General features: G+C 36.7%; 16 protein-coding genes, 1 long non-coding RNA gene, 1 other non-coding gene and 1 pseudogene across 33 annotated transcripts in view; 11 read left to right on the forward strand and 8 right to left on the reverse strand.

Annotated features, from left to right (window-relative positions):
* Nucleotides 1–4,180: 4,180 nt before the first annotated feature.
* On the reverse strand, nt 4,181–7,439 carry LOC147541874 (uncharacterized). Of its 4 annotated transcripts, none has more exons than XR_015223423.1 (6): nt 7,236–7,396; nt 7,099–7,155; nt 6,204–6,996; nt 5,604–5,863; nt 5,443–5,523; nt 4,181–4,287 (listed from the first exon to the last, which is right to left on the reverse strand). It is a non-coding gene; the product is annotated as an uncharacterized LOC147541874 (long non-coding RNA). The 4 variants fall into 4 exon arrangements; XR_015223424.1 differs by having other exon boundaries at nt 6,204–6,238; nt 6,878–6,996; nt 7,099–7,373; XR_015223421.1 differs by having other exon boundaries at nt 5,604–6,996; nt 7,236–7,439.
* Nucleotides 7,440–10,780: 3,341 nt separating this feature from the next.
* On the forward strand, nt 10,781–16,748 carry LOC147541875 (uncharacterized). Its single transcript, XM_086633600.1, has 6 exons — nt 10,781–11,240; nt 12,023–13,837; nt 13,928–14,090; nt 15,635–15,798; nt 15,914–16,169; nt 16,261–16,748. The coding sequence occupies exons 2-6, from the start codon at nt 12,072–12,074 to the stop codon at nt 16,366–16,368; spliced, it is 2,457 nt and encodes an 818-aa protein (XP_086489726.1). The 5' UTR covers nt 10,781–11,240; nt 12,023–12,071; the 3' UTR covers nt 16,369–16,748.
* A 5,704-nt stretch (nt 16,749–22,452) lies between these two features.
* Nucleotides 22,453–30,676, forward strand: LOC147541876 (casein kinase 1-like protein HD16). 3 transcript variants are annotated; one of them, XR_015223258.1, is made up of 17 exons: nt 22,453–22,750; nt 23,637–24,099; nt 24,525–24,650; nt 24,729–24,802; nt 24,907–24,976; nt 25,063–25,118; nt 25,694–25,765; nt 25,865–25,959; nt 26,092–26,158; nt 26,269–26,398; nt 26,486–26,704; nt 26,828–26,958; nt 28,215–28,389; nt 28,496–29,298; nt 29,380–29,805; nt 29,904–30,092; nt 30,172–30,676. XR_015223258.1 is itself a non-coding variant. In XM_086633602.1 (17 exons), exons 2-17 carry the CDS (start codon nt 23,692–23,694, stop codon nt 30,229–30,231), a joined length of 2,121 nt encoding a protein of 706 aa, XP_086489728.1. In that variant the 5' UTR covers nt 22,453–22,762; nt 23,637–23,691; the 3' UTR covers nt 30,232–30,676. The 3 variants fall into 3 exon arrangements, 2 of the variants coding, with proteins under 2 accessions (XP_086489728.1, XP_086489727.1); XM_086633602.1 differs by having other exon boundaries at nt 22,453–22,762; nt 28,496–28,586; nt 29,648–29,805; XM_086633601.1 differs by having other exon boundaries at nt 28,496–28,586; nt 29,648–29,805.
* Nucleotides 30,677–34,459: 3,783 nt separating this feature from the next.
* On the reverse strand, nt 34,460–37,092 carry LOC147541877 (uncharacterized). The gene is made up of 2 exons (XM_086638102.1): nt 35,934–37,092; nt 34,460–35,828 (listed from the first exon to the last, which is right to left on the reverse strand). Exons 1-2 carry the CDS (start codon nt 36,464–36,466, stop codon nt 34,907–34,909), a joined length of 1,455 nt encoding a protein of 484 aa, XP_086494228.1. The 5' UTR covers nt 36,467–37,092; the 3' UTR covers nt 34,460–34,906.
* A 3,503-nt stretch (nt 37,093–40,595) lies between these two features.
* Nucleotides 40,596–42,125, reverse strand: LOC147541878 (F-box/kelch-repeat protein At1g57790-like). Its single transcript, XM_086633775.1, has 2 exons — nt 42,047–42,125; nt 40,596–41,941 (listed from the first exon to the last, which is right to left on the reverse strand). The coding sequence occupies exons 1-2, from the start codon at nt 42,061–42,063 to the stop codon at nt 40,684–40,686; spliced, it is 1,275 nt and encodes a 424-aa protein (XP_086489901.1). The 5' UTR covers nt 42,064–42,125; the 3' UTR covers nt 40,596–40,683.
* Nucleotides 42,126–49,265: 7,140 nt separating this feature from the next.
* Nucleotides 49,266–54,852, reverse strand: LOC147541879 (ABC transporter D family member 2, chloroplastic-like). 3 transcript variants are annotated; one of them, XM_086633772.1, is made up of 10 exons: nt 54,354–54,852; nt 54,051–54,258; nt 53,878–53,945; nt 52,716–53,042; nt 52,350–52,514; nt 51,485–51,713; nt 50,847–51,082; nt 50,515–50,773; nt 50,022–50,332; nt 49,266–49,695 (listed from the first exon to the last, which is right to left on the reverse strand). In XM_086633772.1, the coding sequence occupies exons 1-10, from the start codon at nt 54,627–54,629 to the stop codon at nt 49,468–49,470; spliced, it is 2,307 nt and encodes a 768-aa protein (XP_086489898.1). In that variant the 5' UTR covers nt 54,630–54,852; the 3' UTR covers nt 49,266–49,467. The 3 variants fall into 3 exon arrangements, with proteins under 3 accessions (XP_086489898.1, XP_086489899.1, XP_086489900.1); XM_086633773.1 differs by having other exon boundaries at nt 54,051–54,254; nt 54,354–54,816; XM_086633774.1 differs by lacking the exon at nt 53,878–53,945 and having other exon boundaries at nt 54,354–54,816.
* A 4,036-nt stretch (nt 54,853–58,888) lies between these two features.
* Nucleotides 58,889–62,159, forward strand: LOC147541880 (protein neprosin-like). Of its 2 annotated transcripts, none has more exons than XM_086633604.1 (7): nt 58,889–59,529; nt 59,887–59,973; nt 60,073–60,348; nt 60,447–60,611; nt 60,778–60,831; nt 60,919–61,096; nt 61,137–62,159. In XM_086633604.1, exons 1-7 carry the CDS (start codon nt 59,335–59,337, stop codon nt 61,256–61,258), a joined length of 1,077 nt encoding a protein of 358 aa, XP_086489730.1. In that variant the 5' UTR covers nt 58,889–59,334; the 3' UTR covers nt 61,259–62,159. The 2 variants fall into 2 exon arrangements, with proteins under 2 accessions (XP_086489730.1, XP_086489729.1); XM_086633603.1 differs by having other exon boundaries at nt 60,919–61,065; nt 61,452–62,159.
* Nucleotides 62,160–65,302: 3,143 nt separating this feature from the next.
* DEK1 (calpain-type cysteine protease family) lies at nt 65,303–84,572 on the forward strand. The gene is made up of 31 exons (XM_086633605.1): nt 65,303–65,988; nt 67,828–68,078; nt 70,521–70,703; nt 70,814–70,949; nt 71,337–71,467; nt 71,565–71,679; nt 71,768–72,797; nt 72,955–73,065; nt 73,645–73,703; nt 74,077–74,239; nt 75,804–76,077; nt 76,233–76,383; nt 76,477–76,588; nt 76,751–76,916; nt 77,035–77,105; nt 77,217–77,308; nt 77,522–77,684; nt 77,801–77,872; nt 78,116–78,493; nt 78,612–78,727; nt 79,030–79,327; nt 79,595–79,914; nt 80,126–80,477; nt 80,612–80,938; nt 81,019–81,123; nt 81,274–81,402; nt 81,880–82,260; nt 82,360–82,497; nt 82,662–82,898; nt 82,999–83,438; nt 84,136–84,572. Exons 1-30 carry the CDS (start codon nt 65,864–65,866, stop codon nt 83,302–83,304), a joined length of 6,492 nt encoding a protein of 2,163 aa, XP_086489731.1. The 5' UTR covers nt 65,303–65,863; the 3' UTR covers nt 83,305–83,438; nt 84,136–84,572.
* Nucleotides 84,573–85,062: 490 nt separating this feature from the next.
* On the reverse strand, nt 85,063–86,855 carry LOC147541882 (uncharacterized). Its single transcript, XM_086633606.1, has 5 exons — nt 86,387–86,855; nt 85,979–86,138; nt 85,592–85,880; nt 85,372–85,449; nt 85,063–85,283 (listed from the first exon to the last, which is right to left on the reverse strand). The coding sequence occupies exons 2-5, from the start codon at nt 86,134–86,136 to the stop codon at nt 85,230–85,232; spliced, it is 579 nt and encodes a 192-aa protein (XP_086489732.1). The 5' UTR covers nt 86,137–86,138; nt 86,387–86,855; the 3' UTR covers nt 85,063–85,229.
* Nucleotides 86,856–89,855: 3,000 nt separating this feature from the next.
* LOC147541883 (arabinogalactan protein 14 pseudogene) lies at nt 89,856–90,257 on the forward strand (annotated as a pseudogene). Its single transcript, XR_015223259.1, has one exon. The product of XR_015223259.1 is annotated as an arabinogalactan protein 14 pseudogene (transcript).
* A 4,330-nt stretch (nt 90,258–94,587) lies between these two features.
* On the forward strand, nt 94,588–95,266 carry LOC147541884 (arabinogalactan protein 14-like). The gene has a single exon (XM_086633607.1). The coding sequence runs from the start codon at nt 94,771–94,773 to the stop codon at nt 94,951–94,953; it is 183 nt and encodes a 60-aa protein (XP_086489733.1). The 5' UTR covers nt 94,588–94,770; the 3' UTR covers nt 94,954–95,266.
* A 1,278-nt stretch (nt 95,267–96,544) lies between these two features.
* LOC147541885 (eukaryotic translation initiation factor NCBP-like) lies at nt 96,545–101,812 on the forward strand. Its single transcript, XM_086633609.1, has 6 exons — nt 96,545–96,871; nt 97,551–97,646; nt 97,781–97,885; nt 98,025–98,102; nt 100,862–100,981; nt 101,358–101,812. The coding sequence occupies exons 1-6, from the start codon at nt 96,728–96,730 to the stop codon at nt 101,487–101,489; spliced, it is 675 nt and encodes a 224-aa protein (XP_086489735.1). The 5' UTR covers nt 96,545–96,727; the 3' UTR covers nt 101,490–101,812.
* A 1,708-nt stretch (nt 101,813–103,520) lies between these two features.
* On the reverse strand, nt 103,521–107,111 carry LOC147541886 (mitochondrial dicarboxylate/tricarboxylate transporter DTC-like). The gene is made up of 6 exons (XM_086636311.1): nt 106,872–107,111; nt 106,557–106,640; nt 105,028–105,089; nt 104,581–104,942; nt 104,180–104,394; nt 103,521–104,024 (listed from the first exon to the last, which is right to left on the reverse strand). The coding sequence occupies exons 1-6, from the start codon at nt 106,986–106,988 to the stop codon at nt 103,968–103,970; spliced, it is 897 nt and encodes a 298-aa protein (XP_086492437.1). The 5' UTR covers nt 106,989–107,111; the 3' UTR covers nt 103,521–103,967.
* Nucleotides 107,112–117,088: 9,977 nt separating this feature from the next.
* LOC147541887 (tubulin alpha-5 chain) lies at nt 117,089–121,330 on the forward strand. Its single transcript, XM_086633610.1, has 5 exons — nt 117,089–117,456; nt 119,007–119,221; nt 119,302–119,501; nt 119,755–120,263; nt 120,851–121,330. Exons 1-5 carry the CDS (start codon nt 117,344–117,346, stop codon nt 121,161–121,163), a joined length of 1,350 nt encoding a protein of 449 aa, XP_086489736.1. The 5' UTR covers nt 117,089–117,343; the 3' UTR covers nt 121,164–121,330.
* A 1,222-nt stretch (nt 121,331–122,552) lies between these two features.
* Nucleotides 122,553–122,625, reverse strand: TRNAR-CCU (transfer RNA arginine (anticodon CCU)). The gene has a single exon. It is a non-coding gene; the product is annotated as a tRNA-Arg (tRNA).
* A 353-nt stretch (nt 122,626–122,978) lies between these two features.
* On the forward strand, nt 122,979–125,228 carry LOC147541889 (glucan endo-1,3-beta-glucosidase 4-like). 7 transcript variants are annotated; one of them, XM_086633616.1, is made up of 4 exons: nt 123,213–123,351; nt 123,757–123,898; nt 124,042–124,859; nt 125,070–125,228. In XM_086633616.1, the coding sequence occupies exons 2-4, from the start codon at nt 123,832–123,834 to the stop codon at nt 125,211–125,213; spliced, it is 1,029 nt and encodes a 342-aa protein (XP_086489742.1). In that variant the 5' UTR covers nt 123,213–123,351; nt 123,757–123,831; the 3' UTR covers nt 125,214–125,228. The 7 variants fall into 7 exon arrangements, with proteins under 7 accessions (XP_086489738.1, XP_086489742.1, XP_086489744.1 ...); XM_086633618.1 differs by having other exon boundaries at nt 125,050–125,131; XM_086633612.1 differs by lacking the exon at nt 123,213–123,351 and adding an exon at nt 122,979–123,085 and having other exon boundaries at nt 124,042–125,228.
* A 14-nt stretch (nt 125,229–125,242) lies between these two features.
* On the reverse strand, nt 125,243–127,949 carry LOC147541890 (uncharacterized). Its single transcript, XM_086633619.1, has 4 exons — nt 127,326–127,949; nt 126,264–126,436; nt 125,804–126,148; nt 125,243–125,367 (listed from the first exon to the last, which is right to left on the reverse strand). Exons 2-4 carry the CDS (start codon nt 126,353–126,355, stop codon nt 125,322–125,324), a joined length of 483 nt encoding a protein of 160 aa, XP_086489745.1. The 5' UTR covers nt 126,356–126,436; nt 127,326–127,949; the 3' UTR covers nt 125,243–125,321.
* A 7,626-nt stretch (nt 127,950–135,575) lies between these two features.
* On the forward strand, nt 135,576–137,148 carry LOC147541891 (calnexin homolog). Its single transcript, XM_086635094.1, has 2 exons — nt 135,576–136,511; nt 136,638–137,148. Exons 1-2 carry the CDS (start codon nt 135,666–135,668, stop codon nt 136,803–136,805), a joined length of 1,014 nt encoding a protein of 337 aa, XP_086491220.1. The 5' UTR covers nt 135,576–135,665; the 3' UTR covers nt 136,806–137,148.
* A 721-nt stretch (nt 137,149–137,869) lies between these two features.
* LOC147541892 (Holliday junction resolvase MOC1, chloroplastic-like) overlaps nt 137,870–138,371 on the forward strand; it is a 4,306-nt gene continuing 3,804 nt past the window's right edge. The window contains exon 1 of the mRNA XM_086636495.1: nt 137,870–138,371. This exon is cut by the window's right edge and continues 192 nt beyond it. Coding sequence (XP_086492621.1) covers nt 138,165–138,371 — 207 coding nt within the window. The 5' untranslated portion in view covers nt 137,870–138,164.

Consider the following 138,371-nt stretch of genomic DNA (forward strand, 5'->3'; position numbering starts at 1 on the left):
GTGATGGTGTTGGTTTGATGATGGGGTGATGTGGTGGTGGTGCGACTGGTTTTTGGACAAGACTTGTTGGTTTTTTAAGTAGGTGTGGTGGTGGTGGCGTGGATTCTAAAGGGTGTTGAGTGATGGTGGTAGCAGGGGTGGGAATCGGGCGGGTTCGGTCGGGCTCGGGCATAATAGAACCGGACTCGGACGGATCGGGCACCAAAATCTCGGGCCCGCTACTATTAGCCGGGCGGATCGGGCCGGACATATTCCCCTAACTGACTGCCCGAAGCCCGCCCGAGCCCGCCTGTCCGAGCGGGCTCCGTCAGTGACAAGCCGGACGGGCTCGGGCTATTTTATTAAAAAATCAATTATTAATTAACTAAACATTTCATTTTGTAATTATGTTTTTGATTAAAATGCATAATTACATAACATGTTTATGAAACCCTAGATTATGTTTGACTAAATGAACATTACTAAATAAAACTACAACAAAGTTACAATAATACTAAACAAGACACTCTCAAAATCACAAAAAAAAAAAAAAAAATTACAACATCTCCACTTGACCTAGATTATCCCGAGAGATTCACATCAAGAATATCCAAAAAATGAAACTGAAAATACATCAAAAAAGTTTATCCATTTATATATATGTTTTATGCAATTTCTTTAAGCTTCATGAAATCATACTAAAAAAAAATACATCATGAACATTTATGAAATCCTAGATTATCCATCTATTTATCCAGAGTTAAGAACATATCATCATAATATGAAACCCTAGATCTGATATAAAGAGATACTTAAATGACTAAATATGCTCTGTAAATCAAAATCTATACATGACTTTTATAGTACAGATCTGATAGAAAGAGAACACAGAGAGAGAAAAATATAAAAACATGTATATAAATAATGATTCAAAGAAAGCAATGGTACTCTTCTTCATCATCTTGCCTATACAATCTTTATTTGTCTCTTGAGAACTACTTTTTTTCTTCATCTAAAGACTGCTTCTTTGATCTTTGTTCTCCATCTATCCATCTCTCTCGATCTCCATCTATCCATCTCTATCGATCTCCATCTATCCATCTCTCACTCTCTCTCTCTCTCTCTCTCTCTCTCTCTCTCTCTCTCTCTCTCTCTCTCTCTTTGTGAAACTCAAACCTAGGGTAATAAAATCTGTTTTAAGTTGTGTTTATATACTCTAACCCTAAACCTGATGGGAGAAATAGAAGGTAAGGAAGCCTCATCCGTTGGATCATCAAGGCCTAAATCTCACGGGTTCTCGGGCGGTCTGAATTCGCGGGCTCTCGGGCGGGCTTAACGGGCCGGACCTCGGACAAACGGCTCTGCCCGTGTCCCGACCGCCAGAGCCCGCTTAAACGGGCCGGGTAAGCCCGACTCAGACTTTTCCGGTCTCCGGATCTCGGCGGATCGGACGGTTAGGGTCGGGTGACGGATTTCCGGACCGTTTTCCCAGCCCTAGGTGGTAGTGTGGTGGTGAAGAATGGGATTGTGACTAATGGTAGTGGTGGAGGGTTTTCATGGTGTATTGTGGTGATGGTGGGGGCATGTTACTGGTAAGAGAAGATGGCGGTTTTGTGATGACACAGAGTTGCCTCTTCGACGGGACGGTGGGTGTTTGCAGTGGCGGCGGTTTTTCTGTGGTGGCGGCGGTTATCCGGTGATGGCGGCGGTTTTCCGGCGATGAAGGCGGTTTTCCGGTGTTGAAAGCGGTCTTCCGGATGATAGCATCGGCGGTTTTTTCTTTTTTATTTGTCTCAGTACTGGAATTTTCTTTATTTTCTTTAGTCGGCCTTCAGGATCTTTTTAGTCAGATCTTTAGGGTCCTTTTGTCAATCCTTCAGGGGTTCTTTTCTCGGATCTTTAGGATCCTTTGTGTCTGTGTCTAGTCTAATTTCTTACCCTTCATGAGGCACTTGTGCATTTAAAGTTATGCAACTGTCGTGAAGTTTTCATAGGAGAGAAATAACAATTATTGTCCATGTAAATCGTGATTTTATCACTTATGAATGGATATGTTTCCAATGGTTCAAAAAAAAAACTATATTTACTTTCCAATGCTTTAATAAAAAAAACATAAAATATGATGTTTATTGTTTATATTTTTGGCAAAATGAGTTTGAAAATCTTATACTTGTTTGCATCTTCTGCAAATTTTGCAAATTAATTGCCAGATTTTGTAGACTGGATTACCATATCTTACTAATTAAGTTTGCATTATTTGCAAATTTCACACATTGGATTACAGATTGTGTAATTTGGGTTTGCAAATTAATTTTCAAATTTCGTAAACTAGATTTGCATATCTTACTAATTCAGATTGCATTTGCAAATCTCACAAATTGGGTTACAAACTTTGTAACTTGGGTTTGCAAATCAAGCAAAATCAGTTTGTAAATGAAACTAGTTTGTAATCTTGTAAACTCATATTGTAAACGTAAACTGGGTTTGCAAATCTCCCAAACCCAATTTGTTCCGAGTAAAGCCAGTAGGACCTATTCCAACTGAAAGACTACAAGCATATAAAGCCATATCAATCGATGAATTGGACTACATCTCCATGATCCTATCCGAAGAGGAAATAAAACAGGAGGCGATGAATATGGGATCGTCCAAAAGCCCTAGACTAGACGGGCTACCGAACCACTTTTATTACCCCAGCTTTGTCACCAGTATTAATAATACCACCATTGCATTAATACCATAGGTTAGGTATCTGAGTTTGTCTCATATCATCAACCGATTGCTCTATTCGGTTTACTAATTTATCACGAAAATCATAGCGAATCGCATTCGACCTTTTTTAGAAAATTTCAGAAGTTGGACTCAAAATGCCTTCGTACCTAGCCGTAAGATCCTAGATAATATTATAATCATGTAAGAATTACGTCATTCCGTCCATACATCCCAAGCCAAAAGGGGGGTTTCCTTTAAAGTAGGCATGGCCAAACCATACTACAGGTTAAGCTGGTCATTCCTCAAAATTATTATAACGACCATTGGTATTAATGGCCCTTTGCTGGGGCTAGTCATGAACTGCGTTACAACCCCAAAATTTAACATATAGATCAATGGTGGTCTCTTTATGGTGATTTTAACTCATCTAGGAGTCTTAGGCAAGGTGCCCTCTACCACCCTACCTTTTTATCCTAATAACCTAGTTCTTATCCTTGTTTATTTCATCATATGAGTTCCAGGGTACATTTACATGACGTTAGGTAAATAAATATAAACCAAGTATTCCCAACCTACTTTTTGTTGACAACTTAACTCTATTTCGGAAAGCTATTTGTCAGAATTTACATACTATCAAAGAAATGCGATCATGTTACTCGTACTTCTCTATTAAGGTATCAACTTTGATAAATCTGTCATCTATTTCGGTCCCCATATTTCTCTTGAGATGATACACTCCTACAAGCAAGAACTTGCAACCCCACTGATGAAAGATCATTCAAAATATTTGAGATCCTTCATACTTAAGCGTGGAAATACAATCCAAACTTACGATTGGTTGCAGGAGAAATTCAACAAATCACTAGCAGTTGGAAACATAAACTAGTCACTACAAAAAAAACGCCCAATAGGGACAGCTAAAAACTGTCCCAAAAACCTGAAAACCGTCCCAAATATACTGTTGGGGACGGGTTTTATCTGTCCCTATAACTGGCGTCCCAAATAGTATTTGGGACAGTTATGGCGACGGATAGAATCTGTCCCCAACATTGTATTTGGGACAACTTTTAACTGTCCCTATATATAAACGGTTATTAGGGACATCCATGAACTGTCCCTAAAAGTTTGAAAGGAATTTCCTAATTTGTCTTTGGGACAGTCAATATCTGTCCCTAAAAATTTGGCGGGAACTTTCTCTTGCTTGCAATTGGGATAGTCAATAGCCGTCCCTATGAATTTGGCACCAATTTCCTTTCAGGCGTATTTTTAAATAGAAAGTGTTCCTAATCAGATAAATTTATCGCTTCCATTGAAAATGAGTTCAAATTTTAATAAGCAAATATTATGTTGATACAAAAAGATAATGTATTTCGTTTATAACTAATGCAAACCAAAACCTTTACTAATTGGAGTATTTAACAAATATTAACAAAAAAACATTTAAGACGTGTGTTACCCAACATATCGGACATAGGAAATTGCATTTATTAACAAGAGCTTGCACAAACTAACTTTTACATATCAACATCAATCGATCTCATTGCACCATTGCTCGACATTGTTGAAACTTTCCATCTGAGTAACATCGTAGACAATCTGCAAAAACTCAAACATCAGTACATGTCTGATAATAAAAAATCGAAACTTCGCATGTCTGGTAATTATATAGGAGTAAAAAAACACATTCTTTCAATAGCACCAAAACATTAGTTTTCTTCCAAGTAAAAAAATCTAATTCTCCGATTTCATTATGGTAAACAGGAGTAATTAACAGTACGCATGATCGATTTGATTCTGGTAATAAAAAATCTTAGTCAACAGTAGCAGAAGCAGGAGTGGGAAATCTTATTCTCTTGAGGTCTGTCCAAGGAGGCAGTAGGCCAATAGCATGCTGCTTCTGCTTCTGCTGCTGCATCGCAGCAGCCCAAGGCCTGTTGCTGCTGCGTCGGCAGCAGGCTGCTCCTGTTGCAGCTGCCTTGCAACAGCCCAAGGCCAGCAGCCTACTGCTTCTTACGTTCTAAACTTCAACTACCCTTTGACAATTCACATCTTATCTCTGTATATACTTCCAAAATCACCATATTTTGTTTCTACTCATCAAAGGCTGATTCTAATTAGCTAGCATCTTTATAAGATTAATAGTGGGGACTCCACATGTTATTGTTGCTGTCGTGAGTGCCATTCATTAACTTCCAAAAGAGAGCCAAAGCTTACTAGTAGAACGTGTTACCCGAAAAATGGGAAATTATTTTGAACTTGTTGCCAGAAGTATCTATATAACATAGAACTCTTGTTAAGTATACAATGTACCCAGATACAAGTTGTGAACTTATTGATTACATCTCAATAGGAACTACAAAAATATATAGAATATAGAGACTGATTTTAGTATAATAAAGTAGCAACTTTTATAAGAGTAAAAGGTATATAAAATAAATAAACATATATAGATGGTCAAATTGGAGCATAGGTAATTAGTGCCAAGTGTTTGGTGGTCCTAATGAACGACCATTTGTTGAAAAAATTTATCCATGGTTTTATTCATACAGTTAGTACACTACGGAAAATCATATTACTCGGATCAAGCATAAAAAACAATGCAGTTAAGGTTACTATTTCATAACTCGAAAGAAACATAGTTAAGTCTATACAGACTTTAAGCAAAATCATATTTCATTCATCAATAGTAATATAAATTGCATTTCATCTATAAAAGTGCACTCTCATGTTTTTAGTCAGGAGGAAGGTTACCTTATGCTAATCGGAATGTGAGGATGACCTTGGATCGTTACGGGAGCTTTCAAATGAGAAGTTAGGCGTAGAGACATGTGGCTGTAAAACGATTATATGGGTCATTAATACTAGTTGGCATGATAACTACTTATTTGATCAAAATTCAGTTAAGTATGTACCTCTCCATCGCGGAGCCGTCTGAAATAAGCCCTCATGTCATCTAATTCGGCCTTTGTACTATTAAGTTCATTTTTCATTTCTTCCATTTCTTTCTTCAAGTTTGAAGTCTCTTCATTGCTTTACGAGATTCAGCCTTTGATGCTTCTCCCCAAACAGTTTTTTGGGTGCCTTCTCCATAACATTGAATAAAACCTCTACTTTCAGGTCCCATAACCTTAGCAAATATGCTATCTGGTCCGTTCTCTTATATAGGCAATCCCTTCATGGTAAAGAAACAAATAAATATTAAGTATCACAATATTAATTATTATTCAATGAATTATTAATAAAATAAACAGTAATGAAACTATAAACAATGACGTATTCAAGAGGAAGAACTAGACTTGTATTGCTTTAACAACAAACCTGACTAACCAACAAACAACTACTAGACAGTACAACAACTCGACTGGAATGCAACCAGAATACAAAAATCTATGAATTAATGATCTAATTTAAGAACAATGACGAATTTTTAGTGTGGGACAAGATAAATTTGGTAAAAATTGATACTAGCGTATGGAAAGAAGATGAAGAACAAACTTAAAAAAAAGTATTACCTGTAGAAGCAACCGATTTCACTGAGATCTCCTATCTGATTACTCTGATTTAACCCAAATCAAATTTCTGCATGTTAGAACTACGCAAAGGATGCTAAACTAAAGAAATCATTTAGATAATTTGAATTTTCCACATCTAGCAAATTAACCTAATCGATCCATTTAACAAGTCTTTTGACTAATAAAATCAAAGCCATAGAGATCGAGACAGATGATGAATTGTTTTTAGAGCCTGCATCCTCATATTCCTCCCATCCATTCATATTTCTTAGTTAAATAACAATACCACTATAAAGACTCAAACAGTAAAATAAGAATTAACATATGAATCATAAAACAAATACACCAATATAGAGATTGAAACATCAAAATTAGATTTAATTATCACTATAAAGACTCAAATTTATTTTGAGGAAGGTGTTTTTCACCTTCGCCAGAAAACCACTTTTAAACCAGATAACTTTACCGTGTAATATCTTACTTCTTCATATCTAAACTCTTCTAAAATTGGTCGTATTCTTCATCCTCACTCAATCATTGATGGGTTTCAATCAGATCCCTTTGTGAGTTTCTGGCGTTGTTGATTTTTATCTCAAATTTTCACAAGTTCATAATGCATGAAAAGCGTTGATAAAATTACAAACCCAGATACTTTTCTTGGAATACTATGATACCTGGGTTGGTCAGGAATAGTTGTTCAATCGAATCAATTCAAGTTTTTGAAGATATGGTTTTGAGAGGAATTCAATTTGATTCGACTACTCCTGCTTTTGTTCTTCCAGCAGCAGTTGAACTACACCAATCGAATATTGGGATTTTTATTTCATTCTTATGTTCGTACTCGATAATAGTGAAATAACACAGAATAAGAAGAAGAGGAAGAAGAACAACTAACCTGGATGTGAAGCCTTGTAACAAAACCCTAGAAGATCAACCTTCTTCACTCAAAACCCTAGAAGAAATCGAACAGAAACCCTAAGTTTGTAGCAGGAAAGAAGAAGATGGACCAACAGAAACCCTAGAAGGACTAACCATAAAACGATAAGAAGATCAACCGTGCTTGCTTTGCAAGAGAAGACAATCGTGGAGGAAAATCGTGAAGAAAAGAGGAGAGAGAAAGAAGAGGGGGAAAATAGAGAGATAAAAAAAGTTGGAGGGAAGAAAGCAAAAAAAAATTCACGTTTTGCGCGTACTTTTTTGGGCCAAAATTTCTCCCAATCTTTTTTCTAACTGGTCGAGAAAAAAAGTCTGTACTATTAAATTGTCCCAATTGTCATTCTATTAGGGACAAATATAAAAAAATTGTCCCTACTATTGATTTTTTAGGGACAAACGTAAAAACGTCTGTCCCTATTGGACGTTTTTTTTGTAGTGAGTCCCTAAATTAAATCACGTCTTTTTTATTTCTCTATTAATTTTGAGTAGAAGTCTATACAAATCACAAGACTTTTATTTGGAAAAATGTTACGCCAATCATAAGCCAACTCCATATATTAAGTTTGGACTAATCAATAGTTTAATATATATTTTTACATGTAAATTATTTCAAACTTGTGTTTATTGCATCGCGTGAACAAAAATTCGTCTATAAATTGTCAACCATGACCCCTGAAGATAACGACTACGAATCATGAAATAACAAGTGTTTGACCACGGAAGAAGACCACTTATTTCTCCCTTATACCTGTAATTTGTTTTATGACCTATTGGGGATTCTTGTCGTGAATCCAATGGAAGTTATAACCATATTGTATTATCTTTATGATTGTTATGTACACAATTAACCTAACCACAATTTACTTTATAAGTAATCAATCTATAGTAGAAATGGGAAATATGTAACAACAGTAACAATGTTAACATTATAATCTAAAAGGGTTTACATACTTTGTGTTATAAAGGCACATGATACCAGTTAAAATTGTTTTTTTTTTTTTTTTTTTCAGATAGAGCGTCTCTGGTGCAATATCATAGAAATTAGGGGCAATATAATCTTTACGTACCGACCAACTTACCCAATTTTCAGGAAACAAAATACGTTTCAGGCGTGGATGATTATGATAAGAGATTCCCAACATATCATAAGATTCCCGTTATTGAAAATGCGCACTTTTTCCAAATCCAGAAAAACGAAAGAATTCTAGGATTTATCTTTGGGAAAAATACTTTTATGCGTACCTCCTCCGATTGATCCACAACATACTGTATTCTCGTAAATGATACACACCCGCTAACAGCCCACCTAGTGCTACATCATAGGCACACTGGGAGGGTAGATAATTGTAACCATGTATATATGCAATGACATCAATGGAGTGTCAATTCTCGGGGTTTATTTGTAAAGTTTCAATTCCTTGGTAATCGAATTCCAAAGATCTATGAACTCGTCCATGCTTGACTAGCCATTAAATTGCAAATTCAAAATACCACCTAGGATTTTGCAATTTTTTTTTTTTACGAAAACTCTCTCCAATGTATAATTCTATTTAGGCCTTGAGATGATACGACAACATTTAATTCTAACATGGTGTGCACCATTTTATTCTAGTAAAAATGAGAAATATGAAGCAAGTAACAAAGTTAACATTACAATCTAAAAGAGTTTATCGATTTTGTGCCCTAAAGGCCATGATAACACTTAGTTTTCTTTTTCCGTAGATCACCTCCAATGCAAGACACAAATTGAAAACTCGAAGTACCTAGGATTTTTAAGTTTTTTTTTCACAAAAACTCACTCTCGTGTAAAATTCAATTTAGATTTTGAGTTGATGTGACAATATTTAATTCTAATAGTCTCGTAATAAAATTCAATATATTGAGATTTCTTTTTTTTTGAACCATTTGAGATTTCTCTAGATGATCTCAATTGTCCACTCAATATTAAACGCAAAAATATCCATCAAAAGAAATAACACTGAAGTAATTTTTAAGTTTTTAAAGTGTCAAATAGTGGAGATGACTTTTAATTGAGGATCTTAATAGTGCGAGAAATAATCTACATTGAGACTTAAAACATAACACAATTCAATTTTTTCTAAGAATTTTGCATTGAAGATGCTCCTTTAAATAAAAAAATCTTGAAAGCAATACAATAAACAGGAAAGAAGTAATGACTTATCATGTACCCTAGGCCCTAAAATCTCATGGCACAAGGACTAGTCTTAAATTTTTTTTTTTTTTTTTTTTTTTAAAGGAAAACATCTTAGAAAAAGTCTACCAATATGTTTTTTTCTTGTCAAGTCCAACTATAACCTACCTCTGACTAGGTAGTGCTAAATAAGTAAAGTGGCATTGAAGGTATGTTGGCAATTTGGTAAATATGTGTGATTCTTGAATGGGCCATGAAAAGCTTACAAAAGTGTTTTGAATGTGTCTAAAGTTTCACATCTGCTATAAATTCATAGCCACCCGGTCTCCTCTATTTTCCTCAAATCTCTCTTCCTCTCCCACAATTCTCTCTTTAAAATTGTTCCATCTTTGATAATATCTCTCTTAAATTAATATCTATAAATAAAAAAATATATAATAGTTGAATATATTTGTGTTACATATGATTTTAAAATTAATGATACATATTTTAAAATTTCATTTCATTTGCTAACCATGACTACACCTTTATAATTGAAATGACATATTATGAAACGAGATAATTTTCTGTATGATTAGTTAAAGTTCGTCAATTGAAAAATGACTTTTTATAATATAAATTTCACATTTTTGATTCTTTGAACAGGTTGGTCCATAAGATAGAAAAAGTTTATGGGATTCTTTACCATTCAACTTATTTCTTCCCTTAAATAATCTTAAATTTAGAAAGGCAGTTTCTTGGAAATTAATGGTAGTTTTTTGTTACAAAAATAACCTATAACATAAATAGTGTTGGTAAAGTATAGGTGATATTCTTATGAGAAACCTAATTTGCACCTCCAAGTTTCTCTCCTACTTTAGATTACAATAGTTTCACACAATTCAAGTCCAATGAGTTCAAAGATAATTTTCCCATTGGTAAAATCTAAATTTATATAATACCAAATCTTGAGAGCACTATAATTTGCTAATGAAAGTGTATTTTCATACCGTTTAGTGAGACAAACATTCATTACCCAAAGAATGTCAATAGAAGCGAATGCCATGTCCGTTTTTTGGGACATGGTTGTGAACAAAAGTTCACATTTAGTTAAATCAGACAAGTAGAAAATTGTACTTCCTAAAAACTAAGTTGTCATATGAAAATATCGGAAATCTTATCCAGGTTGCTAATCGTACAATAACATAAAAAGGCAACATACAAATATGAAAATATCTTAAAGTGATCTTGTACATTACGTAGATGAACATAACGATAAATCAAACTTCTAAATTAAAACCCTCTCCAAAACAAGTCACAAATTAAACGTAACGTACTGAATTCACTTTACTTTGATTCTAGTATGAACTGAAAAAAATAAGAAGATAAAATAGGAGGTGAAGAGAACTGGTCTTTTTGACTTCCGTAGTTTGTTTTTACAGACTCCAACACTAATCTTTGCAGTGAACACACTTGTCATATTTATTTTCATAATCTCTATAGTGAACACACACTTGTCTTATTTATTTTCATAATCTCTATAGGAATACGAATACCCATTATGTCATTCTCCCAATTCATGTGTGAGACCTATATACTTACTTCTTCTATTCCATTTTACATAAAAGTAATGTTGTTAAATAAAATACTAACATAGTCGACCAAAATCCCTCAAATGAAGAGAGAGAGAGAGAGAAAGTGAAGAGAGAGAGAAGTATGCATGCTATGTTATATAGTTGGTGTTGGCTTGTTGTGTGCTTTCATTCCGATACTCAAGCTAATCATCTCTCTCCTTTCAGAGAAATCTCCTTCTTCTTCTCCTCCTCCTAGACCGTCTCCATCTCTTCACTCCTCCTACCCATTTCTCCCAAATTCCATAAACCACTTTCATTTCAATCTCTAAAACCCACAATTCTAATCTTTAAATCCATTGATACTTGTTTACTTTAATGCTTGTTCTTGTTCATCTGGTACGTTTTACTCTCTGGGTATCCTTTATTTTTCCCCTTTAATCTATCTATGGATCTTAAGATTCTCTTTTGTTCTATCGTTCTTAATCTGTTTAATGGATTTTACTTAGTTTCTGTGATTTTTTTTTTTTTTTGTGAAAAATGATTTCATTTCTTTTTGTGGGTTTTGATGATTAGGGGTTAAGGGGGTTGATACTGAATTACTAGTATGTAAATTGGGTTTTATATACCAAAAATAAAGTGATCAGATTCAGAATTCTGGTGATTTAGGATGTTGAATTTTGTTTGTCAAATTAAACTTTGTTTTTTGATGATCAGTAAAGTTTCCATGAATTTCTGTTTGTTCATTGGGGTTCTAATGGGGTTTTCAGTTTGGCTTTGTCTATTTTGTTTTTCAATTTTTTCATGTGGAAAAAGAGATTATGGATTTTGATCAAATTCATAATCTGAATTTTGAGCTCTAATAGGATGATTCATTTTGAGTTTTGGGGTTTTGAAGGGTTATGATCAGTTTAACAATCTGAATTTTGAGCTATAAGAGGAGTGATTCATTTTCAATTTTGGGGTTCTAATGGGGGGTTTGATCAGTGAAAAAGAGATTGTGGTTTTGATCAGTGAAAAGTCTGAATTTCGAGATCTAATTAGAGTAACCCATTTGAATTATATGAGTGATTTGAGGACAGTTTGAAATTTGATTATGCTAATGAGAACAATTTTACTTCTAATTTAATCTAATTGTGTGCCAATATCTCATCTAGCTGTATGTGTGATTTGATTTGTAGGACTGCATTGCTAGCTGAACTAGTTTATTTTCAGTAAAAGACTTACAAGATGGGAGGGGCCGATCAGGATTTCGATGAGCTCGATATGCTACTGGGAGAGATACCTACATCTGCAAACTTAGTTTCCGAAGAATCCTTTCGTGTTAGCTCCAAGCCAAATCTGAAGGTGAATCCCCTTACTGTAGAGAATGGAAAATCCTATTCTACTCGAACTCTTCCCATGTACTACACTGCTTCCCAGGGGCTGGAGACAAGTCCGAATACAATTTCGAACTTCTATGGTGACATTCCTTCACCTAACAATGTCTCCATGGAAAATTCATTTCAAGGTTCACTTGATCGGGATACCGAAATGAATGTGAAAACCAATGGTTCATCACCCGTTGTCAATGTCTATAGGAGGAACCCATACTTCCCAGAGGAGAAATCCTTGGCATCTGCATTCACACAATTGGGCTTTGATGATGCAACATCTGTAGAACAATCGAGACTGCCGTTGGTTAATCCTAACGCTAATGGCTTACAAAACTGCACATTTTTATCGGAGCATCTCCATTCTAATGACATAAATCAACCTATCTCGGGTTTGTCTGCTCCTCGTTTTGCATCCCCCAATAGTCAAAGTGACAGGAGTTTGTTCAGCCCCGGTAGAAATAATGTTGATAGATTCAATAATGAGATTACTGTTCAAGAAAATGGAAGTTTTCTCAAATTTGATGCTGAAGAACTAAGGAAGAGGTATGAGTCGGCACATCCATTTGAGAACTCGCGGGCCGACTTCAGAGAGCAGCAAAATTTTACCCCGGTGTACTCCAGAGTAATGCCTTTAGCTCCAAATACGAACACTTTTCAGGTTCACCCAAACGGGCCTGCTCCTGGGATTCAGTACCCAGTTTCACAGTATCGGTATCCATACATTTTGGAGACCCAACCTCCTACTCCTTATACACAACATGAACTAACTCAATCACAAATGTGGCAGTATTTGGAGGAAGAAAGATATTACAGGATGCAGCTACAGTTACAAAATCAGGGTTTTGTGTCTCACAATTTAATTCATGAAAATGGTAATTCGACAATCAGGCCTGTAACTAGGAGTGTGCCCCAACCATTTTTCAAGATGCCCATCCCAGAGGTGGTAAACCAGGAAAATAGAGTCCCTGTTTGGTACAATGCTGGCTTGTGCAGGAGATTTAGTCCTTCAGAACTTGCTCTGATGGGACGAGGATGTCATTCCTATCCTGCCATAGATTTAGAAGCAGTTCAAGTTTCGCATGAAGCGGGAAAACCCACTTTTCCTGAAAAGATTCTTTTGAGGTCACAAGGTTTGAATTTAGTAAGAACAATCAATCCGAGCTCTCTCGGAGAGCGTGAATTATCAAACCATGTCAATGGCAATGTAAGGATGTTGGATGATGGAAATTTTTGTGACCCACCACCCATGCTAAATGGCGGATCCTTTCAGTTGCAGGATTCTCGCCCTGAAGTTCAGGATCTTAAACATGGTAGTTCTAGGTTACAACCACAGAAATACGAGTCGGTCGATGAAGTTATTGGTAGGATCTATCGATTATCAAAAGATCAAAATGGCTGTCGTTTCTTGCAAAAGAAGTTCACTGATGGTAGTCAAGATGATATCAACAAGATTTTTGTCGAGATTATTGATCACATTGTTGAGCTTATGACCGACCCTTTTGGTAATTACCTTGTCCAAAAACTGCTTGAAGTGTGTAGTGAGGCTCAGAGGATGCAGATACTTCATGCAATTAGTAGAAGACCCGGAGAACTTGTTCGAATTTCAAATGACATGCATGGGTATGTAACTTTTTCCTGCTAAGTTCTTGAACTTCTGATGTTTGTGGATATATTTGAATTAAGTCCTTGTTTCAATCTCTATGAATGTAGGACCCGGTCCGTTCAGAAGGTGATAGAAACCCTTAAGACTCGAGAGCAATCCTTGATCGTAGTTTCCTCACTGAAGCCTGGAATAATCACTTTAATGAAAGATCAGAACGGTAATCATGTTGTTCAGCGCTGCTTGCAGTACTTGATGCCTCAATACAGTGAGGTAACAAACATATCTTAATTTGTTTATCATATGGATGAATGTACGCTTACTTCTTAGACTCTTGCAATACTTGATCATACTGTGTGTGTTTGTATAGCTCTTCATTGTGATAGACATATTCACAAGTCGAGCTTGTTATCTGAAACACAATTTCAGTTTGAGTCGGGATTGGTATCTCCACTAAATTGAAAACCCACAAATGTCTTCAGACATCATGTCCCTATCAAATGCCTCAGTCATTGGCGGAAAACCCATGTGAAGTCATGAAACCAAGAAGGAATGGGTTGTGGTGAATTGGGATGCAATTCTTAGATGATAATATAAATTTTATAATAAGCAAAGGGTTTGTATATCGGCTCCGTTATTGGCCTGATAGCAAGCTTTACCTTAGCAGATATGCAAATCTATTCTTCAAAGAATAAATAGATTCTGCTGTAATTTTCTCATATTTTGACTAAAATCCGTTTGATATATCCTTTTTTTCTCACTCCAGATTGGTACTTGTTTTCATGAAGAAGTTATGTACATGAAAATAATCTGTCCAAATATGCTTCACTTTGCTTACAATCTGAATACTTATATTTCCTCTGAAATCTGAAAAGTGAAATAGGCATCCACCTTTTTTTCTCTTTTCGTCTTTCCCTGATGAACCAATGTTTGTAAACTTTCAGAGTAACTATTTGGCTTCTTATGTGACATAGGTGAAATGTCACGTCCAGCCGTTTCTTATTATACCTTAGATAGTCAACCTCAATATTGTTAGGTGAAATGTGTGCTAATTGTAGGATTGGGTCTTCTTTTTTTATTTGTTTACGTATATGTCTATATATAAACTTTTTAGATTGCGTACTTCAGATTTTTTTCATCACAGTAGGTGAAATGCCTCATCCAACCGTTGATTATTATTTAGATGGTGCGGTTGCGCCTCAACATTGTTAGCCCTAAATGCAAAGCTCAATCTCCGACTCTCTTCAATTAAACCTCTACGCTTACATATCTGTTGCCAAACCTATTTAGTTCTTAAACATGAGTTTATGACCTAGAATTTATTTGAAATCAGCTTATATGGTTCTTAAGTCTAGAAAGTTTCTTCGCGACTAGGTCGGTTTTGGTTTCAGATGATGTTCCGTCTAGGGTATTGTTCCCCAAGTGACTGTCATGCTTTACATAAAATGAAATGACAAGTCCGCAAGTAGATAATGTTTGTCCGGCGTTGTTACCTCAAATGGAATAAAGAGAACCCTTCTAATGAGTTCTTTTATCAATAACTTTCTTTTAAAACACTAAAATCTTTCATATTTTCTTCATCATTCATGTTACGGGATTAGTGTTTCTATGCATATTTGAGGCACAAATCCAATATACGGATGGTTTCATAGCCGAAAAGGCCGAAAGACAGAACAATTTTTGCTGCATAGAGATATACGAACTATGGTATCCAATTTGGCTTCTACTCCATGGTTATTAAGTCTCTCGAATGAGGAGATAATGGATTGAGCATGAAAACATTAACTTTTTTTTTTGTTGTTATTGCTTTTGTGCAGATTCTTTTCGAAGGAATAACTGCACACTGTTTTGAGCTTTCAACAGATCGCCATGGCTGCTGCGTGCTTCAAAAGTGTCTCGGAAATTGTGATTTTGCAGAGAAACGCCAACTGATCTATGAAATCACTTCGAATGCTCTTATCCTTTCACAAGATCCATATGGGTAACTCAATCTTGCTTTTAGAAACATTCTTCGCATTATAAAATTTACACTTAAATTGGTCTACTTTTGAAGTCATTGAATTGACTTGGATCAAAATTTTATTGAGTTCATGCAGGAACTATGTTGTTCAATTTGTTTTGGGGCTCCAGGTTCCATGGGCAACTGCAGACGTATTTGAACAACTTGATGGAAATTTTCGAAGCCTCTCAATGCAGAAATACAGCAGCAATGTAGTCGAAAAATGCTTGAAGTTTGGTACTGAAGAACACCGTCGTCGGATCATCAAGGAATTCTTAAGCATTTGTTTCGATCAAATTCTGCTTCACCCTTTCGGCAATTATGTCATTCAAAGTGCACTCAAGAACTCAAAGGTGAAATTCGCCAGCAACTCATAACCTCTCTCTCTCTCTCTCTCTCTCTCTCTACTAATCGGGTTGGTCGGTCGTTTTCTTCTGTTTACAGGGTGCTCTTCGTGCTGCTTTAATGGATGCAATCAAGCCACATATCCCTGCATTAAAGACCACTCCATTCGGGAAAGAAGTAATGTTATGTTACAATCAGAAGAAGTAATTTATGACGCCTTCAATGGATTTTGAAGAACTCCAATGCGATCAAACACCCACTCTGTTCTTAATTATTTCACTGATATCTTGAGTCATCGTGTGAAATGTTAGATAAAAAATTCCGGCTTGATGACTCTAGTAGATTAGTACAATCACTAGAAACTGATTAAGTATTTATAGCACTTTCCGACATAAGTTTTTTGAAGTTTGAAAAGACCGAAAGATGTGGATGTCTTTTTACATCTCTTGACGTCGGACTTCACATTTTGTTATCATTTTCTTCTGTCTAAAGAATGAATTCTGCTTCAAGAATGTTTGTTGGTATAGCAATATTTAGAAGTACTGGAAATTTTCGGTTTTGGAATAAAGAGAAACTGTGAAGTGAAATCTATAGTTGTTTTGAGCTTTTTTCTAGTGAGTGAGAGAGAGGAGAGGCTCTCTTCTTGTTCCTTCACAAGATTGAGGAGAATGTTGCAAAAATGGGGTTAGTTTGTATAAGATGTTAGATGGCACTTTCGTGGCCACTATATATTGCAGATGTAAACCTATTTTCCTATTGGTAAAAACTTCTTGTATGCTCATGACATGTTTATTCACATATTTGGATGTATTCATATATGCATGGCTCTCCTGATTGTTCTCAAATTTGATATCTTGTTTGTATAGATTAGCGAAAATGATAAGATGCTAAAAAATGTGGGCCAAAATCGGGCCAAAACCCAGATTAACGGGCCTGGTTTCGCCTCGTGTCTCTCTTGATTGGCTGGGTGAAGTTTGGATTTCGGCCTATTTTTTCAAGCATCCTATATGAACAAACAATATGCTTGCTTGAACCGGTCCATTCATGTAATCATGGAAAAAAGAAAAGTCATATTTTAACAAGCTTGTCGTATGAAAATGAGAATGTATCCTCTTTTATGGAATCACTTGTAATAGATGTTTTGGGAATTGTCTTTCCATTATGTCCAGTGAGTGAATACAATGAAATTTCAGTATTCCTTTTACTTTTCATAACCCAACAAATTTGTTGAAACCCTAAATCTGAATATCTTAGTTTTCTACTCCAACTTATATTCTGGGGGCTCTTTCCTCACTATTTAAAAACACACTTAAAAAAACATCCCACAACATAAAAATGACAACTTTTTGGACTAGAGAACCTTGTGAAGAGTAACTAAAAATTGAAAAGATCATTGCATGTCAAGGTAAAAACAAATACCTATAAAACAAGATCATTGCAAGAAGTATTTTTTTGGACCCAAAGAAAAAAATCTAAAGTGAGTGATGAATAATTGGTTCATTTGACAACTTCGAAAACAAGGAGTATTGACGATATTAGGCACGCTGACACATGCAAGGGCATTTTGGAAGAAAAATATTGACTTTAATGGAAATTGGGTAGAGTTCGGAAAAAGGAGATCAATTTTAAATTTACGAAAAACAAGTTGGTCACAAATGTGGCCAAAATAGAAATAACCCTTTAGAAAATATGACTTTAGTTTCTATCCTAGGCTACCAAACAAATGAATTAAGAAATGAATATAGAAAGTTTACTTACTCTCTTATGGGTTGTTTTCGTGGTGTTCGATACGAATAAAGAAAGGTATTCTCATTAACAGGGTAGTCGTTTCCGATTTATGCTTTTACCATCTTGACTACAAGAAACCCACATAAACTCTAAAATCTTATCATCGAACTTTCTTACAAACACAGAAAATCAATTGGTTTTGATGGTTAACTTAACTGAAAGAACAGAAAATCAAAAGTGAAGTAAAATCATGGCAAGGGAGTGAAAGAAACCGATTTTGGTTATTAGAGAACGTAAACATCTAGTTATTGATTGAGAAACTTAATATGCAAACGTAAAACAACTTTATAAAGAAAAAAGTTCATTTCCACCTTATATGCAAAAAAAATCTGATATATTACTGATATCCTGTGTCGCCCTCGTGACTGATATATACGAACCGTTATGACCTACTTATGTACTATCATTCTAAAAACATAAGAATTTTAATAAAATAGTCATTTACTTGTATTTAGATATGATTGATGTTTCTTATATTGTTTCATGAAATGATAAATGGTGGTTGGACATGCATGATGAGTTCTATGAAAAAGACAGGGACACACAAAGAAAGGTGATATTATTAGGAACTAAAAAAACATATCATGAACATAGAGTGAGATATTGGATAATGGAATGAATATTTTCTTCCTAGTTTTCAGCTAACAAAACTTTTATTCCTCCTTCTATTTGCTCCCTCTCCAACCTTTCCGTTGATGTGACGACATGTAACTAGAACATATTTTCTCTCCAATTGCTCCCTTTTTGTTTAAGCGTCACCACATCAACCAGAGGACTGGGGGAGGGAGGAATAGAATTTCTCTTCATCTAAACACACAAAACAAGATCATTGTAAGAAGCATTTAGACACTTAAATGCAATCCACACCCAAGCAAGTGAGGACTCGAAGCACGAATTGATTCAAGGCCTGATTTGACTTTGGTCAGATTCTAAAATCATTTGTTTCTATCGTACTCGTTTGAATAACTGACTTGGGTTAATCTTAGGTCCATTTGAGTAAATAGATTTGTGTTACAATAAATCAAACGATTTACATCTAGATAATAGAAGAATAAAAACAAATATCACCCAGGTCTAGATTGACTCGAGTCAGGTGAAGAAAATATATTTGTTTTGTGTGTGACTAGTCCGAGCGGTCGATTTTGATTGGTTTCTGGGTCCATTTGAGTCAGATGATTCAGATTAAGATAAGTCAGATTCAAACATGAGAAAAAAATACCACCTAAGTCAGTCATGTCTGTAGCAATCAATTGACCTAAAAACCAAATTGGATTTTCAAACTATAAACTTCATTCAAATTCAACATAAAACAACTATTGATTTCAGAAAAGGATTTTGTGGAATGAAATCAAACTAACCTAATTAAAAAACAGAGTGAACAAAATCGATACTTACCTCCTTTGAAACCGTCTTATGTTAATGAGTGCCAGATTTTCTAGGTAGTTCATCATCTGAGAGAATAACAAGATCTAGGATTTTGATTGACTTCGATATTTCAGTTGAAAATGTGATCAAGAGTGATTTTCAAGATTCTTGGAAGGATATCTATGAGATTGAAAATTAGGGTTAGGGTTTCTCTGTTATGACTGACCCTAAACAACAGAAAAGGAAAACGATTCATAGCCCCGTATAAATTGTGAAACCTAATAAGGTTATTCTGGTAATTAAAGTTCATTTTTAGTAGTTGACGACGAAGTTCGAAATTAATTTGGCGCCAATACATTTGAAAGCGAAAAGCGCGGGTATTACTGAATCGGTAGTTTCCGAGTTGGTTCAGTTATCACGTGAGCCTAAGTTAATCTGGGCTTTGCGTATCTGGATGTGGAAGTGATGCTCCTAAAGGGCTTTTTGGGCCTTTTATGGGCCTTTGGGAATTCAGATAGGAATGAACTTGGATCGGGTTTATATCTAGGCAGACCTCTTTATCTTAATTTTGTGGGAATATTAGGAAGTCCTACGAGGGTGCCAGTGATTGCTAAAGGCGCCATTTACCCTATGAACCTCTTCTACATTTTTTTGCTGTGGAATTAGGATGTGCTTACAGAATTTTTCTCCAAAACAAGCAAAATCCCTTCAGTGTGAGATCGAGGTGCTAACCATTAGAGTATCTCCAGTGGGACACTCAAACTCTAAAATTTAGAATGCCACTTAAGATTTAGAGAGATTCTGTTAAAAAGATCTTCTTCAATGAGACACTATGTGATGGTGTGGAGCATATATTAATAGACTCTCAAGAGAGACACTCTAAAATCAGAGTGTCTCCTTCAGACTCTGTAAGTGTCATTCTAAAATTTAAATCAATAGAGACTTTTGTTTTTAAACTACATTTTATCTATTGAATTTAAGAGTGCCATGTGTATTAGGTAGATAGATATATTTGGGAGACCTCCTATGAAGGTTAAAAAAATTTAGAACGTCTCTATATTGATATTTAGGAAAGAAAGTTTTTGTTAGTGATTTTAGTGAATAACTAACAAATGTAGTACCCATTAGTTATGTATTTGTCTAGCATATGCCACCAAAAGTTCTATAGACATTTTCAATTAGGCCATATGCACCCCGCCACCCCCTAAAGGCCTAATACTTCGTATTAGGGACAAATGTACATTTGAGCACCTTTTCTTTTTTATTTTGTTAAGGAGTACATTTGAGCACCTTGGGGCTTGGGGTTCAGTTTGTGGCACGTAGATGTAAAAAGCCATTTTCAAGGGATAAAACCAACATTTTTATTTGAGGGGTCCAAGATACAAATAGCTCACAATTTTGGTTATTCTAAGGTAGCCATGTCTATTTGGAGTTTTATTTTATAACATAGTCACAAATACATAATTGAAGATGTTGGGTCTAACAAAGAAAACAAAGATAATATGAAACAATCTGATAATTTAGATTTGATGTTGGGTCTAACAAAGAAAACAAAGATAATATGAAACAATCTGATAATTTAGATTAATATGTTATAGATCGAACTCGCTGCTGGCGATGAAAAAACACATATTCTAAAGTAGATGAGAATTGAACTACGTTTCATACAATATATCTATAGATAATTAATATAGTGTTGGTGTTAACAAGAAAAAATGAATATCAATTTTGTGATGAATTTTACGGGATTTGCATACCAACTTTATATGTTGCTAGTGATATTGTCCTTGTTTTTTTCACTTTTGACTTCACGGTTTTAAAACGTCTCACTACGGAAGAATGTTTAACTTCTTAAGAAGAGCATAAGCTTCATCTCACCACCGATGTGAGATTGTTTACAATGTAAAAGAAATGTATAGAAATATCTTCCACAATGTCAAAAGTACATTTTTTCCTCGCATGATTTCCTTAGAATTTTCATCACACAAAGATGGACACAAAAAATAAAAGCTAGCTTATACCCTTATACATCACTTATCTGTAATTTAGGTACAAGTTCTTTTTACTCTTACCACTTTCCAAAAAGAAAACAGAGTACCAAACACCGCCTTAAATCATTTGTCCTGCCCTTATGGGGAAAGTATGAATACGTAGAAATGAGAATCGTATTTGTACACGTCGATATATATACACAAAAGTAGGTGTTGGGTTTCAAACGCGACACCTTAGGACAGTACAAGGTCCATTCCCCACTCCCGGACTAGTACAAAATTTGCATTATTTTATAACCTAATTCTATTTTGTCCCCTCATATTGTGATAGACTCACCAAAATGAGCCTCATATCTGTCCATAAAGGAATATAGACCCCTAACTCACTTTCCTAATTTGGCCATAATTACCTCTTATATTCAACACCAACTTTGCCCTTTCTAAAATCATTTGCCATTGTCACATATTACTAGAGACAAGAGTTACTAGATTGAGAAAGAAACACATTAACATCAATATTCTTTATTATTTCTTCATTCTTTTTTGATTAACTATTTCTCACTTTATTAACCATCTCTCTCTCCCTGCCTCGCGTAATATCTGATAAAAATAAAATAAAAATTATTTTGAGAAAGGTGAAGTGGATATTGTTCGGGGAGATACTAGACAACTTAACATTTTAACCCACTAAGTAGACACGTACAACTAAACTACAAACTGAACTGTTAGATTTTAATCAAATTTTCATTTTCTTTTCCCACTTGTAGTCTAGTTGTACTTATCCACTTAGTGGGTTAAAGACGCACGATTATCTAGCATTTTTTGTTTGTGAATGAGGGGAATTATCACTAATGTGATTTTTTTTTTTTTGAGATTGAACTCCAAGAGTCATCATTTATTCATATTTCAATGACATTGATACATTATGAATATTAACATGGTCTTATCTTAGTAGGGAGGACAGTTTAGAACTTTGTCAAGGTGCATTTTGTTATGTTGGTCACAGTATGGGGGCAAAATTTGAACCAAACCTTATTATATTGTTTTCTTACAAATAAAGGGCAATATTGTCATTTTACAAAAAGCTTAAAGAAAATAAATACTTATTATTATATCCGTAGGTAAATACAAGGCCACATCTGCATGCTCGAAGGTTTGGGTATAAAAAAGAAGTTTTTGGACAGAAAGAGATAGAGAGAGAAAGAAGAGAGAGAAAACATCATCTGTTGCTTCATCGCCATTTTAACTCTTTTTCATTCTTCATCATCTTCTCCGATACATCTCATAAACAAACCCTAACTGTTCTTATTATATCTGTTCAATCTGCCTTGAGATAATAGTTTCAGAAGTTTTGGAATCTGAATCGTTTTTCTTGCATTCTCTTGAAAGGAAAAAAAAAATCATCGGTTCTCGTGAAGATCAGGATCCGATCGTGGTATTAAGATGTAAGTTGAACTGTGAGTATCACGATTTAGTTGATTTTATAGTCTGATCGTGTTTTTATTTGGATATTTTCGTTTAGGATCTGTAAGTATTTTTCTTTTTATCTCTCTCTACAAGGTGTTAGTTTTAGAAGTTCGTTTTTGATCGTTTGTTTCTTAGAGTTTAAACTTGTTCAGATGAAGATCAATTTAGGTGAGTTTTGATTTCGATTTGTTCATTTTTCGGTCAAAAGAATAATTTTTTTGCCTTTTTTTTTTGGGTTAAGAATCCTTGCTATTTTCTGATGAAATCAAAAGAAGTAGGAAAATGTTGGATTCAACTTGTTTGGGAAGGAAAAGAAGAATCCATCAGTAGAGGCAGGAAAAAGATGTCGGCTTTGTTTGATTTCATTTGTAAAATTAAGAGTTAGAGGGTTTGTTTCAATTTCAGTCTTAACAATTGCTTGCAGAATAACTCTATACTGTTGATCTTGCTTTCTAGTACTTCATTGATTCTATTACTGGGTCGATTTTTGGTCTTTGCTTAGAAATGATTCACCCTAGTATTAGGAACAATTGATACTCATGCGGGAACATCAAATGTGCCTTATTTACTTCTTTTAGATACAATAGATTATTTTTTCATTGTTCAAGTCATTTGGGCTTTGGGAATGGTAGGTTGCGGATGAAACTCTTAATTTTGTGAAAGATGTGGATTTTGTCGCATTTCTCTCCAGGAGCCTTTTTCTTGCATGTATATATTTGGTTTTGTAGTAATAACCGTTCAAAGCTTCAAAATTTATCATTTATTATGTTCGTCACCTGGATCTCTTTCGTTCACTAGTGTTGCGTAGAAAGTGGATGTTATAGTCATGGAATTTGACTCTTTAACCTTGGGCTTTTGTTGCAGAGGAGTAAGGTGTGTTTGGGATTTTGTTTGGGGGCTGGATTTGCATGGGTAGAGGATGCCTGAACTGCGAAGTGGAGCTAGACAAGCTCGTTTAAGAACTCAACGACCTGATGATCCTCAACCTTCTGCCCAACCTTTTAATCAAGCCGAAAACTTCGTACCCCCTACTCAAAACCGAACAGGAAGGAGAGGAGGTGCTGGAAGAGGTAGGGGAAATGCTGTAGGAAGAGGGAGTCCAGCAAGACTAACGGTTGCTGGTAGAGGAAGAGGTGTTAGGCTGACACAGTTGAACCAGGAGCTTGCTCGTGAAGTTCAAGCAGGACCTGCTATTGGAGTTGCAGAAGAACCAGAGCTTAACAGAGCAGAAGGAGTAGGAGATAAAGACCTCGTTATGGAGGGAAGGAGTGCCGACAAATTAGTTGGTGTCGAGGAAGACACAAGTGCAACTCCTGTTCCTGAAAGGGTACATCCTTTATTTGTCTCTAATTCCTTTAGCGGTTTTAATATTAGTTGTTTCACGCGAATGAAATTCTAGTAGGGTCAGCACGGTTCTCTAAATTTGCTTATATACGCGATAGTTGTCCTTCGTAATCATGATAACTGGGAGAACGTAGGAGAATCATCATTATCTCTTTTTCCCTATGAGTCTAAGTAGACGTTCCGTTCACTCCTGGCCAGGTTGAGGAGTTTATTCCATGAACGTGGTGTTGTGGTAAATGGAGAACATAAATTATGCTTCTCTTCTTAGTTGATTTGCTTAAACGGCAATTTGAATATTAACTCATCTTTGTGCTCCATGGGAGTAATGCTCGCTAAGGTTTCTATAGCATGTAGCTGTTGACCTGTTGTAGTGCTGAAAGGAGAAAACATTTCGCTTACTGCTTGCAGGTACAAGTAGGTGGATCACCTGTGTATAAGGTAGAGAGGAAGTTGGGAAAAGGTGGGTTTGGCCAAGTCTACGTCGGCAGAAGGTTAAGTGGTGGCACAGAGCGAACGGGAGCAGATGCCATTGAGGTATCATTTTTGTCATGCGTAATATGCATTATGTAAGTACTTGTGCAATATATAATGCTCTAAGATCTTTTATTGCAGGTGGCTTTGAAGTTTGAGCACCGTAGTAGTAAAGGTTGCAACTATGGTCCTCCTTATGAATGGCAAGTCTACAGGTAAGCATTTTGCCGTTGATGTTCATATTTGCGGACTTCGCATATGTAGCTATTTGTTATACTTCTAAATTCTTTATCTGACACTTCCGTTTTTTATCATCAAGCAATCTGAATGGATGTTATGGAATTCCATGGGTTCACCACAAGGGTCGTCAAGGAGATTATTACATTTTGGTAAGTTCTAATTTGACGCCAAAAGTAGGCCAACCAGTTATCATATTTTTTTCAACTGGATAGAACTAAATATGTGCTGTATTCAGGTAATGGACATTCTTGGTCCCAGTCTTTGGGATGTATGGAATTCGCTTGGGCAGACGTAAGGACTCTCTTGTTTTTTTTTTGTTGCTTCTGTCACACCTTCTCCCATCTCCCTTGCAAACCCATGTACTAGTGTTACTACGTACTCTTGTTCTGTTGATCTTTAAAAAGACAAGATATGACACAGGAGCGTCAAGACGGCAATCTGCCCTGTAGAGTCGAGTAGGATTAGAGTTACCTCAGGGATAATTATTTAGAAGTGTACGTATAGCATATTAGAATAAGAAACTATTTGATAATATATAGGGATTATTATATTATTTTATTACTACTTGTTTAGGTGGGACAAACTTTCTATGCAATTAAGGTTTCAGTTAGGAGTCTCCTAGATAGATAGAGTTCAAGTATCAGTAAGACTCTTTAGGAACTTCATCTGGCCATTGCATCACATAGTAGCCATATCCCATGTGCAATGTGTAGCACTTTATAGACGATATGCTAGTTACGGTTTGATAAATGGAAAAGCCAAATTACAAATTATGTTTGTTCTCGTTTATATATGTTTTTTAGCTTAATGTAGTGGACAATCTAGAAATCTATAGCCAATCTGAGTCATCTCTTGTACAACTTCAGGATGTCCCCTAATATGGCAGCCTGCATTGCTGTGGAGGCAATATCAATTCTTGAGAAGCTTCACCTGAAGGGGTAAAAAATCTTTAATTTATTTTTGTTGTTTTACTTTCATGTTCTCGGGGTGGACTACTTTTTAATCTGTCACAAAATTGTCACCATATTCTTTCTTAGGTTTGTGCACGGAGATGTGAAGCCTGAGAATTTTCTACTTGGTCAACCTGGAACTCCCGACGAGAAGAAGCTATATCTTGTTGACCTTGGGCTGGGTATGTTTTATCTTAGAAGTCTATGCATTTGATGGTTCCTGTCCTTTTTGCTCTGCAAAATATTGATGGTCTGCTTTTAGATTCTTGTATTTATGAACTGTTGCTGATTCTAGTAATTTGTATATTCTTCAGCATCCAAGTGGAAGGAGGCGTCATCTGGTGAACATGTTGACTACGACCAGAGGCCTGACATCTTCAGGTTGGTTGGCCTTTTCATTTCATATATACATGGTTCTCTGTCTCTCTCTCTCTAACTCTATCTTTATCTACTCTCTCTCTCTCTCTCCCCCCTCGTTATGCATGTCTCAGGGGTACAATAAGGTATGCAAGTGTACATGCACATTTAGGTCGGACGGGAAGCAGAAGGGATGACCTTGAGTCACTGGCATACACATTGGTATTTCTCATCAAAGGAAGGTTACCCTGGCAGGGTTTCCAGGTAATATTATCTTAGCACTATGTAACTTTGTGTAGCACTAGTTAAATTGGATTAAAAGTCAATTGATGCTCTTTGCCGGTATTGCAGGGAGACAACAAGAGTTTTCTTGTTTGTAAGAAAAAGATGTCTACTTCTGCAGATTCACTTTGTGTCTATTGCCCTGCCCCATTTAAGCAGTTCCTTGAGATCGTGACAAACATGAAATTCGATGAAGACCCCAACTACGCCAAGCTTATTTCACTTTTTGACAGTCTTATTGAACCATGCACGCCTTTGAGGCCGATTAGAATTGACGGAGCTTTAAAGGTTTAAGAGTTCCAAAATCATCCTAAAACGATTGATTTTCATCTAAACCATCCTTGTGATCTAAACCTATTTCTCGTTCATCTGATTGTCCTAGGATCTAACACCTTATCTGTTTCTGTTTAGGTTGGGCAGAAACGAGGAAGGCTGCTTGTAAATCTTGAAGACGACGAGCAGCCAAAGAAAAAAGTGCGATTAGGAACTCCAGCAACCCAATGGATCTCAGTTTATAATGCTCGGCGTCCAATGAAGCAGAGGTAAGCTATACATGTTTTCTGGAAAGAGATTGTTGTTAAACTTTTGTCCTGCTTGGTCAGGGATTTTCCCAGGTGCATTTGTCTCGTCTGTTCCTGCAAGAATAAGACTTAAGGTTGTATGTGAATAAACTCTATTCATATATTTCACTAGTAGTTTTCTTTAAATATTTATCTATTTTAACCATAACGAGGCTAGTCTCAGGGAGTGGGAATGGCAAAAAATTTCATCGCCTCCATTTCCGACTTGGACACAGAATAAATAATGTAGTCGGAACATTTTTGTAATTTTCTTGTAGGTTTCTATTGGACCCATTTGATATGTAAACTGATAATTTTCTGAGAAAATAGTAGATACAAGGCTGACAATGATGGCCTTGTGTTAGAAAATGAATCTAACGTGTCCTGTTTCTTGTTTTTTGTAATAATAGAAATCCAATTAATTTGGATCTTTCAGTCTTAATGTTTTTTTGTACAGTGTAAGAATAGGTGATGTGATGCTCTCATTGCTGTTGTGTGCAGTGAATCTGTAGGTTGTTAGACGAGTTTAACACATTGATTGGTCAACTGAATGCATTATTATTGACTCTTTATTACTTCTTATATACTGAATTTAATACAAACAAACTTTGATTGTGTAACAGTTAATTTGATTTATCGAGGAATGTTTAGTATCCGTTTTTGACATTGTTGATCATTTTATTGTATGCATTGACCTGTTTATAGATCCATGGACATGGACAGGACACATCTCTTTCAATTTTGTAGATCTTGAACTAGGGGTTTGAACCTTCATCTTTTCTCTTTTAATTTACAAAATCCGTTTGTGCCTATAAGTTAGTTTTCATGTATGACCAGTTTCGATTCCCTTGTGGTTCAAGGTGTTGACATAAACTCCAAAAACCTGGAGGTTTTGGGTTTGATTCCCACGGGGGTGAAATCATGGTTATTGAACTTGGGTTATTAAAGGTATAAATATGTAATAGGTATGTCGGGCTTTAGGCCTCTTTCATGTTGTTGGGCTTTAGGCCTCTTTCATTATAAGTTTAACTTAGGCGGTTATCATGGTTATCACATCTTTATGATGTATCAATTCCTTGTAACGACTAACGTATATCGTAGTCGACTTCTCAAAAAGAAAAAGTGTGTCCAGTTTCTGTCAAAACCTGGAAAAAAGTTTCTGAATTCTAAGCATTGAAAATCCCTTTCTTGATTTCTTTAGTTGCAGTTGACTAAATGGTTTTCTGGTGATTGTGTAGGTACCACTACAATGTTGCAGATTCAAGAATTCGTCAACATATAGATAAGGGTAATGAGGATGGTTTGTATATCAGTTGTGTAGCTTCTCAGTCAAGCCTTTGGGCACTCATCATGGACGCGGGGACAGGTTTCAATTCCCAAGTTTATGAGCTTTCACCTGTATTCCTTCACAAGGTTTTTCAATTATAACCCTCATTTTTTGAGTTCTCTGAGTGTTTTGATTCTTTGGTGCAAGTACTGTTTGTACTATTGTTGGTCTCACTCTTTGGGTTTTTGTCAGGAATGGATAATGGAACAATGGGAAAAGAATTACTACATTAGTTCCATAGCTGGTGCATCCAATGGCAGTTCCCTGGTTGTCATGTCCAAAGGTTGATTAATATAGAATTTCATCATCTCTTCTAAGTTCTAACTTATTTTCCTTCTTAACATATTAACGTATTCGTGTTATAATATGTCACAACTGTAGACCTCTTTTAGCTGTTAATGCACTGTAAGCAATCAGGGTTGCGCTTTTTAGATATTGATTTAGCCCTGGAAGCTTCTTCTAAGTAACTGTGTCACAACGATCGAGTCAATTGTTACTAGTTTATTGTCGAATTCATACAATTCGGATTACTTGACTGCTGTCGTGTTTATTACTAGAGCTAGGGGTGATTGTTTTTCTTGTTTTCTGATGCGGACTCCCCAGAGTCCGACTTATCGTAATCTGACTCAGATTTGCATTTCTCAGGGCACAATATTCATTTCAAGGTTATTTTCGATAATGGCGTCTTAATTCAGAAATACAAATATACTTAAATCTGTCTCGAGTCAACTCCGATATTGGATTGGACTTGAGATTTTTGAATTGGAAAACAAATAAAATTCACTTTAGGTTAGAGAATTGCTTCTAAAGTGCAGGATACAGTTTCTGCTCTTTATAATCCAGAGTGTAGTTATATACCTTATAGTTCATATTAAGACAAAAAACTGTGCACTTGTTTCTCTCTTCTTCTCATGGAAACTTATGTTTTACCTTCTTTGTTTGTAAAATGCTTAAAAGAAGATACCATCTGAAACATTCCAGCATGGAGGTGACCGGTGAGTTTAATGTTTTAACTAGAACCCTCTGGCAGTTACTCCCATCTTTAACCAAAACCAATTAATTCTGATTTCATGTAGTTGAATAATGCCGATGATGAGCACAAGACTTTCTTGTCTATGTTGAAGCTTACCATTAGCCGTTTCATCATGAAGACAGAGGATCATGTCTTTAGAGGCAGTCTAGATTTTAATTTGATTAACAATATTTAATGTTATTTCTGGCATATTTTTGGCATCCAAGTTGATTAAAATTTACTAATTAATATGTTTGTTCAGTTTCCTCTTTCCTCTCAAATTTGACCTTAAGGTTAGTCTATACTCATCTTCATGTTGATTAATTTTATAGGAACCCCATACACTCAGCAATCCTACAAAGTTAGTGATTCATTTCCTTTCAAATGGATCAACAAAAAATGGAAAGAAGGTTTCCACGTCACGTCAATGACTACTGCTGGAAGCCGCTGGGGAGTAGTAATGTCAAGAAACTCGGGTTTCTCTGACCAGGTACAATGACTTGAGCCTTCACAAGTCAATCGCTCTTCACCAAGTTTAGTTCTTGTTTTAACATTTTTTGCTCCCTGTTCGGGTTTCTTCTTCTACAGGTGGTGGAGCTCGATTTTCTGTATCCAAGTGAAGGAATACATCGGCGATGGGAGAGTGGTTACAGAATAACCTCAACAGCTGCTACCCAAGATCAAGCGGCCATTATATTGAGTACACCAAAACGTAAGATAATGGATGAAACTCAAGAAACCCTTCGCACTTCTGTCTTCCCGAGCACTCATGTAAAGGTAACAAACTTATTATACGCACTGACCATTCATAAGCTCATTATTATTTGTATAATTCTACTAACATCTGGTTTCGCAGGAAAAATGGTCCAAAAACCTCTACATTGCATCAATTTGTTATGGCCGAACAGTCTGTTAAAGGCAATGGATGTATTCACGTTCATTAATGAAAACTGAACACAGCGGAAGATATTCAAATTTCAATACCAGCGGAAATAGTCAGCACTTCTTGTTTCGACTCATCCTTCTCTACAAAGGAAAAAAGAAGAGGGAAAGAAAGGGTGTTATCAACTTATCAACCATGTACCTTGTACCAACAACAATTACTCACAGAGGTAGTAAATAGTACTTTGTTCGACGAAACCATATATATATAGGCTTCTTGGTCGTCGTCTCTAGCGAAGTTATTATGCCTTATCTGATTTTCCACGAAGCATTTAAATTTGTTCGGGTAGGGAAAGTTCATATTAAATTGGATGTATTTTGCTAATCAAGTATCAAAAGGAATTCTTGAATAATTTAGATAGCAATATATAAGTCCAACTGCTATGTATTTTCAATTTATACAAGTTTCTTTCATTCAATAGTTTTTTTGTTAATTCATGTTCATCTGATTTTGATCATGCAATATCGATTAGCGTATCCGTTGCTGGCAGATTTTTATTGAACAGGTGAATCCGTTCAGTATCAGGAGGTTTGAGATTGGGAAGGAGCAGTAATTGTGTGAAAGGTATGCTAGTAAAACTTGCTAACAGAGTTTGTAGATCTAGGCGGTGTTCTAACCTCGTGTCAATTTGTTTTTACTATTTTTAGGTTAACTTGAAACTTCCAGCAGGTAGATCTAAGCTCCAAGTTGATGATGGACACAGTAGTTAGGGTTTCCTGATCTTGTTTCTAAGCACATGTGAACCCCAGCTGGCCCAACAAACAGGTCACTGGGTCCTTTTTTCCTGTCTTTCTCTTAAGCAGTATGTAAGCAATTAAGGTGTTCAAAAATATGGGTAAGTACCACTTTTACTCTTGCAGTAGTAACCTACTAGATGATGCAATGGTAATCATGTTGACATTGTCCGTCAGACGATCAACTAGGCTCCTTTGGGATGAGGACTTTTTCTGTTTCTTCAACTTCGGAACTTAAGACCGCTGTATCCCGCCTAACTTTAGAATGTTTGTGTGGATGGATTCTTGGCTCGTTATGTCGATTCTAGGCCGAAATCGATCTGAATTGAGATTTCAGTTGTATATGAAAAGGTTACAGCCTTGACCAAAACAAGTCCGACTTGGACGTACACCGTACCAGTTGTATATGAAAAGGTTACAGCCTTGACCAAAACAAGTCAGACTTGGACGTACACCGTACCTAATTCAGACTTCTAAGAGACATATAACTCAAATTTTGAGCCAAGAGCCCGACAATCAGAAAGGAACCAACTTTACATGAACTAGGTGTTCACTCAGATTGAGTCAGAGTGCGACAATCAGAAAGGAACCAACTCTACATGAACAAGGTGTCCTGGTTTGCTGATCCAATCTAACTAAGCTAATAGTTACCAAGGTCGGGAACAAGGTATTAGTAGCAGAATTGGTATTTAAGAAGTCGCTATAAAATTTCACATTTTCAGCATGTACATCCAATTTTCCCTTACACCATTTTATCATAGAAAGCGAAGGTAATTTTTGAAGTACGTGTTCTCTCGGATCACATATTCAAATGAAATTGTCTTTTCGCTCCCAATGTGATCATACATTACGTTTCAAACTTCCTTTGCGGCACAACGGGACGACAAAAACTATTTCTCGAACAACATAAAAGCCAGTGTCTATAATTGCGAACACCTTTTATGTGGTTAGCATTCGCGTTTTGTCAAGAATCTAATCCAAAAGTACATAATCTATTATTGGCGGGTTATTCCTTCGCGTTTTGTTCAATCTTAGCATCAAGTTGGTTTAGGTTGTGTTAACAGGTACTTGGATATTTAGTGATTCTTATCTATTGTTGGAGTCTTTGGTCATTTTACCTAGCTTGTTTTTCAGTTATTGTCTTTTGTTTGACAAGTTACAACCATCTTTTCTATAACTTAAAAGCGTCATGGTTTCTTTTTGGATGTGCGAAAAAAATCAACTGATTAAGTTCTCCTAACACCTACACTTCACGAGCGAAGTAGTAGTATTAGGTTGAAAATTTCATAAGATTGCCGACCCAACCTCACTTCGTTTTGCTTCCAATCCGCTCTCTCACTGGACAGTACCACTGAAGTAAGACTTTTTGGGTTATTTTGTTTGAGCTGCAACAAAACTTAGTTGGGTCGTACTCCACATTCTATCGATCTCTTGACACGTTTTCATTCATCCGAGATCTCGTTTTCATTCATCCTCCGTTGGCAGGGAGATATCCATTCGATACTCTATTTGTTGCGTTTCATACATTTTACTCAAATAAAAAAAAAACAATTATGCTTTGAGGAATTTGTGCGTCTCTTTTTAGCTGGGTCGTTGTTGGACTTAAAAATTTGTGACTTGCACATGTAATACCTCTAGAACACATAAGAAATGAATGACCCTTTGCCCTTGTTGTTTCCATTTTTTCCAGATTTTTTGACTAGGGTGAAGAGATTTCGTTTCAGCAATTGACTATTTTGATTTGAAAACTACAAACTAGAAGGAGTTTTGTACCAGTTGGTACAATGTATAAAACAAATTAAGGATGCGCAAGTGAGAGAAGCGTACCATCTCAGTTTTAACGAATTCGCTTAGGTAAGGAAGTTCGTGGGAAGCTAGAAGTTTGTCTATAATTTCGTGTGAACCCCTAGAATTAGTCAGGAAATATTTTGATGGCTTCCAACTCTTCTACCACGAATTTTATATAACGAAAAATTTACAGGGTGTTTGCTCAAAACATTAGAGTTGAACTATATGTGGAATTTAAACCAAATTTTATAACAAAATATGTCCGAATCCACAGATTTTGGGTACCTCAAACCAAATACAATCAAATTAGGTTTACCAAATCAAAGGAGCCAGGGAAGGCGCCAATAACACTATCGGGAAGCACCTTTAAAACTCCCATTTGTGATCATGTTCCGAAAATTTTCTCCTACCAATCTGTTATGCACAAACACACTCAACAATTCTATGTGATAAAAAAAGGAAAAAGTAAAATGATAAAACCATGTCAAATTATGAAGCTAAGCATCCTAAGATCCTAACAATAAATGGCCCCATACTGCTTCTATATATTTATCATCATGGAAGTGGTTGATCACAATTTTGTACCACAGACGAAGGATTGTGTTGGCTGATAATGGGCTTGACTGTCCAATTCTTTTCGTTACCAACCAAAGTAGAAATATTATCATCAGAAGATAATATTTCTCCTTTGTCCAACACTGACATATGTTATACCTGCAGCTTTAATCAATAGACGTGCAAATGCCAGAAGCTGCTGCTCACTAAGCGAAAGGACAGTAGACCACTCATATGTAGAATCAAGGCCATTGAAACGAGGTAATATATAGCCCAAATGAACATCTTCTAAAACTTGGATAAGGTCTTCTTTAGGCTGGGAGACTTCTACCTCAGAGATATCATTAAGCCTAATACTTTCATCGATATCCTTCTTCAAAGAACTAGGCTTTGTGGTCGATTTGTTCAGATCATGAATTGAAACAAAAGAGAGGAGACAATTTTGGAAGTACAAAAGCTGATTGTCGGAAGAGAAAAAAGAAGTATCGATAAAAATCTATTAGCTACCATTTAGACCAAGTCTAAGTCAGTGATCAGGTTCTTAATAAAGTGGCTACATTTTTTAATACATGAATGTGAATGCGTATCAGAGAATTTAGTACCTTGGGTGGGAATTGGACCTTCAGTCCAAGTAGGAGAAAGCAATTGTTGACGAAGTGTGCCCAAAATCATATAAGGTCTCTGAGGAAGGAAAAATATACTCCTCGATCTTCTACCTTTATATCTTTCAGTAGTTACCTCAAGAGAAGCAATCTCTTCTGCATCTTCTATGTAAAATGTGATATTCCCGTCTCCTGTACTCCAAAGACCAGCCATGGTCCTCAACAACGAAGTCTTCCCGCACCCACTAGTAACCTACAAATTAGTTGAAGTGAATAGCTTTGTATCAAAAATAGTTAGTTGTGAGTAAATAGTGAAACTTACTAACCAGTAAATGATCCTTTATATGAACCTCCAATGATAAATCTCTGATGAGAGTAGTTTTACTTGTTGGTGTCAATTTCGGAATGTCTAATAACTTGTGATAATTCTCCAAATTCAGGTAAGACGATATAGTTCGCAAGATATATTGAGGACTAAGTGGGTTTCGAAAACGCAATTAAACCCAAGTACGACAAAAGATATAAAGAAAGATCAACCACCAATTTAAGAATAAATTTATGCAAAATGAACAAGATTAATCAACTACAACTTTTCTAAAGATTGAAGATAAGTATTTGTTCAAGCTTCAGCAATCAAAATACACTATTGTTCTACTTCATGTAATGATAATTTACTAAACCAATTGCGCTCTTCAACTGTGGTCGGCGACCAGTTAGGTTCAATCCAGCTGCAATATAATTGTACCTCAGTGTTGCAGAAATCCTGAGCAGAATGTTGACCCCCAACAAAGTGATATTTACCTGTGTCGAGAGAGAAATACATAATCTTTTCGTCGCGGAACCGAGGAAAGTATATATTGTTCTCCATGTGAGTACTTGGAGCTATTACTGACACACATGAGGTACTGCTGATCAACAACATGTTCTTCCGTAAACTTTTGACTTCAACCCAGATTTCCATTTCCAATTCTAGTCTGAAAACTCGAACCGATTTTCCATTCTGACCAACAAACACCGATAGGAGCTTTTGTTCACATTCCACCAAGTAAGACTGATAAATAGAGTTACATGGTTTTTGGGCCTGGCAAGAACTTCCCAATCAAAGCTTTCTGGATCAAAAACTCCCAGAGTCCCGTAACGATCTAGGCAGTAGAACTTCCCATCGTAGAAAACAGGATTGTTACTCGAAGGGGTGAACTGCATAACCTTCCCATTGGAAGGCAACCGGCTATTAAGAAAATATTTATCGTTCCAAGCATCATCTCCTCGTGAAATAGAGAAGAGGTAAACCTTATCGCGAAGGCATCCTCCATGTACGGCAAAAATTTTACAGTCAGAAGCAGTAGGCAAGGACGAAAATGAGATTCCATAAAAAGCATAACCGCATATATCAGAGAAGTCTGGAAGTTGGATAATCTCCCTTGTGAAAGGATTGAAGAAGAATATGAATACCTCCCCTCTGGACATTAAGAACCAACCACCCTTTGAGAAACGTATGGTAGAATCAGATAAAAACTCTGAATGGTTCATGAGGAACCTATCGCTGTTATGCATTGGATCTGTAAAATAGTGGATGTCGTCGTTTTTTCTAGTGAAAACCAGCCATGGAGGTAAAGTTCCATTTAGATTCTCTGAAGAAGACATTTTCCACTTCGCTGCAGGGATTGCCGATCGATTTTCTCTGCAAACTGCACGGAAGTTCAAATAATCTACTGGACGGAGATCACTAGCAATTAAGCCTATGACGTTCTGATTAAGAGTAGCCCAAGCTCCTGTCTGCTTAAACTCATCTCCGTTGCTTTTCTTGCAGACATCATAATTTATATTTGTTCCATCATTACCATCCTTGGTGCTACATGATATCTCTGCTTTTCTTCTTTCCTCGGCAAGTCTACAAATTTTGAAATCAAACAATGGTTAGTTGTTTGTTTTCTCGAATGCAAGTTACATAATACGTAAAAAGGTACACATGTACAACAAGATGTAATTAAGTTACCTGAAATCTGTAGGCATTGAAATCCAATCCGGTGTATACCAAGGTGTTGTTAAATTTGAGCACGGTAAAGAAACTGAAATAGTTTTGCATTCTAGGTCAAATTTGAACAACAAATTTCGTTGATATTGAATGTAATAAACACAACCCCTTGTTAGACCCAAGTCCGTAGATGAACAAGAAGCTGTAGTAGACGTGCCTAAAAATAGTACATGATCACCCAAACTGTGAACTTGTTCCCACTTCATAACATTGAAATCCATCTTAAAGACTTTAAGATCACGATATTCACTAGAATCATAAACCTCCATGAATTGAATGACTTTGAAGAGTTCATCACTTGATTCAACATAAGATGTATTTATACCGCACAAGATACCTCCTAGTGGTGATTCAAAATCATCATCCCAACTTACTTGAAACTGCGATATAGATAGACTTTCGTCATATTCATCTTTAAGATGAAGTTTTGTTTCGACAACGAGGTGAAGATTGTTTCTACAAGGAATATGTAGTTTATCTTTAAAACAAAACATGGACCGGGGTGATGTAACGTCAAGAGGGAGCTAATGGGTTCTCCATTGTTTATCTTTTCGAGGGCGACAAAATACAAGATCCTTACTTTCATAGATGAAACAAACCATGGAATCAGGATTAGTTGGAGGTGAGGATAATATGAGATCTAAATGTTCTTTTTCTTGGATAAATTGAAGCAAATTGGGTAGTTGGATTGTTTCAAACGACTCTGGATTCCATAAAATACAATCCCCAAACTTCCCAATTGAATAATGATAATCTGGTTCATGAAAGAGGATGACTAACCAACCTTGATGAGAACCATATTGGTAATAAGAAGTTCCATTCAACTCTGGTATACACTTTCTGTAAATTTGGTTATGGGGTTGTTCAATTAGGTTACAAAAAGTTTGATAATTACCATATTTTCCAGTTGGGAAGACAAGCCAAGGTGATGCTCTAGGACCTGGTGGTGTTCCCCAAATACTCCTCCTCCTCTTTACTTCATCTTCTTCTTCTGTTGCTCTAGGAATTGGTGGTGGTAAGTATTTCTCCATTGATGAGACAGAGAGAAAGAGCTTCACAAATTGCAAAATAGAATAGGGAAAAAAAGAAGAAAAATTCACCTTTTATGAGGAAAGAGAAGAAATTTGATGCAGAAGAAAAATTCACCTTTTATGTGTTTGCCAACCAAATCGAACTCACTGAGCACGTGAAGAAACACCATGTATCTTCACGTGCTCATTGATTCGATTTGGCTGGCAAACATAGATTCGCAGTTAGAACACATCCAGGTTTTTTTCTTGCTGCCATTTTTTGGTGCTTTGGAGTTATCTTTTTGTGCTTTGCCTTTTGCCATTCTCTAACTAGAAGACTAGATCTGATTCTGTGAAGAAAATAAGAGTTAGAGAGAGATAAGAGTTAGAGAGAGAGAGAGAGAGAAGAGTTAGAGAGAGTTAGAGATAGAGAGAGATGAGAGTTAGAGAGAGAGAGAGAAGAGTACCTCAGTGGGCTTCGATCTGAAATTCTCAAGAGGAGTACTGTTTATACTTGAGTTCTATCAGGAGCTAGGGTTGAGAGTTATATGGTCTAACCCTGGCTTAAGCCAGGGATAAGTTATAGAAATTTAATTAGTTGGACTCTTTTGGGCTCATTAGGTCATTTGTTCATAAGTGGCTTTAAACTGTTGCTATCTCAACATTTCAGGTCTAGAATAGAGATGAATGAAGGATTTGATTTAGGTTGTGGCTTAGTATCTTTGCGCATTTACTCATCATTCTATTTCAAATTCTGACACTATGAACCCAGGAAATTTGTTGTTACCTTCCAACATTTTCACCACAAATTTATCTATCTATTGTAACAAAATATGCAGTCCTAATCCACCGATATTGGGCACCTCTAATCAAATACAATAAACTTAGGTTTACCAAATCAAAGGAGGCAGGGAAGGTGCCAATAACACTATCGGGAAGCACCTTTGAAACTTCCATTCATGATCATGTTCAGAAAAACTTCACCTATCAATCTATAGTATGTATCTATTATTATAAACGAACACACTCAACAATCCTATCTGCCAAAAAAGAAAAGAGAAAAGTGTAATGATAAAACCATACTGCTATGTATTTGTCATAGTAAGCACAACTAAGATCCTAACAGTAAATGGCCTCATACTGCTATACATTTACCATGGAAGTGGTTGATCACAATTTTGTACCACAGCCGGATTGTGTTGGCTGATAATAGGCTTGATGGTCCAATTCTTTTCGCCACCATCCCAAGTAGAAATATTATCATCAGAATCAATCTTAGATATATGCAAGACTTTGTTGTGGTAATCGTAGAGGGTTCTCCTATGTCCAACACTGATGTATGTTATTCCTGCAGCTTTAATCTGCTTGTATAAATGACCCTGCAAAAATGACATTAATATTTATAACAAAATGAGGCCACAACCATGGTTTAGTCCGGGTGCATTTGTATATGAAAAATAAGGAGATTAAATCATAGAATTACCTCATTTGCTTCATCTAAGGCACTGGTGGATTCAAGTAAAACCAAGTTGGGTTTCAAAAGCAATAGACGTGCATATGCCAAACGTTGCTGCTCACCAAGCGAAAGGACACTAGACCACTCATATGTAGAATCAAGCCCATTGAAACGAGATAATATATAGCCCAAATGAACATCTCCTAAAACTTGGATAAGATCTTCTTCTTTAGGCCGGGAGACTTCTACCTCAGAGATATCATTAAGCCTATTACTTTCATTGATATCCTTCTTCAAAGAACTAGGCTTTGTGGGCGACTTGTTCCGATCGTGAACTGAAACAGAAGAGAGGAGTCAATTTTTGAAGTACAAATGCTGATTGTCGGAAGAGAACGATAAAAATCTACTAGCAACCAATTAGTACCTTGGGTGGGAATGGGCCTTCGGTCCAAGTAGGAAGGAAAATATACTCCTCGATCTTCTACCTTTATATCTTTCAGTAGTTACCTCAAGAGAAGCCATCTCTTCTGCATCTTCTATGTAAAACTTGATATTCCCGTCTCCTACAAAATCTTCCCGCACCCACTAGGACCGATAACCTACAAATTAGTTGAAGTGAATAACTTTGTGTCGAAAATAGTTAGTTGTGAGTAAACAGTGAAACTTACTAACCAGTAAATGATCCTTTCTATGAACCTCCAGTAGTTTTACTTGTTGGTGTTTCTAGTGTCAAGTTCTGAATGTCTAATAACTTGTGATAATTCTCCAAATTTATGCCATTACTTTGAGCTAATGAGAAATTATTTTCATCTTTGTATTCAGTTGTTATCTCGTGCAAAGACTCGGAAAGACCATGAGAGTTATCCTCAAGTAAATCATCAAACTCACCTGCATCGTGTGAATGAGGTAACTAAAAGTTGACAAAATTTCGAAGACACCCACTACTTGCAGGAAGATCGTAACATAATTGAAAGACAAACAGATGAATACGAAAAACAATAAAGGCATGCAGTTCAAGTAGAGATTGAAGTTCTTGAACAAGATCATATGGTTAAACTTCAAGGCTACAGCATGCTAATGGGTGTTTGCTGACAACCCAAATAAACTGATGAAAACTCGTTGTAGAGGTTTATTTCATTTGCGCATACATAAATTCTGAACTAGAACCTATGCAAACCCTAACTCTCAAATTTACTAAACCAAAGTATAATGAATCAAGTTAGAGAGTAATTATTAATAGCAGCTCCATATATAAAATATTAAACTATCAATGTATCTGGGGAAATAAAGGTATACCAAGTCGTTCAATGATAGCTGAAAAGGAACTGGGTTGCTGAAAGCGGCAGACGATAAGAGACATGTCTGATAGTACATGACTAAAAGCTGATCCAGAGTGGTGGATAGATACCATAAAGTATTCTACTAAAGGTTGCCAAGTCTACAACATTTCGAAAAATTATCAAAGAAAATGAAAGTGCTGTCTGGTAAATGAATTAACATCATCCACGATCCTCCGATCTGGATTATCAATTATTGATTGGGATTGAATTTTGTAGAAAGATCTCCCTGTGCGGACGCCCTGCCAACACCCCCCACCACACGGCCCTGTCAATACTTGTCGTGTTCCATACATTTTACTTAAATAAAAAAGAGTTACACCTTGAGGAACTTGTGCGTCTCTTTTTGGTTGGTTCACCGTCTACTTGGGTAAAAATAGAAAAAGACAACTACACCTTGAGGAACTTGTGCTCTTTTGAAAATTTTCATTTTACTTAAATAAAAAAAAGAGACAAACTAGAGAACAATTGTTTAGAATTTCGTGAGAAAACCCTAGAAAATATAGTAACATTATGAAAGTTATTCAGGAACTTTTGTGTTACCTTCCAACCCTTTCACCACGAAACTCAAAATATTAGAGTTGAACTATGTGGATCTTGAAAATTCGGTGCGAATCCACTCATTTAGGGCGCCTCTAACTAAATACAAGCAAACTAGATTGACCTAATCAAAGGAAGCACGAACTTACCAGGAGGCACCTTTAAAACTTCCATTAATGATCATGTCCCGAAAAACTTCACCTATCAATCTGTTATACACAAACACATTCAACAATCCTACCTAAAATGATAAAGCCATGTCAAATTATGAAGTTCTAAGCACAACTAAGATCCTAACAATAAATGGCCCCATACTGCTATATATTTATCATGGAAGTGGTTGTTCACAATTTTGTCCCACAGACGGATTATGTTGGCTGATCATGGGCTTGACAGTCCAATTCTTTACTAAACCAAGTGCGTTCTTCAACTGTGGTCGGCGTCCAGTTAGGTTTAACCCAACTGCAATATAATTGTACCTCAGTGTTGCAGAAATCCTGAGCAGAATGTTGACCCCCGACAAAGTGATATTTACCTGTGTCAAGAGAGAAATACATAATCTTTTCGTCGAGGAATCGAGGAAAGTATATATTGTTCTCCATGTGAGTACTTGGAGCTATTACTGACACACATGAGGTACTGCTGATCAACAACATATTCTTCCGTAAACTTTTGACTTCAACCCAGATTTCCTTTTCCAATTCTAGTCTGAAAACTCGAACCGATTTTCCATTCTGACCAACAAACACCGATAGGAGCTTTTGTTCACATTCCACCAAGTAAGACTGATAAATAGAGTTACATGGTTTTTGGGGCTTGGCAAGAACTTCCCAATCAAAGCTTTCTGGATCAAAAACTCCCAGAGTCCCGTAACGATCTAGGCAGTAGAACTTCCCATCGTAGAAAACAGGATTGTTACTCGAAGGGGTGAACTGCATAACCTTCCCATTGGAAGGCAACCGGCTATTAAGAAAATATTTATCGTTCCAAGCATCATCTCCTCGTGAAATAGAGAAGAGGTAAACCCTATCGCGAAGGCATCCTCCATGTACGGCAAAAATTTTACAGTCAGAAGCAGTAGGCAAGGACGAAAATGAGATTCCATAAAAAGCATAACCGCATATATCAGAGAAGTCTGGAAGTTGGATAATCTCCCTTGTGAAAGGATTGAAGAAGAATATGGATACCTCCCCTCTGGACATTAAGAACCAACCACCGTTTGAGAAACGTATGGTAGAATCAGATAAAAACTCTGAATGGTTCATGAGGAACCTATCGCTGTTATGCATTGGATCTGTAAAATAGTGGATGTCGTCGTTTTTTCTAGTGAAAACCAGCCATGGAGGTAAAGTTCCATTTAGAGTCTCTGAAGAAGACATTTTCCACTTCGCTGCAGGGATTGCCGATCGATTTTCTCTGCAAACTGCACGGAAGTTCAAATAATCTACTGGACGGAGATGACTAGCAATTAAGCCTATGACGTTCTGATTAAGAGTAGCCCAAGCTCCTGTCTGCTTTAACTCATCTCCGTTGCTTTTCTTGCAGACATCATAATTTATATTTGTTCCATCATTATCATCCTTGGTGCTACATGATATCTCTGCTTTTCTTCTTTCCTCGGCAAGTCTACAAATTTTGAAATCAAACAATGGTTAGTTGTTTGTTTTCTCGAATGCAAGTTACATAATACGTAAAAAGGTACACATGTACAACAAGATGTAATTAAGTTACCTGAAATCTGTAGGCATTGAAATCCAATCCGGTGTATACCAAGGTGTTGTTAAATTCGAGCACGGTAAAGAAACTGAAATTGTTTTGCATTCCATCTTAAAGACTTTAAGATCACGATATTCACTAGAATCATAAACCTCCATGAATTGAATGACTTTGAAGAGTTCATCACTTGATTCAACATAAGATGTATTTATACCGCACAAGATACCTCCTAGTGGTGATTCAAAATCATCATCCCAACTTACTTGAAACTGCGATATAGATAGACTTTCGTCATCTTCATCTTTAAGATGAAGTTTTGTTTCGACAACGAGGTGAAGATTGTTTCCACAAGGAATATGTAGTTTATCTTTAAAACAAAACATGGACCGGGGTGATGTAACGTCAAGAGGGAGCTTATGGGTTCTCCATTGTTTATCTTTTCGAGGGCGACAGAATACAAGATCCTTACTTTCATAGATGAAACAAACCATGGAATCAGGATTAGTTGGAGGTGAGGATAATATTGTTGAGAAAAATAACCACTCCTTATAGGTGATCAGTCTACTTAGAGTTTTTCTCTAATGCGGAAAACCAGGACCTTGGATGAAATGGTGAATAAATCAAACATAACCACGAAGCAAATAAAGAATAATGACACACAAGATTTATAGAGGTTCGGAGCAAGTCCTACGTCCTCTTTCAGCCGCACCAAGCAAATCCACTATGAATATGAAGTTACAACTTACCCGAGTTACCGTACACAAAGTCTAATGTACTCCCCGGTTACAATATCTCACTACAACTCTCACCCTCACACACTTATACAACTCTCTGATCTCACACTCTTTCTCACTCTCTCACTTATACAGGAGACTTAAGAATGGGATGCTAATGTTGAGAATGGTTCTGGCTATTTATAGCCTTCTTACCCGTGAAATCAAAAACAACACATTAAATGCTTAGGCAACAAAAGTCTTCATTATTTAATGCATGGGAGAAAAAATTCTTCCTCAAATCCAGGGAATGGATTGATTTTCTTCTTCCATCCGTTTTCTGCATGTGAATTTCAAAGCCTAGGCTCATAGCCTTTGAATTTTGGTCTTGGCAATTAATGGCAAGTTGCATTCTAGTTGACCCCACCATATAACAATCTCCCACTTGGGGTCAAATAAACCTGTGACTTGGAGTTATAGATTATCCACTTCTCTTTCAACTTGGATTGGTGCTAACATAACCTTCTTGATGCGGCCATCCGGCTCTCTCAGACCGAGAGACCTACTGAAGCCTTGCAGAGCTTCAGCTTTTCAATTGTGACCCCTTTGGTTAACATGTCTGCTGGATTCTTCGAACCAAGAATCTTTTCCAGTAGTAGCTCACCATCTTCCAGAAGCGACCGAATGAAATGGTAACGAATATCTATATGCTTTGTCCTTGCATGATAGGCTGAGTTCTTGGCAAGATGAATAGCACTCTGACTATCACTGTACAAAATACTATTCTTCTTCTCGTGCCCCAACTCTGCTAATAAACCTTCCAACCATATCATCTCCTTGCTTGCTTCTGTCACTGCTACATACTCTGCTTCAGTTGTTGACAATGTTACCAGCTTCTGTAATCGCGAGTTCCAACTCACTGCAGTTGATCCCAAGGTATAAACATACCCTGTCGTACTTCGCCTTTTATCAAGGTCACCTGCGAAGTCTGCATCTACATATCCATTTAAAACAGAATTTCTACGTCCATAGCATAAAGGTACATTTGTGGAACCTCTCAAGTACCTGAGAATCCACTTCACCGCTTCCCAGTGCTGCTTACCAGGATTGCTAGAATACCTGCTCACTACTCCCACTGCATGGGCAATATCTGGTCTTGTGCACACCATAGCGTACATAAGACTCCCAATGGCTGATGCATATGGCACACCTGCCATAAACTCTTTCTCCACATCTGTCACAGGACTCTGCAACTTGGAAAGCTTGAAATGACTTCCAAGTGGCACACCGACTGGTTTGGCACCCTCCATATTGAACCTTTTCAGAACCCGTTCAATATATTCAGCTTGACTGAGCATAAGTGTACCCTTAGACTTGTCCCTGCTGATTCTCATGCCAAGAATTTGTCGAGCTTCACCAAGATCTTTCATGGCAAATTTACCTGCCAACTGACCCTTCAAGTTCTTGATTTCCTGTAGAGATGTTCCAGCCACTAACATATCATCAACATATAGTAACAAAATGATGTAACCAGAATCAAACCTTCGAACATAGCAACAATGATCTGCGTTACATCTTGAGTAGTTGTTCCTGAGCATGAAGTTATCGAACTTCTTGTACCATTGCCTCGGGGCCTGTTTTAAACCATACAAGCTCTTTTGAAGTTTGCATACCATCTCCTCCTTCCCTTCTATAACGAATCCAGCTGGCTGCTTCATGTAAATTTCTTCATCAAGGTCTCCATGAAGAAATGCTGTCTTTACATCTAGTTGTTCAAGGAAGAGATTTTCTGAAGCCACTAGACCGAGTACCACTCTGATTGTTGTCATCTTCACAACTGGGGAGAATATTTCATTGTAGTCGATACCTGGTTTCTGCTGAAACCCCTTCACTACTAATCTCGCTTTGTAGCGAATGTCACCATTTGCTTCAGACTTTCTCCGATAAACCCACTTGTTCTCCAATGCCTTCTTACCTTTTGGTAATTTTGCCAACACCCATGTGTTGTTCTGCACAAGTGAATCCATCTCGTCTTTCATGGCAAACTCCCACTTGCTTGAGTCCTCGTCCTGTAGTGCTTCATCAAAATGTTCTGGCTCACCATCATCTGTCAGTAACAAATGATCCATCACATTAGCATATTTTGGATTCGGCTTTGGTACACGTGATGATCTCCTTGGGACGAACACCGTAGATGTCTCGGTCTGAACACCTGACTGGTCCTGTGGAGCTGGGGAAGAAACTCCCACTGCTTGTGAAGTGTCTCCCTGTTGCATCTGAGATTCCTCTTCACCTGGAGTCTCTGCTTCTTCCACCACTCTACTAGTCATCCCTGTAGTATCACCCATGTCAACATATTTTTCTTTGTCGACTTGAGTAATTGATCCTTCACCTATGACCTGTGTTGCATCCTTGTCCTTGTATAATACATCTTCATTAAAGGTTACATCCCTGCTCCGGATTGCCTTGTGACTTTCATAGTCCCACAATTTATATCCAAATGCATCACCTCCATAACCAATGAAAATGCATTTCTTTGCCTGTGGCCCTATCTTTTTCCTTTCTGTAGGATTAAGATGAACATAAGCAACACATCCGAAAACTTTCAGATAAGAGAGGTTTACCTTCTTGCCAGTCCAAACCTCTTCTGGAATCCTCATATCTAATGGACTGCTGGGTGTCCGATTGATTAAATAAGCAGCCGTTTCTAAAGCTTGTGCCCAAAAAGCTTCAGGCAACCCGCATTGCAGTCTCATGCACCTTGCTCGTGCATTTAGTGTCCAATTCATACGCTCAGCTACTCCATTCTCCTGTGGTGTCCCTGGGAGCGTCCTCTCCGTACGTATCCCATTAGTAGCACAGAGCTGTAAGAATTCCTTCTTGTCATACTCACCACCATTATCTGACCTTATACATTTTAGCTTCAGACCAGTTTCTGTTTCAACCAATGCCTTCCATTTCTGAAATGCATCAAACACGTCAGATTTATGTTTCAGAAAATAAATCCATACCTTTCTCGAGTGGTCATCGATGAAGGTAACAAAGTATTGAGCACCACCATGAGAAGAGACATCAGCTGGTCCCCATACATCTGTATGAACCAAGTCCAATTTTTCTTTTCTTAAGCTTCTGCCGCCTCTGTTGAAACTCACCCGCTTTTGCTTTCCCAGAACACATTCTTCACAAAAGCCCATTTCTACAGATTTTACCTCCGGCAAATGACCCGCCGAATGCAGAATCTTCATGTTCTTCTCACTCATATGTCCCAACCTTCTGTGCCATAATCTGACATCTTCATTACTACTAGCCACTGCTAGAGTAGGTCTTTCTGAAGCTCGGTAGAGAGTACCATTTCGAAGTCCTCGAGCTAATACCATAGCTCCTTTGGTCACTTTCCAATTCGTCTTAGAAAAGTGAACCTCACAGTCGTCGTCACAAACTTGGCCCACAGAAACCAAGTTCCTCGTCAAATTTGGAACATGTCGCACATCTTTCAGCTTCCACGTCGAACCGTTGACTTTCACGTTCACATCACCTACACCGATGATATCACATGCTTCACCATCACCAAGGAAGACTTGGCCAAAGTTCCCTTCCTTGTAAGAGGTCATGATCCCCTTATTTCTTGTAGCATGGAAAGAAGCTCCTGAGTCTACTATCCAAGACTCGTTCATACCGTCCTCGGAGAGTAATAGGAAACTCTCGGTAATCACATTGTTTTCATTAACAACGAAGACTGCATCGTCCTCTGCAGCTGCAACTACATGGACCTCCTGATCACCCCTGTTTCCCGTATTGTTAGCACCCTTTCTTTCTGGACAGTCTTTCTTCATGTGCCCTTCTTTATTACATGTCCAACACACACCTCTAGGCCTGGATTTCGATCTCCCCCTAGATTTGCCTCTAAATTTACCTTTAGATTTATCTGAATTTTTATTAAAATTCCTGCCTCTATCATATTGCATGCTTAAGACGGATCCTGAAGAAGAGCTAGAAGCGGTGTAGCCTCGTTCTAGTCTCCTCTCTTCTTCACCAAGTATCATAGCCGTTACATTTTCCAGCATTAGTTTTTCACTACCCGCCGAGTTGCTTATAGACGTCACAGCCGTATCCCAACTCGACGGTAATGATGATAACAACCTTAATGCTTTAACCTCATCCGAAAATGTAATGTCAACCTTAGAAAGTTGGGAGATAATTGATTTAAACTTTCCAAGGTGAGCAGATACTGTCTCGCCTTCATTCATTTTTAAATTAAATAATTGTCCACACAACATAATTTTACCTGAGGCTGACGACTTCTGATAGAGTCTCTCCAAAGTGTCCATTAAGTCCTTTGTTGTAGATATTTCTTCGACATTGTTGTAAACTTCCTCCGTAAGACACCTACGGATCACGCCAACACACTTGCGGTCAAGAATAGCCCATTCTTCATCATCGAGTTTACCCTTCTTTTCAACTCCATGTAATGGAGCATGAAGATCTCTCTCATATAAATAATCCTCCATCTGTGATTTCCAATATGAGAAATTTTTACCATTGAAAACCCGAACTCTTGCAATGTTATCTGATTTATCATCCATAGTTCCAACACCGATATAAACACTATTCACGGCGAAAACACTATTCACGCCGGAAAACACTATTCACGTCAAAAACACTATTCACGTGAATAGTAACTCCGTCCACCGACAACAGAAAAATTCAGCAATTCTAACCCGGAAGCTCTGATACCAGTTGTTGAGAAAAATAACCACTCCTTATAGGTGATCAGTCTACTTAGAGTTTTTCTCTAATGCGGAAAACCAGGACCTTGGATGAAATGGTGAATAAATCAAACATAACCACGAAGCAAATAAAGAATAATGACACACAAGATTTATAGAGGTTCGGAGCAAGTCCTACGTCCTCTTTCAGCCGCACCAAGCAAATCCACTATGAATATGAAGTTACAACTTACCCGAGTTACCGTACACAAAGTCTAATGTACTCCCCGGTTACAATATCTCACTACAACTCTCACCCTCACACACTTATACAACTCTCTGATCTCACACTCTTTCTCACTCTCTCACTTATACAGGAGACTTAAGAATGGGATGCTAATGTTGAGAATGGTTCTGGCTATTTATAGCCTTCTTACCCGTGAAATCAAAAACAACACATTAAATGCTTAGGCAACAAAAGTCTTCATTATTTAATGCATGGGAGAAAAAATTCTTCCTCAAATCCAGGGAATGGATTGATTTTCTTCTTCCATCCGTTTTCTGCATGTGAATTTCAAAGCCTAGGCTCATAGCCTTTGAATTTTGGTCTTGGCAATTAATGGCAAGTTGCATTCTAGTTGACCCCACCATATAACAAATATGAGCTTGGAAGTTTCTTTTTGGATAAATTGAAGCAAATTGGGTAGTTGGATTGTTTCAAACGACTCTGGATTCCATAAAATACAATCCCCAAACTTCCCAATTGAATAATGATAATCTGGTTCATGAAAGAGGATGACTAACCAACCTTGATGAGAACCATATTGGTAATAAGAAGTTCCATTCAACTCTGGTATACACTTTCTGTAAATTTGGTTATGGGGTTGTTCAATTAGGTCACAAAAAGTTTGATAATTACCATATTTTCCAGTTGGGAAGACAAGCCAAGGTGATGCTCTTGGACCTGGTGGTGTTGCCCAAATACTCCTCCTCCTCTTTCCTTCATCTTCTTCTTCTGTTGCTCTAGGAATTGGTGGTGGTAAGTATTTCTCCATTCATGAGACAGAGAGAAAGAGCTTCACAAATTGCAAAATAGAATGGGAAAAAAAGAAGAAAAATTCACCTTTTAAGAGGAAAGAGAAGAAATTTGAAAATTTAGTAATTTCCAATTCTAAACTATTCCAAATTTTATTCATCAAAAAGAAAAAAAAAACTATTCCAAATTTAGTAACATCCAGATCATTCTGAAATTCAGTCAGACTTAACTGACTCCCACCCGTGCGTCGCTGACTTAAGTCCCCCAGTGTGATGGATGGGATTGTTCCGATCTGGACCGTCCATTTATTTGACCAGATTAAAATCAATCCTTACTTACCGGGCGTCAAATTGATTAGGTGTCAATGTTCTATTGGGTGTGTCTACTAATTTCGCCTCATAATAGAATTAATGAAAATATACCGAACTCCTAAACGCGCCCAAGACAAATGGTTCTGGCGCCCCTATTTTCAAAACCCCCATGTGTCAAAGTTCTATTGGGCATGACTACTAATTTCTCGTCTTCTTCTTCTCCATAAGATAAGTTTTTTTTTTTGTTGTTACCTTCCAACCCTTTCTCCTTGAATTTATCCATCAATCCTAACAAAATTTGACATGAACCCTTTTGTTTCAACTCAAAACATTAGAGTTGAACTATAGGGACTTTAAACCAAATTTTATAACAAAATGTCCGAATCCACCGATTTTGGGCGCTTCTAACCAAATACAATCAAATTAGATTTACCAAATCAAAAGAGGCGGGGAAGGAGCGAATGACACTATTGGGAAGCACCTTTAAAACTTTCATTCGTGATCATGTTCCGAAAAACTTCACCTATCAATCTTTTATACACAAACACACTCGACAATTCTATCTGGCAAAAAAGGGAAAGGTATAATGATAAATCAAATCATGAAGTTCTAATAAGCACACTTAAGATCCTAACCATAAATGGCCCCATACTGCTTCTATATATATTTATCAATGAATTGGTTGATCACAATTTTGTACCACAGACGGCGGATTGTGTTGGCTGATAATGGGCTTGACTGTCCAATTCTTTTCGCTACCAACCAAAGTCGAAATATTATCATCAGAATCAATCTTAGATATATGCAAGACTTTGTCGTGGTAATCATAGAGGGTTCTCCTATGTCCAACACTGATGTATGTTATTCCTGCAGCTTTAATCTGCTTGTATAAATGAGCCTGCACAAATGACATCAATATTTATAAGAACAAAAAAAAATTGGTCATAACAGACGAACCCAAGAAATAATGTGGGCGTCCGTCTTTTAAAGTGTAGTCCTTCCTGATGTCAGATACACTGATACATGTGTCAATATCACTTTTACAGCAAAATGAGGCCACAACCATGGTTTAGTTCGGTGCATTTGTATATCGCCCCAATTTTTTTTTCACTCTGGTATCATAGCCGACACTTTAGACTAGTCTGGCATGCAGATTTAGTTTTGAAATGAGGTTGATGGATTGATTTAAATGAGAAAAATAAGTAGATTGAATCATAGAATTACCTCATTTGCTTCATCTAAGGCACTGGTGGATTCATCAAGTAAAACCAAGTTGGGTTTCGAAAGCAATAGACGTGCAAATGCCAAACGTTGCTGCTCACCGAGCGAAAGGACACTAGACCACTCGTATGTAGAATCGAGCCCATTGAAACGAGATAATATATATCCCAAATGAACATCTTCTAAAACTTGAATAAGATCATCTTCTTTAGGCTGGGAGATTTCTACCTCGGAGATATCATTAAGCCTAATACTTTCATCGATATCCTTCTTCAAAGAACTAGGCTTTGTGGGCGACTTGTTCAGATCGTGAACTGAAACAAAAGAGAGGAGATAATTTGGGCAGTACAAAAGCTGATTGTCGGAAGAGAAAAAAAAAGTACCGATAAGAATCTATTAGCAACCATCAGACCAAGTCTAAGTCAGTGATCAGATTCTGAATAAAGCGGTCATTTTTTAATACATGAATAAAAATGCTTATTAGAGAATTTAGTACCTTGGGTGGGAATTGGGCCTTCCGTCCAAGTAGGATAAAGCAATTGTTGACGAAGTGTGCCCAAAATCATATAAGGTCGTTGAGGAAGGAAAAATATACTCCTCGATCTTCTACCTTTATATCTTTCAGTAGTTACCTCAAGAGAAGCAATCTCTTCTGCATCTTCTATGTAAAATGTGATATTCCCGTCTCCTGTACTCCAAAGACCAGCCATGGTCCTCAACAACGAAGTCTTCCCGCACCCACTAGGACCGATAACCTACAAATTAGTTGAAGTGAATAGCTTTGTATCGAAAATAGTTAGTTGTGAGTAAACAGTGAAACTTACTAACCAGTAAATGATCCTTTGTATGAACCTCCAATGATAAATCTCTTATGAGAGTAGTTTTACTTGTTGGTGTTTCTAGTGTCAAGTTCTGAATGTCTAATAACTTGTGATAACTCTCCAAATTTGTGCCATTACTTTGAGCTAATGAGAAATTATTTCCATCTTTGTATTCAGTTGTTATCTCATTCAAAGACTCGGAAAGACCATGAGAGTTATCCTCAAGTAAATCATCAAACTCACCTGCATCATGTGAAAGAGGTAACTAAAAGTTGACAAAATTTCGAAGACACCCACTACTTGCAGGAAGATCGTAACATAATTGAAAGACAAACAGATGAATACGAAAAACAATAAAGGAAAGCAGTTCAAGTAGAGAATGAAGTTCTTGAACAAGATCATATGGTTAAACTTCAAGGCTACCGGATGCTAATGGGTGTTTGCTGAAAACCCAAATAAACTGATGAAAACTCGTTATAGAGGTTTATTATATTTGTGCATACATAAATTCTGAACTAGAACCTGTGCGAACTCTCAAATTTACTAAAACAAAGTATAATGAATCAAGTTAAAGAGTAATTTGTAATAGCAGCTCCGTATATAAAATATTAAACTATCAATATATCTGGGGAAATAAAGGTATACCAAGTCGTTCAATGATAGCTGAAAAGGAACTGAGTTGCTGAAAGCGGTAGACGATAAGAGACATGTCTGATAGTACATGACTGAAAGCTGATCCAGCCTGGGTTATGACCCCCATCTCAATTTTCCCTGAGAAATACATGGGAGCTACTACGGCAGAAGGAAGAACTTGAATCAGCCAGCTATAACTAGTGGTAAAGAGGTCGAGATTCCGAGAAGAAATCAACAATCGCTGCACAAACAAAAAAAATATTAGAAAACACCACAACAAGACAACGTGAACGAACGAAGGAAAAAAAAACTGAACTGAGAAGACATAATTGCAGCATCCCAAACTAAAAAAACGATAATAGACAATTGACGGAACAGATGTTCTGGTGAATCGTTTCATATACCAATGGATCAGTGAAAACCATGTTGTAACTCATCAGGAAAGTAATATTAATGACACGAACTCGCTTAGAAGACTATTTATAGAAACAGTTTATTCATACCACATTCTGATCTAAGAAATGATTTTATCGTAGGACCAAAAAGTCTTCGGAGATTTTCTTCATTGCCTACTCTTATGAAAATTAGAGAATTCTAATTAAGTAAGGTTGTGGTTGTCTCCTCATTAATTACACTCTCACTCCCTAATATAGGTAATGCAAACAACAAAATAGGTGTGGAACTAAATGTATCAGCCTTGGACAAATAGGTATAGACATACAATTTCTCAACCGAATGATGATGATGCATTCACGACTACAGGTTTATTATTGTACGCTCTAACCCTTAAGGTGTAGGTTGTACCCAGTACAAGGGAAAAACGGAAATAGCAACGGTGTGAATTTCTATGAAAGATTCAGAAAGAAAAAGAAAATACCCTTAAGTTTTCAAAAGCACTGGTGAATCGTTGTAGCAAAATCTGTTTTTCATTTTCCTCGCCACCGTAGAAAGCAATTGATTCAGCATTTTCTCGAACGCGTACAAGTCCATATCGGAAATCTGCTTCTTTTTTCTCTTGCAAAAAGTTCAAGGTTACAAGCCCCTAATAGTGATCATAAGGAAGAAAGTTTCATGACTTAGTAACATTTTGTGTGAACAGTGAAGCTACCACCAACTAGTTTACATCAAATATTATCTTCGATGACAAATAGTAACATTCTGAAATATCGGAAATTTGAAATGAAATTAACAATGATCTGCACTATGATTTGAACTTAAGCAGGTAGAACCGTAGAATACTTACTTTGCCGAGAAATATGCTAATTGCTGTTCCTCCAACTGAGTATAATATTAGCACCATAAAGAGTGATGGATAGATACCATAAAGTATTCTACTAAAGGTTGCCAAGTCTACCACATTTCGAAAAATTGTCAAAGAAAATGAAAGTGCTGTGCTGGTAAATGAATTAACATCATCCACAATCCTCTGGTCTGGATTATCAATTATTGATTGGGATTGAATTTTGTAAAAAGATTTATTCTTAAGATAACGTTCCATGTAGTAGCTAGTCATCCAAGATCTCCATTTCAAAGCAAGTAAATCTTTAGCATAATCTCTCAAAACCATCACCTGCAGGACATTTAAATATGAAATTTAACAACCAACAATAACTAAAGATTCTATCAAAGCAATCGTAATGGAGGCGTCGAAGCCGACCAATCTAATTTATTCACTGAAAGAATAATATATTAACAGGTGCTAATGGAGCACAAAGGAGACAAGAGAGAACTGAAAGCAAGCACATTTCATATTGGGAGGCCATTAGTTCAAAGCCTTAGAACTTCCCTCTATGAGTTAAGGTCTTAGGGGTTAAAATAATAAACCATAGGCTTATTCTTTTGGAGTTAAAATATTAAAATTATCCCACACCGGGAGCATTAGAATTTGTAAAGTAGAAAAGTTTTGGACAATCTTTCCTCGGAAACTGGTCTACAAGGAGACTTGGGACCAACAGGATTGGTGAGGCTCAAAGTCTTAGCCGTTATAGATATTGTCTCCCCTTTTGACACCTCAGGCCCAGACCCACAGTTACGGGGTTTTGTTCTTGGGGTAAGGCTCCACGAGCCCCCCCAAAAGGTCTCGCTAGTTACTAACCTTGAGCGCACACCTGTAGCACAGACTCCGCACGCTCTCACGAGTGATGTGGGACTATCATAAGAACTAACATGGTAATATAGAAGGGATGGGTCGCGATTTTTTAAGCTGAGCCTCTACATAGATGGGGAGAGCCTAGTGACTCAAACCATGCGTTCACGCCTTCACGGTGAGGTATTAGCATTATTCTACAACGCCCTAAGCACACTAAAATTTGTAAAGTAGATAAGTTGTGAGCAATCTTGTCGTCTATGGATTTTGGGCAAAACGACTAGTGGGTAATTAGAAGAAGAGTAAAAATGAAACTTACTGGAATCCCTACAACAAAGGCACCAAGATAGTATAGAAGTTGCTTTGTAAATTCTCGTTTATCCTTTTCTGACATAATTAACGACGAAAATGTTAGCATGAATCAATTTTACACACACAAGTAAGAATTATATATATATATACTGGGTATTAGAGGGTTTGAAATGAACATACTAGCGAGTGCATTCATGAAATCACGTCCAATGAAATTGAACCCAACCATGATTCCAGTAGAAGCCAAAGATAGAAGAAATACAACAGCAAGGCTTAGTCTAGCAAGGACTTTATCTTCAGAGAACCAATATGGTGCTGCTACTTTCCAGAATCTTCTAATTAGGGTTTGTATATCAGGTAGTTTTCTCTCTTCATCATTATCATCTTCCTAAAACAAATCTCTATCAAAATTGAAGTTGTAATCGAAATTGAACCCTACTCTACTAGTACGAGATATATAGAGAGAGAGAGAGATGATAATACCTTATTGTGGTGTTGTTGTGGAGGTGAGAAGTTGAAATCTTCATTAGAAGTGATGATTGTTGAAGATAAAGAGACTCTGTTGAAGTTAATTGGGAATTTTTTATTAGGATTTGAAATGGTAATGGAAGGAATTCGATGATGTCTAAGGAAAGCGGTGGAAAGAGATGAGGAACAGATGGTAGTGGTGGTGGTGGTGGCGGAGGTGGTGGTGAAGAAATGTTGATCATGGCCATGAATGACGGAGGTTGAAGCTCCAGCAGTTGCAGAGAGAATCATTTCCTTTTTTTTAGCTTTCTGTTAATTCTTCCTAGAGAGAGAGAAAGTAGAGAGAGAAAGAGTATCAGTGCTCTGTTCTTTCGTTTCTTCTTCTTCTTCTTCTCAGTCGATCGATCGGTCTTTGAATTAGAAAGTTAGAAACCTTCAATTAGTTGACTTTCAGTCATTCTTTTTCTTTCTTCTTTTTTTTGTTTCAAATGACTTTCTCAGTCATTCAGTTATTAGTTTTTTTTTCGCGGGTTGGTTGGGATTTTGATGTTTAATGACGATTTATGTTCTTTTCAATACCCCCACGGCCCCACCCCCACCAGTCTTAACTCCCACTGATCTTCTCCTTCCCAAATGGGCCTGCTAAAAGCACCCGACAAAACATATTATTAACGGACAGGGCTGTTAGCAAGCCATCCAAGATTTCAAACTTTTATAGGCGCTGGAGATTAGATCGAGCATCAATTAAGGTATTATGGACCCTAAAGATCGTATAAAGACTCTTAGGGTCATCCTAGAAGGCCTGAAAGCCCATGTACTTCTACGTGTACTTTATTTATTGCCTAAATTACTTGGAATAAATCTTGATGACAAACTGCTTCCACCGAGACTCAGTCTCATGACCTCGTGGGCTTAATTCTTAGTCTAATTCTTCATTTCTTTCTCATATTCTACATTATTATGTAATCCTATCACCCAAGGCGTATTTACTTGAAGAAATTAACCTAGAAAGACTGTCACGAAATTTTGATGAATTCTTTTTTGTCTTTTATGGTGTTTAAATGATTTAAGAAGTGAGTAAAACGGTTCTCATCAAAAAAAAAAAGTGAGTAACACGTGATAAAGGGAAAAAATGTATATATATATATATATATATATATATATATATATATATATATATATATATATATATATATATATATATATATATATATATATATATATATATATTAGTTGTCTCAAAATGAAAAATACGATGAAAAAAATATAGCTCTTACCTATATGTAAAGGGAAAAAATTATTTCCGACAGTAGTACATTAAAGCCTTATCACATTCAACCATGATACACATCCTGACACGAAACCCGACAGGGTGACGTGTCGGACTGTGATCTAGAGAGAGAAAGTGCAATACTTTCTCTCTCTAGATTACAGTCCGACACGTCACCTCGCCAGATTTCGGGCGTGCCGGGATGAGGATCATTTTCCTATCACATTAATCAAACGTCATTTCAAAATAGAATAGACAGCAAGGTAATCAATCTTTGTAACCATGTATAAAAATGGAATTCCACCATTAGTCATTAGATGCTTATCATGTTCTTCCCCATTAAATAAAGCCTCTCAACACTTTTTAGCTCAATTGATGCCTTGATGGTGAACTTTAATTCAATGTCAAAGTTCTATTTAAAGTCATACTATATATTTACCTTTATTTATTGCTTACTCCGTTAGATTGATGCATTTTTAAGTAAGAAGCATCCCAAGGTCGTAAATATAGTTGTAAATGATTTACTTTTACAAAATTATCTTTTTTATTTTTACTATTGTAGCAAAGATATTAATAATGTGTATTAAGTTATAAACTAAGCTATAAAAAAATGAAAAGGAAAAAAAACTAACAAGTAAAAATAGAATGGAAAGCCTTATTATGTGCCACTAATGTTTTTCAATTATTTAATGTAGAACAAAATAGTTGAAATTGTGATTACCTTTTTTTTATTATGGATGGAATTACTCATACTTAATTATAGAGAGATGGAAAGTGTAGCTCCTGTAATCTACATAAATGATTGTATAAGTTATATGAGAAAAAATCTTTTATCATTTAAGAATGATGGTGTAGTTTTAAATCAAAGTAATTTTCAAATCTCAAGCTAATTTCTAAGTTGTAATGAGTTAATCCAAGTATAATTCTAATAAGTAACTACTCTTGATGCAAATTTAGTAGGGGGCTTGTTTCCACCAAATTAATTACTAGTAGAAGTTTTTTTCACAACCAATTTAAAACTTTTCATCCCCTTGTAAAGGTAAAGTACCTTTATTATCAATCCATCAAAGCATTGAATTAAACCCACCTAACAATGTTCTTATCTAACATGATATTTCAGCCTTCCACAAGACTTTTCTATCCATGACCCTTTTCTTTACTTTTGTTTTTCAGACAATAGAATTAAGATTGGGTCACCCATTTAGTCCCCACACATTTGGACCTTAATGGACACCCAATAAAGCCATATTTGTTCCACTAGCTATTGTTTTCTTACCAAAACTTGTCTGTAACCCAACCCCCTTACTGCAGAATAATAAAGAATACAAGTTACTACTTGTGTGTGGGAGAAAAAAATAAGTTCAGTAAAATTGGTTTTTCATGGCTTTTAGTATTCAAAACATGCTTAAGAAGATGTTTAATGTAGTAACGTTTACTTGTGACCTTATTCTATGAGTCAATCCTCTTTGATATCATTTTTGTCCATCTTTCGTATTGCTTTTTTTTCCTTGAAAAAAAGGTCTAATCTCAAATGTATGTCGCTATGTCGATATCAAAGTACTTAAAATTTTGTAGTATCATTCAAATAACATAGGAATGATTATTGGAGAATCAAAAAGATCCATCTCAAGTTTGAGTTTATACAATTAGATTCTCCTACTTATTCTTCAACCAAAAAAAAAAAGAAAAAGATTCTCCTACTTATTTCTTTTTATTTATTATTTTTATTTTCATTCTCTTTTTTTTACTCCATTACATCATTCTGCATCGGCTATTATTTTCTCCATGACTAAAGTATCCACCTACTTTACTCTGCGAAAAAATACCATGATGGAGATCAAAAGGAGAGGAGAAATTGGTAAACTAAAAGGGGCACGTACTAATTAAACTAGCTTGCTCAATATTCTGCTTACTTGCAGTTGCAATTCTCAACAAACTCTTTCATTCTGTAATTATACAACCTAGGTAAAGCTATCTTATAATTCTCTTATTTTCGAATGAAGACGGGGAGAAAATTAAAATATAGAACTTTACTATGTTTTTTAATACTGCACCATTTCGTTTGGAGAACTCTACTTACCCAAATTTTATTAACAAGTAAAAGGGACTGTTATTGTTGACATGTCCACTCTAGGGCCTATACATTTATTAATTTTGAGCATACACATATAACATCTAATGTAATATAGTACAATATTGTTTGGAAGAGTATCCGGAGCTAATGCCATTGGCGTGTGTTAAATTTAGTAAATACGAGTCTTTTTAGTTGATTTTTTTGGTACCTTTACTAATACCAAAACTTCGCATCTCTCGGACTCAGGTATGAATGTGCGAAGCACAAACATTATCAATAACCGTGATAGACATTTTTTAATTTTGAAATAACCATCGTTTTGGAGAAATAAGAAATTCTTTTTTGGAGTACAAATTTTTGGATGAAAGTTTTTGACTAACTTTTTTGTTTTCTACACAGGCAAACTTCCATTGGCGGTGATTAATATTTTTCATTCATTTCTCTCTCCTACTCTGACCACCACTTCCAGTCACCAACACCACCATTTCTCTCACTCTACATGTAATCTTTCTCTTCCCTCCCTATTTTTCTCTCAGTTTAATCTATTCCGCTCACTCTAATTTTAATTCTCCGACGAAGGGAAAAGTTTCCCTTTGCTTGGATAAAGCATTTTAGCCGAATCCCATGAGGAGGGTTTCACGTGAAACCCTTCTCCTTTGACAGAACAATAAAGATCGAGAAAGATAAAAGAATGTTAAATTCTAAAAAGGGAGAAAAAAAAAAGAATCAACAAAGATAGAGAAAGGGAGGAGAGAAATGGTGGTGGTCGGAAGTGGTGACCTGAGTTTATGGTCGAAGATAGAAGAACGTGAAGAAGAAAGAGATGTTTTGGCGCCTCAATAATAAAAGTAAACTTTCGATGTCCTAAAATTTTGTGTCAGTCAGCACTTGGTTGCTCATCTAGTTGACAGTGTTGACATAAACTCGAAAATCATGAAAGTCATAGGTTCGAATCCAGACGAGGTGGATTCCATTGTCACTGAATTTAGGTTGTTAAATGTATAAATAATACGTTTGTCGGACTTATCACATCTTAATGATGTATCAATGTCTTGTAATGAGTAACGCTGATCGTAGTCGATTTCCCAAAAAAAAAAAATTTGACAATTTTTTTTTTTTTTGTTTTTTTGTTTTTCAAAGTGGTTTTCCCTTTCCAAATTTATTACAGTAGTAGTTTTTTTTTTTTTTTTGTTGAACTATTACAGTAGTAGTTAGAATTTGAAATTTTGATTCGGTAAGTTTTTAACGGTAGAGATGCGGTAAGAGTAGAAGTTATCTTTTCTAAAAAGTAGTGAAAAGAAACAACAACGGCCATTTTTCAAAACGACAAATTCCTCCGTCTGTGTACATCAATCTATGCAATTTTCCCCCACTACTTCTTCACTTTTCTCTCTCTCTCTCTTTCTCTCTCTCCCGTGTGAAACAGAACCCCCATTTTAGAGAGAAAAAACCACCGTCGGCGGATTTTATTGACTACCCAAACCCTTCTTATTACCTAATTATTTGGGGAAAAAGAGAGTGAGAAATCTGTGTAATTAGCTCTTGCTTCCATGGTGGTGGATGAGAAATTTGTTCATCTCTAGCAGAGAAAACCCAAATCTTAGTTGTTTTCTGAAGTGGGTTTAGTCTTGTGGTTGTCATTTTACTTCTCTATGGCTACCAAGTTTAGTAGCAGAAGCAGCAAGAATGGTGAAATTAGGGTAGCAATGTTAGTGGTTATAATGATTTTATCTTTGGTTTTGATGTTTCCGGTAACTTGTGTTGGTAGAATAGGCATTTCCCGGCAAAGGCTTGAAGTTCAGAAACATTTGAATCGTTTGAACAAACCCTCTGTAAAGACTATCAAGGTTTACCATCCTTTCTACTTCTTCTGATTCTGAATCTTTTTCCCCCATTTCTGTTTGTTTCTTCTTGTTGGTAGTTGTTGTTTTTCTGTACTTTTTGGTCTTAAACTTTTTTTTAGGTGAAATGGAATACTAGGGTTTTTTTTATGGTATCATCATCGGAGCTTATCTCTAGCTTGGGTTTTACTTATATATTAGTTTTAAAACTGGGTTTTAATTTACTTCCATTTCCAAGTCTGTTCTTTTATTTTTCATCTTGATTTCCCCCAATTTTTTCTCTATCATTCCGATTCTTAGTAGAACAGAATGTAAAAGCCCTAACTTTTCTCTGATTTCTTGTCTTTCCTGTTTATTTATTAGAGCCCAGATGGAGATATAATAGACTGTGTTCATGTCTCTCATCAACCAGCCTTTGATCACCCATTTCTTCAAAACCACACCATTCAGGTCTGATCTCTCTCTCTCTCTCTCTCTCTCTTTCTCTGTCTCTATATATCTCTGGCTCTCTCTTCATTTCTCTCTCTGAAAATTTAATGGGTGTTTCAGATAAGACCTACATATCATCCAGAAGGCATTTATGATGAGAACAAAGTAGTCTCTTCAAAAGCAAACCAGGAATCAAAACCCATTACTCAGTTATGGCATATAAATGGAAGGTGTCCAGAAGGAACCATACCAATTAGAAGAACAAAGAGTGATGATATTTTAAGAGCTAGTTCTGTTAAAAGGTTTGGAAGGAAGAAACATAGAACAATCCCTAAACCAAGGTCTGCTGTTGTACCCAAGCCTGAACCTAACCTAATCAATGAAAATGGTCATCAGGTATAAGCTTTATAAAAAACCCTCATTTTCATTTTTTACTTTCTTCATCTCTCACTCTATCTTACTGCAATTTGTGTTTCTCTCTTTTGAGTGAGCAGCATGCAATTGCTTATGTTGAAGGAGATAAGTACTATGGAGCAAAAGCAACTATTAATGTTTGGGAACCCAAAATTCAACAATCAAATGAGTTTAGTTTGTCACAAATTTGGATCTTGGGTGGTTCTTTTGGTGAAGATCTTAATAGCATTGAAGCTGGTTGGCAGGTAGATTTAACCTATTAAATGAACGATTAAATGAAGACCTTCAAGAAAGGAAAAAAATTTACCTTCTTTTGATCTTTGCCTCATAAAAAGAGTTCTTTTTAGAATCAACACAAGAAAAAGTTTTTTCTTTTACTTATCTTTTGATTTATATCTTATTGAAAAACAGGTCAGCCCAGATCTATATGGAGATAATAACACAAGACTCTTTACATATTGGACTGTAAGTCTCCCCCATGTGTTGTTGTTCCTTTAGATTCTCACTTTCTCTCTCTCTCTCTCTCTAGTCTAATGGATGATGTTCTAACAGAGTGATGCATATCAAGCAACTGGATGCTATAATCTTCTCTGTTCAGGGTTCATTCAAGTCAACAGTGATATAGCCATGGGTGCAAGCATCTTTCCTGTATCTGGGTACCATGGTTCTCAATATGATATCAGTATACTTATCTGGAAGGTAAAAAAAAATCTCACCCAAATACCCAATAGTACTACAATTTCTTTCTTTTTTTTTTGTTGAAAGAATAGTACTACAATTTCATTACTGTAATCACTTATCAGAATTGACAGAACCCAATAAAAAACAAACATGCCAAAAGAAAAATAAAAAATCTCTGACATGCACTTGCTCATCTTGTGAACAAGATTGAATCTTGATATCTGTTTCTTGACTAATTCTTTGTTTATTGAATTGGGTATTGTGGTGGTGGGAATAGATTAAAGTCCAAAAGAAAAGGACCCACTTGAAAAAAAAGCAGAGATTCTCTGACAATTTGATAAATTTGCAGGAGTAATTTTGTAGTACTAATTTATTGATTAATCTTTTTTCTTTGTTTTGGGTAGGATCCAAAGGAAGGACATTGGTGGATGCAATTTGGGAATGGATATGTATTAGGGTATTGGCCATCTTTCTTATTCTCATATTTAGCAGATAGTGCATCCATGATTGAATGGGGAGGTGAAGTTGTGAATTCACAACCAGATGGACAGCATACTTCAACTCAAATGGGTAGTGGAAAATTTCCTGAAGAAGGTTTTAGTAAAGCAAGTTACTTTAGAAATATTCAAGTTGTTGATGGTTCTAATAATCTTAGGGCACCTAAAGGGATTGGGACTTTCACTGAGCAATCTAATTGTTATGATGTTCAAAGTGGCAATAATGGTGATTGGGGTAGCTACTTTTACTATGGTGGTCCTGGTAAAAACCCTAATTGCCCATAGGAAGAAAACCCCAAAACCCTAATTCCCTCTCTCTCTTTCTCTTCTCTTGTAAACATACAATGTATTCTACTACTACCTCTCTCCCTCTCTCACTAAACAAATCTTAGGTTAGGGTTCTAGTCTTGTTTGTAGGGGAAGTTTTGAGTTTTGTTGTTTTCCAATGTTAACTCTCTCCAACATAAGAGATTGGAGAGAGAGCCAAGTTTCTTAATGCCCAATAGAAACGGGCCTCTTTTTATAAATGTATTTGTTTAGTTGCTCCTATCTTGGGAGTGGTTTGTTCTGTTATCAAAGGAATTGGATGAATGAATGCAAATATTGGGTTATGAATTTTGGCTATCTTAACTTCAGTTTTCATGTTTCAACAAAAAATAAAAACTTAAGTGTTCATTGAAGACTTCAACCGCCCCGGCCCGGTTGATTATCAAAAGAATTTCTCCTTTTCATGGCAACACTTTTTTCTTGCTATTCACAAGCTTCTTTTGTGTGTGTGTGAGAGAGAAAATTTAATTAGATCATGTGTCTTGTTGGATTTTGAAAACTTTGTTGATTCATTTTGGATATTTTTCATTATATTAAAGACAAAAGGATTTGTGTCATGATTTGAAAAGTAGGATGAATGAGTTAATAATCTATTAGATAATATCTTTTGCTTTACTACTCAAGTATCATATAATCTAAATAGTATGAGTGTATAATTGTCAAAAGTTACATATTAATGCCATGTATTTTGATGTTTTATAGGGAGAGTAATCAGGGACGGAACCAGGACCAGAAATCAAGGGGGGCCGATATTTAACTATACGAAGTATATTTTTTTTTTTTGAATTTATATTTCTTAATATTCATGGAGCTACATGATAAAATTGATGATTCGAACTTTAAAGCACAATTTAATTCACAACTTGTTGGTCCTAGAAAGTGCAATGGCTCCAGTGAACTAAAATATATATTTCAATTTTCTTTCAAGAAAACTAAAAAAAAATGGAAATTTTGCGTCTACACTTTTTACTTGAATCAAAAAAACATAATTGAAATACGAAAACTTTACGTCTTTATATGAATTTTCATTTATTTTCGAATTGATTCATAAGATAAAATTAATCAATTCCATCGATTAATAAAGTACTACGTTATAAGAAGAGAAAAGAACGTATTAACAAAAATGAGGGGGCCCTATAAAATCTCCCTAACAAGAATTGTTTTGTTGGGTGTTGTTGAACCAAAAAAAACTTCATAAAATTAGAAATTCTAAGCCTCACAGCACTTGAACCCGAGTCCCTCACGTTCCACACATACATTACTACCATCTCACCCACGCCACATCTTTGTATTATATTGACCTACAAATTATTTATTCATACACCGCAAGAGCAATCACTATTCTTAAAAGGATTTGCAGCCAGCCAAAGGGGGCCCTGGCCCCCCTTGGCCTGGCTGTAGATCCGTCCCTGAGAGTAATAATCAATTTAAAAAGAAGAGAAATAATAAAAGGTTAAAACCTGTTGGATTAGGGTCCAAGATTATCTAGATATTACATAATATGAATACATAACAAACATATAAAAATGAAGGGGTTTTTGTTATCCCAAAATCTCACGGGCTAAGAGGGAGTATCCAACCACTACATCAGAAAGTGATGGATCGATGATATTTCTATCGGACGGAAATAAGGGCGAACCTTTGGAGTTAATAAGGCACGAGTTATGTGGGCCTTTGTGTAAGACATAACCCCTTTATTGATTTGCACCTGCAAGGCTGCAATAACAGTTCTTTATGATTACTGGATCCATCATACTAGAATAAATCAAGGCCCATATTTTAAGCTTGGACACAAAGAGACGCCTTTAAGAGTTTTGCCTATAGAAGTTTTATGAGGGTACAATTGCTTTGGAAACTTTATATGCACTCACTATTTTTGTTTGTTACAGTCACTTATCCTTTACTTGAACAAAAAGGGAAATTTAAATGCACTCACCATTTTGTTATACACACTCACATCTAAGGTAAATTTGGTTGAAGTCAAAGGAGATGTCAGTGTGGTAGGTAAAAATGGTAAGCGTATATAACATTTGTCGAACAAAAGTTACATTTTGATGCGAGTGTAGATAACAGAAACTGTGAGTGCATTCAACATTTCCCTTGGATTTTTTCAGCTTTGGTATGAGGTGGGAAATTTTTTAGGAAATTTTAAACGCAACCGTGCTATTGCTATTGGCACCTTTTATACACATAAAAATGACACTAATAGCTATAAGGCATGACACTTTTATTAATTCTCAAATTTAAGTCACCATCCCAAAATCAACAACATCCTCTCTCTCACTCAATTTTTCAGTTAGGGTTGTTACGGAGCTGATCGATTTGTTTCAACCTAATCAAAGTTCCAACAAAGAAGAACTACACCCCTAATCGCCACTACCATACGGTCCATACCCCCACGTCCAGTCGTCCACCAACACCATTACCATACCTTTATCAACATCACGACACCCCATCACAACCACACGTCAAACACCAATGCCACACCCATAGTTCCACCTCCCTCGCACTCAATCACCACGCGTCTATCGCCATATCTATAAGGTTCCAACAGTACTAGCTGCAACTCCGCCACCACCACACTTTAATCACATTTCAACCACAACCACCACACCTCCAAAACCGCACCTCATTCTCCCAAATACTCTAACATCACAGCCACCACCAACAAAACCAACACCATACCTCCATCACCATAACTCCAAAATTTCGACACCATTGTCACTACTACCACCATCACCTCCTCCACGAGAGTCTTTGTGAAAACTTAAAATGGAGAAAAGTAAATTACGTATCAAACTAATTTTTTGAGTATTCAACAAAAAAAAAAAAACTAATATTTTGACATTTTATTTGTTTATAGACAACATTTCACCTAAATATACTTTTAATAATTTTTTGTTTGCGAAGTTAAAACCACTTCAATTACGAACGTCCGTATGTGTGATTTCTGTTTTCGATCTCTAATTTCACCACTCATACACATAGATGCATAACTGTCTAGGTAGATTTGTTCCTTATTATCTAAAATTTCCTTGTAAATGTGAAAGATGTTAAAGTTTGAAACACTCCCAAATTGAAATCTTGAGGATGAATTCGGAACAATCTAAATGCTTATAATTCGTCAACGTTGTCATGATATGATTGGCTGGTTAGCAAACCATGGTATTCCGAGTTCCAGTAAAATTCTACTCAATTCGTTTATTACAAAGAGATCTCATTATTTTTCCGAGATATCGCGCTATATTAAGAGAATCTGATAGATATTAACTCGTTTGCCGAGTATAAACGTAACCCCTAAGCCGAAAAACACAATTCATCCTTCATAACGTTTTAGCCGTTGGTTTATCTAGATTAAACATTCCCTCTAGATGTCCACTAAAACTCATCATCCAACAGTCCAAGATGTAGGGCTACCGTATGATAAGTCTAATAGAGTGAATAGTTACATTTCTCTACTCTCGCTTGTCAGCTATATTCGCTTATTTCTCTTTCTCTCTCTAAAAGAGGGCTTGTTTTTCTCTTTCTCTCGTTTTCTTGAATCTCGAGTTAGAAAGAACACTTCACTCACACAGTATAGGGTTTTCAGAGTTCTATCTTCTCTCTCTCTCTCTCTAGAACTGGAACTGTTTAAGAAGAAACAAATTAACTAAAACCTAGGTTTTTATTGATGATATATTATTCCTAAAGACTCAATTTTCTTACTTGAAATCTTCATTTTGCCAATGTGTTCTCTCAATCTTGTCTTAAAACCCTTCTTTTGGAGTTAAATCCATCAAGTAAATCTCTACTAGGGTTCAGGAAAGGTGAACTTTTCTTGTTCTTCTTCGTTAGGGCAGAGTTAGGCACTGATAATATACTGTTATTGTTTATCTCGATTGACTTAGGTTTCGGTTGTTGCGAATTTCTGAAGGGCCTTCTTAGGTTTTGGTTTGTTCTTGGCAATCTCTGTAGTTTATATGGTTTGAGGTGAAAGATAGGGGGGAAGAGCAATGGAAGGAGACGAGCGTCATCTCATGATTGCTTGCGTTGTATGTGGAACGCTTTTCTCCATTCTAAGTTCACTCTCCTTTGCTATACTTTGGGCTGTGAATTGGCGGCCATGGCGGATTTACAGGTAAACTCATCATTATCATCTTAATTGTTATTAATATGTGCCGAATTGTACCTCATTTCAACTGGTTATTGCATCCAATTTAGTATTAGAAACATTTCAGGCCCGGGTAGAACCCATTTTTCTGCAGATATAAAGTTCTTTTTTCTTAGTGTTACTGGCTACTTCAATGATGTAAATGCTAAATAAACCACATTTATGGAATACGTAGTTTACTTATACTTCCACATTTATGGGTATGTTAGTTGTGGAGTTACTAGACGTCAAATAGTTAAGTAGCGAGTTACCCAGTGGGAAGAACCACATAAATATTCAATGATACAATTACTAGTTTGAAGTAGGAGATCACGTGGAAATCTAATACAATTTTCCGGCGTTCAAGTTTGTATAAGCATTGAATGAGGCTAGACCTAAGATGCTGAAATCTGAATACATTAACGAACTGTTTAATAGACAAGTACAATTTTCCATTTTCCGTCGGATATCCATTATTCACTAATTGGACTGCCTCTGAGATATCGGTTTTGGATCATTACATCTCATACTTTTGGTAAATGTTCCGAGTTATCATGGAGTATGGGTAAAAATTGTAACAGGGAGATATGTCACGTTGTAGAGAGTTAGGCCTCACTTTTCGAGTTACCCTGATGTTTGGAGGGGAACGAATTGCTTCTTGATTCTTTAGCCGGAGAGAGTAAAACTTCTATAATGGGAAGCAATGCATGCATTTATGAACTCCTCACACTGTTTTCAACTTTTCTTGATTGTAGTTCGATTTTGATTACACACTGCATTATAGTTTTTGTTAGTAATCTGTATATCAAGTGAATAAATCCATAAGGATATAAATTTTGTGGGCCGCCTTTTGCTTGTGTTTCTAGAAGAGTTATATTTTATCCTGGTTGGGGAGGTCAGTCTGCCTATCTAGATAGGAAGACTTTGATGCCATCATGCAGGAGGAAATGGTTCAGCGAGGGCATACATCAATTTGCACGGGCTATCTTAAACTGTCTTTATCAATAATTGCAGCAGCATATGCTATATTAAACCGTCTTTATCATTAATTCCAGCCTGTTTTGACTTTGTCTAAATTGTAGAAACCTTCAGGCGCAATGTTTTTTTTAGACATTTTCCTTTTCCCTTAGCACAAAACTATCATTTTTTGTTGACGAGATATGTCTTTGTCCCTTAACCAAGAAAACGAACAAGAAGAATGAGATATGGATGTCTGGAATATCATTAGAGGAATGGACATAAAGAGTCGAAACAACACTGAGGACTCGAGTGAAATCGGAGATATCTTGAGTTTGGTTTAACGATTGACAGAAAGGACATGCAAAGAAAATAGGTCAAGTATGCATTGGGTGACTAAAACCCTGCTAGTTGCAAAAAGAAATCTGACTTTTCAGGCAACATTAAACCTTGTAATGACATGCCTGTTATAGACATCATGTGGGACGAATACTGATTCTTTCGCCGTTGGGACCTCTACTTGTAACATTTACGTAGATAAAGTTCGTTTGAGCTATATGATATTCACCATAGAAAGAGAACTGTGGGTCAAGTTTTTCTCTCTGCCTGCATCCATGCCTTATTCGCAACTCTCGAGTCCTTTAGAAGGGAGTATTAGCCTATTAGGTATTTTCATGCACTAGCACGACAGTACTGCATGGCATATCTGGGACATTAATTGGCCTTCATGATCTAATTTTCGAAGAGGCATAAATTGTATGAACTCATGATGGTGTTTCATGTTCCATTTTGAGCGTCTTTCAGTCTCTACCAAAATGTCTGCTCATTGTCTGATTAACATGTATTTCTCTTCTTATTATGCATTATCAGTTGGATCTTCGCCAGAAAATGGCCAGACATTGTAAAAGGGCTCCATATAGGTGCAATATCGGGGTTTCTAACCCTGTTTGCGTGGGTGGTTGTCCTATCACCAGTCGCGTTGCTTATCATCTGGGGCAGCTGGTTGATTGCAATTTTGGGACGGGATATAATTGGACTGGCTGTAATAATGGCTGGTACTGCTCTTATTTTGGCATTCTATGCTATCATGCTCTGGTGGAGGACAAAATGGCAAAGCTCAAGTATGTATTTCCATTTCATCATATTTGTAAAAGGTTTAAAAATATGGTTACTAGTATTGTTAGTTCGTTGTGTTTCTTTCATGCTATGTTGGAAAAGTCGGCAAGGGGGACTAGTCGGCGGACTTGGGACTAGGCATAGTCGCTACTAGTCGTATTTACACGGGACTAGTCGTAGAATATAATATATAGTTATATATAGATATAAATATAAGTATTTGGTCTTAATGAAGTATAAACACTAAAAATTCATCCCTAAGAAGCACACATATAATTATCAACAAATTCTACAACATTAATGAAGTATAAAACACTAACAACTAACATTTACTTGAGTTAATAGAGAAAAAGAGTAGAATATGGGTTCTAAAAAGAAATAGTAAAAAAAAGATTGAGAAACTTGGAATCTTGTTTGGAGAGCAAGAAAACTTCAAAATTACTTCAATCTGGTTATAATGATATTTGGAGGGGAGAGGAAGGTTGAAAAGCCGAATAAGCAAATCCTAAACCACCTTTGTCGATTTGAGCAAAAGAAAAAAAGGCTCAGCTAAATAATCCCGACTAGTCGACTCGGTCCTAGTCGGACCAAGTCGGGGATTTACTCGGAATTCCACGGGACTAGGGTTTTGGCTCCTAGTCGAGTCGGCAAGATGGGGACTGAGGAGTAGTCGGGGTGTACTCGGGGATTAATCCCGACTTTTTCTTCATAGCTTTCATGTGCATTTACATTAGGTAATCATGCGAAGTGGTAACTAGAGAGTAAGTTTAACCATAGTCAGATTTATGTACAAAATTGACCAATAGCTTATGAACGGGTCTTTTTTGTTTGACAACCAAAAGGCCATGGGAAATATTCTAATTGTGGAAAGTAGAAGGTTTGTTAAATCACAATGTTGGTTCTACAGTATGATTGTAACTTTATAAGCTGTAGCAGTATTAGTGTTGAGAGAATAATTAGGTTCAACACCGGCCAAAACTCTTACCTCCATAAACTTCTCAATATCTTGGCAGGCTTTTATTAGAACATTGTAACTTTTAGTTTCTCTGACACTGGCAAAGCTTGTCTTGCCTCCTTCGAACCCAACTCTCATACCCAAACATTTTGTATCTTTATTTTTTTTTGAAGCTTTGAATTAATATCTACTGAGAAAGAATTTACAAGATAGAGACTGTGGCTATGTTATACCATCATAGCCTCCTAGTTATTTACAAGATCATTGTAGGATTTTGTTTAAGCCTCTGAAGATCTTGTCATATAGGCACCAGATTATTGCCATAGGAACTAAGTTCCATAAGTTTCTCTTTGACTTTGGGGTTTTCAAGGCCTGCCATTGCTGGATAATTTGATCAACCGAATTTTGGGGGCACCATTGCTTATTCGCTTTCTTAATGAAATAGTTCTATAGGGTTGCAGCCGCTTTACAGTGAAAAAATAAGTGTTATGTGGTTTCCTCTCTTTCCTTGCACAATATACACCTATTAGCTATCTGAAAACCCCTTTTCTTCAACATGTCCACTTTTGGGATTTTTGTGTAGGCAGGCAGCCCAAATAGTGAAGCTAACCTTGGGTTGTATTGGCTTTTTCCGTATCAGCTTATGTGATTCGCTAGCTATGGTGTGATTTTGTATCTTTACTTTTCCGCATGATTAAATCAAATTGTTCAAAAAGAAAAGGTTCAACGATGTAGTGGGCTTTTCAAGCTCAAGTTAAAGTACTTGTCCATTCACATAAGTGCTCGTTTTGTCCTAGTCAAGTAAATGAGACTGGCTGATGACTAATAGGCGAACTTTCCGTGAGGGCTTTTCTTAAAGGTTATCTAGAAAGTTGGAACTGCTGTAAATACTTGCATCTACAACTTTCAATTACTGGTTTTCTAAGTCTTAAGTAGATATAAAATGCTGCTAATGTGAATGCTCTCCATCGGTATTGGGCATGCAGCATATGCTTAGGTTTTCTAGCATGAACTCTTCCTTACTATCTTTTCTTGCCAGTTGCCACATCTGTCCAAAGATTTATGCGTTGTACATGGTCGCATTGCTGTCACATCCGTTTATGCTTTCTAGTATTTCTTTGTTGAGAAGCAGTATTTTACTCCTCCAAAATCAAGCCGCGAGACGTCGTGTTTCAGAGCCAAATGTGTCAGAACAAGTTCTAACTGCTTGTGATTTTTCCGTTACTTGATGTTGAATACTTAATGATAAGAATGTAGAGAATTTTTTTCTTTCCAGAAAACTGCTGATACATAACTTCCCATTGTTACTGTCTTACTGATTTTTTTCAAACTGTCCGAGAACGTTTGGGTAAGGGTTTGAAACTGGTAAATAGAGCATGGTTCTAGTTTATGTTTTTTGCTTCAGACTTCTGCCTGTTCTATACATGAAAACTGCTTTTTTGTGTCTTAATTTTTTGAAGATTAATATAATAATTTATTTTTGGTTAATCAGGGGCTGTTGCTATTCTACTTCTCGTGGCTGTAGCACTTCTATGTGCATACGAACTGTGTGCTGTATATGTAACAGCAGGCTCAAGTGCGTCTGAAAGATATTCTCCTTCTGGGTTCTTTTTTGGTGTGTCGGCTGTTGCATTAGCCATAAACATGCTATTTATTTGCCGAATGATCTTCAATGGTAATAACTAGTTATTTTAATTCGGAGAGCATAACTATTTCTAATGGAAAAAATTATGCTGTATAATTCTCAAACTCTATTTGATTAGCAAATCTGTGTTAATTTTCTAGGAAACGGCTTGAATGTTGATGAATATGTGTGTAAATCATACAAATTTGCGTATTCTGATTGTATAGAAGTGGGGCCAATCACTTGCTTACCCGAACCGCCGGATCCTAATGAGTTATATGCTCGACCGTCTAGTAGGTAAGGCCATGTTATTTGCTCCTTCACTATTCTTTGTTTTTGTTTCTTATAAGTTATAAACTATCTATATATCATCATTGTTTTTTGTTATTAGTTATTTTCTTCCTCTACATTATATTTGATGAACCTTAGACCTCATACCGCTATCTACTTTTGTCACTAGCTGGGCTCTATAATTAGTCTTCCAATGCTTCACTTTTTCTTGTTGAGGCTTGGTGGGTTCAAATGAAGTGGGGCCACCGAACCTTGCGAATCGGGTTATATGTCTTTGTCAAAGAATTAGATGCATTGCACATTTACTTACTAAAGGGACTCATGAGTTGTTCTGTAATGTGATAGCTCTGGTCCTCTGCCTTGCATTTTCTTGACTTGGTATTGCTTTTGCAGGGCTTCTCATCTTGGATTACTTTATATTGGATCACTGCTGGTGCTTCTTGTATACTCCATTTTATATGGTCTGACTGCAAAGGAGTCACCTTGGTTGGGGGCAATTACATCAGCTGCTATAATTGTCCTTGGTATGTCCTTTTTGTTTTAAGTGTTGACTGTCGACTTAATGTGTTATTTACCTAGTAGGACATTGACGTTTTCGCTTCTTTTTTTTTTATCTTAAAGACTGGAACATGGGGACATGCTTGTTTGGGTTTGAGCTTTTGAGGAGTCGGGTTACAGCACTTTTTGTTGCTGGAACATCTCGAATTTTTCTCATCTGCTTTGGAGTTCAGTACTGGTTTGTAGCTGGTTTCTCATCTGAATTGTTTTCATTTTGCATCAACACAGTTGAGTGGAACTTCATATGGACCATTGTTTTCTTCCAGGTACTTGGGACACTGTATTAGTTATGGTATTGTAACATCTGTCCTGTTATTTGCTGCCGTTTCTCGTCATTTATTGGTTATGAGTCCATTGGCTGCACGGAGGGATGCTCTGCAGAGTACAGTGATTCGTCTAAGGGAGGGCTTTCGGCAAAAAGGACAAAATAGCTCCTCCAGCTCTTCTGAAGGTTGTGGCTCAAGTGAAAAACACAGTAGTAGTGTTGGAGCAAGTCACCTGTCTAATGTCATTGAAGCTACGTGTAGGAGTTCATCACATTGCACAGGTGATGATAGTAACTGGAACAATGCTGTTCTGGGTGGCACAGCTAGCTCTCATGAAGGGATTGGTAGTGAAAGAAGTCTTGATAGTGGAAGACCAAGTTTGGCATTGCGTAGCAGTTCTTGTCGCTCTGTTGTTCAGGAGTCTGAAGCTGGACAGGCCCTTGCTGATAAACATCTTGACCATAGCAGTTCCATTGTTGCTTGTTCCAGTGGTGGTTTGGAAAGTCAAGGCTGTGAGTCAAGTACATCAACTTTGGCAAATCAGCAAGCGCTGGATCTGAATTTGGCTCATATCTTCCAAGAAAGACAGAATGATTCCAGGGTTACCGCTATCTTGAAAAGGAAAGCAAGAGAAGGTGACATTGAGTTGGCTAGTCTACTCCAAGATAAGGGTTTAGATCCTAATTTTGCTGTGATGTTGAAAGAGAAAGGCTTGGATCCAACAATTCTAGCATTACTCCAGAGGAGTAGTTTAGATGCGGATAGGGAGCATCAAGACAACACAGATGTCACGGTAATTGATACAAACAGCCTCGAAAATGTCGGGCCTAATCAGATATCGTTATCAGAAGAATTGCGACGTCAGGGGTTTGAAAGATGGCTTGAAATATTCAGAATGATTTTGCGAAAAATAGCCGGTACACCAGAGAGAGCCTGGGCGCTATTCAGTTTTATTTTCATCCTTGAAACGGTCATTGTGGCGATATCTCACCCCAGGACAGTCAAAGTGATAAATGCTACTCATCAACAGGTGATTAGTTCCTCTAGTCAGGTCTTGTAGTTAATACATAAAAGTATAAAACTTCAGTGCATAATAGTTTTTTGCATGTTCTCTAAGTTCAGTGGGATTTTGCACTGATTTGTAGGTGCTATAATTTCTGATTTAATTGTATCCTCCATTGTTGCAGTTTGAATTCGGCATTTCGGTGGTGTTAATCTGTCCAGTTATTTGTTCAGTAATGGCTTTCCTTCGATCACTTCAAATGGACGAAGTGGCCATGGCATCTAAACACCACAAGGTAAACTATACATAATCAGAACATTTGATGTCAGGCATTATGCCATTATCATGTATACCTTTAGAAACCTATCATACCAATTAAGATATCTTTTGATGATCCAGTAAACCATGAAGTAAAAGGTAAAAGAAGATTAATCAACAAAGGCAGGGTATCATGGTTCTGCTCTGATTAAATATTGGTGAACCCGAAAAATGTACTATGACTCAAATGGATCATGATACATCCTGAAAAGAAATATAAAACCTCAAACTTGATTGTGTAATTAAATTCTAATTGGACTACATTCTTCCAAAGAAACATATCCAAGATAATTACGAATAGACCCGGCTCTCCATGGAATATAATGATAAAGCAATTGCAGAAAAAAGGGCAACTTGTTAAGAATTTTGTTTTATTCAGTCTCGAGCATAATCTCATTAACTTCAGGATTGTGCTGTCTTCTTGAGATTTCATTGTTGTCAGATAGTCAGATATCATGCATTTAGATTATACTTTGAATTTTTTCTGATTTTCAGTTTTGTTTATCTACAATACTTTTATTTTGCAATTATATCTGCCTTTGTTCTGAATTTGCAGTATGGTTTCGTTGCCTGGTTGTTGAGTACTGGTCTTGGTTTGCTGCTTTCCTTTGTAAGGTATGATGCTTTTTCTTTATCTGGTCAAAAATATCTGTTGCATTTTTTTTTTCTAATAGCAAATGCTTTCTATCCAAGCAACTAAGCAAGCATGTGCTGCTACATGACCATTGAGGAGGAACAGATTATAATTATGCTTCACTTTTTTTATGCGATAGAATTCATATTGCAAGATGCACCGCGTTATGCGTATCATAAGTTCATAACTATAATAGTTGATTTTTACAGAAATGTTGATTTTTTGGCATCTGAATCTGATATCTGTATGAGGCCCTACTTACAGCTGGACAATGTTTTTTTTTTTTGTTTTGAGACTAATACTTCTTACGCGATATGTTTCAAGTCTTAATGCATGTAATACTCTTTTTTGCAGTAAATCGTCAGTTCTACTCGGATTGGCTTTGACTGTTCCACTTATGGTCGGTTCCCTTTCAATTGCTATTCCCATATGGATCCGAGATGGCTACAAGTTCTGTTTCTCACGAGCAGAATGCACGACACAGGGAGGCAACCCTAGAGGCCGCGGGACGAAGGAGGTGCGTACTTTACAACTGAGTGAAAATAGTCCCAAATGAGTTATATAAACTTTTTCCTCTTACACGGATGCTTGTTATGCCTGACAACATGTAGCATAAATGTAATATATTTCGATTTTGTGGGCCTCTACGACCATTCGCAGTAGAGGGCTTGAGGCTTGTAATTCATAGCCACTAGCTCTTGTCTTACTGCATTACACCCTCCGCCACTGTCCTACTAATGTAATTTATCCCAACTAACATTATAGGTTTGGAATTTTGTTTTTAAAACCAAATGCTTAGGTGGAGAGGATGACCCTGGCAACCAAAATCGACATTCTTGATTTCTCTGTCAATACATCACAGTTGGCTCACTTTCTTAGCTGTACAGCTTTTGCATAAACACTATCTACCTGTTATAAAAGCATCCGTTGCTGTCCTATTCACAAAATCAAACTAGTTACGTCCCTGAAGGTGTATCCAGTTGATCACAGATTCACAGTTCAACCTAACCTTCCTTCAGCTCAACTCAATTTCTAAGCATTCTCATACCACAACAATGTTAAATAGCAGAGTTCGGATTTAGTTCTCCCCTTTGCAAACTTCCAGAGTTGGCTTCAAACAGAATTTGCTGAGGCTAAAAGTAGTTTATATTATTGTTATTATGTTGCATTATATAGAGGGGCGAGATCAATCACGAAGAAAGTATTCAGTAGATATTTATGGGGATACCAGTCAAAAAACAAAAGATGCATGTAAGACAAACAATATCATATACTCAGTCATATAGCAACATGTACAGAAAAAACAATAAGGAAATGAGCCACACCATTTTTTCGAAAAGCACATCTACATAATCATCCCAATGTTCGGGCAAACCAGATCATTATCATATCAACCATGAAATTTCTAAAGAAGCAGTATATAGCCTGTTTTAGGTACAAAAGTGAAACTGAATGTGTGGCATCCTTAACGCATTTATTGAACAGTTATTGTTCGATAAAAAATTGTATGCATAATGTCTTGCCTTATTAACCTACAAAAGGGCGTGGCGTGTAGGCGCCAAATGGGTGTCCGGAAATGGTTAGAGTCAGACCTATGCGCTCTCGTATTTGTCAGTCACTTGGTTAGTATTTTAATTTCAGATATTTGCTAATGATGTTATGAACACAAAGTAGAAAGAAAATAGCATACAGAATCTAAGTAAATTATATATAGAATTTAAAGTTGGGTTAATGGAAGTCTCTTATGTCTGTAGTCGGCAAAATTCGCGCCTGTCCGCCCGAAGTAGTAATGTTGAAAAAATTTCACTGATAAGGTTAAATGAGCTTCTCTTAGTGACTGGATTGAACCGTATACACCTTTTTGTTAGTTTGGCATGTTGGTGCAGTACGCATATATCAAAATTTTATTGCAGACCTTTGAAACAAAAGAGTCTAATCACTGATATTGGATCATTATAACTTTATTTTTCTACGAGGGCTTAGTGGAAGGAATCTTGCTCTGCATACTGGTTCTCCATATTAAAGGATGTTTGTTTGCTTGAGGTACAAATTTTGTATCTAATTTTTGGTACGCATTGCAGGCTGTAGTACTCGGACTCTCCGTATTGATGTTCACTGGATCAGTCTTAGCTCTAGGAGCAATAGTATCTGCCAAACCTTTGGAGAACTTACACTACAAGGGATCAACTGAAGATCAAAATAATTATACCTCTCCTTATGCATCATTTGTGTACCTTGGTTGGGCAATGGCTTCAGGATTTGCACTAGTAGTTACAGGCACGCTACCGATTGTGTCATGGTTTGCAACTTATAGGTTCTCTCTCTCCTCTGCTGTATGTGTTGGAATATTTGCAGGTAATCCTTGTTTGCCTTTTGTCTTCTTTTTTACTATCTTGCAAAATATGATCTGGTGTTTTGGGGGAGTCCTGTTGCATGTTCTCTCCAACACTGCTATAGAACCAGTTCAATATTTTCTTGGCATTGCTGTGAATATTGTTGTACTGTTTCAGTTGTTCTTGTGGCATTTTGCGGTACGTCTTATTTGGAGGTAGTTAAAGCTCGGCCCAATGGAGTGCCAACAGAGGCCGATTTTCTTGCTGCTTTACTTCCATTACTGTGCACTCCCGCAGTTCTATCACTTGGCTCTGGTCTACTTAAATGGTAAGTTGCGTTTGAATTGAAACTGTGTTTGAAGCAGTATAAATTATTATGCAAGTAAACTTAGCTTCTAAATGCGGATGACATTGTTTGCAGGAAAGATGATGAGTGGAAACTTTCTCGAGGTGTCTATGTGTTTGTTGTTATTGGTCTTCTTCTTTTGCTAGGTGCAATATCAGCAGTTACTGTTATAGTTAAACCTTGGACGGTGCGTAGGGCATATTTTGGTTTGATGATATGGGTTTATTTTAGTTTTTATTTGTAGTTCTGATCAGAAATTTGTCTTATTTCATTTCAAGATTGTTGCTTTTGTTACTCCTTTCTATTTTTTTTCTCTGAGATTACTTATTACTTCCATGTACTACAACAGATTGGGGCTGCTTTTCTTTTAGTGCTACTTCTTATTGTCTTAGCTATTGGTGTTATCCACTACTGGGCTGCAAATAATTTCTATTTGACAAGGGCACAGATGGTTTTAGTCAGCTTCCTTGCATTTCTTTTGGCTTTGGCTGCATTTCTTCTTGGATTATTGGAAGGTGAGCATTCATAGAAGCATAAAAAATTTAGTTGATCCTTAGATGTGCTTAAGAAGTCAGCTGTGGTCTCCTGACTATCTTCTTGGTGCAAACAATGACTTTTCACAATCACGTGTAGGTAAACCCTTTGTGGGAGCATCTGTTGGGTACTTTTCGTTTCTATTTCTTCTTGCTGGAAGGGCATTATCTGTGAGTCATTACTATTTCTTCTTTAGACCTTGGTCTTTTATTGGTTTTCTCTTAATTAGGGTTGTTCGCTTTCGTCCTCTTTCCATGACACAGTATAGCTTCTTCCTGTAGGTGCTTCTTTCTCCTCCAATTGTAGTATACTCTCCAAGAGTATTACCCGTCTACGTTTATGACGCTCATGCTGATTGTGCAAAAAATGTCAGGTCTGTTGTATGGAATTTGTGGGGCAGTATTTGAGTCGCCTGTTTATTATATTTAGATTTTCTTAAGATGAATTTCAGTTTCACTTTCAATTTGAAATTGATTGCTTGCAATTCCTTCTTATAGCATGTTCAACGAGCTTCAGTTGTATTTGCAAATTTAATGTTATGTTTCTTCCGCCTATTAAGAGATGTCTATTGCTTCGCTATTAATAGTGCTGCATTCCTCGTTCTATATGGGGTCGCAATAGCAACCGAGGGCTGGGGTGTTGTTGCTAGTTTGAAAATTTATCCACCTTTCGCTGGTGCGGCTGTATCAGCAATTACTCTTGTGGTATCCTTTGGTTTTGCTGTATCTCGTCCATGTTTGACACTGAAGGTTGGTGTAACTACACTATTTTGATTACAGAATCTTGAATCCCCTATGGTTTTCCGTTCAGTGTGTATCGTGTATATATATCTTCCTTGAGTTCATGACTTCCTTTTTTTTGTTAGATGATGGAAGATGCTGTGCATTTTCTAAGTAAGGAAACTGTTGTTCAGGCGACCACTCGATCTGCCACCAAGGTTAGCTTGTTTTATTTTCCTTTTTTAGGCTTTGCTCTCAGATTCAAGTTTCTTTCAAGTCATTACTTGCGTGCATCTCTTAGTGTGTTTCTTGGCTTTTGTAGTTCATTACTGTTTAGTTTATTGGCGTGCTGTTTTCATCTGAACAGAGTCTTCTATGCTTGAACATCCAATCGTTTTGTTTATATATAACTTCCTTTGGGATGTCAATATTTATTCACACCTGATGTCTGAACCATGCAGACTAGGAATGCAATTTCTGGAACATATTCAGCACCACAGAGATCTGCTAGTTCAGCTGCTCTTTTAGTTGGAGACCCGACCATTATGCTGGACAAGGCAGGCCATTTTGTGCTTCCGAGAGCCGATGTCACGAAGCTGAGAGATCGTCTCCGAAATGAGGAGTTAGCTGCAGGTTTTTGTTTCAGCTGGTTTAAAACTGGAAGGATATTTTGGCGTGACTCGCCTACTGATGCAGGCAACAGGAGAGAAATGTGTGCTCATGCTCGAATTCTGGCTTTAGAGGAGGCAATTGATACTGAGTGGGTGTACATGTGGGATAAGTTTGGTGGTTACTTGCTTCTGTTGCTTGGTTTAACTGCTAAGGCGGAGCGAGTCCAGGTAAATAGAGTGCTAACACTCAAATATTTTTCTGTTTAGTAAATATTATCTTTGATCATTCAAGTGTGTTTACAGTGTATTCAGTTTCATACTACGGTTGTTATTTGTGTGGTGGCAGGATGAAGTCCGTCTGAGACTTTTTCTGGACAGCATAGGGTTTTCGGATCTTAGTGCCAAGAAAATTAAGAAGTGGCTGCCTGAGGATCGAAGGCAGTTCGAACTTGTTCAAGAGAGGTCATCTCTCTCTTCATTCCAGTTTTTATGTCTTGTTTATTTTCTGTTTAATTAGTTTAGCCCTGTACCACCAGATAGGACTAGGATAAGGATGGTATTTGTGCACTTTTTTTTAATAAGAACAGAAATTATGGTATTCATGCACTTGGGACATATAGGAGTAGACTATTTTGTGTGTGTGTGTGTGTGTCTATATATATATATATATACATGCCATATATAAGTACCCCAATTTGAACTGTCTGAAGATTAGAGGTTGAATTTTCTTGGTTCTACTGAATCTTGTCATGTTGATGTTGCAGTTACATAAGAGAAAAGGAAATGGAAGAGGAACTCCTAATGCAGAGACGTGAAGAGGAGGGAAAGGGGAAGGAAAGAAGAAAAGCACTTTTGGAGAAGGAAGAGCGGAAGTGGAAGGAGATAGAAGCTTCTCTTATAGCTTCCATTCCAAACGTTGGCAACAGGGAGGCTGCAGCTGTGGCAGCTGCTGTTCGTGCTGTAGGAGGTGATTCTGTCTTAGATGACTCTTTTGCTCGAGAGAGGGTGTCAAGCATTGCTCGTCGTATCCGCAGTGCTCAATTAGCTCGTCGCGCGGAGCAGGTTTGCTCCTGATCTGGTTTATATTCATATTAATTTATTCTTTTGTGGAAGTTTAGAGTTACAAATCTTTATTTATTCTCGAGAACTTACTTAAAGTTCATGCTAGTTTGACCACTTCTTCTCGTCTCTACAACTTTTGGCGTCTCTGCCGTATTTCTAAACCCTTGATTTTATCTGTTCACATCGTTGAAAATTCTTTTCCAGATACTAACTTCTGGATTTCATATCTAAAATTTATATTAAGTTCTTTTGTTATAATATTGACAGACAGGGATTCCTGGTGCTGTATGCATCCTTGATGAGGAACCAACAGTTGGGGGCAGACACTGTGGGAAGATTGATCCCAGCATTTCTCAGAGTAGTAAAGTGAGCTTCTCTATTGCTGTTATGGTTCAGCCTGAATCTGGCCCAGTGTGTCTTTTAGGCACTGAATTTCAGAAAAAGGTTTGCTGGGAAATCCTGGTTGCTGGCTCCGAGCAAGGTATTGAAGCTGGGCAAGTAGGTTTGAGATTAGTTACCAAAGGTGATAGACAATCTACTCTGTCAAAAGAGTGGAACATTGGTGCAACTAGTATTGCCGATGGAAGGTCTTTTACTCTTTCCCTATAACCTTTATTTCTTCCCGATTGATTAATTTGTGCACTGCTCGTGCATGCTGTTCCTTTTCTTCTTTCTGGTTGTAATATTTGTGCAAATGTAGTAGATGGATTTTCATGCTTCAAGATTTTGTGTGGTTTCGGATTGTTTTCACTTGTTCTACGCGCTCAGATTTCTGTGTATGTTGCAACGACCTTTCAGGTGGCATATTGTGACTGTGACTATCGATGCTGAAGTAGGTGAAGCTACTTGCTTTTTAGATGGTGGCTATGACGGATACCAAAGTGGATTGCCATTGCATATGGGCAATGGTATTTGGGAAGAAGGTACTGTAGTCTGGATTGGTGTCCGACCACCAACAGATGTGGATGCATTTGGGAGATCAGATAGTGAAGGAGTTGAATCCAAGATGCATATAATGGATGCATTTCTGTGGGGAAGGTGTTTGACTGAAGATGAGATTGTTGCTGTTCACGCTGCTAGTAGCTCAACCGAATATAATGTGATTGATCTCCCTGAAGATGGCTGGCAGTGGTGTGATTCACCTTCTAGAGTACGGATCTGAATTCGTTATTCTAGATTTCTAGTTCTTAATCGCTGTTTTCCCATTATACTGCTAATATTTTATACGTCAATTTTGTCCATCATTTAATTAACTTAATTTATTGCTTCCTGCGTATTGCCTAGGTGGAGGAGTGTGACAGTGACCCTGCTGATATAGATCTATATGATAGGGAAAGAGAAGATGTAGATTGGGATGGACAATACTCAAGTGGGAGGAGAAGAAGGTTGGAACGTGAGGGAGTGGCAATTGATATGGACTCTTTTGCCAGAAGATTGAAGAAATCTAGGATGGAAACACAAGAGGAAATTAATCAACGGATGTTGTCAGTTGAAATGGCGGTTAAAGAAGCTCTAGTAGCTAAAGGGGAACTGCACTTCACAGATCAGGAATTTCCTCCAAACAATCAGTCTCTTTTCCTTGATCCAGAGAATCCACCTTCAAAGTTGCAAGTATGTTCCTATGACTAGCATATTACTATTGTACAAATCATTGATTGCACTAGTCTTAATTCCCCCATTTCCCATTCTAGGTTGTCTCTGAGTGGATGAGACCAGCTAATATAGTGAAAGAGATTTCTGTGGATTCTCGTCCTTGCTTGTTCTCAGGTGTTGCTAATCCTTCTGATGTGTGTCAGGTATGTATCTCCTTTTTGCAAGAGAGCTAGAAACTCATTCTTGTTCATGGCTGTTCTTGCATCCTAAGTTTTAAAATATGATAGATCACTGTGCCATTCCTCATGCGGTCGATTCATTTATGTAAGAAGCTTCAATGTTCTCTTGAGCAGGGTCAGTTGGGTGACTGCTGGTTCTTGAGTGCTGTTGCTGTCTTAACTGAGGTTTCACGAATATCAGAAGTGATCATCACCCCAGAGTACAACGATGAAGGGATTTACACTGTCCGCTTCTGTATTCAGGTATCATACTTTTATAGTGGGTGGAGATCCGGCCGTCTTTCAGTTGCTTTTATGACATCAAACTAATCCTTTTACTCTTTTACTTGAAAAGGCAAAGAAAATACTACTTAATGGTGTTTTCAAACTTCTGCTGAAGTTAATTAAATGTTCCAATACCTACTTGTTTCGAAGGCAAAAGTACAAGTTTAACCTAATTAAGAGAAAAATAATGCAACTACTTGAATTACGAGACTCTGTAGCAAACACTTGGTACAGATGAACATAAGAAAATCATGTTTACAGAATTACAGCAACATACTGTACGATTAGTGTAACAATGTCTGTGCAATTCAACTTTTATCATTTTCTCCGTAATATATCGAGTCAAATATTGATGTGGATTATGCCATAATTCACCTGTAACCACAGGGAGGAATACATTAAGTAATGTTATTAAGCGCAGCTTCAATAATATCTTTGTTTTTGTGATATCCGTAGGGTGAGTGGGTCCCTGTTGTTGTTGATGATTGGATTCCCTGTGCGGCACCTGGGAGACCAGCATTTGCTACAAGTAGGAAGGGGAATGAATTATGGGTTTCTCTTCTGGAGAAGGCGTATGCCAAGCTACATGGATCGTATGAGGCTCTAGAAGGTGGTCTTGTTCAGGATGCTCTCGTGGACCTTACTGGAGGGGCTGGTGAGGAGATTGATATGAGAACTGCTCAAGCCCAGATTGATCTTGCAAGTGGAAGACTGTGGTCTCAACTATTGCGCTTCAAACAGGAGGGGTTTCTACTTGGTGCTGGTAGTCCATCAGGTTCAGATGTGCATGTATCTTCGAGCGGCATTGTTCAAGGGCATGCTTACTCATTATTGCAGGTAGTTAAAAATGTTCATAATGTGTGAGTTTCTATTTTCCCTTGTGTGCCTAGGGATATCTTAGAGCAAATAATCTAACTTTCTCTTACTGTAATTTAGGTAAGAGAGGTGGATGGCCACAAACTAGTCCAGGTAAGAAATCCATGGGCAAATGAAGTTGACTGGAAGGGGCCTTGGTCAGACTCATCTCCCGAATGGACTGACCGTATGAAGCATAAGCTCAAGCATGTTCCGCAGGTACTTCTGGTTTGGTTGTTTGCTTTCCTTTTATTTTCATTTGCTTGTTGGTTGTGTATGAAGATTGAGAATTGAGATGACTCCACACCAGCCTATTCCTCTCTTTAAAGAAGAATTGCTCAGCCTGACTGGATTTATTTATAACCAACTTCCATTTTGAACAGTCAAAGGAAGGCATATTCTGGATGTCTTGGCAAGACTTTCAGATTCACTTCCGGTCAATATATGTTTGCCGTATTTATCCTCCAGAGATGCGATATGCTGCCCATGGACAGTGGCGTGGTTACAGTGCTGGTGGCTGTCAGGACTACGATTCATGGCATCAAAATCCGCAATTTCGACTTAGAGCTACTGGGCCGGATGCATCAGTTCCAATTCATGTCTTCATTACTTTAACACAGGTAACCCAATATTTAGATTCCTCTGTTATTCTATTTTTGCTTTCCAGTACATTTCTGGCTCGGGGTTTTAAACTCTTATACTACTTGAATTCATGACCAGGGTGTGGGTTTCTCGAGAAAGAAAGCTGGTTTTAGGAATTATCAGTCGAGCTATGACTCGATGATGTTCTATATAGGGATGAGGATACTCAAAACTCGAGGTCGTCGTGCGGCATACAATATTTACTTGCACGAATCGGTGGGAGGGACAGATTATGTCAACTCTCGAGAAATATCATTCGAGCTGGTTTTGGAGCCTGATCCAAAGGGATACACAATAGTGCCTACTACTCTCCACCCAGGGGAGGAGGCACCTTTTGTCTTATCAGTTTTCACCAAAGCAGCTGTTAGCCTGGAAGCTTTATAGTAGTGGCTGATTTTGTTGTATAAGCTGGTCAGGAGCGCTTTCTTGTAAAGTTTTTCTTATCCATTTATTGGGGGATCAAGAAGTTTCAGTTTGCCGCTCGACATTAGCACAAATGCGCGCAGTGCATGGACATGGTATTTATAGCTCCCGTCACATGATTTTCTTGTCTTCTTTCTTCTAATATTTTCTATCTCTGCAATTAATCATCATGCTCCAGCTCTGCTTTAATCAGTTTTAGTTCGCCTTAGTTATTGCATATCACGAAAGCCATAAAAAATGGACAATTGTAAGAGTATCAGTGTCTGATATAGGTATGAGATATCATATATGGCAACCTAGAAACCCAATGCGGGGGGAACGCAAGTGCACACATATGTCTTCTCTTGTTAATACATCTTTTATTTTCAAGTACAACTTTTGTACTATCGGGTCAACCATATTTGAATTATTTTTTAAATGACATTAACGTAGGGTGGTATATTACAGAGCTAACATAAGTTTGTGCAAGTAGAAATAGGATGTGCCTTAAAATTTTCACAATGTACCAATTGAAGTGCCTGCAATTATCCGTTATCCGACACAGCAAAATTATCAAAAAGTAGTACATGTGACTTAAGAATGCATTAAATTTTTTTAATGTGATCATATTCTTGCTGCTTTAACAAAATGAAACCTTTCGCCTTCCTGACCAAATGTGAGCATTGATTCTATTGAATTGCATGAAAAGCACACTTTTACTATATCTCGTAACTCTTATATTTTTCTGCTGTATCAATAGGAGAACAGTCCAAATGTTTGAATCTAATACTTCTGTCTAAAATTGTGTAACAGGTCTAAGAGGTGTGATGGCGATAACAAACAGCTGAGTATTGAACTTCCTTTATCGCTCCATGACTGTTAGTGAACTCTCAAAAAGGCGTAAGCAATCATTCTTTTTAAATGTTTTGCTTGGGGAATGCCATTTGTATAGGGTGGATCTATATATAGGAAACCAAGAGGTGGTTTTTTATTCAATCTGTAGATATTATGGGGCGAGTTGACAAAGAGACAGAATTGTGTAAGAGGGCTGGTAGAAGTTCTCTGAAAGGCTTATAGTTGCTGTGAAGTAACCTTGTAAATCGATAAAGAAAATGAGTAAAAAATTAGGAAAATTGATATTGTAGTTAGTCAAAGGGGAGAGACAAAAGGTTTGTAGCTCTGACGAGGATCGATAAGAGTATTCTGATGCAATTTTTGAATTGACATATATATATTTAACTTGAGTTGTATACCCAGATGGCTTTTTTGGCTTCAGTATTGTTAAATTGGCTTTGTTTTGGAAGCATTTGCTTGAGTTCCAGTTCGTGGCAAGGTGCAGGTGTTGGTTGGTATTTGCCATTTTAGGGGGTGTACCGAATTTAGGTCCGGTGGTTCTGATTGTGATAGTCGGGCAACTTATCCGTGAACCTCTCTAGGAATCCCAAATTTTGACCTAGTGTCCAAGTTTGATTGTGATAGTTGGGCAACTTATCCGTGAACCTCTCTAGGAATCCCAGATTTTGACCTAGTGTCCAAGTTTGATTGTGATAGTCGGGCAACTTATCCGTGAACCTCTCTAGGAATCCCAAATTTTGACCTAGTGTCCAAGTGTTTGGGGGGATCTCTCATCGAGTATAAAACTCTGAACTTGTTGAATTTAGTTTTGGGCGTCAAAAGATATCGACAATCGGTGAGGCTTGGGGTGTTGTTACGGATAGAAACTCAAACAAAATCCAAGCGGAAAACAAAGAGAATGAACAAATTAAAAGGGAAGAATGTAGCAATTCATGATCTTTGTGGTATTGAAGAAGAAGAAAGCAAATCTTCTCTTCCTTTTACATGCAGAAACCTAGTAACTTTCAAATTTGCCCTATTCTTCTTAAGTCAATAATCTAGTAAATCTAACTTCATTCTGAATCACTTTCTATACTTCCTCCCATAGCCTTCAATCCTCTTGCTCTCTGCATCATCCATAAATGTACAAATCTCCATGAATAGAGAATCAGTAGGTGCTAAATCAGAGATCAAATATAAAGAAGATAGAAGTACCTTTTTGGAAGTTTTCTTCTCTGTCACTTCATACCTCTCCTGGCATAGATCAGAAAGCCAACCACCAGGACTAACCAACTGCAAGCAAAAAAGAAGATGAATTACTTATACACAACAATGTCAAAGAATCCATCAAATTAGGTCACCCAAAATAAGAAATTGCATAGAAGCATAGTCTTCCAAATTGGGGATAAGGGTTTTGATCTTGGGGTTAACTTACAAGTAAGCTCCTTTGAATGAACTTAGCTCTTTTTTTAGGTCTTTGAGGAAGTTTACACCCTTTCATAGCCATGAAATCTTCTTCTTTTTCTTTGCTCGAGAGACAAGTAAACAACTTTGGCCAAACAAATCCTCTATCTTCAACTCCTTCTGTTCCCATGAATATCTTCATATTATCATCAAACCCTAACAACGACCTTCTTGTTGTGTAGTATCTATCTTCCTTTTCTGCTGAATAATTTTGATTGTCATTAATCCCATCTGATTTTTGGGTACCCAAACTGGAATTACTGAAGAAAACCCCAAAAAAAAAAGAATTAAATTAGGGCAAAGAATATTCATTCTGCTGAAGAACCCTAAATGAGATTTTACACATATTTTAGCTTACTTGTTGGTAGTAATGCCACAACCCTCAGATTTCTCTATAGAATTTTGATATTTAATCTTCATACGTCTAAGCCTTTTCCGATTTCCCCACTGTAATGGAATCTCTGGTTCAATTACTCTATTAAAAACTATTTGATTCTTCCCTTCTTCCTCATCCATATCTGCATTTTACATTAGAGATTTTAACCTAATCAAAGACCCTTTTAGAGGATAAAATTAACCAGGAAAAATCCCTAGAAAGTTTAATTACCTAAAGATACTTGTCCTTCAATGTATAAATCAAAATCAATGTTCAATAAAATAATCCATAGAAGAAAAAGGCACCATTAAAACTCAAACTAGAAGGCAGTATAACTGAAATTACTGAAGAAAACCAAATAAACAAATAGCAGGAAGAAAATTAGATTACCCTGAACTAATTTCTTCAAAATAGAGAAAACCCAGATTGTATTTCTCAGTCCAATGCCTTCTTCATTGAAGAATATGATAACCTATTTGCTTCTTCTCCTCCTCCTCCTCTCTCACATCACTCTTCCTGAAAATGGAATTCTTTCTAAATATTAGTAGCAGGAAGATAACTGTAGATTAATAATAGCCGTCGATGCAAATGGACGGTGAGATTCGAATCGTAGGAAGAGAAGAAACCCTCCTTAATTAACGCCGTTATTTAACAGTAACTGCCGTTAATCATCAATGGAGAGCGCTTCTAGCAATACTGGGGAAGCCCTGGGCTTTCTGGGACCTAAGAGTAGTTTCGGTACATGTGCCTGATAATTGGTAAGGATATTTTAAAGGCGCTTAAGGTAAGTGTAATTGTGGCTTCCGGACTCCGGTTACCGGCCCCGGTCATTCCAGAAAATAATTAAAAGCCCTCTCCCAACGTAGGCGCTCCCACATTTTTTTTCAATTTAAAGTGGTGGGTAATATATGGACAACTAATTATCTTATGTGGACAACTATTTTACGTGGACACAATATTTTTTAGGGGACATCACTTTATTATTTTTCACTTATGTCCTCCAAGACTTATAGCTTTTATTAAGTCCTCCCTCTTTTTGAACTGCCTAAACCCTCTTTTTCTTTTACGAATTAATCTTGTTTTCTCAGGAGCTTTTATAGATTTATATGGTTTCAAACAAGCTGGAAGAACTCAACTCACCCTCATCTTCTTCTCCTTCTCATATAGTTACAAATGTGGGAAATCAATAGAACGAGTTGTATTTCCACCGTTCTTTTGATCTGAATTCTTCTCAATTTGACATGAAAATGTCATGAATCCCAAAACCCTAAACTACCCAAGTGCATCGATGTCTTGCCGTCTTTAGTTGTAGAAATTTTATAAACTAGTGACCTACCAAATCAAGAAGCCACCTTCTCTGAAGCTATAAACAGATTAGACCTAGACAAAATGGAATTGATTTCGTTCGATTTCTATCAACCTTCTCGACGCAAAGACGAGTCCAGATGAAGATGATCCATCACACCATGATGAAATAAGGTATATGCTGATGAAATTGGTACTTTTGTGCCTCTCTAGTACAATTACAAAATCAGCACATGGTATTCATGATAATCATGTTCCATCATCTTCTTCTTGAATGGTATGGGTAAGTTATGAAGTTTGATTTTGGGATGGAATTGGTTTCTATCGGGGCATTTAAAAGGGAAATGTGGGAAATTTGAAAATGACGGTTGTGATAATGGTGAAATCAGAGTAATCACTAAGACTTTGATCCTCTATATGTTTAAGCCATTGAATAGGTGGAATAAGCTACCAGAAGTTCATCTTACCACAATCTCTTCATTCTTAATCACTAGGTGTTTGTCAAGGAGAAGATTAAGATGTTAGCTAGTGATGGTCGTGGTAGTGATAATGATGGTATTAATTGGTGAATTCGGTGGTAGGTGAAAATATTGTGACCAGTGAAGGTGTAGTGGTGATGGTGGGGGGTTTTGTTGGTGTTTTTTTTTGTTGAAAGAGTTTTGTTGGTGTTGGGATGGAGGTGATTGATGATGAAGGAGAAAGATGAAGAAGATGAATGACAATTAGAGTTTCTAATCTAATCTATTAGTACATTTGTTTATAGTCCTCAAATTAATTAGGTTTTGATATCAAGGCCTTATAGAATTGCCCCTTATTAAATCAAAGTCAATTAGGTTGGGACCCAAAAATAGTTGTCCATCTAAAATAATCGGTTGTCCATATATTGGCCACCTTTAAAGTCAGTGAACTCCAACAGATTTGGTTACAAAATTTACTCAAACCCACCAATCACGAAAATACCGAGAACTATTGAACACAACTTAGATCGGTATACTCTGAACGAATTTTGTCATAAATTTCGGATCAAGTCAATCAATTTCAACTATAAAATATTTGTGTTGAATTCGGTAGACCTTAAGCTGAATTTTGTAGCAAAATTCCGCCCGAAATCCCCGATTTGGAACGCCTACAACCAAATACAATCAAATTAAATTTACGAAGTCAGACGGGATACCACAGGCACCAACTAACCCTTACGAGGGTGCACCTTTAAAACTTTCCTTTACGATATTTTTTTTTTTAACATGGATTTGAGTCATTAGAGCCTCATTAGTGCAACACTCACTCTTAGAAATTTTAAGTGCCACACATAAAATTTTTAAATGCAAAATTCATTGGATCTCCAACATAGGGTGGAGGTAGTTAAATAAAGATATCTCCATAGGAAACTCTATTTCTAGAGTGTCCTTTTGAAATATCTTTAATTGTTTAACTCATCGATAAGTTAATTTAAACCAACCGAAAGTCTTCATATATATTTTTAGAATAATAAATTACTCATTTACAAAAATAAGAATACCACATAAGTATAAAAGTTCAAAAAAAATTCCTTTCTCCATTTGGTCCTTCCTCCCGCTCTTCAGCTAGTGTGACGGCGCCTGATTTGACAATATCTTGTCTCCATTTGCTCCGTCGTTACATCAACTGTCGTCACATCAACTGGAGGGCTAGGGGAGAGACTAAATGGAGGGAGGAATAGAGTTTTTGAAATAAGTTTAAAGTTTTACATGGGAGACAAAAAAATTTGAAGAACCCTATGTTTCCACATAGAAATGAGAATCGCAATTGGAACTTGACATAAGAGACTAATATAGATATTTTTAAGTTTGTCGCACTAAGGAGTTCTCGAAAAATATTTGGCTATGGGTCTTCAATTATTCAGTCAATGTCATAGAATAGAGTTTATGTGAAACTACAACTCCTAAGTAGCACTTAGTTTTTCAAATTAAGTCTAGGATACAACTCTCCCATGCAAAACTCAATTTTGAGCGATAAGATTATGTGAAAACATACACGTCTCTAGAACAAACTCAATATTTGAGATTCTTATTTAGAACTTCAAACGTCTGCATAAAAAAAATTCTATATTAAAAAGATGTCTCTTGAAAAAATTGAAGTATTGTCATTTAAAGATAATCTCAATGTAAAGGATAATTAAATTTTGTTTTTTTTTTGCGAATTTTACATTGGAGATGCTCTGAGCGTATGAGGGTTCGAACTAATAGTCTAGACTTAGGTATTCTCCACGAGGTTTTGGTACCATCGTTGAAAGTCCCATGGTTGAATTGAACTAGTCCATTTTTGCCATGTTGTGGGATCCCACACAATTTCAAGCTCCAACCTTTCCTTGGCTGTCACCTTAAAACGTTTGTCCGACCAAATTTCTCAACAGCTCTTTTGGGCATGCTTAAAAAGCATCCACCCTGTCAAAAACCGGGCAGCCGCACAATATATTGAATTGTTTGTTCATTGAACTTGGGCAGACTTCAACTGCCCGTATTAATCCCTCCTTTGATCTCTCTCAATTTTCCTCTATAAAAACCAATCACTAATCTATTAATTTCATCAACCCACTCTCCAAAACAAATACCCTTTCCTTCTCTCTCTTTCTCTTCATTCTCCCTTAATTGTTCTATTTCTTTCTCTCAGAAACCACTATCAATGGAATCAATGAAGATGAGAGTTTGCCTCGTAGTTATCGCCATGATAATGGCTGTTTCTACCATCCCAAAAGTAGCAGCTGCTGTTGAAGCACCAGCACCAAGCCCTACCTCAGATGTATCCGCTATCGTTCCTGCTGCTTTTGCTTCATTAGCGGCCGTTGCCTTCGGTCTCTTCTTCTAAATTTTTGAAAATTTACTTTTCTCTCCACATTGTTTTTATTTGTGTGGCTTGTATTCTTTGTTGTAATAAGAATTTAATCGGTTTATTTGAAATTGGTTATTGGTAGCTTCAATTTGTTATTTACTCCCAGTTTTGACGCTTGTTAATTCAACAATATAGATGGACTACTGTAAATCTAACAGAATCCATAGCATTAACTTAGAACATGTTTATAATTACTAAGTTCAATTTCCAAAAATGATATAAATTGCTCACTAAGAGAGAGAGAAAGAGACAAGGAGTTTACCTGAAAGAGACAAGGAGTTTACCTGAAAATAGATATAGTAGTTGATTTTGTTTAGGTTTGTGGCAAGACTTCACTTTTTTTTTCCTATCATTGTTCATTTCAATATCTCAAATAACATCTTGTTATAGGATGGTGCGGACCAGCCTTATGAGTTGCTCGTGATATTGTCCGTTTTGGCACACCTGGGCCTCACGGTTTGAAAAGGCCTCACTAAGGAATGGTGCTTAATCTCTTAAGAGGAGCACCACACTTCATCTGACCACCAATGTGGGATTGCTTTTGCAACACACCCTCCCAAGACCACATCATAGTAGAGCGAATCATGCTGATAACGTGTTCTAGGATGGTGCAGACCAACTTTTTGGACTGCGAGTGATATTGTCCGTTCTGGCACACCTGGACCTCACGGTTTTAAAAGACCTTACTAGAAAAGGGTGCTTAATCTCTTAAGAGGAGCACCACACTCCATCTCACCACCAATGTGTGATTGCTTTACAAAACATCTCACTTGTTGTCATTTTTCGAAAGTACCTTTGACAACCTCAAAAACTTACTGAAAATTGTAAGAATTAATTATAATGGGTTCTCAACAAAAAAAAAAAGCTATAATGGGTCAAAAGTGTGGGAAGTATAAACTTATTGGTATTGAAATTTGGTGAAAATAATGAAAAAAACTAAAAGTGAAAACAAAATAGCAAATGAAAACGTGCTGAAAGTGAAAACTAAATGTTGAAAGAATGTGAAGTTTTTTTTTTTTTGTTGAAAAAAGAATGTGAAGTTTGTGTTGGAATAGAATCAAAGCTTAGATTTTAGTTGGGTCGTATTTCATGATTTTGAGGTATCAAATGTAGTCTAAATGAGGAGCTAGAGGGATCATTGGATTCGTCTACTCAGTTCTTCAATTAAGACCTAAACCAATTCTTAACATATAAGTTATTAGGGTAATATTTTAAGTTAGGTGGTATAGGTAATTCAACTTAACTAAGTGTGAACTAGATAATCCCACAAAATCCTTTTAATAACTTGTCTATGTACATTAAGGTAGTGACATGAAGAATTATAGAGTACTTTGCGCGTGGACATTTAAGACGTTTTAGCGGCGTACTTTGCACAAATATAAATATTAATTTTAAGCAGTCATTTAGCTTGTCAGAAATTCGTGACAGACTTTCGGAAACTAAACATACTATCTGACGTTTAAAAATAGCGTCGTTTTATCCTTTGAGACAACCACAAGATTTTACTAGTATAAGTAAAAGGGTGAAAATTGCCTTAAGAATAGAGATTATTCGACTCAATGATTCTTTGATTTCTTCTTTTAGTATTATTATTTCTTTTGCTTTATTATCTTCTGATTCCGATGGAATAAAAAGTATGTATTAAAAAAATAAACTTCTAATCTGAGAAGAAGTTAAAAGCTCGTATTCAAAACAGAAATAAAAACTTTCAATAAGCAACAATCGAACATTGTTAAGGAGAAAGTGATTAGCAAAGTCTGACATAATTCAACTCACCAATGACAAATAAAAATAAAAATTAGAATATGATTGTTACTTAACTTTTTTTTTTTTTTTTTTGATGAAATTTAACTTATAAAAATTGTACTCATGTTATAAGAAAGATGAAGTCGGCTACAATAATATGATTGTTACTTAACTTACAAAATAAGAGTACAAAATAAGAGTAGTTCAATGAATTTAACTTACAAAAATGTACTCATGTTATATGAAAGATGAAGTCGGCTACAATAATTGACACAAGTCCATAAGAAATTCAAAGTTTGGCCAATTTAGGTAAAAGAAAAATGGGATATTTTTCAAAGCCCCCTATCTTGTGATCAGCTTCCCGTGTAGGACCCTATTTTATCAAAAATACTCAGAAGACTCCTTTTTCAGTGACCGTTAAATGTTCGTTAGCTCTCTCTCCTCCATCTCATCACCTCTATATGCCACGTCATCTATCATGCTAATTCATCATCTTCTCCGATAAGATCGTCGACCGGTTAAAATTTTCGGCGACATTCGTACTTAAAAACAAAGATTCTCTCTCTCTACCTCAACTCTCCCTTCTCTGACGAAGAAGAGGAAATATATTTTTTTCGTTTGAAGGTCGCCGTCCGGAAAATTCTGCAGCCGAAAACTTTCGTCGGAGAAGAGAGAGGTTAGGTGGAGAGATAGAGAGAGAATTTTTTTTAATATGAAGGTCGCCGAAAATTTTGATCTGCCAACGCCCTTATCGGAGAAGATGATGAGTTGGCGTGATAGATGATGTGGCAGAGAGAGGTGATGAGATGGATGAGAGGGAGCTAACAGTAACTGAACAAGGGAGTCTTCTGGATATTTTCGATGAAGTAACGGGCTACGCGGGAAGCTGGTTACAACATAGGGGGTGTTTCGGGATATAACGCAAGAAAAATATCTGATTGTTTTTCTCTTTTGTGTTCAAAAAGTAATGTTGGGAAACCAAAAAAGTATTTTATTGAGATATGGTATGATTTGTCTAACAACCATATATACCAATTCACATGCCTTTATGTGGCACTGCACATGCTTCATGGGCCCAACCAAGCCTAGCCCTGGAGCCTTTTCTGCGAAAGACAAAAGAGCTCCACAATATGTGTCATGTTGATATTGCACCGCAAATGTAGATTACCAACGGCTCTAGTTGCTCATGTCAAACGTTCTTTTAAAATGCATTTTTTCGACACAAAAGATACTGTTTTGATTTATGGAGAGGGGGTCAGTTGATGGATAGACATCAATGGACATTCAAATATCTTATAGATATTTTTTAAAAATTCAGGATATTTTGGTGATAGACAAAACGTTTTTAGAGCATTAAGTGGCGTAGACAAAATTTTATCTGTTATTTTGTTATATTCGCTCCTAAAATTAATTAAAATCTATTTTTCTAATAGAATATTATTTTATTTACTTATGGCAACCCAGTATATGTATAAACGGCTGCCGGAATGTCTCTCGTGCTCTGTGGTCACTGTGGGATAACGCCACAACGGGTAGCCCAAGCTTAACATTGGCATGACCCGACCCACCCGATGACTCCACTTTGTTCATTTAATTCGATAGTCAGCAGTCTGACCGGTCAGCTCCGACTAATTAAGTTCCCGGCCCCCGACCGGGCTCATTCACAACTACTACCCCCTTAAGTAGGGGTGGGAATTTTACCCATGAGCCCGAACCCGCCCACGGACACCCGAACCCAACGATGACCATGGACGCCCGCGCCGGTCTCGGGCACAACCCGCCCAGCCCGCCAAATTTTAGTGGGCGGGCATGGGTTAAAACTTCCACCCGCGCACCCGCCCATGCCCGCACCCACTTAACCTCACCCAATGATAACTAACCAAATTACATCAACTTTATGGGTTGATGAAGCCCCAGCTGTCTATGTTGTTAAGCTTAGTTGAGATGGTAAACAATATGCTTAAGGGAAATCACACGAACCCAATATATTGCTTTGCAATGGCCCAAGAGAATTCTTAGTAGAATACTGAAGTAGTCTTTGGCTTTGAGGGGACAAAGAGTGGGGTAAGTTTATATTATATCTCATGAGAATTCTTCATTAGTTTTCAATGTGAGATTAAATTCCTAAAAGGAACAACACAAATAACGTCTAGTTTTAATCTCACATTGTCTCTTTAGAATCAGGAAAGTGTTTCCAGATTCTATAAAAAAAAAAGAAAGGAAAAAGTGATTTTTTTTTCAAGTCATGAGATTACCCGCTACCCGCCCGTCCATACCCGAATTACCCGAACTTCTTAATGGGCTTGGGCGGGTAATGAGCAAGGCGAATTTCAAAATTGCCCGCCCAATTAACCCGCTTACCCTAATAGCCATTGAAATTTTGTGCCCGACCCGCCCAGCCCGATGCCTCAAGTGCCCATGGACGCCCATACCGCCCAATTCCCACCCCTACCCTTAAGTACGTCGGTCGTCGGTCTGAAACCCTAGAATAGTAAAGAAACAAAGACCTTGACCTGGTGATTAGAATTTTCAAAGTAAAGAACAAAATGGGACCCAAAAAGGTACAGCTGTATGGCACAGCATTAGGCAGACACCCTGTCAAACAACGGGCAGCTAGCTAGCTACCTGCCCCCACCTATAACCAAAAGCAACACGTTCTTGATTAAACGGTCGTTTCGGAAACTACCCGTTATTATAACCTCCACCCCTCTCATTTTCTCTATAAAACCCTAATCATCTCTCTCTCCCTAACATTCACAAACCCTTTATCATCTCTGCTAGTTTCTCTCTCTCTCTCTACACAAAGAGGAACTCGCAGATCTAACTTTCTCTCTCTCTCTAAACCAATCCAAGAAATGGAATCAATGAAGATGAGAGTTTGCCTCGTAGTTATCGCCATGATCATGGCTGTTTCTACCATCCAAAATGTAGCAGCTGCTGTTGAAGCACCAGCACCAAGCCCTACCTCAGATGCATCCGCTTTCGTTCCTGCTGCTTTTGCTTCATTAGCTGCCGTTGCCTTCGGTTTCTTCTTATAGATCTACTGATACCATATCTTGTAGATAGAAAAGGATTTATTTTTCTCTCTCTCTTTCTACCTTTACATTCTTTTTCTCTCTCTATATATTTCTTCATCTTATAGATGTTCATTGTTAGATCTCTAGCAGATCTAATGAGATTTGAAGATGAAGTTATAGTATTTGTTTTTTTTGGTGTGATTGATGTGTGACGATGATGATGAGTATGATGGATCTTATTGAGAAGGAGGTTATGGTTCATTGGGTAATTACTTTTCAGAGAGGGATTACTTTGTGATTCATTTGTTTCTTAATAAAAAAAATTTGTTCTTTATATCTTGTTTCTTGATCTGATTTCATTACTTGATATTTTTATGTTGGTTATGTTTTTTTTGACATGAACTCCACGAACCAATACATTCAACATGGCCCAAATACTACATAGTGAATAAAGGCCAGAATGAAAATTTCAGGTTCAAACTTAAAGGAAAACAGAGGATTTTATTCAAATTTTTCAACCACCATTATTTCCTCTCTCGGATCTCTTTCTCTCTCTCTCGGTGAAACCATGGTTAGGTCTCAGTCCGAGAAAGAGGAGGTGGTGGTAGTCGGAAAGAGGAGATGATACAAAAATATCATTAAACCATGGGGCTTTGGGTTCCCAGACTTGTCACGGCTGGAGCCTGTATGCACGACATAAGGAGTTCATATACACGGGCACCCGAGGCCCTTTAGATGACCATAGGCACCCGAACGAGTGGGGGAATTCTTCCGTGAGCTGAACCTGTCCACGGTCACTCAGAGGCACCCGAGCCCTTAGGTGACCATAGGCACCCGCCCACGCGCTGCACGTAGTCCCCACCCCACGAGCCGTTTATAACACGATATGTTTATTCCCTATCTCCATAAAGGTGGAGAATTTTCAATGAGAGATTAGATTCTCAAAAAGAAAAACACAAGTAACACCACAATCTCCATCTCTAATCCATGTCCACCCACTTTTTCAGTGAAACGGGATTCCTTCTTGAACTTTTATTTATCCCATTTATGTCACATGATATGGTAACATATCTTAAAATTGCAAGATATCTCTTTTGCGATTTCTTCCTCACTAAATATCCTATTTTCTTACGTAAGTAAAGAAAATATTTGTAGACGTCATCAACACTATCAAATTTCATCCCAACACTAGGCATTAGTACATTTATATAAGTCAACTTCCTTTTGTTTCTCATTCTCAAAACTTATTTGCAAAACATTCTCTTTCTTGGGATTTGTTATTATAAATAGTCGAAAAGTCAGTGGGTCAAAAGTTAAAGTCTTAACATACCAGACTTCATGTTGTAGGCACCACTCACGTGGCAAAATGACTTCGTCCTTCCTTCGCAATTGACTTACAATATAATTAGGAGGTTGAAACATCTCCTTTGATGAGGAAGATATTTGAAAATATTCTGAAATCAACAGAGATCCTTGGGTAGAATTGAGATCTGTTTTAAGATTAGACATCCAACGGTCCAACTATAGCAGATGAACCTTTTTATATTAAGCACCAACCACCGTTGGATCAAATCAATGGACATCCCAAGTCCGAACTTATCCCGTCGCTTACATCATCAGAAAATTCAACCCATCAGCTAACGAGTCCCAGCTCCGCTATTTCTTCTCGCGGATTCTTCGAAACGAAGCTTTCTCTTTCGTCTTCGTAACTTGAAAGGAACAAATTTAGAGAGAGAGAGAAAGTAAAAAAGGGGGATTTTATTTCCAGTGAGAGAGTTGATTCTTCAATTAGGTTATGGAGATCGCAGACAAAAGAGAGGTGAGTGATAACAAGACTTTGAATTCTCAGGCAGACGCCGCCATCAACGACGTTGATAAAGAAGCTGAAGACAGAGAAAGGCAAGCTCGTGAGTTCAAAGCTGGTCTTCATCCATTGAAGGTTGTTGTTTTTTCCTCTTTCTATCTCTTCTCTTGTCTTTTTTTCTTCATGATTGTTTCTATTTCTCTAGGATTTCGATTTTTCAGATGAGACAGGATTATTAGGGCACCGATATTTGTTGTTTTAGTGATACTTGTAGTTTCTTAAACAAAATTGTTCTTTCAAGTTTCAAGCTCTTCGAAGATCGGAGGAAATGATGTTTGTTTGATTTCCTCCTTTTAAGTTTACTGTTTACTTGTTGAAACCCTCAGATCATTTAGATTGACTTTTTTTACTCAGTTTGAGTAGTTGTGAATCAAATTTGAGAGAGAAAGGTTTGTTCTTAGGGTTTCCAGATTACAGTTTAATACCTAGTCAGTGAAACCATGAAATTGAATTCTAAAGAGTCGAGAGTTAGCTCCATAATTTTGAGATTTGAATATTGATTTTTCATTGATAAGTTTAGGTGATGGTTCGAAAGTATGAGCTGTGAAACTATTTGAATCGCACCTTAATTTGGCTTTCTTTCATTTTCATTTCTCAAAACCTATTTGATTAGTTGGTTTTGATAGGTTTATGGTGTTGAAACGCATCACCAAATTTTCATGTATGCTTTCTCTATTACCCAATTTTTTGCCTTTCCAAGATTGGATTATCACCGTTTAGTTTTGTTGATATATCCTCTGATTCAAACTTTCAGAACAAATTTGTGTTGTGGTACACACGGCGAACTCCTGGAGTCCGGACACAAACATCATACGAGGACAACATAAAGAAACTCGTAGAATTCAGTACGGTATGATTCTTCATGAAATACAAAATACAGTTTATTCCTAATTGACGTAAAACTTTTTGGCACTGGGGTTAGCCTATTTGTGGTTACAAAATATACAATTTAATGAATGTGTTTGAATGTGATTTGTCTTGTAGGTTGAAAGTTTCTGGGTTAGTTACTGCCATTTAGCTCGTCCTTCTTCATTGCCAAGTCCTACTGACTTGCATCTTTTCAAAGAGGGCATTCGACCACTGTGGGAAGTAAGTACCGATGACCAATTAAATTTTCTAATAGTTAATAACTGAATATTCTTGTAAGCTTCATTCAATAAGTATACGAACAGATCTAAATTTTTTGTCTCTAAACATATGAATGTGTATGTATGTTTTATTTGAACAGGACTCTGCTAACTGCAATGGTGGAAAATGGATAATACGGTTCAAGAAGGCTGTCACTGGTCGATTTTGGGAGGACTTGGTAAGAAAAATAGTCTTTTCTTTTCATTACTTTGTGTACTCGCAATAATTTACAGTGAGATATCTTGAAGCAATATGATTTATGTGTTCCAGTTTTAGCTATAGTTATTCTTTGCAGTTTAACGTATTCAATCAAGTCTTGCATTTTAAGCTTTAGGAGTTATTCTGGCTCAATGGCACTAGAAATATTTTGTTGTAGGATTGATTTTAAGGACCACACCTATAACAGGAGAACTAAAATAAAATGCCACTGTTGTTATATGGGTCCCGAGCCATCAACCTCAAAATTGATATGAAATTGCACTTTGTTCTTGTTAATTTTTTCAGTAAGACTAGATACTCATAGAGGTTAAGAAGTAAGAATTGGGAGGGGAAAACTAAATTGTTTTCGGACTTTCTTGAGATTCTAAAAATATGAAGTTGGCTACTTACTCATTTCTTTCTATCAAATTGGATATTACTTCTGCTCAATATCCTACGGGTTTCCAAGATACTACATACAACTATACAAGACCCAGAAAGTTTCAAATAGCGTCATAAAAGACATCTTAAAACTTAATGAAAGCACGAGCTACATCCCAATCATCACTAGTAGGAGTCCCTTTCTTCTCAACCAACTCACGGTAAAAATTAACATCTTGAACTTCTAACCGTTCAAATGGCTTTTGAAACTGTTCTGCACTATCTAACATTAAATATGTTAAGTTCCATCTAGTTGCAACATCTAAACACAAAATCTTCTTTGATCCTTTCTCTTTCAACATGTGTTTAAAGTTTGTGCGTTCTCACCGGGGAAGACCCAACGTATTGCACGACATCCCAAATTCTAGTATTTGATCCTCTATATTCGTATGAGGACACCTCCTACTGTTTTTGACAAGTGTGCTACAACCAAGTCACTAAAACTAACAGTATCAACTGTGATAGTAGTCAACAGTCACCCCATTTAATCAATAGATATGAGTCAATGCTTTCCCTACATCCTCTCCTTTGTGTGCAATTTGCCAGAATTTCAATTTTTTTTTGTGAAACATACTCCTTGGTTACTAGTAAGGAGTAACTAAGTAAATCTTAGGATGTTCTTTTGTTCAAAGTAATGAGACAAATGGTCACATGTAATAGTGGTACGAGATGGTACTTGATACCTAGATTTCATCCTCCTTAAATGTTCACCCTCGACTATACTAAATGGCAATTCATCTTGGTTGGTCATAGCAAGTGACGCTCTTCTACTAGCCTCTATGCTGAAAGTCGTAGATGCGAGTTTGCCTTTCCCGTCTTCACTAGATAATTCGTAGAATAAAGACCTTTGTTTTACAATTCCGCCAAGGTACTTCGTACACTTCAAAGCTATGTGTGCATGCAAATTACTTGTTTCGTTTAGATATCTTGTTCGAACAAGTTATTTCATAAAGATATCTAGTTACAATATTATGAAGTAAAAGATTAACATCTTGAAAAATTGCATTTATGTAGGATTTATGAATAAGTAACTAAATGAGAAAGATTTACCAAATTAAGTGTTGACATGACACGCTTCTTTAAGTAACTGGAAGCTAATTAGTAATTACTAGGTTAACTGGTTAAGTAAAATTAATGACAAATCCATTATCAATTTATCATCCTTCTCCCGCTAAACTAATGAAGGAAAATTGAAAATAAAAATGAAGTCATGAGAAGAGGCAAAGAGGAACACCATAATAGCATGTTAAGAAACAGAATCACTAAATGAGAGCTTGAGATATATATCAAATTGAACATAAACATATGGTTACGAAGAAAATTTTGGAGAAGGATAACGATGACTTGTGGGCCTGTTGAAAGTGATGCCGGATTGCCGACCTCCGGTGAGAAGAACAATAAAATGTCGGAGAGGAAGGAGGACGACGGTTGGAGTGCGGCTGGTTTTTTTTTTCATGGGGGAAGTGAAAGAATAAGGATAAGGGACTAACGATTATCATCTTAGATGGAACCTTTATTCTTGACCCTTCATTATATTACCATATTTATTATGTATATACATACTTCCTCGGGAGTGAAAAAAATCGATCTACTTTCTTTTGGTGTTTTTGCCTAAATTCTTTTGCTCTTCGAATATGGAACCAAATCCTCTTTTTTGATAATAGAATGCATCTCTATAGTCTCATATTTAGTATTCCCGAACTGTTTCTTCTGTATCGGGGATCGTCGAAATAAGCAAGAATATATATAGGTGTAATTATATATATTAATTGAAATCTCGCAGATTCGGTTTGGTTTTAATGGTTCCTAAAAACTGCATCCACTTACCAAACCATACCAGTTTGTTTTTGGAAATTTACAACCGTACCAAATGTTTGGTTCGGTCTGGATTGGTCGGTTTGGTCTATTTTTGCACAATGTCGCTGTCATTGTTCTGTCTACATGTTATTTTGACGCTCTTTAAGATTTGTGCTTAACTCATGTTGAAATAATAACGTATATTGTCATTCATGCTTTACTTTAACTTACTAGTTGTCAGCTGACAATTCTTTGCATAGTTTGCATCTAAAGGATAGGAGACAACCTGTCTTAGACAATGCTGTTTTGAGAGCATTATCTGTCAGGCATTTCTACTTACCATTTCGATTTACTGTTTCTCCAAACACAATTCTTTGTATAGTTCTCTCTGAAGGATTCGAGACTACCTCTAGCGAATATCTCTGTTATGAAACTTATCACGAACATTATGCGATGACCTTGAGATGGTTAACAATGATCTTATTTGAATGCATGGTGCAGCTTCTAGCATTAGTTGGTGACCAACTTGACTACGGAGACGACATATGTGGCGCAGTGTTGACTATTCGGTTTAATGAGGACATACTGAGCGTTTGGAACCGTAATGCATCTGACCACCAGGTTAGTAGAATCAATTGAGCTTAGTTCCATTTTGTTAAGGATCTAAACTATATTATGATTTGAAGAAATGTGATGTATTCCCATTATTTCATAATTTACGGAAACATATTCCAAATTTTAAAGTTCCTGCTAAAACAGATAAATTCACATGGCAAAATGAAAAACACTGTCTTAATCTTTTGACGATTCCTAGCCATTGTCAGGATTATATTCAATAGCTAATTTCCTAAACCAATTTAAGAAGCTGTCATCTGGGTTCTTTTTGCCGATATCCTTTATGAACTCTATTACTTGCAAGATTGGAATGGATCTTGCTATGGCATGATATTTGATTATTGTAATGATATTTCCTTTGTTTTTTTTCCTCTCTAACTAGGCTGTGATGGCCCTAAGAGATGCAATAAAGAGACAACTGAAGCTTCCCAACAGCTATGTAATGGAGTACAAACCCCACGATGCATCTCTGCGTGACAACTCATCATATCGAAACACCTGGTTGAGAGGGTAGAATGGCACTAGGGTTTTGAATGCTTCATGAGTCTCTCTCTGGCTTATCGTTATGAACTCTTATCGTAATGGACAAAATCACAGGCTTCTGCTGTTTGTGTTTTAGTTAATATAAAACAGCTAAAACCAGTTTTAGTGTTAGAACCCTACAGCAATTAAAATGGGATTGTGGTCTGTCTCTGATCATTTTTATATGTTTAAGTACTCTTTTAACTTTTAATCTGATTCAAATAGTTTCGACGGCACTTTTTATTAGGCAATGATTCATTGAATGTCTCATCTATAGCGGGTAACTGCAAGGTGATGTTAGTCTGTTTTACTCAATTGTCTGATTTGCATCATCCGAGTATGAATTCTTAGTTCATATTTATTTTATGACTGGTAAATTTAGAATTTAGGAGTCCAACAAAATATCTAATGCAGATTTTTTGCATAATTCTCTTAGTAAGAGTGCAAAAGTCCGATGCGTCTGGAGCATACAAAATGAGGATCGCAAAAACACATATACGTCCAAACAACTCAACTTAAATTCTTAGGTCATGTTTACGATGTGTAAAATAAGCTAATCAAACTAGCAATCCTATAATGTAATATTTCGTGGTATCTAATTATATTGTTTGGTTTAATCAGAAATATGGTCGGCAGAAATTAATTTTGTCCAGAATTATGAAAATGAATATCACTCCATGATGTTGAATTCTCTTTTGAGGAACAATATTCCTCACAGAAGGTGATTCCTAATGCAACCATGTGTCCTAAATATCATTTTAAGATGTGATTCTTGGTGATGGGATCTATTTCCAGACGTCAAAATTTTCCCAAACATGGCCTTAATGGTAGTCAAAAGATCGTCAAAAGCCAGCTACACACATCAGGGCCATGTAGTCAAAAGATCGTCAAAAGCCAGCTAAACACATCAGCTGAGGTCGTAACGCTAGGCTATTATTTATACCATAAATCACGACCGACTATACTAAATAGAAGATTTAAAATCGACTGACCTTTTGCTATTTTAGAGCACACAACCAAGTCCAAGTGAATGGAAGTTATCTATCTCAAGTAAATGGAAGTTAAGTTCAACAAAAAGACAAGTAAATGGAAGCTGCTTGCGACATATGTGGCGATATATCACTAGAGTGGCAGAGAGAGGCGATGAGATGGAAGAGAGATAAAAGATGATTGGTTAACGGTAACTAAAAAAAAAAAAAAGAGGCCATATGAGAATTATTGATAAAGTAAGGGCTAGGCAGGAAACTGGTCACAAAGTTGTGGGCTATTTGAAAAATAACCCTTTAATTTTTGTTAATGTCTGTTTGAAACTATTTATTACCACGTGGGCTATAACAAAAAATTTGTAACAAGTACTATTATAATGTTTTAGTCCTCCAACCTCCCCTGGTTGTTGACCTCTTATAATCAATAAATATGGAACACAATATGAATAAAACAAAGAAAGAATGAAAATAGGGCTAGGTCTTCTCGTGTTTTCTTCTTTCTGAACTGATTTGGGTAATATAAACACTTAATTTTGTGTCTTTTACCCGGTGAACCCCAAATTTTTTGCCCCTTTACCGCGCAGCTCAAATTTTCGACGCAATTGTTTCCCCCAAATTTCATCAACATTTGCTACTACTTTTAACCAATAACTATGTATTGTTCGTAGCAAATGCTCGTCATTCGTTATGCCCAATACCCCGTAGCAAAAAGACATTTTCAACTTTCAAAAAATGTCCGACACATCTGGCACGGGCCCAAGTGTAGCAAGTGCACACGACGTTTGTAGCTATTGATTGGCATCTGCTACGACTAATAAAAATCCATAACAAATGTTGACCAGTAGCTATGACATGCTCAGTCCGTAACAAAAGGATCGTAACTAAAGCCCCTCCGTTTTGTAGTGTGCCTCTAAATCTAACAAGAAGTCAAAATACTAGCAAGAAAACGATGAAGTCACATCTTAACTAGTTTAACATTTGTTTTTGGGAGGCAAAGAGGAATCTTTTATTTCATCATTTCACCTGACAAAAGTTAGTTCCATGAAAGCTTATCTCAGAATACCAAACCAAACAATACAACATTCACAATAAAAGTACAAATTTGTGTAGCAAAATCTTAGAAAGGAAAAAAAAAAGGAATTAGTTTAGGGTTTTACATATCATAAATCAAGATTGAGATCAACTCATTCAGAATTTAGACCACTTAACAAATGCCCAATTAATCCGCCGATAACTTTAAATGTTATGGTTTCTCTACTGTAACAAAAGAAACCCCTCTAAAAAAAACAGAAGATTTAAAAATGGTTGAAAATTATGAGTTGTGTTTTTCTATCACCCCCTCAATGGTTTTATTAGATCTTATCAAATCATACTTCTCTAAGCGAAAAAAATTGATCACGGTAAATAGTGTTTTTAATAAGCCTTAATTACCACAACTGAACCTGAAAACACCAACTTGATGAAGAATTCTTTCCCCCAGAACTCTACAAACCAATATTCTTTTGGACCTTCTGGATTTGGTTCAGGAAAATCCATGTCATCTGCAAACTCATAAATTTGTAAAATTAACAAAAGAACCAAATAATGGAATCTCAAATTTAAGTACGGCTTACAATAGAACATATATATATATATATATATATATATATATATATATATATATATATATACATACACGCGAAAAACAAATACTCACCATGACATGAGGGGCAATCCTGATACAGTAAACAGGAAAACCTGTGTAGAATTTGAAAGGTCCTCCAGCTTTAAGAGTTTTCATGGCACAATCAAAAGAACCGCTATACGGTAATTTCCCTTGTGCATCAGGCTGCATTTTCTGTATTTGAGTTTTAACATAATCAAATGGTAAACTGCAAGCAGCAGCAAAGAATCCAGAAACAGCACTTGCTCCTGCAAACAAAGAAGGAAGTTTGTCAAATGCTCTCAAATGAATGTCATAATCGGCCGACATCGTTAAGTTATGAGGTATGACCAGTGATAAAAGTTATGTATTTGGAGTTTCGAACTAACATGAGATAACCAGGACAAAACAAGTTATATACTATACTTAAAGGAAGATTTTGTTTAGTAGCTTACCGACAACTGTACTAAGTTCCCCGAAACCAAGAGAATCCTTGAACAGCTCAACACTTTGATCATATGAAGCAAGCATTCCCATATTCAATGCCATAGCTCTCACTACAGTTGGACCAGCACCTTTCCAGAGTGCCAAAACTCCTTCATCTCCAGCTATACGAGAGAGTGCATGAAATGCATTTGTGTAGTTTCGGCGTTGTGCAACTGGTAGAGTTGCATCAGCCTGCATACGGATTAGAGCTAAATCTGCTGGACTACCAACAGTTGCACCAATTGCTCCAGCTGTGAGACCGCATAGAGCTTTTTGATACAGTGGTAAGGGCTTCCCATCATTTGCAGCAATTGCTTTATTTGTCAGTATTCTAAAAATGACAGAAGAAAATTTTATCAAGAATTGAGCAGATAATTTGAGTTCCCTTTAGTACTTGAAGGCAAATAAAACCATACCTGAACGTTCCAAGACGTGCAGTTGTATATGTAGCTTGCCTAAGTAGTCCAGCTGACAGGCCCTGGCCAATAATAATTATATTAGATTTAAGATAAAATAAAAAGAAACAGTTAAATTTGGCTTATGCTGACGTGTGGAGGAAAATACTAACAAAGAGAAAACAACAAGAGATGATTAAAGAACAGAGTCTGGGTACAGCCACCCAAAATTGTCAAAAGAGGGACACTTACAAATTAAAACTATAATTGTAAATAATAAACGTGTAACTTAAAATTATCCAAGAAGAATCTGGGTGTGACTCTTCAGTTCATTCAAATCCTACTTTGACTTTTCCCCAAGTCAAATACATTTCGCATTTTACTACATATGCAGCTTCAATAATCTTGAAACGTGTCCAAATTTGCTTGAAATCACATTACACGCAAATTAGAAAATGAGGGTGAGCCATATTAGAGTTGTTCTGTTGAAGGTATTTCGTGCCCCAATCTAAGTCGCCCACATAATTGGGCGTTTTCCTCATTTTATTTTCTCAGTCCTTATCCTTGCTGGAAAAGTATAACTCCATTTCTTTGATACAAAAAATGTTCTGGTCAGTTTTAGTCAAATTTTTATCATGCCAAAGCACGAAAGTAAGTAGTTTCATCGAGTGCTATTCACTTCGGGTTGACAACTACTTGATGTAGAATACCAACTACTATTGACTGAGTTTAGGTGGTACATAAGTGCAAAGAAAGTATTTGACCATCCTGATAAACTAGAGGCATATCTAAGATCCAGATCTATCATAATTAAAATAACATAAAAATGAAGCTCATTAAGCAAATTACACATTTGATGCCTTAGGTGGTACATAAAGTTTTTCCAACTCTTCACTCTATGGAGTGCTTAAGTAGAAGTTGAGGAAAAAGCACTCAAAGCAAAGAAACACCACAATTGATGCCTCGGTAATAGATAACTAAATAGTATGAGATTCAATGAACTCGTGCTTTACCACTTTTTACAATGTCAAACGAACAAAAGTACATTCTTTGCAATCACTAGAACACTAGATACTAACTTCCAAAGATTTATTTGGATGTTTGTGATCACCTCCTCAAAAGGAAAAAATGGTTTCAACATTCTTTGGAAAGAAAATACATTATTAATGTTGTATCTCCTCTGATCCAAAGAATTGAAATCTTTTATTATCTTTGAAGATCATGTGTCATTTACTCATGTTGATTATCCATACTTGTATTTCTCTTAAACTTAATTACTAAAAGATCAAGTAACTAGATCTAACAATTACTCTGTGAAAATTTTCTCATAGATAAGATCTCATACATATTAATTGTGTTATTCCTGCCCCAATTCCAACTCTTGATACTAGTTATTAATCACAAATACAATTAAGATATCATAAACAGATATCTGATTGATCAACCACCGATTCAAAAGAAAATTTTTGGTTCAAAACAAGATATTGAATTAAATAGATCTAGAATCTCATTCATTTTCAAATCAAGTATCATTATTAGTTGAAGAATACCTTGTAGAGAGCGCCAAAGCCTTCTTCACGAAGCATATTTTTCGTCACCTGAACAGCTGATCCCTGACCTAGTTGAATCCTCACCTGAAATACATTGTGATAATCTTAGAATCAATTCCTCCTAACTAAAAGACATTAGATCTTCCAACTAAACCTAACTTTTCTCGTTATTTTAAAATTTGAAGACAGATACAGAGGAACTATAATCTGAGAGTAAGAAATCAAACAAATATAGCTCGATTTCAAAAAAGAAAGAAAAAGATTTGTTGATAGAACCGGAGAAATAACAGATGAGATCGGAAATGAATAGCCGACCTTGATCATGTCAACTGGTTGGATGACGCAGGTAGCGAGCATTCCAGAGATTCCTCCATTTGCGAAAGGTTTGACAGTAGTCCAAACACCTGATGGCTTTCCCTTCTCTTCTCCCATTTTCCGATCTAAAGCTTCGATTAGATCAAATCGGAGTTCTGGAGGAAGAAAGAGAGACAGAGAGAGAGAGAGAGGAGTGAGAAAGTTTAGAGAGAGAAAGACTTTTAAGTTTCAGCTGAATCTATTTAAGAGGGTCCCTGGATACTTTTATTTAGGTTTACCCTTAATTTTGAACTAAATTACCAAACTGACACTACATTGTTGTTCACGTCAGCTGACAACTAGTTTAATGCCGGCTTTGTCCAAATTGGGAAGCTCGGACAATCGGCATCCTCAGGTCGGTACTCCATATAATAGTGTATTTCATTTCACTCTCCATTATTGATATTCATTCTCTAAGTTCCAAATTTGAATTGAAGGGGAGGTAAAAATTCAATAATCATAAATTTTAAAGTAAATTTGATTGGATTTATTGGACTCTCTCCTGACCTGTTATTCCAAATGTATATATTTATACGTGTTTCTTTTCTTCACACCATATAGTATCATTCTCGACTTACATCAATAAGTTTAATCAAGTTGTTGGAAGCACGTGACTAGCTTATTTTCTGTGAGTATTTGGGATTTTGCTATGATTCAGACTCGATGAAACTAGATCACTAAATATTTGTCATGAACCAAGTTGAATTATGCTTATTCGATATTGAATCAAGAACGAACTAGTATTTTTCAATCGTTGTATGCGATCCACGTCAAACCATTGGTAATTCAGCTACACATAATGTTTTAATATTAGATTCTAGATTTTATATATTAAACCAAATAAAAAAAATTATGCAAAATGGGAACCCATACCACCCCAATCGGGCAACCTTCTTTCCCATGTTAAGTTGGGTATTTTTCACACTCTACAAAAAAAAAAGTTGGGTATTTTTCATGGGTACCCAACCAAAAGTGTGGTAACAGTATGATACCAACAACAGCCAGGGGTAATCAAGTAAAGTTAGTGGGTTTGGCCTTAGATGGTCTGGCCGTTTGGGTGACGGATTAGGTGACATGCTACAACTTGAATTGAAAACGTCTTAACTTGTATTAATTGGCCAAAATTGGTTACAAAATAAGGGAGGTCCAAAATATGGACCCTAACACCAATTCAAGACGTCCACCACTCTTTGGGGCAGTGGATGGGCGCCCCCTCCTAAGTCCACGAGATCGTGAGATCGAATCTCGTTAGAAGCAGTTTCGTCAGGCTTTACGTCTCTTTCATGTTGTCGGATTTTAAGCCTCTTTCATTAATGATTTTAATTAGGCGGTTACCGTGCTTATCACATCTCCACGATGTATCAATGTCTTGTAACGACTAAAGATCGTAGTCGATTTCTCAAAAAAGAAAACGAAAACAGCAAAATAAATCTACTATCAACACAAAAATAAGCTAAAAGTTCAAAAAATATTACAAATTTTAAAATGTACCGAACAAATAACTTTTGTATATACCAATTCTGGGGATTCACCAGAAAAAATTATTTTTGCACAAAATCGTTATCTTATTGCATTATACAAAACGTAGACAACTCTATATTTCTACTATTGAAGTTTACGCCGTTTGGTTTGTGTACAAAACAAACCTGGTCTTACACATATCTATACATCCACAAACCAATCGACACATTAGTGATACATTTTTTATATTTGTACGAGACAAAAATAAATATTAAAAAAAATAGACTTTAACTTCTTTTACATTAGGTTTTGACCTTGAGCCCAATTTATTTTATATTTTGGATTTTTTGCCGAGGGACCCATTGGTTATGGTAATTTGGTATTCTGCTTCATTTTCCCACTTGCCACATTGATGGTATGGTTTTGGCTCTACTTTTAACAATTCCCCAAGTATGTGAAAGAAAGATGTTATATTTATTCTTGAATCAAATAACTGTGATTTACGTTAGTCGTTACAAGGCATTGATACATCGTGAAGATGTGATACGCACATTAACCGCCTAATCAAACCATAAATGAAAGAGACTTAAAACCCAACAACATGAAAAAGACTTAAAGTCTGCAAATTTATTTCATTTTTTATTTTATTTATAGCTTAAATTACATGGAATAAATCATGATGGCAAACTGCTTCCACCGAGACTCGATCCCACGACTTCATAGACTTAAAAGGAGAGTTCAACCACTGCACCAAAGACTAGTGGACCCGTTTTATTTTTTTATATTAGGAATTTCTCATTTATTTTGGGTTTCAAACGTATACTATGAGAACTATTTTATTAATACGACATCAGAAAAATAAGAACTATTCTAGTTTATGAAAATAATCTACTACCAGTTTAAATTTCTTAATCGACAAGTAAGACAACGTCATATAATCAAAGGAGTAAAAATACACACAGGTTGCTTGGTGATTCCTTTTAGTCATTGGTCGTTGCTAGATGACATGAAAGGACTGTAAATATAAAATTTAAAAAAGGACACGATGAACTTTCAACCATTTTGTGGGAACACAAGCTTATATGGATATTCTAATGGGTCCACGGGTTTTAGGCCCAAAATAAAATTAAAAAACGAATTATGGTCCAATCTTCTCAGAAAAAATGATTTTAGTCATTTTCTCTTTTGGAAGAAACATTGTTGATGCATAATGTGTTATGTACGACACACATAAAAAAAAAAGAAACAAACTATGAAACTTTAACATTAAATAACACGTTATTTATGAAACAAAACAAGAATTAATAAACAGAAAAACACTGTAACTTTGACATTTAGACATACTTTAACTATACGAAATGTGTTTTGTTGTAGAAATGTACGTAATTTATATTAAATAATGTGTATATTGCGAAACAGATACTAAGTTTGAAATCAATCGAAAAAATCTGAGAAAAAAAGAAAGAGAATTTTACGGATTGATTTTCAAAAATGAATTTTTTTCTTATATAAAAGGTTATAACGTGTATTATGATTAAATAGAAATGATAAAAATCTGTTTTTTCTATAGAGATTGGTCAATTTGGACTAAATATCCATTATAATAATTATTTTGGCTTAAAATCCTATATTAATATTAGGGTGGACTAAATGTGTGTTTAGGTGCAGATTTTTGGATTAGGAACCCAAAAATTATATTCTTAATTCAAAACTTGATTTCTTTTTAACAAAACCCCCTTATCTCTATTTATATTGTCATATTTTTTACTTCACCACCACCACCACCTTCTACTAATTTCCCTCTCCCTCTGTAGCGTGCTATCTCTCACCCTCGAGAGGATTATCAAAAACCTTAATCGAGGGTCTCATGACAGAAACTCTCTATATAGTGTGAAAGAGATGGAGTCAATAAATGGATGACGACTGGTTTCTGCCTAGAGAAAGAGCGAGAGATTAAGAGACTACAACACAAATAGAGAGCGGTCGAAAAATAAACCCCAAGATAGTCTTTTTTGTCTTCTCTAAAATGTTGCCATTACCACAACTAATAAAAAATTCCAACCCAACTTTAGGTCCGATTTCAAATTTGGCCCCAACTTTTGCTCCTATTTCTGAATAGTTGTGGATGGCCTTTCAATTTTTCAATTAATTAAAGATTGAGCTTTATTGGTTAGATTTCAATTAATTTATCTTAATTGAAACCTAGCCCCCAACTTTTTTGCTATAAATCTTTTTAAATAATTGTTCTATTTACAAAATAAAGTTATTATTTGGTTATTTCTCAAATAGCCCCCAATTTTGTGTCCAGCTTCCTGCATAGCCCCCTATTTTATGAAAAATATTTAAATAGCCCCCTTTTGAATTTTCGTTATAAGTCTGTTAACCAGTCATCATTTCTCTCTCCTCCATCTCATCACCTCTCTCTGCCACCTCATTGTTTTCACCGGCAAAGGTCGTCGACCGGTCAATTTTTCGACCGACAACCTTCAACCATTAAAAAAATACTCTTTTTCTTCTCTCTCTAAATATGGTTCAACATGAACCAATCTAGGTCTGTTTAGACCTTTTCAGACCTAGATCTAGTTCATGGTGAACCAGATCTAGAGAATTTTTTTAGAGAGAGAGTGAGGAGAGGGAAAAAAAGAAATTTTTTTAATGTTTGAAAGTCGCCGACCGGAAAATCAGTCGGTCGACGACCTTTGCCGTCGAAGACGATGAGGTGGCACAGAGAGGTGATGAGATGAAGGAGAGAGAAATGATGACTGGTTAACGGAGTTATAACGAAAATTTAAAAGGGGGTCATCTGGACGTTTTTTTATAAAATAGGGGATAGGCAGGAAGCTGCGCGACAAAGTTGGGGGCTATTTGAGAAATAATGCAAATAATAACTTTATTTTGTAAATAGAACAATTATTTAAAAAGATCTATTGCAACAAATGTTTCTTCATTATAGAGTGTATAATCGTTTTGCTTTTTTTTTTTTAACATTAATTAGAACAGGACTACTTAAAGGGACAATCATTCCATTTCTTTAAAATTTGAACCAAATAGTACCATTCTCTGATTAGAAACTAGAAATTGGGGTATTGGATCCAAGATACAAAGAATTTTCAAAATGATAGAGTTTGTCAGGTTAAAAATAATCTAGTTAATTGGAGTAAATCGGCCTTTGGAGTCCTTAAAGACAGAATGCGAATTCTTCGTAAGAGACTCCAAGATATTCAGACTCAATCCCCTACATCTAATTCTCTGATTATTGAGAGTGATATTCAAGAACAACTACTGTATTTAGAAGAGGTGTATAGGACCAAAATGGAGCAGCGCTCTAAATTAAAGTGGTCTCATAATGGAGATAGGAATTCGAAGGCCTTTCATGTGGCCATGACTCAACGAAAGCAGAAAAATAAAATACAACAACTAACTAGTAATTCTGGTATTTCTATCATAGAGGAAAAGGAAATTGCTAACGAATTGGTGTTGTTTTTTCAGAATTTATTTCAGGCAGAGCCTATCGGCCAAGCCCCAAATCGAGATCATGGAAGCATATAAACTGATATCGGACACAGAAATGGGCTACATCTCAAGAGTTCCTACTTCGGAAGAGATAAAAGAGGTGGTTATGGAAATGGGTTCTATCAAAAGCCCTGGACCGGATGGTCTGCCATGCCATTTTTACCAACACAACTGGGACTTAATAGGTTCGGATCTCATCTCTTGTATTCAAAATGTTTTTGAAACAGGTAAGATAGACCCCATTATCAACAGAACCACTATAACTCTTATACCGAAAGTGAGAAACCCGAGTATGGCCTCTGATTTCAGGCCAATATCACTATGCACCTCAATTTATAAATTCATCACTAAAATAGTGGCGAATCGTATTCGACCTTTTCTGGATCAATGTATTATGTGGACTCAGAGTGCTTTTGTCCCTTCGCGTCAAATCATGGACAATATTATTATTACTCAAGAAATCATTCACTCCATGACTAAGTCAAAATCCAAAAAGGGAGGTTTCTCTCTTAAAATCGATATGGCTAAGGCCTACGATAGGGTAAATTGGGACTTTTTAACTAAAGTCTTGAGAGCCACTGGGTTTTCAGGTCGTCTATTAGACCTTATTTTATCTTGTATCACTACTTCTACTTTTAGTATACAGGTCAATGGACAGCTTTACGAGAATATTGTGGCTACTCGGGGTCTTAGGCAGGGGTGTCCTCTCTCCCCCTACCTATTCCTACTTATCTCTCAATCACTCTCGCTCCTCATTAATCATTATGAATCAAAAGGTTTGTACAGTGGTTACAAAATAAATCCATCTAGTCCTAGTATCTCTCACCTTCTCTTTGCGAATGATCTCATCCTATTTGGGACGGCTACCATTATAAATCTCACAGCTATCATTAACATCATTTCAACTTATTCTAACTTTTCTGGTCAACTTGTTAATTTCGATAAATCTTCCATTTTTTTCGGTAAAAGAGTGTCTTTAGACATCCAAGATCGATTTTCAGATACTCTTCAAGCTCCAAGAATGACCGATCAGGCCATATATTTAGGCTCCTTTCTCCTTAAACCAGGGAACAGGATTGACAGTTTTTCCTGGTTAACAGACAAATTTCAAAAAACTTTAGCAGGATGGAAAAACAAATTAATTTCTCAAGCTGGAAGGACTGTTTTAATTCAATCTGTTCTTGGTGCCTATTGCACTTACTCTTTTAGTTATCAACAAATACCCAAGCAAGTGATTCAGCAATTGGAAAAGGTAGAAAGATGTTTTTGGTGGGGTCATTCTATTTCAGAGAAAAAAATACATTTCATCAATTGGGATATCATCTGTTCATCTAAAAAACATGGTGGACTAGGTATAAGGGCACTATCAGAAGTCAACAACTCCCTTATTGGTAAGATGACTTGGAGGTATTTAACTCAACCAAACTCAATTTGGGTCAAACTTTTAAATTCAAAATATATAAAGTCTGGTAATTTTTGGAATACTAATTCCCCTTCCTCTGCTACTCCTTTTTGGAGAGCCATTCTCAAAAGTAGAAATACTTTTGAATCTAACATTATTTGGCAGTTGGGTGATGGTAAAAATATTCAAATTATTTCAGATCCTTGGTTAGAAGAACAACCTAATCGTCGACCTACTATTATTGAGGCTATTCCACCTAATATCAAATATGTAGCAGATCTCATGAAGCAAGATAATAATAGTTGGGACCAAGAGATTATCAGAAAGTATTTTGATCAAGGAACTATAGAAGCCATTAATTCGATTGTTATTAATCCTTCATCTGAGTCTGACAAACTCATTTGGACACCTACTGAAACAGGTATTTTTTCCTCCAAATCTTATTATCAGGAGATTAGGGTGAGACCAATTTTACATCAGAATGTACATGATTTCCCATGGAAAAAGTTGTGGAAGCATAAATCTATTAACCCTAAGGTTCAACTATTTATATGGAAACTTCTTCATGATGGACTAGCAACTTTGGGAAACTTAGCTAAATTCATTCCCACAGTCCAACCTAATTGTAAGTTATGCAATACGGGTGAAATCGAGACTATCACTCACCTTTTTGGGTCTTGCCCTAAGTTCAGAGAACTAATTCATACCACTAACAATAATAGTATCGTAAGTTTAAGTGTGGATCCCATTCAGAATATGCGAGATATACTAAAGAAAGGTAATAATGGAGAAGCAGAATGGAGAATCTTTACTTATCTCTTATGGTGTTGGTGGAAGGAAAGAAATGCATGGATATTTAGATCTACAAAACCAGATCCGAATCGCTGCTGGTGGTTGGCCAAGAAAGAGGTACAAATACTTACTCCTTTGACTAATATTTCATCTGATCTGGTTGATGAACAGGAATCACAATGGTTGCCTCCTCCTTCTTCCAAAATCAAAATAAATGTTGATGGTGCTTTCAATCCACCATAAGCGGCTGCAGGAGCGATTGCTCGAAATCATTTGGGAGAGATTTTAGGGACAAAGATGATCATGTTTCCATCGGTTTCGCCTCTTCATAGCAAAATGAAGGCGTTTGAGCTAGGGTTTTGGTTAGGACAAGAGCTGGGGTTTCAGACTTATATATTAGAAGGGGATTGCAAGTCGATGGTGGAGATGTTATCAGACCCAAATTGCCAACCTCCGTGGCGAATATCTAGAGATCTAGAGAGGATTCGTGGACAAATATCAACCGTGGACATCGAATTACAATTTTGTCCCCGAATCTCTAATATGGAGGCTCATAATTTGGCGAAATCGCTCATTGCTTCCTGACTAGAGCTTATTTAGTTTTCTAGTCCTTTCAGTTCACTTACTCATCCTAGATTAGTTATCTTATTCTTGTTCTCTCGAATTTGTAACTTACATTGGATGTTATATCTATTTGAAAGCTTTATTCAAAAAAAAAAAAAAAAAAAAGAATTTTCAAAATAAGATTTCGTCCGGTCCGAAAATAAATAAACTACCGGTCCACAAGTCAGAGTCCTTTCATAAAGAACCATGAATTTAGAAATTATATAATACTTTACACGATATTGCGGATTTGTCAGTGGCCAAAATCTCATTCAAAAAAGAAAAGAGACGTTTTGTGGGTGCTTTCTGCATAATCATATATTTGTCATCTACTAGAATAATGACGAGTGATTTTTTTTCTTTCTCTAAACTGAAATACATACTCTCTAAAATCACGCCTCTCTCTCTTTAAAGTCACGCTTCAATTTTTTTTCTCTCTAATTGTTAATTTGTCTCTCCAAAATATAATAACTCAAAAAATTTCAATTATTCTATATTTTTTCTCTTTCCAATTTATACTTTTTCTCTCTAAACATTTTTCACTTCTTGAAATATAAAACATTACGAAACTATATAGGTATTTACGAATGCATAGTACATCCTCTATTTTTTTTCCAAATTTGTGTTTTGTAATGTGCTTATTTGTGTCATATAGTATGAGATACTTTCAAATGTACTAGACATAATCAAACGTAAGAACAATTTAAAAAAAAATCTCTCGAATACATCAGACATATGAAAATGTATAAGACATTCACTGTATATAGTTTAATTTTTTTTTTTCTTTTTCAATTTGTTTTTACACTGTGCAATTTCTTAGACGGTATAGAACTTTTTGAATGTACTTGACATAGTTAGATGTAAATGACTATTAAAAAAACTCTCTTAAATGCATTTAACATTTTAAAATGTATAAGACATTCATAAAATGGAGAAAACAGTCATCAAAGGCATATTTAATAGGCAATGCTTAGAGTTGTTATAGACAATCTCGTTAAAAGCAATCCCTAGCTTAGATTGTGACTGTTTAACAAAATTGATTGTCACTTCCGTAGTTTTCTGACAAAAAGAATAAAAAAGTAGCCTGTAACATCTTTTCCTAGTAAGATCTTTTCGGGTTCTTTTTGCACTATTTGTCAATTTCCATCAAAATTCTTACTCAAAACTTCTTAACAAATTTTAACAAAAAGAAAAAAATAACTTCTGAAGGAAAAAAAGTCTTCCCCAGACTTTGACTAGGATTGACCTCAACTAGCAACATGCAAGGCCATCAGTCCCCATGTGAATGAGATATTCCATCCCACCACACATGCTTATGTGGTTGTCTTTCCATTTTTATAATGTTTAAATGGCACAGTAGCATGCAAACCCATTAGACATGTTGGATTGTATTTCTACCATCATCATGTACTACTGTCTTTGATATTAAATATTCACACATTATTATTTTTAAATATTCATTTTTTTGGGATATGGGCAGGTTTGGACATGTGCAGATATATGCACATAAATGTTACTACTACTCAAGTGAAGTCGGTTTCACTTATTAAAGATTCATGCATTAAACAAGAACTATAACCCAAGTAAGAGCCGTCCGTTTGCCTTAATGGGGTCCGAGTGTCCTTATTTTGAGAGTTAATTGAACCAATAGGTTCAAATGACATGCCATCAATTAGGTCAGCTTCTCAAAACTGCATTGCTTTTATATCTTGGCCAACCATTGATTTTTTTTTTATGAGTGGATTATAAAAGCCATTACTTTCATTATACGATAAGGATAGATCATGAATGCATCAGACGTAGAGACATCATGATTTGAATAAGTTCTGTTTCGTCATAATATTTTTTTTGGATTTTAAAAGTCATATAAAGAATCTTAAGGTCATCTTTTAAAGCATAATAAGATGAATGATAGATTCAAGATTGATGGGAGGGGGAAAGGGACAAGATTGACGAATTTTTGTTTATTTTTTAGTTTCTAATGAATGCCTATGATAGATGGTCGTCGACCGTCTCGTATCTACTTACTTCGACAAAGAATAAAGAGAGAAAAGATGAAGGGAGAAAAGATACGAAGGAAAGTACTTATGAAAGAAAGGGTAAAAAAAGAATGATAAAATAAACCATAAAAATTGGCTAACAGTAACAAGGTATTGGAGGTCATTTTTGGACATTGACAAATATTGGGGTCCATAATATTGAGTCGGTCAAAAATTTTGGGGTCAAATTGAAATTACATAATTGGGACATAGCACAAAACTACTGAAACTATCATTTAAGCCCTATTTCAAAATTATATTTACTTATTTAGTCTATTCAATTATAGTAATAACGAAACGGTCCCTATAATCGAGTAAAACAAGAACCGTCAGTTACTCAAATTGGGGGGTCCAATGACAACAGGTAGTTTATTGGCCCCACAAATTGGCTGGCAGCCAGAAGGGTAGTGCTGGAAAAAGCATCTTCCGTTCGGACCCCAAAATTTTATAAAATCTAATTTAATTGTCAATAATCTAGAAAAGGTTTCATTTCTCCCACCGCCTTCTCTCCCTCTCTCTCTTCCTGCTTGTTCAGTGAAGAAGAAAAAACCAGATCGAAATCTAGAGAGAGAAAGAGAGAGGCGTTTTTAATCTGTTCGAAGAGATAATCACAAGATCTAAAAATGAGAGAGATTATCAGTCTTCATATTGGACAAGCTGGAATTCAAGTCGGTAATTCATGTTGGGAGCTTTATTGTCTCGAACATGGAATTCAACCTGATGGAACAATGCCTAGGTAATTTATATCCACTCTTTGATGTTTAATCGGGTTTAATATTCGATCTTATTTGGAGTTTGTTTTGATTTATTGATCATTTGATGTTAATTGTAAAATGAGATCGAGTTTTGTGTTTTTAATTGATCGATCTTCGATCTTATCACCTTAATTTGATAGTAAGTTGCAGACATTTTGTGAATCGAAGCTTTGATCTGTGTCGGTTTGCTAATCTCGTCATTTTGTATCTTTGATCTTAATACAGATCTACATTATGTTAATACATTCTATTTTACATTGGATTTGATAGTATTAGGTGATTTGAGAGAAGGTAGAAGTAAAAACTAGATCGGATTTGGTTGATTGATGGATCATAGATCTTTCCACCTAATCTTGAGAGGAAGTTGCAGTAATTTGATTAACAAATGGAACTTGTTTGGATCTCTAATGTTAGATCTCGATCCCCAATTATTGTCATTAGTAGATTCAATATTGATAGCGATCTTCACCGTGGGATACCGTGTTCTTCCGTTGGATTTGATTAATGGGTTTATTTTTAGTCAGGTAAAGGGTTAGATTGGTTTAGATAGATCTGAAATCGGCCAATGATAGGATCTTAAGCGTTCTGGAATCTGGATTGACCGAACTTGTCGGAGTTCTTTGAATTGGATGATGAGAGTATATCTTCATGTTGATATTTCTCAACACGTTTTATTGTTTTCATTTGCAATCTCCAACGATTTCCTTGTGTATTTGTTTCTAGGTCATATGTATGGTTGAGTGTCTCTTTCCATCATACTTTAGGGTTATTTACTTTATCATTTTCCTTTGGGATCTACAGACAAGTTAGAGTTCTTGCATCTTGTTTGTGTAGATCGGAGATGTAGGATATAGTTTAGATACTGGAGGTAAAAAGTTGTCTACGTTTGTTTTTCTCTTCCTCTTGTTTCCGTTTCATCCATTCTTTGTAGAGTTGGGTAGAAATTCCAAATCAGCTGATATATACTTTCTTATTTAGGGTGTTTTGTGTTTGGATATCTTGTTGGATCTTTTGAAGGACACTTATTACGTTCCCAAACTTACAATCTTGGCTGATCGAAGCATATAAATGTTTTACTTGGCGAAGGGAACTTGGATGTAAATTTAGCACTCTATACTCTCGTACAACTATATGTTTTACTGTCCAAGATTGATTTATTGTGATATGCGTGGAATTATGTCAATCGGCATACTTGTATCTGAGTATAATGTAAGGTTCTATAGCTGCATTGTTTAGGTAACTTGTACCCACTTCACAATACTCTGGATTTTGAAAAATCTTCTTAGTTCTTCGAGAAGAAATATAATTTTGTCTGTTTTTGTGTTTGTCGTGATAAAACAGTAGTTACATATTGATGAGATCATGTGTTTTGATTTTAACTGAGTCGTTCTATTGAGCCTAATCGAGTGGAAGTTTATGCAGTCAGAAAAAAAGAATTATAACGAATGGAACTGCTTACGTGTCTATTTATGCGTTCTCAGAAAAAATTCGGTAAACTAAGTATATTTAACGGTGTTTTTTTTCTTTATAGTGATACTACGGTAGGAGAAGCACATGATGCTTTCAACACCTTCTTCAGTGAGACTGGTTCCGGCAAGCATGTACCAAGAGCTATATTTGTTGATCTAGAACCTACAGTGATTGACGAAGTCAGGACTGGAACTTACCGACAACTTTTCCACCCTGAACAACTTATTTCTGGCAAAGAAGATGCTGCTAATAACTTTGCAAGAGGACATTATACAGGCAAGCTCTCTGTAATACTTAGAACTGCCCAACTATTGTTCTGTTCTCTTTCTTCTTACCGGTTTTATTATGATCTGCAGTTGGGAAGGAAATCGTCGACCTATGCCTTGACCGAGTTAGGAAATTAGCTGACAACTGCACCGGATTGCAAGGATTTCTGGTGTTTAGTGCTGTAGGTGGTGGTACTGGTTCTGGTTTGGGTTCCCTTCTGTTGGAGCGCTTGTCTGTCGATTACGGAAAGAAATCTAAGATTGGTTTCACCATCTATCCCTCACCCCAGGTACTTTACTACCAGTATTATTCCTTTTTCTTATATTGGCTTTGGTTGTACCACCAAAGATGTTACCATTGCCATATAAATCTTTAATTGTTCAAAGAAAGTCATACCAGACCTTTTCTTGTACTTTACCGACTCCAAGAGATCCTCATTGAGACCAATCAACAGGTTCAGATAGGCACAAGTAATAACTTAGGTGAAAAATATCTTGCCAGTATTTATTAATATACTCATGCTGAACTATTCTGCATTTCAGGTTTCGACTGCAGTTGTGGAACCTTATAACAGTGTCCTATCTACTCACTCATTGTTGGAACACACTGATGTGTCAGTTCTTTTGGACAATGAAGCAATTTACGACATTTGCAGGAGATCCCTGGACATTGAGAGGCCAACGTACACAAACCTGAACCGATTGATATCTCAGGTTATATCATCTTTGACTACTTCCTTGAGGTTCGATGGAGCTATCAATGTCGACGTTACAGAATTCCAGACCAACCTTGTACCGTACCCCAGGATTCATTTCATGCTCTCATCATATGCCCCTGTCATTTCAACGGAGAAGGCATACCATGAACAGCTATCAATTCCTGAGATCACTAGTGCAGTGTTTGAACCTTCAAGTATGATGGCCAAGTGTGATCCTAGGCATGGGAAATACATGGCTTGCTGTTTGATGTACCGTGGAGATGTTGTTCCAAAGGATGTCAATGCTGCTGTTGGCACTATTAAGACCAAAAGGACGGTTCAATTTGTTGACTGGTAAGTAAAATGAAATTTTATATATAATATCCGAAACATTGAATATGACATGCACCTACACTATTAGGTAGTGTTTGTTTCTCCCTAAGCCAAATCTGACTCAGCCTTGAGGTCTCAAGCTCTCATTTGACCAGAGTCAGATTTCAGACTGTTTTTGTGTGACTCGTCTGAATGACTTGGGCTGAGTTTGTCAGAAGATTTAGATGTACACAAGTCAGAGGGGTCAGATTCAGACAACGAGAAAAGAGCAAACACCACCCAAGTAGTTTGGATCGCCCGTTCCACCTGAGTGTCTGGTGGATCGGATTGGGACTGGGGTAGGCCGGCAGTCTTGGGCATATATGCACTCAACACACACACATACAGGCACAGATACATGCACACACACACACACACACACACACACACACACATATATAGGGGTTAGTGGAAGATCGAGAAGAATGTTTTACCCTGCTTGGATGGGTGAGGATTGTTATGGTCCTTGTCCAATCCCGAGCAGATTGCGCTCCCAACTGCTTAGCTTTCTACACACTGTTTCCTTCATCCTAGTATGTACTGAAATGGTGAATAATGTATATTTTCAGGTGCCCAACTGGTTTCAAGTGCGGAATCAACTACCAGCCACCAACAGTTGTACCAGGCGGTGATCTAGCTAAGGTACAACGTGCAGTATGCATGATCAGTAACAACACAGCAGTTGCTGAAGTATTCTCACGTATCGACCACAAGTTCGATCTCATGTACTCGAAGCGTGCATTTGTTCACTGGTATGTTGGTGAAGGTATGGAAGAAGGAGAATTCTCAGAAGCCAGGGAAGATTTGGCAGCTCTAGAGAAAGATTATGAGGAAGTCGGTGCAGAAGGTGTTGAGGAAGATGATGAAGGTGAAGATTATTGAGAGTAGATTTTCTATCGGATTTCGTCGTGCTTAATTCGTTTTTCTTATATCAATTGTGTAATCGTTTTATCGTCGAAATCACCATCTCTTTGTTTCTTTTGATTGTTGCTTAAACTTTGACAGTTTATTTGTGATATTGCTATTCTGTTGGTATTGGTTTTAGATTATTTTTCTTTTTGTTACTTGCATAAGATTTATAGCTGGTATTAAGAACACCCAAATCACCTGGTGTCTACAATCCCTTAGATAGGGAAGTTCAGAAATAGAAGATCGGAGCATGTTGGGTTATTTAATCTGGTTTTGGACCATTATCTAGATGGGAACATCACAAATTCACAACAAATAAAGAAAAAAGGGAAACTGGATTTGGGTTCTGACATTACCCCGACTATATTAGGGTTGGGTTAGTTGGAAATTGGATAGTGCAGAGAAAGCTCTTTTACACAAGGAATGAAATTTCGAAAAATTTCGGTCGACGTGACCGAAATATTTCGGTTTTTCAACCATTCAAAGTAAAAACACATCTACATGATTTTCGTGTAAAATTTCGTCCAAAAAAATCGAGATTTCGACCGAAATCTATGGAAATTTCGAAATAGTTCAGAGATTTTGAAAGATTAAAGAAAAACCTGGTTAATTCATCGTATGTTCATGATTTCTTCTTCTTATCTTCTTGATTTCTATGATTTCATATTTTAAGGTGATTTTAGAGGTGAAGAAGAAGAAAACTGGATTAGGGTTTCAGATGGGGAAGAAGGAGAAGAAAGGGTTACGACTGCTGAAGAAGAAAAGGATTAGGGTTTTAAAATTATAAGTCTAAAAGCCCCTCTAGAAACTGTCATTGGCACCCACTTTCTCACTGACCCTAAGCCTTCGAGGGTGCTAGTAACACTTTGTACGGGTGCTTTAGAAATTTAATACTAATTATTATTTAACCCCTGAATTTTTTTTGACATATAACCCTCCAATTAACAGAATGGAAATTTAAGAACATTTACCCCCCTAAACTAACTATTTCTGGGTTATTAGGGGGTGAATAAGTGATATTAGCTCTTTAACTTCTATTTTATTGAATATTAGGCCTCCAAGATACAACCTTTCATGCTAAACAAACTTTAATAAAGATAATAAAATTTCGACAGATTTGTAAGATTTCTACACAGACCGAAACATTTCCACAAAACGTTTCCACTTTTGGACCGACGGAAATTTCCACCGAAATCGAAGTTCACTCCTTGATTTTACATAGAGAGAGATTTTCCATTCATAGCAATTCCTGGATGGATGAATTCACGAAAAGTTGCTCTGAAGTGCGGGATGTGGATTTTCCATTCCAAGAGAAATTCACCACAAGAATGAAGAAGGATAAAATTGGCTTAAAAAAAGACCCGCGCCAGGTAGGGGTCGAACCTACGACTTTCTGCTTAGGAAACAGACGCTCTATCCACTGAGCTACAGGCGCTGGTTGACAAAACTAACAATATTTCATTTTGTAACTCGTACCCAAAACCATCATTGGGGACAGAAAAAAAAACCCGGAGAATTTGAAACTCGTCATGGACACTTGAGTCTATTAGAGTAGATGGACACTCAAAACTCGAAGGTGGGTTCAAACAGACTGGGCGAATGGCCCGACCATATAAACAAGTCAATACTCTGGTTTTGAAGTATTATCCACTATCCCAGAGTAAAGGCCAGTCAGCATTCACAACCATGAAAAGATGTCTCTTCCAGACAGAAAATGTGGTCTATGAAAAAGACAGATAGGGAAAAAAACAAAAATGTATAAAAGCATAAAATTATGAACTAAATTATGAACTTTTACACTTCAAAAAAGTAACAGCAAGACCTGAAAAGTTTCTCTCTTTTTTTCTTCATTTGTTTATGAGAAATTTGATTACAGAAAAGCAAGATGGAAAGAGGTAATGGGCTTTGTTACTTTTTGTATTATAAATCTTCCTCCTAATGTTTAAGCACTTCAATATTAATGAAATTGACTTCCTAGAACTTTCTTCAGCTGTTCATCTACCATTGTAAAGTTAATGACTTGGTGGTGGGGTTTCAAAATCTTTGCCAAATATTCCTTCCCACTTTTCATTATACCCATTTTAGACTCAACTCTGATTGGAATTGCTTTTGAAGAGACTATAATTCTCTTCTTCTCTCTGAGCTAGTGAAGCTGTATCAGGTTACTCGATCTCTTTTATCCCATATACAAAGAGTATGCTTTTTTTCTTTCTATCTGATGGTTCATGGGTTTCTGCCTCTGGGTTTTGTGAGTTTAGTCATTCTTTATTGGTTTTTCATCTAGGGTTCTTTCTTGATGTGCTTAATTTCTGTTGTTTTACCTCTTTCCAATTTTGATATTTTTGCTAGTCTCACTCTGTCTGATTATAAAACATTCAGATATCAGGTATTTGTGACCTTCAAGTTAAAGGCAGCTAGGTTATATTTTCTTGATGTTCATTTGTTACTTGCATCTCATTTCTTGATTTTACTAGCATCTAGATTAAGATGTAATTATCCTTTCTTTTGATGTCTCCTTAAAGGTATATGGCTTTGTTTATCAACTATATTTTGTTTGTCTTTCCAGGATTCCTCATCATCAATAGCTTGATTTACCAGCTAGGGCAGTTGTGAAGCTGTCTGTCGAAATATCCTAGGCCGAATGTCGCCTGAAAAATGGCAGACAAACATGATTCTTCTACTAATCTTTATGTTATCTGGTGCATCAGGTATTTCAATGTTTCTGAAATTATTCATGGATATGAACTTCATTTCTTTCTGCATTTCCTCTTTTGACAAGCTTGATTTCTCTTTTTTTTTTTTCCATACACATCTTTTGGCCTACTTGGTGAAAAATCTTTCGTAATTGTAGGTGCATTTGTTGGAATGAACATCGGCACTGATATGACAAATTTGCCCTCGGCTATAGATGTGGTAGCCATTCTCAAAGCTCATCAAATCACCCATGTCCGACTTTTTGATGCGGATCGTCGAATGTTAAATGCCCTAGCAAACACGAGCATCGAAGTCATGGTAGGGGTCACCAACGAGGAAGTTCTTGGAATTGGACAAAAACCATCAATAGCGGCAGCTTGGATTAATAAGAATGTTGCACCATATATTCCCGATATCAATATAACAGCCATAGCTGTTGGTAGTGAGGTTCTTAGTACAATTCCTCATGCTGCTCCTGTGCTGGTTTCCGCCATGAACAATCTTCATCGAGCTCTTGTGGCTTCCAATCTCAATTTCCAAGTCAAAGTTTCAAGTCCTCAATCTATGGACATAATTCCTAAGTCGTTTCCACCCTCAACCGCCACCTTTAATTCTTCATGGAACTCGACGATGTATCAGTTTCTCCAATTTTTGAAGAATACCCAATCTTTTTACATGCTAAATGCTTACCCTTATTTTGACTACATCAATTCAAATGGTATTTTCCCCATTGATTACGCTCTTTCCCGACCGCTACCTACATCGAAACAGATTGTGGATTCTAATACCCTTTTTCATTATAGTAGCATGTTTGATGCCATGGTTGATGCTGCTTATTACTCCATGGAAGCTTTAAATTTTTCTGACATTTCGATTACTGTGACTGAAACGGGTTGGCCTTGGCTAGGTGGAGCAAATGAACATGATGCCACGGTGGAGAATTCACGGGCCTATAATGGAAATCTAATCCGTCGGGTACTTAATAATTCTGGGCCTCCTAGTCGGCCACAAATGCCCGTCAATACATACATTTATGAGCTGTTTAATGAGGATAAGCGGCCAGGACCCATTTCCGAGAAGAATTGGGGTTTATTTTTTACGAATGGAACTTCTGTATATTCTTTGCCTTTGGGTACTCCAGTGATTACAAATTCATCTGAATCAGGTTTGTTTTGTGTTGCGAAGCCAGATGCCGATTCTAATGCACTAAGATCGGGCTTGGATTGGGCTTGTGGGCAAGGGATGGCAAATTGCAGTGCCCTTCAAGCAGGGCAACCTTGTTATGAACCTAACAATATCCAAAGTCATTCTTCCTATGGCAAACTGTGATGCATAACATACAGAAACGCTATAAGAAATTGAATGAAGAAAATCTTAAACTCTGTCAACTCTGCATTACAATAAGCAAAAGCCCTTTCTTTTTGGAACCACAGTACACTAAAGCAAATCAAAGCAGCCTAAAGACAAGGCTTTTCTCACTAATCTGTTTTCTAGCAAACATTATTAGATTTACATATGGAATCAAGCCAACATATAATTGACTGAGGAAGGTAAAGCAACAGGAAGAGTAATATTATATCAAGTAGCATGCAAGCTATGTAAAGCAAAATTGTATGTTAAAAGAATCCTGACCAAAATGTAGAGACAGAGAGGCAGTGAAAGCACCAACTAAGGCAGAGAAGAATCCTACCAGAATGTAGAGACAGAGAGGCAGTGAAAGCACCAACTAAGGCATTTGTTCAAGATTATGTTCCCATACGAAATGGTCGCATACACGTCCATTTAAACTGTTGTACCTTCCACACCCATAGAACCAATTTCCGTAGTTTGGCCCGGGCCGGTGCGATTGCGTCCTCCGTGCAGGAACTTGACATTCACACATTACGACTGGATGTTGCTGCTGAGGACGAGCTGCAAACCCCTGTGGACGAGCTGCAAATGGACGAGCTGCAAATGGACGAGCTGCAAACCCCTGTGGACGAGGGTGTTGCTGCTGCTGCTGCTGCTGTTGCTGCTGCTGATGCGGTTGCTGCTGTTGCAAACCAATGGGACGAGCGAGCTGCCAAAGAGAGTTGCTACTGTCCTTTATCTGAAGTCTAAATCCTAATTGTATCATCTTTGTTAAAAGATTAGAGATGTTTGCAGATTTATTAACAGCAGATGGGCCAACATTATATTCTAGATCTAAAAGACGGCATGCAGCGTTCATGGTTGGTTCTTGTGTACGAAATCGATCCGCAAAAACCGATTTTAGATGTAACCACCTAAAACAGAATTTTATACAGTAAGTTACAATCTAAGTCAAGATGTATAAAACAGAGTAAGTTACAATCTAAGTCAAAGATATATAAAACAAAGCAAAAGACTTTAAACCCTTACCTCTTTAAGTAGACCGGAATCCAAATACTTTTTAGTAAACATTCCGGGATGATTATATCATCACAGTCATTACCCCAGGTTACTGTCAACATTTTATCACCCACAGCGTTGTTTGTATCTAGCCAATATGAGAGTTTCTCTAATGCCAGCCTTAAATCATCTCCATTGTTAACCTGATAAAAACACTATATAATTTGAAAATTTGATATTTTATATAAAAATACTGTTCACGTATCAAAACTACAGTTCACGTTTAAATAATACACTAAATCTACCTGTTCTTGAGTTACTCCAGTAAGCATTCTACAATGATAACTAAGCTCAGGGTTTATACTAGGCTTTACATATTGGTGAAATATATGAAGTATCTGAGCACTTTTACAATCAACAATGGCAGACGAGATTTCAATTATCTCCATGGGGCTTAAAGCAGCTTCTGCAGTACTAGTCGTCACAAAGTACATAACAACAAAATAATTTTTGTCATGGGCGTAGCCTAATTGAGATTGTAAATTGAGGGGCTGAAAAACATGGGGTGGTCTCACATTCAGGTTTCCTTCCATCTTGAGAATGATTCAAGATGGAGAGAGAGGGTAAAAGAGAGACAGATCAGAAAAGAGTGAGAGAGACAGATCAGAGAAGAGTGAGAGAGACAGATCAGAGAAGAGTGAGAGAGATCAGAGAAGAGAGAGAGACAGATCAGAGAAGAAAGAGAGACGGATCACAGAAGAGAGAGAGAGAGAGAGAGAGAGAGAGAGAGAGAGAAAACGTGAAGAGTTGTAATGACATTTCAAATTTTTCAACTTGAATTTTATATAACGGTAATGAGCCGAACGGTAATAATCAAATAACAGAAACACAAGAATACCATTGTGAATAAAAACTAGTTTAAAATTATCTTATCTAACGGTAAAGATCCAAACGGTCATAATCAGAAGGACAAGAATACCCTTCGGAATAAAAATAGTTTAAAATTGCTAACGGTAAAGAGCCTAACGAGCCTAACGGTCATAATCAATAAACAAGAATACCCTTGTGAACAAAGGCTAATTTGAAATTTACCTGTCCTTAGGACCCGATTGCCCAGAAATCAACAACGGGCTTTGACCAGAAATCAACAACGGGCTTTGACCAGAAATCAACAACGGGCTTGACCAGAAATCAACAATGGGCTTGCCCCGAAATAAGCCTATGGGCTGGCCCCGAAATCAAATATGGGCTGAGCCAATCCCAAACTGCCACGGCAAAAGCAAACCACCACACCGGCAAAAGCAAACCACCACAGCCGAGCAGCCGCAAACCACCACAGTCGAGCAGCCGCAAACCACCCCAGCCGAGCAGCCGCAAACCACCACAGCCGAGCAGCCGCAAACCACCACAGCCAAACAAGGCGACCCTTTTCCAGAGGATGGTAGAATTGAAATGACGAGACGTGATTACTATCAACTTTCTGAAACATAACTACGAGATGTCACATGTTATAGAACTTAAGTTGAGGGAAATATAGAGACTACAGAAGGTGGGGGGGTGGGGGGGTGGGGGGGGGGGCGGGGGGAGAGAGAGAGAGAGAGAGAGGCAGAGATTAGGGTTTTCTCTTTTGGTCTGTGTAAGAGACCTATTTATAGGCTCTTACGCGGATCTGGAGCGGGTGCCCTATTGGGTAGCGAGCAGACTGTCGGGTAGTGGGCGGACCTCGCTCGGACGGGTAGCGGACCTGCATTAATTGAATTTTAAATATTCTAGGTTTCTAGTAAAGTCATAGACATCAGTCATTAGAAACAAGACCTAGATGAAAGAGTTCTAGAGCAACTGTTAATTCAATAAGCAAACAACAAAGAAAACAACAACAATAACAATATCAACAAATCAAATTCTGAAATACTAACTATATCTCAGAGCAATCAGAGCAAGATCTGAGATATTGGAGAAGAAATTAAGTAAAAAACACACAAGATCGGTGAAAATAACATCTGTGATCAAAGAGATAGTGTAGTAGTCGAGATGGCCGATTTTCACTCCAAGTTTCATTAATAAGTGATGAGCTCCAACTCTATTACATGTTTGGCCGTCCCTAAAATAAATGTGATTATGAATGAGAACATTTCCAAAATCATGTTTAATATGGGATAGAATTTTCGCTAACTAGAGAATTTTTCAAACTCAAAATCATTGTTGTGGTTCAGAACGGGCCATGTCGACACGACATCACGACCCATGGGACGCCTATGGCGTGCTAGCCATGCCACAAGATCATTCGTTACACCCATAAAATGAGCAGTGTCGTGGCATGGCCAGATTTTGTGATATGGCCACGCCTCAATAATAAAGAATTTTCATATTCGGTATATTGGTTCACAACGGAACATGTGTTACACGCACGTGCATGACCCTTTGAAATGTCTATGGGGTGCCAGACATGCCACATAATCATTTGGCACGACTACAAAAAGGGTTGTGTCGCGACATGGTCATGACAAACATTTGCCCACGTCCGTTTGATAGCAACTATAGACGTGTTAGTATCCTTATTGGGTCGTGGCAATTCGCTTTAATTTTGACAAACTAGACGGTGGGGGTTAGATTTTCGAATTCTTCACATGAAGTTAAACCTCATATGTGGATGTGGCATATTAAAAATCACATGTTGAACTGTCATGTCATGGGACAAAATCTATTATAATAAAACAGCTCAGTCCGTTAGAGGAGGGATAAGTTTGGTCGTCCATTTCTGTTGGGAGTTTGATAAAGATCACATCCGACAGCTGGTATAAATCCCTTTTTTATGTAAATAGGCTTGAAAGGGAAGGGTAATAGTGGCACTAATTCAATCTTTTCTAAAATAACTACTGCTCCACTTTCTTCTCATTCTACTTTTCTCTCTCACGATTTCTCCAACAAATCTTCCACTAAATTAGTCGGTTGGTATCTCTCCACTAAATAAGTTACAATATTCCTACGATTATATTTAATGTTATGGCGTTAGCCAAGGGGGTTATGTCGCGTCCGTAGGACGCAGAGGAAACCTAGTTATATTAAAATGACATTTCATCACATTAGATGTGTGGAATCATTATGTGGAAGTGTTAGAGTTCTCACATTTAGCATTTATATAACTTGAGCGCGTCAAAACCTCAAATGTATTGAAGTGGATGAAGTGGTTTTGGCCGCACATGTGGTCAAATATGTGTGACTGGTAACGGTGGTTTAGGATTGGCGGAGTTGTCGTGGTGGTTCACTTTTCTGGTGGCTTGTTTCACGATTCTTAGTGGGGTGCAACTAGATGGTCTAGTGTGGCCAAAATCATGGCATGCCACGGCACATTTAGTTTGGCACATTTAGTTACTCCGACCCATTAAAAACAGATTTAATGTTGCTTCTAAAGGGGTTGGGTCATGCCGCTTACATTCCGTCTCACATTGTTTCGAACCACTAACTCAGTGTAGATGACGGATTTATTATTCTCATTCATTTGGAATAGTAAATTAAATAGTCTACGGACAACTCATCCTGCTATAAACCAAACAGTTAAGTGCAATTTTTTGTAAAATTTCAGTTATCGTCTATGGAACTCCTTTGTGGAGGCGAAAATTCTCCTTTGTTACGGTAACTGCTGGCAAAGGAGAACATAAAACAGAGAGTGGGAGGTCAGAAGAGATAGAGAGATAAAAAGCCAAGAGACGAGAGAGAGAGAGAGAGAGAGAGAGAGAGAGAGAGAGAGAGAGAGAGAGAGAGAGAGAGAGAGAGAGAGAGAGAGAGAGAGAGAGAGAGAGAGGGAGTTGGTTGTGGCGAGGGTAGTGGTAGTAGAAGAAGAAGATTTTTTTTTTAAGGTTGTCGGTCGATGACCTCCTGTCACCGACCACGAAGAAGAAAAATATGTGAAGTGAAGAGTGTGATGAAGTGGAGCGAGATGATGATGCGGATGAGAGAAAAAAGATGAGATCGATAAAAAAATAAAATTATAATACCGAAGGGTCCTTTTGAAAAAAAGGTATCGAGGCTAAAACCACGGTCAGACATTTATGGGTGCCAAAACGACCAACTGATCACAAATTAGGGCCAAAATGGACTAACCCATATTATTGTTCAGCCAAAAAATCAAATTCTTCACTTGATTCATGCGTATAATCTCATAAAGAAAACAATTGACGTGTACAAATCAAGAATCTAAATCAACAAAAACAATAATCTTGGATCAGAAGGCCAAACCACCAAGTGAAAATTGAACAACTACTTGAATCTTACTAAAGTTGAATCAATGTTTGAATCTAGATTAAAAGTCGAAAGAGTTTATCTGATCATCGACTAGAACCTAGTTAGGGTTTTGAGGAAGAAAGACATTATATAATCTAGAAATATAAGAGTAGTACTTAATTCTAGTTGAATTGAAATTAAGTGATGATGTCGGAAAGTGGTCTTTCCGATATCCCATAACAATCGTCCTTGTTACGTTTGATTCGGTTACCTCCTTCGTGATGTTGACTTGACTGGGGTTACCTGCAAAGACACTTTGCTGCTCAAGTCAGTTTAGTGTTGCAAGTTGAAAATTAACGAGAAATGAAAGGTTAAGGATCAAATCCTTTTTCAGTGCAAACATGTGTCATTTATATAAGTTCAACGGTGGTAAATTATCGGCTTAATAGATACCAAGTGGCAAGGCCGTTGATGAAATTTTTCTAATCATTGTCGTATCATCGTAAATTTTCGATATGGCAAGTGAATATTTGATACAATCTAGCCTTCCGCGTAACCGACATTTTTTGGTGAGTGATGGTGTCACTTAATTTTTTGAGTGGAATCTCAGGTTTTATATACCTGACACTAGGTTGTCTGGATCTTGTGTCAAAGCTAAACTACATGAATAAGATAATTGCCTTAATTAGTTTTCCCTTTGACTAAATTGATTGCTTTCTCCCGAAGGTTTAGAGCTTTACTTGTTGTGCAGCTCATGTACTTGATGAAGGATATGGCCTTTCGGTCTGAAGGAGATTTCCTTCTGAAGGAGTGTCATTCGACCAAGATGACAATGCGCTCAATTTGTTGAATAAGATCACGATGACTTTATCCAGATGATCATCTAGTGCGGTCGAATTAGTGGTCGTAATGCTTAGCTAGAAGTCAAAGACGATCGTCGGATCACTTCGGTGATTCGCGACTAATAGCGATCGGATCCTACAACGGGTTACACTAAAGGGCTGACTAGAGGCAACTTGGCAAAAGGATGGATTAGATCCAGTTTAATAAGCCCAAAAGGTTCAGATGAGATCCAGACAAAGATAGGAAGAACCAAACCAGAAATAAGGCCCAGAACAAAAGAGATGGGTCGGCCATGTTATGGCCGATCATAAGCATTGGGCGGTCAGGCCCACCCCGATAGTGGGAATGCCCTGGCAGGCCACCTTAAGAGTCCCAGATGGGACAGAATTCCCATCTGGGAATCTCACTCGGAAAAGGTTTTTGAGTTTTATCTTTTCTGGAGTTCTTATTTAAGTCCTAATTGGAATATGATTCCTACTATAGGGTTCTCTATATAAGGACTCATATTAGAACAGAAAATGTGTGGAATTTTTTCTTGAGAAAATCAATCTCTACAACATCAAGTGGAGAGAAAGATTTTAGAGAAAAAACTCTCAACCTATCTATCTAGTCAAAAGAAGATGAGTTTTTTTTTTCTCAACCTTCTCATAAGGTCTTAGCTGAGATCCGAAAGGGAGATTAAGTCAACTTGTTCGGGTGTCTCAAGTAGAGGAGCTACAATTTCGAGCTCTCATCCTCAGGATAAAGGCACCAGATTTAGTTCGTGAGAAAGCGATTGAGGTAATCTTCTATCCATTTCTAGTTTCTTTAGTTCTTACATGTGATCATGGAAACTAGTTTTAGATGTATTAGACGATTGAGATTCTGCATAAAACACTAGGTGACACCAAGACCATACACTTGAGAGTTGAGACACCTGCGAAATTGACTTAATTTTCCTCTTTTTAGGTTACTTGAAACCGAATTGAAACCCTTCTTATCATTATTTAGTGCTTAATATGAAGAACTTCTTTTTCTTTTAACTAGATAGACATCTTGGGAGTTGATCTCTTTTCTATCTACTGCTAGTGTAGCTAGAAAGCCATAACTTTTGGGAATTTTCTACATTGCTTCCGTTAAACCATATCATTTATTAAGACTTCTAAAGTCAAAATTCTATTCGAAATAAGATTCCTAAAAAGACCAGAAATATGATCATCGAAGGACATCTCCTTCACACATCCATCAAAGTCTTAACCCATAACCATCATCGAGTAACCTTCAATTTATGTCTTGTAATACGATACACATCATTTAGTACTGTAATCGTCATCTCTTCAAAAGGCTTGTGAAAAATGTTAGCGTCCTCGTGCTAACTTTCGCTGAGTGTCGTAGTGAGAATCTGGTCTGCTAGATTCTGGTACGAGTACTGAACGATTTGTAACAGTACGGATGTCTGCACCTTCTTATGAAGTTCAGTACACCCGAGTTTTATGTCCTAAATGTGACCCTTCTCCGATGCTCGTATAGCTTCATGTCGAAGGGCCTCTACTTGCGCACCATATGTGTGATTATGTAGTCTCAAAACTGATCGTGTCTAAACTAATTTAAGACCATATTAAATGTCTTTTGTCTTACTTCTTCTGAAAGATTTGTGTTTAAACTAACTTAAGACCAGATTAAGGGGCTGGGGGGGTGGGGGTAGTGGATTGAGACATTTGTAGACATTTGAAGATTCTCAAATGTCTGGGGCATTTAAATCCAGACATTTGAGAATCCTGAAATGTCTGAGACATTCAAATTCGGACATTTGAAAATTTGAAATGTCTGAGGCATTCAAATCCGGACATTTGAAAATCCTGAAATGTCTGGGACATTCAAATCTAGACATTTACAAATTTCCGAATGTCTGTAGCATTCAATTATAGACAAAATGTCTGCAAACTTTGGTAGGTTTCATAGTTTGATGGATTTTGTGAAGAATTTGGGACAAATTTGGAACCCAAAATGTCTTTACAAAAACAAGAGACATTTGGAATCCATCATGTCTACTACAGTCGAAAATCATTTACAGATGTCTACTACAGTCGGAAAATATTTTTGAAATGTTAATACAAATATATTATTTCATGTGATTAAACAATAAATAATAATATTAAAATAATAAATGATCACCAAATGTCCATCAATGTCCACAAATATTTACAGATGTCTACTACAGTCGAAAAATATTTTTTAAATGTTCATACAAATATATTATTTCATGTGATTAAACAATAATATTAAAATAATAAATGATCATCAAATGTCCATCAATGTCCACAAATATTTACAGATGTCTACTACAGTCGAAAAATATTTTTGAAATGCTCATACAAATATATTATTTCATGTGATTAAACAATAAATAATAATATTGAAATAATAAATGATCACCAAATGTCCATCAATGTCCACAAATATTTACAGATGTCCATGAAAGTCGAAAAATATATTTTTTAAATGTTCATACAAATATATTATTTCATGTGATTAAACAATAATAATATTAAAATAGCAAATGACCATCAAATGTCCATCAATGTCCACAAATATTTACAGATGTCTACGAAAGTCAAAAAATATATCTTTGAAATGTTCATACAAATATATTATTTCATGTGATTAAACAATAATAATGTTAAAACATTCTATGTCTACCAAAATGTCCATAAATGTCCACAAATATTCACAGAGGTCTACGAAAGTCGAAAAACATATTTTTGAAATGTTAGTACAAATATATTATTTAATGTGATTAAACAATAATAATAATATTAAAATAATAAAAGTCTACTAAAATGTCCATCAATGTCCACAAATATTCACAGATGTCTACGAAAGTCAAAAAATATATTTTTGAAATGTTAGTACAAATATATTATTTGAGTTAATTCCTATTTGCCCCCTACTTTGTGACCAGCTTCCTTTATGGCCCCCTGTTTTTCGTAAATTCAAATATGACTCCCTTTTCTTAACACCGTCAGTCAATTTTTATAGTTAATCTTTTTTGTTTCCTTATTTACCCTTCTTATAACAATGATTTCAAAATTTAAAATTAACCCCCTTTTAAATTTGGGTCAATTTCCAAAAAATTATAACTACTTTAGGAGAAAGTAGGGGGCCAAAATAAAATACATGTAAAAAAATTAAAAAACACCTCATCTCCCCCTCTCTGTCCTCCATCTCATAGTCTCTCTCCTCCACACCATGTATCTAGCCACCTCATCATCTTCTCCGATGAAGGTCGCCGACCAGCCAAATTTTCCGGCCACCTTCAAATTTTTTTTTTAATCTTTCTCTAATTTCCCTCTCTCTAATCTCTTTCTCTTTAATCTCTCTAACTAAGAGGGTGTTTGATTTTTTAGCACTTACAAGTGCTACCACTTACTAAGTGATAATCACTTAGTAAGTGATATCAAATGTAAGTGCTATGGCGTTTGTTTTCCATCGGTTCTAAGTGCTTGATTTTAATTTTTATATTAGTTCTAAATGTTATAAAAATGAAAAATTGTCTGTTTTAACCTTGGTGTATTTATACATTAGCATTTTATACTAATTCCTAATAAGTTCGATAGTTTAAGTAAAAGAAAATTACGGTTTACGAATGCTATGTCAAAAATATTAATCGTAAATAATTAAGAATTATGAAGGTGAAAGAACTTAGTTGTGGGTGTTCCATGATTAGTGAAGGAAGATATGTTAAAAAAAAATTTAAGAGGACAACTTAGGTGAATAATGAGTGAAGATAGAGAATAGTCATAGCGAAAGTCATAAAATGATTTTGTATTTATCAATTGTTTAAGATTTTTTTCTTAGTTAAAATTATATTGGTAATTACAATATTAGGAGAAGGATAGAAATGTCCTTTTTAGCACTTACAAAGTAAGTGCAGAATAATAAGCTCCAACTTGGAGCTTACTATTTTACACTTACTTTGCCACCACTTAGAAGTGATTTTCACTTATTAAGTGAAAAAACAAACGACCTAAAATTGCCGGCCCGCACTTAATAAGTGAAAATCACTTAATAAGTGCAAAAATCAAACACCCTCTAACTACTCTCTCTCTAATTTCTCTCTCTCTCTCTCTCTAATTTCTCTCTCTTTCTCTCATCTCACTATAATTCGGGCGAAGGGGCTCCTCCCCTTCACCGGAATCATAGAGAGATGAGAGAGAGATAGATGGGAGAGAGAGAGAGAAATTAGAGAGAGATAGAGGATTAGTTACAAAGATTAGAGAGAAAGATATTAGCGGACTTAAATGCGGTGGTGCGTACCTTAAATACCTTCAACCTCAAGAGAGAGGATGGAAACTGGAGGATTTTGACAATGAGACCCCGTATTCTATCATGTTTGGACCCGACAAATGTGGTCCCATGAACAAGGTTCACTTCATCTTGAATCACAAGAATCCTAAGAGCGGTGAGTATATTGAGCATCATCTGAAGTTCCCTCCAGGTGTACCCTCCGACAAACTCACCCACGTGTATACTGCCATTTTGAACCCTGACAATGAGTTGGTGATTTTAATCGATGGGAAGAAGAAAAGACAGGCTAATTTACTCAAAGGAGAGGATTTTGAACCCCCCATAATTCCTGCTAAAAGAATTCTTAGTTCGGATGATAAAAAGCCAAATGACTGGGTTGTGAGAGCACAAGTTCCAAATCTATGTGTGGTAAAACCAAATGATTTGGATGAGGTAGTACTTGAGGACAATGCAGTAAAGCCCGACAAATGGCTGGATGATGAGCAGGAGGAGATTGGTAACCCTGAAGCATCAATGCAACAAGATTGGGATGACGAAGAGAATGGTGATTGTGAACCACCAGCGCCCGACAATGTGATGGATAAGAAAGAACCTGGGTGTGGTGAATGCAAGATATCAATGAAGCGACCCCCTGCTTACAGGGGAAAATGGCACTGTCCTCTGACTAACAAGGGCATTTGGATACCAAGGGCGATTCCGAATCCTGAATACTTTGAGATTGACAAACTTGATTTCGAGCCAATTGTTGCTGTTGGAGTTGAAATTTGGACAATGCAAGATGGTATCTTGTTCGATAACATCTTGATAGCCACCAATGAGGTGACTGCAAAAGTGTACAGGGATAAAACATGGAGGCCAAAATTCCAATTTGAGAAAGAAAAGAAGAAAGCTGAAAAAGCAGCTGCCAGTAAGCGATTACGCCTCCAGGTGAATATTTCTTAACTTCGACCTTCTCCTTGCACTCATACTATCACGCAAATGAATTACAACATTTTCTTCTCAATCTATTTTCTCTACCTCCAAAAATTAATTATCTCTTTAACATTCTCGCAGAGGCAGATATCTAACTTTGCTTGCAAGATTGCATATCCTCGGTTGTTAAAGGCAAGCAAGGCCTGTAAGCTCAAGCCGAGTATAACTCGCCGCCAGCAGACTACTGTTATTACAGTAACTATTATATGCGGTTGTTGCTATCAGATGAATCTCATCTATGAGGTTTAGTGAAGTTGAATATATTAAGTAGGTGGTTCCACTTAGACAAATGCGGTATACCTAAGAGTTAAGAACAGATGAGCATAGCTTACAAGTTACACCAAGGTTTAAAACATTCCATGCCACGTCCCTAGTTCTTGATTGATATTTGCCGTCTTCATTAGAGTAGGATTGTGTTATAACTAGTCAGTTTCGTGATCAATATTATTTCACGTTAACTGTGTTTAAGAAGATGTTTCTGATGAAGGCCATCCTTGTGTAGTTGAATTTAGATTTGTAAACTTGAATCTGTGTTATGTATCATTTGCTTGTATGAAACCTCGAGGATTCTGTTGATTTTGGGATTTTGGGATATTATGACTGCATTCTGTATATATCATTCATTTGCTTGTATCACTTTCTGTCATTAGAGATCGAAGTTGCAGATTTTCAATATTTAACTGTAGCTGAGGTGCTAATTCTGTACCTACTAGGGAGCTGACTCGATTTAATACCGTGCAGTGTACAAAATAACATGAGTTTTTATTTGAGAGAAAAAGAATACCGTCTTCGCCATATAGAATATGAATGTTAGGTAATAATATCATGGCCCTTCGAGTTTGATATGAGCAAACAGTTATTGTTTTCTCATAACATGATATTCTGTATAGGAGAGAGTAGTACGAGACAAAAGGTATTTCCGATTTGATCTTATCTATCGGGGTGCATTTAGTGTCATTAACATTTTTGTTTCCACACGAGAGGTCTTTTTCCAGTATTAAAATGAAAAAAAAACGACGATATTTTATTCTTTGGAAGAGCTTCATAAGAAAGTATAATAGAGAAATGTTATTTGGCCGGATTAAATGGGATTCGCTTTAGTACTTTACAAGCACGGACTCCTTTTGGGTGGGCTTGTGGCGTTACCTGTATGAGGTGGTTAAAGCGGTGACAATATCAGCAACTCTAAGGCTTGGGGCGTTACCTGTATGAGGTGGTTAAAGCGGTGACAATATCAGCAACTCTAAGGCTTGGGGCGTTACAATAGCAGTAGTCCAACTCATTCAAAGTAGAAATATTGACATACAACATTCAAGATGAAATAAGCATAAAAATATTGCTTGTTTGGGAGATTGCGTTACTGTCCTGCCTTTAAAACATCCCAAAATCAGAGGGGGCCGACTTGTCCAACCTCGTTTCAAATTCCCCCTCTTCTCTACATGAACACAAATACACAATCCATATTTGAAATTTTCTAACTCCAAACTGAAAATCAAAAAAGAAAAATGAAGAAATCTCTTCACCTATACCCCAAGCTTCGCCCAAATCTGGTCTTTTAATCATTCACCTCTATCCAACTTCTATTCCAATTTCGAAACCCTAATTTTAATGGAAGCCTTCCCAATACTAACTTCACAAACTCTATCACCAACATTTCCCATGAACACTATCTGTTTCAATTTCAGAACAAAAATTCGTTTTTGTTCCTCTAAATATAGGTCATTTAGTGGTTCTTCACTGATTGATGTTCATGAGTACGTTCATAGTGGAAGTTGCAGAAAGAGGGTTTTGGGGGATAGTTGTAGGGTTAGGGCT

The sequence above is a fragment of the Eschscholzia californica genome, unplaced genomic scaffold (genome assembly GCF_041429995.1).
Source record: "Eschscholzia californica isolate CP2 unplaced genomic scaffold, dmEscCali1.0.p SCAF_4, whole genome shotgun sequence".
NCBI classification, from domain to species: domain Eukaryota; kingdom Viridiplantae; phylum Streptophyta; class Magnoliopsida; order Ranunculales; family Papaveraceae; genus Eschscholzia; species Eschscholzia californica.

What these genes read in the sequence shown, in the direction of transcription:
- LOC147541875 (XM_086633600.1), top strand. Translation starts at nt 12,072, where the DNA reads ATGGGAGGGGCCGATCAGGATTTCGATGAGCTCGATATGCTACTGGGA. An exon ending in ATTTCAAATGACATGCATGG is followed by an intron (nt 13,838 to 13,927) that starts GTATGTAACTTT and finishes CTATGAATGTAG; the next exon opens with GACCCGGTCCGTTCAGAAGG. An exon ending in TGATGCCTCAATACAGTGAG is followed by an intron (nt 14,091 to 15,634) that starts GTAACAAACATA and finishes GCTTTTGTGCAG; the next exon opens with ATTCTTTTCGAAGGAATAAC.
- LOC147541876 (XM_086633602.1), top strand. Translation starts at nt 23,692, where the DNA reads ATGCCTGAACTGCGAAGTGGAGCTAGACAAGCTCGTTTAAGAACTCAA. An exon ending in TATGAATGGCAAGTCTACAG is followed by an intron (nt 24,803 to 24,906) that starts GTAAGCATTTTG and finishes TTTATCATCAAG; the next exon opens with CAATCTGAATGGATGTTATG. An exon ending in CCTGGTTGTCATGTCCAAAG is followed by an intron (nt 28,587 to 29,647) that starts GTTGATTAATAT and finishes TTAATTTTATAG; the next exon opens with GAACCCCATACACTCAGCAA.
- LOC147541877 (XM_086638102.1), bottom strand. Translation starts at nt 36,466, where the DNA reads ATGTTTTGTTTTAAAGATAAACTACATATTCCTTGTAGAAACAATCTT. An exon ending in TCAATGCCTACAGATTTCAG is followed by an intron (nt 35,829 to 35,933) that starts GTAACTTAATTA and finishes CAAAATTTGTAG; the next exon opens with ACTTGCCGAGGAAAGAAGAA.
- LOC147541879 (XM_086633772.1), bottom strand. Translation starts at nt 54,629, where the DNA reads ATGATTCTCTCTGCAACTGCTGGAGCTTCAACCTCCGTCATTCATGGC. An exon ending in CCTTTGTTGTAGGGATTCCA is followed by an intron (nt 53,043 to 53,877) that starts GTAAGTTTCATT and finishes AATGTCCTGCAG; the next exon opens with GTGATGGTTTTGAGAGATTA. An exon ending in CCTTAGATGAAGCAAATGAG is followed by an intron (nt 49,696 to 50,021) that starts GTAATTCTATGA and finishes TCATTTGTGCAG; the next exon opens with GCTCATTTATACAAGCAGAT.
- LOC147541880 (XM_086633603.1), top strand. Translation starts at nt 59,335, where the DNA reads ATGGCTACCAAGTTTAGTAGCAGAAGCAGCAAGAATGGTGAAATTAGG. An exon ending in CCTCTGTAAAGACTATCAAG is followed by an intron (nt 59,530 to 59,886) that starts GTTTACCATCCT and finishes TTTATTTATTAG; the next exon opens with AGCCCAGATGGAGATATAAT. An exon ending in GACTCTTTACATATTGGACT is followed by an intron (nt 60,832 to 60,918) that starts GTAAGTCTCCCC and finishes ATGTTCTAACAG; the next exon opens with AGTGATGCATATCAAGCAAC.
- DEK1 (XM_086633605.1), top strand. Translation starts at nt 65,864, where the DNA reads ATGGAAGGAGACGAGCGTCATCTCATGATTGCTTGCGTTGTATGTGGA. An exon ending in TGGCATCTAAACACCACAAG is followed by an intron (nt 73,066 to 73,644) that starts GTAAACTATACA and finishes CTGAATTTGCAG; the next exon opens with TATGGTTTCGTTGCCTGGTT. An exon ending in AGCTCAAGCATGTTCCGCAG is followed by an intron (nt 82,498 to 82,661) that starts GTACTTCTGGTT and finishes CATTTTGAACAG; the next exon opens with TCAAAGGAAGGCATATTCTG.
- LOC147541882 (XM_086633606.1), bottom strand. Translation starts at nt 86,136, where the DNA reads ATGGATGAGGAAGAAGGGAAGAATCAAATAGTTTTTAATAGAGTAATT. An exon ending in TGTGGCATTACTACCAACAA is followed by an intron (nt 85,881 to 85,978) that starts GTAAGCTAAAAT and finishes GGTTTTCTTCAG; the next exon opens with TAATTCCAGTTTGGGTACCC. An exon ending in TCATTCAAAGGAGCTTACTT is followed by an intron (nt 85,450 to 85,591) that starts GTAAGTTAACCC and finishes TTTTGCTTGCAG; the next exon opens with TTGGTTAGTCCTGGTGGTTG.
- LOC147541884 (XM_086633607.1), top strand. Translation starts at nt 94,771, where the DNA reads ATGGAATCAATGAAGATGAGAGTTTGCCTCGTAGTTATCGCCATGATC.
- LOC147541885 (XM_086633609.1), top strand. Translation starts at nt 96,728, where the DNA reads ATGGAGATCGCAGACAAAAGAGAGGTGAGTGATAACAAGACTTTGAAT. An exon ending in AACTCGTAGAATTCAGTACG is followed by an intron (nt 97,647 to 97,780) that starts GTATGATTCTTC and finishes TTTGTCTTGTAG; the next exon opens with GTTGAAAGTTTCTGGGTTAG. An exon ending in GTAATGCATCTGACCACCAG is followed by an intron (nt 100,982 to 101,357) that starts GTTAGTAGAATC and finishes CTCTCTAACTAG; the next exon opens with GCTGTGATGGCCCTAAGAGA.
- LOC147541886 (XM_086636311.1), bottom strand. Translation starts at nt 106,988, where the DNA reads ATGGGAGAAGAGAAGGGAAAGCCATCAGGTGTTTGGACTACTGTCAAA. An exon ending in GGAACTTAGTACAGTTGTCG is followed by an intron (nt 104,395 to 104,580) that starts GTAAGCTACTAA and finishes CTTTGTTTGCAG; the next exon opens with GAGCAAGTGCTGTTTCTGGA. An exon ending in GGATTGCCCCTCATGTCATG is followed by an intron (nt 104,025 to 104,179) that starts GTGAGTATTTGT and finishes ATGAGTTTGCAG; the next exon opens with ATGACATGGATTTTCCTGAA.
- LOC147541887 (XM_086633610.1), top strand. Translation starts at nt 117,344, where the DNA reads ATGAGAGAGATTATCAGTCTTCATATTGGACAAGCTGGAATTCAAGTC. An exon ending in CCATCTATCCCTCACCCCAG is followed by an intron (nt 119,502 to 119,754) that starts GTACTTTACTAC and finishes TCTGCATTTCAG; the next exon opens with GTTTCGACTGCAGTTGTGGA. An exon ending in ACGGTTCAATTTGTTGACTG is followed by an intron (nt 120,264 to 120,850) that starts GTAAGTAAAATG and finishes GTATATTTTCAG; the next exon opens with GTGCCCAACTGGTTTCAAGT.
- LOC147541889 (XM_086633612.1), top strand. Translation starts at nt 123,832, where the DNA reads ATGTCGCCTGAAAAATGGCAGACAAACATGATTCTTCTACTAATCTTT. An exon ending in TATGTTATCTGGTGCATCAG is followed by an intron (nt 123,899 to 124,041) that starts GTATTTCAATGT and finishes TCGTAATTGTAG; the next exon opens with GTGCATTTGTTGGAATGAAC.
- LOC147541890 (XM_086633619.1), bottom strand. Translation starts at nt 126,355, where the DNA reads ATGTTGACAGTAACCTGGGGTAATGACTGTGATGATATAATCATCCCG. An exon ending in ATTCCGGTCTACTTAAAGAG is followed by an intron (nt 126,149 to 126,263) that starts GTAAGGGTTTAA and finishes ATTCTGTTTTAG; the next exon opens with GTGGTTACATCTAAAATCGG. An exon ending in TTTGCAGCTCGTCCACAGGG is followed by an intron (nt 125,368 to 125,803) that starts GTTTGCAGCTCG and finishes GCTAGAAAACAG; the next exon opens with ATTAGTGAGAAAAGCCTTGT.
- LOC147541891 (XM_086635094.1), top strand. Translation starts at nt 135,666, where the DNA reads ATGTTTGGACCCGACAAATGTGGTCCCATGAACAAGGTTCACTTCATC. An exon ending in GTAAGCGATTACGCCTCCAG is followed by an intron (nt 136,512 to 136,637) that starts GTGAATATTTCT and finishes ACATTCTCGCAG; the next exon opens with AGGCAGATATCTAACTTTGC.